The sequence below is a fragment of the Phoenix dactylifera genome, chromosome 7, assembly GCF_051530095.1.
Source record: "Phoenix dactylifera cultivar Ajwa chromosome 7, Ajwa_hap1_PhDact_Kaust_v1.1, whole genome shotgun sequence".
NCBI lineage: Eukaryota > Viridiplantae > Streptophyta > Magnoliopsida > Arecales > Arecaceae > Phoenix > Phoenix dactylifera.
Window position 1 is genome coordinate 31,959,305 of NC_143196.1, and position 123,788 is coordinate 32,083,092.

Sequence of the window (123,788 nt, forward strand, 5' to 3'; positions counted from 1 at the left end):
GCAGCTCAGAGTAGACAGAAAAGCTATGCAGATATCAGGAGGCGGGAATTGGAATTTCAGGTCGGAGATCATGTGTTCCTCAGAGTATCCCCTTCTAAAGGGATCATGCGGTTTGGAGTTCGAGGCAAGCTCAGTCCGAGATATGTGGGACCCTTCGAGATTCTCGAGAGAGTTGGATCTGTTGCTTATAGACTGGCACTTCCACCTGCTCTATCGGGAGTTCATTCTGTATTTCATGTCTCCATGCTGAGGAAGTATATTGCTGATCCAAATCATGTGATTGATGTGGCACCTTTGCAGCTTCGCGCCGATCTTACATATGTGGAGCAGCCTGTCCGTATAGTGGATAGGAAGGACCAAGTCTTGAGAAGACGCACTATCCCATATGTCAAGGTCCAGTGGAGCAATCATAGTGAGAGAGAAGCCACCTGGGAGCTGGAGGAGGAGATGAGAGAAAAGTATCCAGCCTTGTTCTCGGATTGAGGTATGTTTTTAATTTCGAGGACGAAATTTCTTTTTAGTTGGTTAGAGTGTGAAGACCCGAACTGAAGTCGGCAAGGAGTGCCGACTTCAGTTGGGTCATCGTGGTTTGCCCACGAAGACCACGCCGGCCGAACGGCCAGCGAGATCTCCGCACGCCCTTCCCCTCTCTCCCTCTCCCTCTCTCCCTCTCTCTCTCTCGCTCTTTCTCTTCTCTGAGAGCCCCAACCCTTGTTCCATTTCATTTTTCCTCCTCATTTTCCCCTCTTCTAGAGACGGTCGCCGGAGCCGTAGGCGTCGCCGGAGCCGCCATCGCCGCCGGAGAAGCCACTCGTCGACCGCCGGAGGTGAGAAAGACTACACATTTACTGTTTTATGGATTTAAGAGGGGAAAGAATAAGGTTAGGTTAATCAATTTCATGCCCTGTTTCGGAAAGACATTTTTTTTTTTTTTTTTTTTTTTTTTTTTTTTTTTTTTTTTTTTTTGATCGACCGGCCGACGGTGGCCGGCCGAGGTCAATCCGGCCGAAATGGGTTCGGCCGGAGGTGGGTGACGGGGGGCCGGGCTTCCAGCCCCGGTCTCTCTCTCTTTCCTCCCTTTTTCTTCCTCTCTCTCTCTCCTTCTTCTCTCTTTCTTCCCGTTCGGTGCCGCCTGTGAAGGTGGGGTAGCCGACGGCGGCTGGCCGAGCACGCCGCCGAGGACCACGGTCGGCCGCCGAGGGCCGACCACCAGCCACCTTCTTCTTCTTCTTCTTCTTCTTCTCCTTCTTCCTCTTCTTCTTCTTCCTCTTCTTCTTCTTCTTCCGCCGGCTGGGTGTTTTCCTTGCATCATTTTCTGTGCCCTGTTGGTGTCTCAAACCAGGCACAGATGAGCTTTGGGTGTTTCCTTTGCATCGAAATCCGTGCCTTAAGGGTGAACCAGACTTTGAACCGGGTTTAAATTGTGAACCGGTTCCACCTATTCCATGAATGGGTTTTGTTATGGTCTGATCAGACCTGGTTTGGGTTGGGCTAGGGGTCTGTGTTGGGCTGAGTCGGGCCAAATTGGAACTGTGGGCTGGTTTGGGTTGGGCTCGAAATCTGATCCGGACCTGTTATCTGGTTTGGCTCAATTGGGCTTAATCTGTGTTGGGCCACGATTGACTTGAGTTTAAAGGATCCTGATTTTAGAGTCTATGTTTGATCTTAGGGGCCCATTCTTGGATCTATGAACTTAAGGGTTTAAGGGATTAGAAATAGTTTAAATTATATTTCTTAGTTAATTAAATAATTAAAGTTTGTGTTTTAATCAGGGGTTCGTGATATCTGTGGCAGGGATTCTTAAGCTAACCCAGGTAGGTAACCTTGCTTAAAGTATGATTTACATGTACTATGCATATGTGTATGATTATTTCCAGCATATTGATATGTTTTATATTCTTGGCAGTATTATTATTTAGAAGCATGTTTTTGACTGGAAATCGATCATCTGAAAATCTATTATGCATATATTGGTTTTGAAAACTTATGTTTATATTAAGTTTAATTGTTGGAATTTGTGGATGTGATTTTGGAGACCGCGTGACTATTGTCTAGGATTCCCGCCAATGGGGTGGAAACGTTGGCCCTGTCGACTTGTATGAGGAGCTAGTTCCGGCACTATGGGGTGTTTTGGCTCTGCGGAGCATGCTCTGAGGAGCAGAGATTGGGGCACCCTGGGGTGCAGCACTGCGGTGCAGGGCTCCATTTGGAGCAGAGTGTTGACACTTCGGTGTGACCATGCCACTGGGTGATGTGGCCGTAGTCATGCGGTAGAGCTGTGGATTATGTTATGCGTGATATGATAGACTGAAATGGTATATATATATATTACTTGAGTATCGGATTGGTTTGCGGATCATCACATTTATTTGTGCACATGACCTGTAGTTACATTGCATATGCTTTAATACATGTTATCGTGACTTTATGCATGTTGTTACCTACTGAGCTGTTGTAGCTCATACCTGTTTTTGACAAAATTGCAGGAGATGATTGATGGGGGATTCGGGAGGAGAGGACTTATGACACTGGACATAGATAGATTTAGATTCATTTTGTCATAAGTAATTGATCTTGTAAATAAATGTTATCAACTTTATTTGAGACATTTGAAATTGAATTATTGATTTGATTATCTTAAATGATAGATTTTTAGTATTGATATTGTGATCTGATGTTGTGACTTGAGTGTCTGATTATTCAGCCTTGCACGCCCGTGCGGTCCGCCGTGCGGGTGTGCGGCGTCTGGCGCGTCTCGGGCCTAGGTTCGGGTTCGGGGCGTGACACCGACCCAACCTAATTTTCTAGTAGCTTGAGTCTGGATCTAAAATTAGGATCCGAACAAGGATTCAGGTTGGATCAGGGTCACTCATGATCCGATCCGACCTAATCCATGTGCATCTCTACTCATAAGCATATCTCTTATATAATAAAAGTATTTTAATAAAAGTGTTAAAAAGATACGCTTTATTTTATTTTCTCTCCAAACTTCCAAACAAGAGAAAAAAAAGTACTTTCACTTTCCTCCTAAAACTCTCAAATAAGAGGAGAAGAAAGTCTATTCGATTCCTTTCTTTTCTTTTTCCTTCTCATTAATTTTTTTTTTTTCTCCCCAAAACTCCCGAACGGAGGGTAAATATTGGCAGCTTGACCTCCATTGAGCAAAGGCCAACTAGCCACAAACATGGCATGTCTCATTCATATATAGCTAGCAATTAAATTTATGCGAAAGAAAGTTGTAGAGGCTCGACCATGTTACTCAACAATTTCGATGCAAAAAACTCTGCGACATGGTACAGCGGGGGAGAGCTATTTTCTGTCACCATGTTCTTGTGAATCGCACCAGCCTCGTGAATAGCATTAATAGTGACATGAGGGATTTTACGGTGTAGGAAACGTTTTAGTACAGGCGTTAGGGATGTGGGCGAAATGTGTGAGGTGTTTCTATGATATTATACTCGTAGCTTTCGTGTATGGGGAATCTCCTTGCAAGCATAAGTCAAATGAGATAGAGATTAATCTAGAGAGACAAGAATCTTTGTAGAAATCTCCATCTTTTTGTGGTTACATGAATGGAAGATGGGATTCATCTTTCCATGTGATAATAACTCCCGTGGTGTATATTATTTTTCTTTTTTTGATGTAGTGGTGTAACTCATTTGATTTTATCTAAGTGGAGGGCTTACTTTAATGCAAACCCAAGCATAAGTTAATTTTAAACAAAAGCAATCTCCTTAAAAAAATAAAGGAGGGGGAAAAAATAAGCTTCAATTAGTCCTTTTTATTCACAAAATTTGATTTCTGTAGCCAATAATTTGAGCCTGAAATAATTATATAATTTTTTTAAAAATCTATTTCCAAGAATCAAGGCCTTGCTCAAAATGCCGGTGCTTTGGTTAATTTAGTCCAATCTCTTCTTGTAGTCTCATTATACCAAGACTAAAAAGAGCCCGCAATGATAGATTTAGGACTCATTTAGTTCGCAAAAAAAAAATAATGAATGAAAAAATAAAAAATACCTCCTATTTGATTAGAATATATAGAAAAAAATAAAATAGTAGCATTTTCTATGGAAATAAAATTCCCGTGTTTCATAAGAACTAAAAACTCATAAGATATATAGAAGAATTACTTTCCTAATGATTAAAAATTAAGGTTTATTTTTTTCCAAAAATACTCTTAAGCCATCAAAATTCATGAGTAAGATCTTTTCATTTATTAAAAGTATAATAGGTATTCATACAACTTTTCTATAAAAGTAGGTACTCAACCAAACATAGCATCATATTATTAGGAATCATTTTTTTAGAAAAAAATATTCCAATGAGAAAAAAAATTTCCTACAAAACCAAATAAGTCCTTAGTTAACAGTTATCGTGAGGAGGAGTTGTACCATGCAATGATTTAGCATTCTTTTTATTTTTATTTTGGTTTTTTGAGAGGGGAAAGAGGGGGACAGCATCCTATGTTAGGCTAGGATCAAGAGGGCAGGGACGGATGGCCCTCATCAAATGTTTGATTCGAAAACTATTAGGAGAGATGATTGAAAAAGAGAAATTACCCATCCATCCTGCTAATTTGCATCCTTCCAAACGTTTGATTCAAAGACTCCTAGGAAAAATTGCTCATCCATCCAATCAAATTGCATCCTTTCAATTTGGAAGGATTCAAGGAAGAAGTGATGAAGTATCTAAGGTATAGATTTCTACGCCGACAAAATTACCCTTATTAATTTCTGACAAAATTCTAAAACTTCCTTATTTTTTTATTCATTTTATTTATATATTTTTTTATTTTACCTATATTATTAACCCTATACTATTAAATTTTACTGTTAATTATTTTAATGTTAGTACATAATTTTCATAAATATAAACAAATAATTAGAATTGTGTTCTCTTTTTCTATTTATATTTACTATGTTTAGTAAACTATTTATATAAGATTAATTAACTATTTAAATTAAATTATAAATAAATCAGATATTTATATAATAATTATATAAATAGAATAATTCATATATAGTTAAATTATAGAATCCGTTATTAAATTAAATTAAATATTTATATAAATTTTATATAATTATAAATTATAAAATTTATAACCTTGTTTATTGCTCTACTTCTTTGGTATGACTAAGTGTTATAAATTAACAATAATAATATTTTTTATCAAATGGTAGTTTAGTAAAAAATGTTTCACATATCACTTATCCTTTCTTTCGTTTCTTCTGTACCAAATATAAAAGGGAATCATTCATATCCATCCTTTCATGTTTCACCAAATGTATAGAATGATGGATAGAAGATCTATCTATCCTGGCCCTCATGTATCTTTCCTCTTTCCTCCTTCACATATCATGCATGATAATTCTCTTTCTATCATGTTCAGGCACCATATAATTTCTAATAGGCGGGTGAAGCCTAATCGCCATCTACTTCCATTTTATATATATATATATGTGTGTGTGTGTGTGTGTGTGTGTGTGTGTTAGAGAGTGTTGAACGAGGTTACAAAGCTGTGATTTAATTTAAATTAACAACAAAGAAAAATCAGAATGTATCATATTAGACAAACTCATCTCTGGACATCATGCAAGATTTTAACGTAGACAAAAAACTTGATTTGTGTCGGTGTAATGCACCCCTCGATATAATATTTGAAAAATCTCAGCTTTTATTATCTTGGCAACTCGAACAGATAAATCTCAAGAGATTGGGTCGTGTAATACCGATACATCGCCTATAATTTTGGCTCCAATTTTACTTTCTCAAATTGATACTTCATCAAACGACATCAAAAATCAATGCATTGAAATAACTATCTATTTTGGAGTCAACATTTAGACCAAAATTTCAGTATCTCAATCAAAATTATAAAGCTCTAGTTTCAGACTTCCCCATCTCTCAATAAAAACTTTGTCATCTTTCACCTTGTTGGTTATAAATTGAAATAACGGTCCATTTTATTCCCAGCCACCTGCAAGAGGATCAATATATATCTGGGTTCTTTTTAAGAACCTTGGTATCAGGACCTATATGGGTAATCTATTACTTGGATGGCATTAGACCAACGTATGTTAGGAAAAGATACGGCTGAGGCCCTGTTTGGGGGAGCTTTTGGAAGGTCAAAAGATACGGCTGAGGCCCTGTATGGGGGAGCTTTTGGAGGGTCAAAAAGCACTTTCTGGCCCTCCAAAAATACTTTTAGATTAAAAATGGTGTTTGGTAAAATTTTCGAAAAGCTGTTTTAGCTTTTGCAGGAAGCTGAAAACAGCTTTTAGGGAGAAGCTTCAATTTGGAGCTTTCCGGAAATGTTGTTTTCCGTTTTGTCAGGAAGCTGTTTTTTAGACCAAAATACCCCAATTTAAATCTCACTTTTTTTTCCCAAAACTCTCATCCTGCCTCTTCCTCTCTCACCCATCCTCTCCCTCTCCATCTCTATCTTCTTCTTTCTCTCTCACCCATTCTTCTCCCTCTCCCTTTGTTCCTTCTTCCTCTTTTTTTTTTTTTTTTGTTTTGGGAGCTCGTGGCTACCCACCGTGGCAGCCACCATGCCGGCCACCACCCATGGCCGGCGACCCCTTTATATTTCAATGAAATAAAATAATAAGTAAATAAATAAAATAAATAAAAAAGAAAATAATGAGTGAGTGGCAAATAATCTGATCTAAATAAATAAATAAATAAAAATATTAGTAATTATTTAACTAATTTTATCACCTAGCTAGAAAATTTGTTAGAGAGATAAATGGTCATTAGAAATATGAAAAATTAATTTACACTAATAATTATAATATTTTATATATTTATTATTGTATTATACTATAAATATTATATTATATTATATTATACCATAATACATTGATATGTTATGTTAAATAATTTAATATCATATTAAATTATTATTCTATAATGCATAATATTATAGTACAATATTATAATAATATTATATTACATTACTTTAATATTATACTATATCATATATTTATATATTAATACATATTATATTTTATTATGCTTTGTTCTGTAATATTGATAATATCCTTTATGGTCATTTTGTCACATAAAAATACTTTTTCAGTTTGTTTACCAAATACATGTTAAAGTGCCGCAGCACATTAGAAATGTAGTTACCAAACAGCAAACAGATTTTTATAAACGCTCTACTTTCAAAAGGTCTACTACTAACAGCTTTCCCAAATAAGGCCTGAAGCTTAAGCCAGCTCTCAACATACCAATTTGGTTTCAATCCATCAAACATTGTATCGAGGAGAGATCTACTAGTCGGACGCTGGTTACTGTGACCAATTTTAGGACCACGTCACTTGACTCCGAAAAGTCACTCAAGGAAAAGAACCAGTGAATAAACATCTTATATGGCCTCCCTTTTCTATGAGTAGGGACAACAAATTCAATGCAGGAATCTGGAGTCAAGTTTTGGAACTGAATTAGGTACCGATCTGAATAAATCAAATATGTTCCTCATTCGTTAATTAATTGGATAAAGTCAGACCATAGATTTGAAATCTATTTAGACGGTAGCCAGCTCATGCTGAAATTGATGGTCTTGAGCAGATTCATCCCTTAATCAATCCGGACCAAGTCCATGTCACGTTAAGTCAGCATGGAGCATTCCTAGACCAATCTCGTTTGCCCTAATGTGAGAGGGTAGTTAAAAATATAAAATATAATTCATGCTGAATGCATGTAAGAACCATGCCCATACATGATGCATCGAGATAGTTTGATCTGAATTCAAGTGGTTCTAATTTATCTATTGAGTCCAATACATTTTTGAATTACCACACATTGATCATCATCATTTTAAACCTTGCATCATTTTGTTGCCTTCTCCTCTTTCCTTGCTGCAATTTTTTTCTTGGATAACTAGGGCATCTAATGCCAGGATTACCTTCGACAAAAAGAATATCATACTACAAGAATTCAAAACATGACAAGACAATTCATACTATTATGTACTATTATTATTATTATTACGTGTTTCAAGCTAACATATGTTGACACTTTTTTTTGATGACAATATATGCATTTTTGCCATCAAATTTGTTATTATCATTTGTCTAAATTTATCAAACAACATGTACTAATGTCACATAAGAGCAAGTTTTATGAAAAGTGAATCATGCTTGCAAAATGTATCGATTCATGAAATGTTGTTGTTGGAATGTCAAAGGAAAACAGGTTGTGATAGCAAGACTTATAGAAAGCTGAACACATATGTAATATATATATATATATATATATATATATATATATATTGAAAAGTTACCATTGGAATTTCAAACCAAAACAGCCTATGTACCCGGGATACCAAGTTTCCAAAGCATTACAAATTCAATACAAGGCTAAAATACCATCGGTCGTATTTTAGCTTTATTTTCCTTTCGAGGCTATCTGATTGGTTGACCGCCTATCATTTGCCATCCCCTTCTGTTTTCTATCATGTTCTTCATTTTTCCAAATTTACTTGAAAATATAAACAACAAGATGTAATTTTCATGAACTTTATTTGGAGACCAAGTATTTGTTTGCAATCCCCTCTTCCTTCTTCTTTTTTTCCCCACCCTTCACTTAAAAATAGGTTGCATTTGAGCAATAAAGCATTTTTTTCTGCTGTGACCTATCAACCTCCAGTTCCAAGGACCAGCAACCAAGGGGTTATGTGAGCAGCCGGACAACACAAAGATAGCGCATGACAAGGTTACCTATGTGCCTCTAGTCATTAAATTCCCCTTAGGCTCACTTCTCATCACCAACCGGTGAGCGGTTAGTTTTCAGGACCGATTAATGCTCAGGAGCCTGAGTTTGTTTTGCTCCAAGCTGGTCTCAAGGCTATTGAAATAGTCATATAGGCTCCCTACAAGCCAAAACATGTCCATGTCATATGTGTTTAGCATTATAATTGAATAGTCTTTGAATTATGATAAGCAAATGCCCTCACCCCAATGCACGGATGCCTTAGATCTGAAATTAAGAATATTATAAAAATTTAATAATGATTATTACTCGAGATTTACGAAATATAATTCTTGCTTAATATTATTTTGACGAATTAATTGGATATTTGATGCCTTTATTTTGAGTATCATGCATCAAATGGTTGAAGGTATAACCAAAATAGGAGAGAGGTTTTCATGAATTATGGATGTAACTGATGCCGATAATATGAAATGCATGCATGTCTGTTTATGTTGAATTGTTTCGAGAATCGGCCAGGTTGGTGGAAATGTATAGTGGCTTCAAAACTAATTTGTTTTCTATTCCTGTATTGATTACTTAAATTCATTGCAATGATGTTTATCTTAATAGAGGTTGAAATAAGAATATTATAGATAAGCAATTCTATTTATTTTAATACATTGGTTGCCATTACTTGCAATAATAACAACTATGTTAGTACGAAGAGACTAATAAAATATTCTCGCGCATTACATTCCTTAATTATCGTGGTCCACATCCAAGATATGGATCTGGATATTTTCAAAAGCAATATCCTTTGTATTTAAAATTATATTTTAGAAAAAAAGATGGAGAGAGTTAGACCATCTCCTTATGTATCATCGAAATAATGAAAAAGAAGATGGAGAGAAGCAGATTTAACCAGGTGACATGGGAAGAGAGAGGCATTTTTTTTAGCTACAAGTCCATCGTTGAGGCAATTGTCGACAAATTTTATTTATACTTGATTCATCTGGCCATGTTGTGCAGAGTTATTTATATTTAGATAACTTTATAGTACAGCAAATGACTACATAATGAAGGGTAACTATTCTCCAATATTTCTAAATTTTTAAGTCCTAATGAAAATAAGATTCAATCTCAAAGTCACTTGTTTCTTCTGCTAGAGACTTTGATAATTTAGAAAATTTGCACCTTGCAATTTTGGTAGTATCCACTTGTCAAATGATTTATAACTCCATGCAAAGCAAGGCATCCTAAGACTAGAGGTAAAGGTACATTATTTCACTTGATGTTACATATGAATCTCATAGCACCTGACAATCTAAGTTTGCACATTTTGCTCACAAAGTTCATGTTCGCAATTTCAGTTACCATTTATTAAATTTGAGGCTCAAGACCAATCACACAGGGCGTCACCAATGAAGACAATTAGAATTTAGGTTTTGAGGAGGGTAGAGATGAAGGGATGATGGGATGGATTGGAAGGTGCGAGCCTCGGGAGTCACTGCCAACGAACTTAAAATTACATTAATTATAAATATTAATTATGCTAGAATATATATAAAAATATATAAATAAATTTATTTATTTAAATATATAAATATAAATTAAATTATTAGGATAATTGGTGATTTCAATATGATATTAGAGAAGAGATTCTGAGTTGGGGACATTTTAACCTTATTATTAAAAATTTAACATGTTGGGCTCAACAATGTAAAGATGAACGATATAAGTATTTCTTCTGCCAAAAAAATCTGTTTCTTCTTTATTCATGTTATTTCTTCCTCTTCTTCTTACTTCCTCTCGTGGCCTTCGCTTGAGAAAGACTGCAGGCGCCACCAAGATGGTCGCTCAGTTAGAACGGAGCGTTTGCTTCCAACCAAGTGGTTCCAGGTTCAAAATGCGTGGGCGTCGATTAAATTCACCGGATGCCCCACGCCTCGACACGGGGTCTGGAAGCGCTACTGGTCGGCTGGTAGCTTGGGTGGTGCCAGGTGTGATGTACTTACACGGAGGGTCGGGTCGGGTAACCGAGCCGACCCACTGGTGGGAAGGGTATGAGTAAAATAGGTCGGGGTGCCCAACACACGACTCGATCTACTCGCATCGAACATTCTCCTGGCAGGGTGGGGGCTAGTGGTCGGGGCTACTACGAGGGGGTGGGCTTGTCCCTTCCTCCCCCTTCCCTTTTTTTATTAGCAAAAAAAAAAAAAAAAAAAAAAAAGACTGCAGGCAAAATCTTGGTGTTCTCTGTGCTCTCTCCCTTCGATTCATCGCAATTCGCAAGTAAGCATTTCTCGTTTCCTATTTCCAATACCAAATTTTAACCTCATTTTCTTGAATTTTTCTCTTTCTCGGATTGAATCTTATTGGATGGGATCAAGATCTTTTTTACGTTCTTGGTCAGGCGGTTCTGACATTCTTTGATGGAAATCTTTTTGCGTGGCGGCTTTTGTATTCCGCTTCTTCTAAAGTTCTACCTTTGGTCCATGAATGTTTTCAAGAATTGCGAAAAGATGAGAACTTTTGATGTTTTGGAAGCCGTTTTTGCGTTCAAAACAGTTGATTACGAAGCGATGATTCTTATAATCTGTGATTGAAGTGATTCTTGTAATCTGTGATTGAAGTGATTCTTGGGACGAAGGATTTGTCAAAACTATCCTAATTGAGTTGTTGATAGCGAGACTTTTGTGAGTACGTCTTCTTGATGCATGTTTAGAGATTATTACTCGATCACATTCTTATCGTGGTGTTCTTGAAATTTTGTTACCCTGGGTGTTTGATAAAAAGTTGCAAAAGAATCTTTATCGTCTTCTGCTCACCATGGTGGTTTTGAAACGTCAAAACTTCCATTATTTTTTGCACCAACCGAGTTCATGGTTTTTCATTTAGACATATTTACAAGATCCAAGCATTTAATTCCAAAGATACTTGTAGTTAAGATGGAAGTATTAATGCATTGAGGGGGACTTTGGTTGTGCTTCTGCAGATGAATACATTGTGATGTGGGTAGGAGAGAATTTTTCATTCTAATTTTAGGGATTTTTGGGTATATACAATATGATTTGTGGCCATGATAAGTGAAAGGCCAGAGAAAATCGAGTAATGGTCCCAAAGAGGTCACATTGCTTTCCCTGGCAATCAAAGGCTTTCTAGATGGTGGTGCCTATAAGGAAGTGGTCTTTTGTTAGGAGGCTTACCCTTTGACCTATGTATAAACAAAGAATCCTTTTGATTTTATGGCAATGCACTCCTTGGATGACTTAAATTTGCTTTCGACACAAACTTATCTTCACAGAATAGCCTTTCTAGAAAAGCTGGGAGATTGTCCTGCAAGAACTCTTCTCAACCAAAACAGTCTTAATGAAACTAAGCAGATTTTCTTTGTCCGCCTCAACGACGAGAAAAAATGAGAGAAGGTGATGGATAGGTGGAGGAACTGTCATACCTCCGAAGAATTAGAATTAGGGAAAATATAAAAAAAATTCTCTGGCCTTCTTACGTATTAATATAGACAATAAAAAAAAATATCGAAATCAAAATAAAAAGAAATAAATAGAAAATAGAGAATAGAAGTTATTTCTATATCTATCGATAACCCCCATTTTTTTATTTTACTATGAATCCCCGTTTGTTGGATGGATCGAATTAGTTAGAGTCGCAAACTCCTAATAAAATTTTTGATTTTCATAATAAACTCCTTATTAGATTAGAAAGATAGAAAGAAATAAGGATGGGAGAAGAATATTAAAATATATTAATAAAGCGAATTATCATACATATTAGGGAGCTGGGGAAGGGCGACGATGGAAATGAGGGGGAAGCTGTCGTAGAAGCTTTGCCCCTTGCTTTACAGAAATTGTTATGAACTTCTGTTTTGACATCCAAGAGTTGAGAATCTTCATCCAACTCTTAAACAAGGCTCAATTGAGTCATTACCAGTAACTCAACAATAATGGTACCGCTAACAGGCCTCAGAAATAGAATTTCCAACAATACCCCTAAATAAGTAATCTTATTTGATCATTTCACTCTCATACCAGTTCCTGCACATCCATTTTATTACATGTGACAGGTTAAAAGACAAGAGTAGTGGAAATAATTTACCTTCGCTGTATCAAGTGCCAGAGACATATACTTGCATAAATAGTAATCAATGAATAGAGGCTCGAAACCATGTCAAGGATGACAGATCAAACAATTATATGCATAAAACACAGGCTGGACAATATCAAAATACAAAATTTAGTCTGTCTAGATTATGTCATGCAATATTAATTTAGGACGCTAGGTAGTTAACTCTTTCATTTAAATCTGTTTGTCTAACATCTATTTGACTCATCATGAGCCATCGTCAATACCTACTTTCCTGTCCTCCCCAGTTCTGCTCTTGTGGGCCTGGACATCACTAAGACGCTAATTTCCTCAGTCAGCCACATTACTTACTACAGATTGGCATTCATGTGTAATCCTTATTTTTGTTTACAATATCGTAGCTAGGTGATGCTTTCTCGGGAGTTTACTTAACACTTCTCAGTGATGGTTGTACATCTTTTTTGTTGGGTTCAGGTGAAGTTATTGCCTTCTTGTTACAATCTGTTGTAATACATGGTTTACCGGATGCTACTTCTGGTGGTGTTCACCAGATTTCAAGTTTTTTATGTAGATTTTATATTTTTTCACCTTTATCTTTTGTTCTCAAACTGTGATAACCAGACATCAAAAGTCAAAACAGATACATTGCCTACTTCCAATCTTGTTTGTAATCAATCTATGCTCCTGGAGTTTGAAAATAGATGGTGCACAAATCTCCAGAGTACATTAAGTATCGTCACTAGTATGTCACAGTTTCTTTCTTTTGGAAAAGAGAGATGGGAGTTCGACTCTTGTTCTATCCATTTTCAGCAGTCTCATTCATTCTCTCATGTAATCCAATTGACTAGTCATCCCTTTAGCTGTTGGACTCCATTCTCCGTTTACGCTTCAAAACTACACGTCCACTTCATTGAGTAGTGAGTCGTTGTGACGCAAGTGGAGCTTCGGAACTTGCATCCACTCCACTAACACACCACTTCACTGGTTTAACAAAAACTAGAAACTAGACCCCCTACCTACTGTCTACAGCTTTCAGTTCACAACTCTCCCGAGGCTAGCTCTTGGCTCACTAGAAAGATCTCTTTTTAGGGGGTTAAGGTATGTCTCTGGCCGGTATTTCACCTAAAAAAAGAGAAAGTTCTTCTTTTTTTTCTTATTTATACTTTTTTTTGTCTATGTCCAGCATTGACTGTTCTGGCACCTCATCAATTATCAAATGAAGGGTTCATTCTATTTTATTTGGTACCCAATTCGTAGCTGAATCGGACACAACCTATTTTCTGGGGGAAATGGGCGCCTTGCTCCACATTTTGTATAAGGCTTCCGTGGCAACGTTTGGAGCAGCGATATCTGAGCCGGAATTCCTTTGGAATGAGCCACGTCATATGATCCTTTTTATACGGCACTTCATTTCTTCTAGCCGGCGGGGCGGAGGTGGGATTGCCGGCATGGCAGCAGCTGTGGGCCCTCACAGATGCGCAGGCTGGTAGATGCGCCCGGCGCGAGTCACGTCATTGATCGATTGGCTGCAGCATGGCTCTGCTGCTTCATCGACGACTGGATCGAAATCGGGATCGACAGCACAACTGCTGCTGCATTAAGGTCGAAGATGGCTTTTTAGAACGAGAAGCTGCTCGGCACCTCATTGCTGGATGTCCGGGCTGGCTGCAGCACCTGAGGCACATGTGTTGAGGTCTTAGCTTATTTACTACTGAAATCTAATGACTAGGGTTTCGAAATTCAAACAGAATCACTCTATACTGTTTTAAAATCTTTATGACAATTTACAGATTGCATAATTGCCAGTAAAGCCTCGTGTGCTGTGTCAGGAAATGCATATTGAGAATGTTTCAAGACCAAACTAAATTCAGAAGGCTTTTTGTTGTGGATGAAATGATGCCGACACCTCAAAGGAGCCATTTTTAAGTCCCGTGATGTTGCATGTAGAGTCTTAGACATACTGCATCTGCTCATTCTGATCTTTTGACTTTTTGAACCAGAGACATTATTTATTACAGTTTCTAGTTGAAGGTTTTGTATTTTTATTGAGATATATTACATTAATTTGCTCATTCTGATCCGTTTTCTCAATTTTCAAGCCATACTGCTGGTTGGCAAATCATTTTCTATATCTTATATCCGTTTTGGTTCTGTTTCATTTGAGCAATTTTTAGTTCAGTGTCTCCCCCTGGAATGAATTACTCGGCTGATTTGTCACAACTTATTATACATTCCAAACATTCTCATGATGCTTTTTTTCTTTATGGTTCAGTAGGAAATATATTGTTCATATGGTAAGCAGCATGGACAAGAGTGATGATTCTGGAAGCCTTCCCTGGCCAGGATGCATCCTTTTTCAAACAAGCAACTGAAGATGTTGCCAAAGCTGTTGCTACTGTAGCTTTAGCTGCAGCTATTCGTTCACCACGACTATCTGTAGTTTTTTCTTCCACAGATGAATATAGCAGTCAACTTGAGAAACAGCAACATCATGTTACAAGAGTATTAGAGGGTCTTTCACCTTCACCCTGAGTGAAAAGAGGAGATTATAATCCAGAAATACTAACCAGCCAAAAACTCCAATGGGCAAGGTTTCAGTTGCAGTTCTTGGTATGATCCCTTTCTTTCATTCCGCGTTACATTTATCTTGCTCAAATCTACCTCAGATGTCCCACATAAGAAAAAATTTCATTGGGAATTTTACTGTTACTAAAATTTTTCTGAGGAGTGGGGTTCAATAAACCTGAAAATAGATGTGAAAAACTGTGCTGCTTCTCCATACTGTTTTTATTTTTTATTTTTTTTACATGAGTAAGTGTGTAAGTGCATTAATAAGTTTACATAAATATTTTCTCTATTTGTTGTCTGAATTAATTTATTGGCAGATTCTCAGCAATTGTCCAGGATTCGAATCTTTGCCCTTAGCGGAATTGCTCCCACATGCCAAACTTGTGATTGGAATAACATTACTTGGAACAACTAGTTTGGCTAAAAATTAACAATGAAGAGCAGTTGGGGATCACTCGTTGATCACGATTATGCTTATGGAAGCAACTTACCATGGTTAAGATCAAGGCAAAGTTAAACGAAATTAAAAAGTTGGTTGTCTGTACTTGGAACTTTATAAGATAGTCCGAATGCCGTTGTTTGTTGATGACTTTTCTTGTTAATAATAGCATAATACGATTGGAAAGAGTTGATATAAAGTCTACATCTTTTAGTCATCCAGCACGTAAATGCTGGAATTATATGTTCAGTGGAAATTAAGGTTGAAAAATGTTAACAGATGGGGGAAAAAAAGAATTCTAAACTTAAGACAATGAGTGCTTTTGTCAAGTCTTTTCCCCAGAAATTAGAAGGTCCGTTATAAACTTCTTTGTATTAGACTCCAAAAAAATATGCATTTGAAAAAAAATACTCTTGATGGGCTCTCCAACATCCAGAAACACCAGACTTCCAACGTGTAACTCAGTGCTAAAACTGCACATAAATGCCTAGCCAGTGGTAATTTCTTGCTAGTCAAATACAAAAAAAATGGTAGTTGAACATGGAGGTACAAAAGGTGATCAATGATAATAGGTTCTACTTAAAGGAGTGGAATGAACAAATGACATGGAAGACATTTAGATATATAATATATTCTTTACAACCAAACAACAAGGTCAAAATGTGTCTTATGATAATTTGTAAACAACAAGGTAAACATATGGTAATTTGAGCTCAAAAGGAAGTGGATTAGAAACCTATAAGTTAATTAAGAAAAGGGAGAAGAAAACTAGTGAGGATATCAAATCAGATGCATTAAGACTGTGAAGGATTTTATTTTAGTAGAAGATGATGTATTTGTCAAAAAAAGATGGAAATGCTATTTTCATAAATTGTTGAATAAGGAATTTATCAGCATAATTTTGCAGGAGCTTATAGAAGATTCAAATGGGACCCATTGACAGTTTGGCAGTTCATATAGGCATAGGAATGTTAAATACAATTTTAAAATTGATGTAAGATGAAACGCCAATTGAGCTTTAGGAAATAATGGAAGAAATTGTGGTTAGCAAGCTTATTCATTTAGATATCAGTAATACAAAAAATGCCAAATGATGGTTAAAGTATTGTCTTAAAATCAGTATAAAAATTTGTACCAACTTTTGAATCTATGCAACATAATGTGAGACAAATGATGAAACCTGTTTAATAATGTTAATGACAAATATTTATGTTCAACCTTTGGGCAAAAGATTGGAGATTGGTTCCACCATCCAACTTTAACGCTTGAGAGGAGGATCAACTATGGAAAAACTTTCTCACAACCGATAGACTGACTTGTATTTTGAATATTAACAGGTCATCTGGATTTGTTCCAGCCATAGCATAATTAAAAATAGTTTCTTGAGTCTGTCTAACATTGTAGATTGTGCGAGATCATAGGTCTGTCAAAGAACCATCAAGGCTATTTGAGAACCATGAGGCACTTCAATGTCAAATACTGAAGGGAAAAAAAGGACCAATGAAGTCAAGAAGAATACTAAATTATCAACAAGTGCAAGTTGGACGGAATCTTCAACTGCAGGTCCTTACCAACATCCATAATAATGAAAATGAGATACTTGAATCTGTTATATTTAGTTTTGCATTAATTTGGCACCATCACCTCTTTCTTGATAATAAATATATCCTTTGTGCATGTTGGCAAAGATTTTAGATCAGTTTTCAATCCTTTTGCAACTTATTGCATGCATGTTGCTGGTTTTTTATATGACACTGCTGATGATACCTTGGACAGTCAACAGTGTCATATACTCATTTTTCCTCAAAAAGTATATGACACTGTTGATTCTCCATGGCATCTTCAACTGAAAAACAAACTTCCTTACATGTAGGCTGCATTCTTATTATTTCCTACTTGCAGGTTCTATTTGTATATCCTCCAGAAAAAGAGCTGCCACTCAAATATAAAGATGTTCTTTCTTTCCGTTTTCCTGGAGGCGTGGAGGTTTAATATGTTGATTTTTGCTGCCGTATAGTTATTTGAGCAAGATCTTATATTGCCATCGCGTTTAATAAGACAAAAATCATGCACACACACATATGGTTGTGCGGACTATGCTTACATGTGCAATTTTGTTGTATGCACATGTGGTGCATCGCTGGATAGTAATCAAAACATTGTTGAAAAACTGCAAGAAAATCTTCCTATCACTTTGGAAGAACTTTGATGCATTCCCTGATGTCTGTTAACTTGCTGCTATCTTGTTGATCTCTGTGTTTCATGGGTTAGGTTATGTCAAATAAAAAGTCAGTTTGAAACATGTAATAATCAACATGCAACCTGTTCGGATGAGCTTTAATTTTCTCAACTCAGTTCTGTAAATACTCTGTTACAATACCTGAAAGTACATAAGCTTGGATCCGTCTATCATAATTTTGAGGCATTTCGGAAGTATGATGCTTGTAGCTAGATCAAATGCGAGGATACATTGAGTTGAATTATATTCCCAGCCAGTAGTCAGTGTTGAAGTCATGCAAGTTCTGAACCAGAAGCAGTGTATTTTACAATCGATGTGACCAACAGGTGCCAGAAAAAGTGCTTGAAAGTCATAGCTGCTATGGGAAGTTTTAACAGATTAAGTTCAAGCGCACAGATCAAAAATCCCTGATGCATTCTTGTAGGCAAAAGCAACAGAGTTCTAGAATATTCTACGAACATAGTGCTTAGAGAAGTTAATAATTTCCCAGGTTAGTGTCATGTGGATAAAGGCGCAAGAGTTGGAGTTATACACATTTTCAAATATTCGATTTGTCAAAAGGAAGAAACGAGAAATGAGAAAATCTGAAAAAAAATGATCATGTTAAATTTCTATTTATTTTTATAATATATAGAATACACTATTATAATATTTTGTTAGATCTGCTATAATTGCTTGGGCATGCTTTGTCTATTAAAAAAAAGAAAAGTATTTATGGTGTTTCATGTTATTATATTTCATAGAGTTGAAAAATCAATAACTAATTGATTTGTATTGGCATAACGATTTCACAATTGATTTCAGGTAAGTTTATGCAATTTGTTTGATATAGATGCCAAAAATGTGCAAAGTTAGTAAATTGGTATGGCTTTTGTAGGCCTTAGAAAATGCTCATAAGCTATGATCTAAGTGTTGTTGTAGTGGGTGCGCTGGCCAGTGGATGACTGCAAAATATTTTGGTAACACATGCCTTTATGTGTGACAAAAATTCAGGTTTAGGTTGAACTGAGGTTGAAAAAAGCCTATAATTATAATTGCCCATCTGACCCTGACTTGAAGATGAGTGCTCTCCTTTTATGACTTCCCTAGAGCCTCCGGTAGCATAGCCAAGACGAAGACGAGTTCTTTGCCCTTGCAGGGATGGAGCGATTGAGGTATTGAAAATCCAAAATAAGGTCACGGTGAGACGAGCCATATATCATTATAATAGATGTCAAGTGGAAGTATAGTGATGTATACAGCTGATGCATCCTAATGGACTGAGTGATTTGAACCTTGTTCCTACACAACCTAATCAATTCAATCATGCACTCGCAATCTTTTTTCATTGTTCAACTGTTTAACAATACATAGAAAACCATCTATATATCTATCCAAATGATGGAAGGGCAGAGGCCTTTAGCGTCTTCCAGTCAAGAATTGAGGCCTCGCAATCACTAGCCAATATGCTTTTCATTCATGCCTTTCTTCATTCATGGTTTGATATTTTGGTATCCTAGGCATGGAGGAGCCACACCAATCCATCTCGATTTGGTGGTAAAAATCTTATGTAGCGACGATACTATAAGGGAGGTCTTGTAGAAAAATAGCTCGATGCCAGAATGATAAAAAGCTTAACACCTATTATTTAAATTTTTAAATATTTTTAAATAGAAAAAAATTCAAAAATGCAAATGTCATTTTATTCAAAACCTCAATTATCATTTCTCTATATTCTCACCTCGGAACTCACTATTTTTATTGAAAGAAACATGGTTCTACATCTTCCTAACCCAAATAGCTAAGAAGAGGAAAGGTTCCTTTTTGAGAATACTCCTAGGAACAGTTTCAGTGAAGGTGGGGTGGGGCTTGTAGCTCAAAGGATTAAAGCATGTGGCTACGAACCATGGTATTGGGGATTTAAATCCCTCCTTGCACACAAACCTTCTAAAAAGAGGACCTTTCCTTTACCTTTGGAGGTAGAAAAATCTCATGTCATTTTATATTTCCTTAGGAATTTGCTGTTGATCAAATTACAGACATAAGAGAGTGATAATCAAGTTAAGCAATACTTTGTACATATTTTAGAAAAACATTTTTTTTTCAAATTATTTACTATTTCACCCTGATTTTTTTAAAAGAAAGAGTGATAGGTTTGCATGCTTTTATTTTCTCCCACAAATCTAAAATAAATTGAGATTTCACATAATTTTAGGATCTGAAATTTATTTAAACCGTGCCTATGTTAAAATTCAACATCATAAAAACTCTGCAGAGCAATAGATATTGGGAACAATTTTGTTCTCATGAAGCCAATCATTTCTGCAATGCTAAGCCCAAACGGACGATAAAATGACTGTCAGAACAAAGATAAATGGAAAAAGCGGCAGTACTCGTTATTTATGAAAACTGATAACACCCTCTTCTCCTTCTTTTATAGCTACAGACATAATAAGATGTGGCAAACAGGACTCTTTATAGGCACCTATAAATTTTCTCCTAAGATTGTAATGAGAATTAAAATCAAACAAGACACCTTCAAATATTTCCTAGCGTAGTATAAGATGTCCTGAAAATGCGAAATTAGTATCTCCGTAAAACCTGGTACATCAAAATTGTTTGAGTGCTATGATTTTCTCAGGGGTCAATGATTACATGAATGGAGCTCTGAGAGAGACTTTGAAAATAGTTTCTGTTGGCAGAAGCAGCTTTTATGTGAACAAATGGTGAAGAAGGTTTCATAAATTGATCAAAAATGGGTTTTAAACATGGTTTCAAAAACCACAGGAATGGACAGTATGAGCCATACAGTGGCGTCCAAGTGCAAAACTGGTACCATTATAGGTGCTGGAACACTGAAACAGTTGTACTGGTGCATATCAGTCTGTATTGCCAGTATTGTACCAACATATTGTTCAATATTGATGGTTTTCATTTTTTTTGGAAGCTACCAGTTTCGGTATATACTATCAATACCGGTACCATACCTTTACGATGGAAAAATGGTACGGCACTGATATTTAAAAACTTGATTTTAACTATGACAGGTATTTCAAATTTCTATTATGGTCATGAACCTCCAGGTCAAGACAATGAAAGGTTGATGGTTCTACCATCTATGAAATAAAAGAAAAAAGAAAAAAAGAAAAAGAACCTCCAAGACAATAGTCTATCCAAAATATGCAGTTTACTTGTTTCAAAATAAATTTTTGAATATGAGAAAGATTTTAGACTAAAGGAATACCATATTTTTGTAAATTCTGTAACTTTTAATCTTTAAAAGATGATCTACTAGCAACATGTCCTCCATTTACGGTTTATATGTATAACTTGATTACTTATGATCTCGGATAAGAGTGCCATGAACAGGTACTTGTCTAAATGTCATATCATCCCTTGGAATTACTTTTTGATGGACCCAAACTAATGGTTGTATCCATACCCACATCATGTTGTGTCGATGCAGTCACTTTAAACTGGATGTTGTGGGTGAAGGAGTCTCTACTTATGTGAAACTTGTTGCTTGCACTATCTGTTTGAAATAAATGATGAAGTGCTGTTTATTTGTTTTGTCCCTTAATATATGACTGTGTGGCATTTCCATGATGCATTGGCATGAAGGATTAAATTTTTTATCTTAAACTTTGCTTTCTAGTACAGCTATTTAGTCATTTTCTCTTTTTTTTCATTCTTTTAATATCTATTCCAATTTCTCAAAGCATGATAATTTCAGTCTTAAAAAAGGTTGATAGATGCTGAGTTTATTTATCTCAGTCTATGTAATTAATACTTCATTCTGCATCTATAGGCTCTGAACCTTTTTTTCCCCTTCTTCATTCTCTTGGTGCTATATAGGTATTGCCACCTCTGAAGAGAGTTTTATTGATTCATTCCCAAGTCATGCCAGTCCTATTATTAAGGTATTTACATTGCACATTGCCACAGCCACTTTTCTTTGGAGCAAATGGATGTGACCTTTTTCTCATTTCTAAAACCAATTAAAAGGTATTGCTTTTTGGATATCTATGATATTACCATGCCTCATTGATTTGATTGAAAAGATTTTTATTGGATATATTTAATTGTCAGGCCTTCATTTTTTTTTAACCACATTTTGTCATTTTAAATCATTCAATCAATTTTTTATTAATTGTCTACTCCACCTGATCGAAAAAGCCTAGGTCCATAAATAGTATGCAATAATCCTATTCTATTAGACTATTAGTCATAATAAATCAGTCAGCTTTGAACCCTGAACTTAGTAGATAAGAGAAGAATTTGAATTTGCAAATATGGATGTCCTGGCTTATCGTATACTATATATGTGTATCCTGACATTTCTGTTGTCCATTCTTCCATTGACACGGTTTAATTTCCTAGATTCTAATTGAATTCAATCTATAACTCTGTTATGTAAATACATAAATTGAAATAGAGAGGATGTGAAATTGTCAATAATGATCCATGCATGAAAATGAAAATACATATTCTACGATAGTAGTCATGGAAAAATTTTGTGAGAGAGGAGGGGCGGGGGGTGTATTTGGAAGGCGATTAGAGGGTGGTACTGTGATGATAGGGGTCCTTAGAGTACCACTGCGGAACTGAATCATCGATGGTGGTCCAAGTTTTTGTTATGCCTGTAGGTTTTTGGGGTGTTCCTGAGATATTGGATGGACAAGTGATAAAAATAGAATGCAGAAAGTTGTATGCTTGGGAGGTCATGATATTTATGAGTATTCCTTCAATTTCTGGTTTTCTAATGGGCTTGCTGCATACTATTGAGGCGATGAAAAGGGAGAGTGGAGTGAATTTTCTTAATTTTGCTTGCTAAAGAAATTGTCCTATGAGGAGCTGCACAGTGTGTCTCTTGTTTCCTCTTTCATAGGCTGCGATGTTTAAAAGAGATTAGAACATTAAAATGGTGGAAGTTGAGGCCTAATGATCCTGGTCTCTTCATGACTTGTAGGTTGTTAGACTGATGGTATGCGAACTTAAAAGAATTTTTGATTGCTATCCAACTGCATGCTTATGTGGAGGCGTTTAATTTGGGCTGGGTCCTTGTCATTGAACTCTAACTGGAAGAGTGCAATGACTTGTGTGATTTATGTATCACAAAAAAGACTGAGCCGTAAAATTCCCTTACACTGTTGCCTTAATATCCCATCTAGTGCCAGTGCTACTTCATCGATGGACTTGTGTGTGGTTAAAGTACAGATAGAAGTTATGTAGTTGTCTATTGTGCAGGGTCATTTAGACTGACCTGATGATGTGGGATGTAATCCGCAAGATAATTGTTGAAGGCCTATAAAAAGGAAAAAGCATAGAAATTCTGCAGCTCCTCATACTTTTTTCGCCACATGGTTTCAACTTGCAAGTCTACATGCAGTATCCTGTGTTCTTGCACTAGACAATTCATAAATCTCATGTTTTCATGTTCATAGATGAGTCCGAGCACTTTTATATTCTGTTTAAGCTATGTTGCTGCACAGTTGCCTATATATGATGAGACCCCACTGAAAGATCACCGACATGTTGATTTTATTACCTTTATCTATCATTTCTTGCTTAGATTATGAAGTACGAAGGACTCATTTGTTTGCTGCTGTTTCTGCTAACCTGTATTGTAAAAGATAATTTCTCAATTAGTTTCTATTTCTAACTTTTTTCTTGTTCATGTTGGAGCAGCTCTTTGTGGCACTCAGCTCTTCTCTGTGCATACTGACCTTGTTATCTCTTTCTATCAATAAGATTAGTGCTGCCGTGGGAGGCTCTGGTGGATCAAGGTACTCATAATTAAGGTCATGGAAGCAATCTATGTAGTCTTTTTTTTTTTTAAAGACTTTTCAAAAACTTATAGATTGTGTTTCCAGCCACCTTGACAGCAAGTTCTCCTTTATTTATTTGCTGGTGCCTGCTGAGATGTAAAAATTAGCTTAATTGTAAGTCAAATACTGTGGTGAAGGTTGAATTGAAAAAAAAATGTTAATCCAACAAAGAAGGAAATTTATGTCTCTCATTCCAAACGATGCTTACATTAAATTTAACTATTCACTGTTACAAATGTGGTATGACTTAACAGCTCCTTGGGCATTCAAGTCAATTAGAATTTTATAGTCTTAAAATTATATATATATATATATATATATATATATATATATATATATATATATATATATATATATATATATTTGAAAGAAAAAGAATAACAGTTTATGATGTAGTTTTTCTGTTTTTGAGGGAATATGATGTAATTTTTATTTGCTGACTGTTTTCAATTTAAGGGTTAATGTCACCTCAGAATTTTGAGAAGAGCTTCATATTGGTTCTCAACAGAAACAAATATTCTTGGAGATTCAACGTTTCTATGTTTTTTTTTTTTGATGGAAAAGGGAAGCACCCTGTATTTTATTAAGGAGAAGTTTAAAATGGATATCCAAGGATGGATATTTACAAGAGTGTGGCTACGTTGGCTGAGATCAAGAGGACTTCAGCTAGTAGTTAGAAGTAAGTTTGTCCTTTTCTTCTTATCTTTCTCTTTGTAGGGTACAAAACTGAGACGTAGTGTGCATGGATTTCTCAGCTTCTCAATCTAGGTTTAGGCAATTATTTTTACTGGTTTCTCGTCTGAAGACACACATTCTTTCTTTCCAGATACACCAGCTTTTCCCTGCTATCAGACAGTCGCCGGCTGTTGGTGTTTCCTTCTTCATCACATTTGTCCTCCAAGAGGTCCATAAAATTTCCAACTCTTTTGGGGGCTGAGGGCCAAGATAGATTAGATGATATCTGTTGCCAGATTAGTTTGGAGAAGGCGCATGTCAAGAAGAGGTGATCGGTCTTCTCCTCTTCTTCTCCACATAGGATGCAGAATTCTATAGTCCTCCATTTCCTTCATATTTTCGGCAGTTAAAATCTTGTTGTTGTATAATAACCAGTTAAAAACCTTTACCTTTTCCGGAAGTGGCATCTTCCAATTCACTGTTGCGAAGCTTGAAGTGATCCCTCCATGGCTGTAAATTTTGTAGTAGTTGCTGATAGAGAATTTCCTGGGGTTTCCCCATTAGCATTATATTTTATCTTCCTTGTCATTTATATGACAGTTCATTTAGGAGCCTGGATATGATTTGGAGTTCCTCGAAACCTCTCTGATTTGGTGTCATAGTAAGATCTAGTTCCATCACTGATGATCTGAAAATTTGTGCCATCGGGTTTTTGCTGATATGGCGAAAAGAGCTGGGAAGACTTCTTTTAGAAGTTTCTCTGTAAGCCATCTATCATGCCAAAAAGCTACTAGACTTCGTTTCTGACTTGGAAATTTATACTGCTAAAGAACCATTTCTGAACTGAGATAATGTTCTTCCAGGTTGGGAAGGCTTTTCCCAAAAGCTGTTGAGGCTGTTGGCTTGGTGTTGCATCTGAGAAGTCGGACTTAAGAATCAAAGTTCTGCATGGTCTCTGCGGTTCCATGTAGAGTCTCCACCACCATTTCATAAGCAGGCATCTATTAAATAATTTTAGATCAATTACACCCAGACTTCCTAGTTGTTTTGGTCTGTAGATTTTTGACCAGCTAACTAAACAATGGCCTCCTACGCATGTAAGTATTCCTTTCAATTATTCGAATAACTTTGTTTGGGAGCATCATAGAAGGCATCCAATAGGTGGGGATGGCACCTAGGACGGCATTTACAAGGGCCAATCTTCCGGCCATGGTCAGTAGCTTTCCTCTCCACCTCGCTAACTTCCTTTCAAATTTTTTCGTCTAAAAATTTCCAATCTCTTTCTTTTGGTCTCTTATAATGGAGTGAATATCCTAAATAAGATAATGGCAAACTCCCCCTGCTGCAGCTCATCAAGCTTGCAAACCAATTGCTTGTTTTTTTATCTAATCCAATCCCAACCATTGAGCTCTTTCAGAAGTTAATTCTCAGGCCAGTCAGTAGCTCAAATGAGTATAATAAGAACTTGAGGTTTGATGCATGTTTTCTGTTGGCGTGACATAGAATCAATGTATCATCAGCAAACTGTTGTGCAAGACTCAGCAAGAGTATGTATCACCTGTGTTTCCTTTGGCTCCGATTCCTTTAATCTAACAGTCAATGTATCATCAGCAAGCTGTTGTGCAAGAGTATGTATCACCTGTGTTTCCTTTGGCTCCGATTCCTTTTATCAATCTGCTTGATTCGGCCCCTCTCAGTATTCTCTCGAGAACATACTGTTGCAAGAATGAATAATAGAGGCGAGAGTGGGTCTCCTTTTTTGAGATCTCTGCAAACTCGTATCCACTTTGAAGGCTCTCCATTTATGATGATAGCGATCTTGCTTGTGTGGAGGATGCCGCTGATCCAAGAGATCCACCTTGGTCCAAAATTTCCCGCTTTTAGAGTGAAAGGAGGAATCCCCAGTCAAAATCGTCTGGCTTTCAGCAAGTCAGATGCCTGCAGATGATAACATTAAGCAAACGCATTTTAGCCATGTGTTTATGGGTGCAAAATTTTTGTAGCTTATCCATATGTTTCCTCATTTCTTCAGAATTTCTTTTCATGGGTTTGGGCATCATTAGTTGTTTATTCTTTTCATGCACTCTTACATGAAAAATTATTATCTGTGACTCCTGAGAGAGGGAGAGGGAAGAAGGAAGCATAATTTGCTAACTTTTTCTTTTCGGAAGCAGTAATGAAGCTAATAATCATCTATTCAATAGATTTTCTTTCTAATGCTTTTCTTTCTTTTTTACATAAAAGCAGCTTGTTGTGGACTCTAAGCTTCCGTATAAATTAAGAATTTTTTCCATTGACCAAAAAAGATTACTTCATCCTAGGCTTGTGGTCAAGGAACACAAAGAAATAGCTTCATGAAAGCAATCCCTTTTCTCTCTTTTATCATCTATATATTTGTCTATACCATTGAATCATCAATGAAAGCAACTCCCCTTTCCTTTCTTCCTTGTCTCTCTTGTCGAGTTACAGATTGATTAAAGAAGTCAGGTTCGCATCCTGCTCAAAGGTTTGTAATGCCAATAAACACTGACACTTCAGAAAGGGGCCTCCCATGTTTGTTTGCTTGTCTCTTCTTTAAGGATGCTCTAGTTTTATTGTACTGATTTGCTTTGTCATTATAGATATCTTGGGAACATATCGATCAGAAAATTTATTTCTCCCCATGGAATCACAAGATAAAATTTGTCAATACATGGTATAGCTGTGAGCTAATTAAATCTTCGCTATGGCCCAGTTAGCTGATTTGGAGAGGAGACAAGAAGGTTGAATCAGGCTGCTTGTAAAACCTCACTACGTTTATATGGTATCTTCGGATGCCATAGAACTCGACATGGAATTTTTCAGCTTTGGATGTTGATAACTAGAATACAAACATTGTCATGCTCAAGTAAAATTAGTATGTATTGGATGCAGACATTGACATCATCAGAGGGTGGTACATCACCATTCCCACGCGCTCATGCATGAAATGGTGTGCGTGTTTTCTTGAGAAATTTCTCTATGATTTTTTTTTTTTTTTTTTTTTTTTTTTTTTTTTTTTTTTTTTTTTTTTTTGTGGAAGTGCTCTTACGCATGATTTTTGTCCCTGCCCATCATTTATATATCATATATTCCAAACATCGCACCGCTTGGATCAGACGGCTTAAAGTACGTTGAAATCAATCCCAACTTAGACTGGGGGCATATGAATGATATGACCCATCCTTCGACCCAGTTCTGCATTAGATCGGCCTTATCAGAAGGTGATGCAGCAGCTGACCGCAGGAGAAAGAAAGATGTCGCTCTGTTGTTACGCGTCAGCCTTCTCATCTTTGCTTCAACTTCTTGATGACATCGATGAGGATGCCTACGTTCACATCAAACCAAAAGAATTTATGATGGTGACTCTGCTTTAAAGGGAGAGATTCTGTTGCCTGAGGTTTTCAAGTGGCGAGATAATTGGTTGTCTCGCTTGAAGATTTAGTATCAAGATGAACTAAGTTCTTTTTTTTTTTTTTGAGGGAACATGAAGTCAGATCTCAAGTTATCTCAATTTTTTTTTTAAAAAAAATATGAGACAAAAATTAAAATATTTTCAGATATTGAATGTATACAAAAGCCGAGCTTAATGTATGGTCTCATTATTTATTTGTTAAATTACATGCTTAATGTGATACATTAGGGATGGAAATAACTCATTTTAGCCATTGTCTTGGAATATATTGATTTATGCGTCAGGTGAGAGTGAGACAGCAAAGACCAAGATTCCAGAATACTGTGACGTCGGTTGCCAAAACAAAAGTAGAGATTTTGTTACTTAAAGGTTTAGATAATTGGTTCTTTAGTCGATGATTGATATGAGTTGAAATCCCAATTTCTCTCTGTTGACATCAAAGATGGAAAAGTTTCAGAAAAAAATGAAGATGTATTTCAAAATTTCTAAAAATATATAGAAGATGAGTTATCGAAATAGTGACGATCAAACATTATTAATTTATTGTTTTATTGTTAAACAATTTATAATAAAGTAGAGATGAAAATAGGGCTTCAAATAAGCAGATTGGGTTGAATGGAGGATTGGCTTGACCAAAATTAGTCCATATTTGGATTGAGCTAAGAAATTGAACCAAAACCCCCGTTCATTTTCCGGTTGCGTTAGGTTCAGGATTTATGGTATCAATCCATCCGATATTTCTTATGGCCCTAACATTCACATATATCTAAAACGTACATTAATAAATTACTGAAGTGTATTACAAACTCGTTATACAAGAAAATAGCAAGTAAATAATGTTTAAGCATCAATAAAAGTCCACTTCATATATGATTTGCTAGAAATGATACTTAATTAGTTTTCGATTAGTTGGAGTTGGTTTTAGTGCACCAGATCCAATACACGCACAAAATGGGTCATATTTTTTTTTACATCTAAACCAAATCTAACTTGTTTTCAGATTGGTTTCAGATCGAGAATGGGTCAATCCGATCCATTTGTAGTTCTATATTAAAATATCCCATATGAACCAATATTTTAAAATATTTTGATTTATGATTAATAAGAAATACAAGATCTTAATATATCAGATTGGTGGCTCATACATTTCTAGTGTGAATACATCCCAAAAAATTCAAAAGATAACAAATCATGGAACGCTTTAGGCAGCTTCCCCTCACCAACCCATAGGGTTTTCCGAAGTGGTCAGCCACATATGAGGCCACCTAATTTTTATTGGCTTCTCTATATATATATGCCTGACTTGAAAAGTGATGTTTCCATCTACCATAGCCCAAATATTCCGAAGCAAGAGGTGGCATCCAACTATACTGCCGGTGCTCTCTTGGTTCTAGCCAATCGCCGTTGCCAAGCCATCCTCGATCTGAACTGCGCTTGTTCATAGAATACATTGGGCGGGCTTGATACATACCAATCCCAGCCGTCCTCACCTCCGCCAATCACCGTTGCTTTTCAATGGTACGATCAAGCAACAATAGCTTTCCCTCTATAAAGGGTAAAAAAAAAAAAAAAGAAAAAAGGTAGAATCCCTTGCGCCTCTTTTCACCTTTAAGCTACATCTTAGTCTTAGATGATAGGTTTATTTTCACTTTTATCACTAGAAGGATATCTCCCATAGAGTCCAAAATTCAAGAAAGAAAAGGAAGAAGGGAGCTGGCTTCAGGTGAAGCAAAGAAAGGTAAAATTCTAAAAAGCAGCGGAAAGTGGGAAGCAACAGTAAGAGTACAGCGTACTCAAAGGCTTCTTCCCTCCGGTCTCTCTCGCACACCCCCTCTCCCCGCATTCTTTCACGTTACCTACCCCCAGTTCCTGTTCTTTTCGGCCTCGAAGCAGCCCTTCTGCTTATGGGTTTCTGCAAAAGGTGGCAGGGAGTCAGAAACGACAGCCACAAAAGGCAGCACGGGACAGCCGCTGGTCCGCTTCAGAAGTGAAGGCGAGCTCAGCCTCTGCACCCCCTGACCCACCTGCTCCTGCCGCTGCCCCTGCTCTCAGTCATAATAATAAGAACAGCCCACTGGCCCCAGGTGGCAGCAGCATCAGCTGCACCACTGACACCCATAGTTATAAAAATAAAACAAAGAGCTTCGCCCTGTAGCAAATGCAATTAACTACGAACCCAACCCACTTATTAACACACACACGCACACACACTCTCTCTCTCTCTCGACTCAACAGTCTCTTGATCCATCCATGCAACCGCACACGGAAGATTCTGCAGTCGCCTTCTCTCTGCCCCTTGACTGAATGACACTTCCTATGAAAACAAAACAACACTATTTTATTATCGGCATCATAAAAGACAAAGATATGAAAGGCAGTTAACATGATGCTGTTGCCTCTGCCCTCTGTCTTCATTGGAACTTTTTGTTCTTTCTTCCCTTCTCCTCCTTGGAGCTCAGGGTTGTTTTAAGTGCTGGACTTGCGAGGCTAAACAAAACCAGTTAAGCAGTGGGATGATGATGATTGGTGGGAGTGGAAGCAGAAGCAGATATCCCTTCACAGAATCTCAATGGCAAGAGCTGGAGCAGCAGGCCCTCATCTTCAAATACTTGGCCAGGGGCATCCCCATACCTAATGATCTCATCCTTCCCATCAGGAGAAGCCTCCTGTTGGATTCCCCCACACTTGGTTTTCCTCATCCTCCGAGTAAGCTGCTTTCCTCTTATCTTCGAGTTGCTTCCTTTGGTTTTTAATCCTCTCTCTATATATTGATTTTTATGGTCGAAAGGAGGAGGTTCTCATCTGAATTTTGAGTGGCAGTTGGGTGGGGGTGCTTCCAGATGGGTTATGGGAGGAAAATAGAGGACCCAGAGCCAGGGAGGTGCAGGAGAACTGATGGAAAGAAGTGGAGGTGCTCCAAAGAGGCCTACCCGGACTCCAAGTATTGTGAGAGGCATATGCACAGAGGCAAGAGAAGTTCAAGAAAGCATGTGGAGTTGTCTCTAGCCTCCAATCCAACATCTTCGCACCTTTCCTCTCCATATTCCCCTCTTCTTTCCTTGTCACCGCCTGAGGCCCACCATGTTCCTTTCCCCTGTTCATCCTCTTCAGGTTCTCCTAGTATTGGGTTTTCAACCCAGAATAGCATTCCCTATTCTCATCTAGACACTGCATGCCTCTCAGCTGATACCAGCAACAGGTATGCATACAAAGAGCTCTCTCTCTCTCTCTCTCTCTCTCTCTCTATCTATCTATCTCTCTCTGTGTGTGTGTGTGTGTGTGTGTGTGTTTTGCGTGTTTATAGGTTGTGGTTTTTTTCAACTGTATAACTGACCAAAAATATTGAAAAGCAGGGAGTTTTATGGACTCAAGAAGGATGTAAATGAATACAATTTCTTCTCAGAAGCCTATGGGGCTGAAAGGGAGGGGAAATTTAGGCCACTGGGGTTGACCTCCAAGAATGAGCTTCGACAGAGCTCGGATCATAATATGATTACTAACTCTAACTTGGCCGTTGCTTTGGCTTCTGAGGATATCAAGGTTGTGGGGTTGGAGGACTCCCAGAAGCCGAAACCTTTCCACTGTTTCTTTGATGAGTGGCCACAGAGAGGCAAGGGACCATGCATAAGTATGGAGGAGGACAGGTCGAAACAAGCATCGTACTCGAATACCCAGCTCTCAATTTCCAGTTCTCTCTATCACAATGGTTTGATGCTCTAATACCTAGTTCCAACATCCAATACGTTTGTGATTCATTGTTCCGGTATTCCTTCTCCTTTTGTTTTAAATCTGATTTTTTTTTGGTTGCAGATGGTTGAATTATGATGATGAGCTTACTATTCTAAGAGAAGTGATCAAAGTTCCATGGAACACTATCAAATTGCTGTCCATATGTTTGTGCTCTCCTTCCTCCTCTCCTTCTCTTCCCCTGGTGTGTTTCAATAAATAACAAGCAGTCTTCGAGGTCAAGAACTGTTTTGTTTTGCTGTGGTGATGGATGTTCTGGGGTACTCTATGCTCTATTTCTGTACCACCGCTGGTGGATATACCCCAAAGAGAATTGGGATTTGGGAATGCTAGCTATATCTCTCCACTAATTAGCTTCAGCTTTGGCTGCAATGCTTTAAAGACTGCTAAAGAAGAATAACGGAACTATTTCCAACCACCATGTACAGTTGGAAAAAGAGTTCATATCAGTATTTGCAACCAAATTTAGTCACTTGCTCAGGGGGTCTTTGGCACTTTTTCGGATGTCTTTCCCACTTTTTCACTTGCAATTACCTTGCTAAGCGACAAGCACTTCTCGTACATAATACATTGGCGTTTGGCAGTCACATAATGCAAAATTACTTTTTTGCAAGTCACTAATTTTTATTAGATATCTTTCTGATGGCTGCCAAAAGACAGGGACTGAGACATAAATTCCGCAATACTGCATTCAGTAATTTATTAACCTGAGCTGACACTCAGTGCACTGCCTGTTCTTTCTCGGAAGGCCCCTGCGTTTCACTTTGCACTAATTGCACTCTCCTGAGTATAGCAGGTATTTTGTAGTTTTGTGCAATGGAATTATGGAAATCATCCATCACAGGATTCTTTTTTTTTAATTAAAAAAAGGTCTACATCTCGAGAAGGTTTGATGCTATCTGATTCAGTAAACACATTGGGTGTTGAATGCCAGTAATCTACGTTTAATCTTACTAAGAGGCAAAAAAAAAAAAAAAAAAGAAGTATTCTCTACATGATTTTCTCCTTTCAACTATACCTGCAAGACCTCTCGAGAGAGTTGGGTGTGTTGAGCTTGGGCCGATCCATCTCAGCCGAGCACTGAATGTTGCTATGGAAGTTGGACTTCACCAATCCCCCGACCAAATGGACGCCTGACCGTAAACTGAAGCTAAGGGTCAATGGTCTTCTAGCTGCTGCTAAGGCTCGACCCAGCACCATAGAGTGGGACCTTGTTCCCCGTCACCACCACAACGAGGTCCCTCCGGCTTTCCTTGGACTGGTGGAAGTCGTCCATCTGTGGAGAAAATCATACGTAAAGAAGGAAGGGATTTGCCAAATCAGTTATGAATCAAGAATGGCTCGATGAGTTTGATCGAATTATGAGAAGATTGAGATGGAAGGAGGTGCTCACTTTCCCACTAGTCAATCAGAGTTTGAGGTAGGTTAGATCTAGCGACGTTGACGTCACAAGAACACCAAAGGAAGGGCTGTGATATGTGAGATTCACGGTGGAATTCAGCGTTGCCTTCATGGTTGGCACGGAAGGATTGTCTATTCCGGCTTGGATGAAGAAGTCCTCAGATGCAGTACTCTATCAAGAGAAGAGAATAAACCATGCATGAATTCCCATCGGAAGACAACGATTTTATTACACTAAACATCTACCTGGTTATCCGCAAGATTTCTTAAAAACATGGAAAATTATAAAATTTGATATCCTGTAAAACATATTCTATAGAAGAAAAAGGAGAAGATCTGTTCTCTGAAAAAACCTACCTGAGGGCTGAGAGAAGAACATACAAGATTTGACAAAACCAAACAAGCAATTTCATGAAGTGTGTATATTTTAGCTTTTGTATAAAATCTGTTTTATTTAGAATTCGACAACCAAACAACTCCAAAAAAGTGTGATCTAGTTTTAAATTTGAGCTGAGGATGAAGAACTCACATGCATGGTGATCTTAGGCTTGCAACCCAAAGAATCAGAACAACTAAGAAGAGGAGGACAATAATAACCAAGATAAATAGACAAAAATGGAGAACACAAGGGCACAAGGAGATCCCTCAGCATCCTCCTCATTCATTTCCTCCTCCGTTGCCTCAAGTTCCTTCATTGGTTTTCCACCCTTGCTGTGGCAGCGACTCGATCCATTGGGTTCCATCGCTAGGGGAGATCTTACTTGGGCTGGACTCTGTGGAGACCGAGAGCCGGCCTGAAGACAACTCCAGGAAGTGACGCCCGAGTGCTGATGACTCTGGCTGGCTTGGGAAGGCCATGAGTTGTGAGGAGACAAGCGCATGCTCGTCATCCTCATGTTGGTCTCGGCGTGCATCATATGCCATTGCTCCATGTCTCTCTTAGCATGCATCATGTGTCTTTGATCTCCTTGTCTGAGACTGCTTGTTCTCTTCTTTCTGTCTCTGTATTCCTTAACCTTGGAAAATCTCTTAAAAATCTAGGCTTTAGACCAGAGAGAGGTTGATATTTGTCATTGCAAGGAAATACAAGGGTTTTTTTTTCTTTATTTTCTTTGCCATGAAACGACGTGTGACAGCTCCAAATGGTAAGCTTTAATTCGCTTGATGCAGCGGTGGCGGACGAGAAACACAGCCGAGTGCGAACCTCGCTCCAAATGGATATGGGATAGCATGGCAAAAAGATTCTCTTTCCCACGCAATAACAAATAGGACTGGCAATGGGATATAGGATTGCATCGGATCAAAACTTTATTAATTTAAATTTAATTTTTTTGTTAAATAAGTTAAAATTTTACATTTAAATTTGACCTATTAATTAATCAGATAATCTAATCCGTTCGTATAATTTATTTATTAAATAAGTTAAATAAATTAAACAGAATTTTAATAAATTAAATTGGTTTAAACATGTTAAAATGGATTGGATTAAATAGGTCAAAAACAAATTAAGCATGTTCAAACAAATTAAATGGGTCGGGCTATGATCTGGTCCAATTATTCAATGAATTAAACGGGTCAAAGATTTACTCCTAAACCTAATCTATATAATAAATAGTTTTAGGTCGCTTGACCTATTTACGATTCAAATTTATTTATGTCAAACCCAAATATGCTTAAAATGGATAGTTCGCGGGTCGGGTCGACAGGTCAAATTGCCACCTTTAATAACAAATTGTTTAAAAGAGTATATGGATTTTCTCATCCAGTGTCTCTTTCTTATTTTACTATTCTTTAGTTTCTTATTTTTTGAATAAATTTTAATTAATATACCAATCGATTGTAAATATATCAATAAAAATTTAAAAATAAAATATTAAACAAATTAGAAAGAATATCTAAAGTAGCAATCTGCAATGTAGTTTATGTTTGATTGGCCATATATATCATCATTTAGTCTGGTATTAATTTCTTTGTACGTATGTATCAACTTATATGTCAGAAATTAACCTCTAGTTTCTCACAATCTCATCTCAAAAGCTAAAGATTGATTTTTCAAGTTAGTGAGCTAGAGGATAGCAATTTAGTAACCGTCAAAAAAAAATGAGAAGCATTTAGAATGTTTTCAAGCCTTCCCATCCCCTAGTTTTTAAAGAATAAAATGATATACAGATATTATGCATATTGGCTTATGACGGGAAATAGCAGGCAACGAAAGTTAGATATCTGAATTACTTGATTAATTATTCCATACTTCCAATGTTCGCATAATAAAATATAATTTTCAAGCACATATGAACATTTATAAATAAATTAATCACTTGGAAAATAGATAGATTGAACAAAAAAATGTTAATCTGGTTGGATAATAGCAATGATTGTGGGATAGCAGTTTCATAAAGGCGATTACTCTTGCCTAATACTAAATAGTTGCGAAATTGATTCAGCAAGTGCACTTCGCAATACTAAATAATGGCGTTTTTTTCTTGAAAAAAGAGAAAGAAAGAAAGAAAGAGAAGAAGAAGAATAAGAATAACTATACTTCAAAGGCCATACCAACGCCATTTAGTCGTTTCATTTGTTTCCACTGATCAAAAAAGCCCAACGGATCTTGGGCCAAGCCACAATAATGATGGGCCGTTCCATGCCAAGGACGCGAGGGTACCTTCTTTGCAGGGCCTGAGACCTCTTTGTTAGGAGCCATGATAAAATCAACATAAGTTGGAGGGGAAAGGTGAACTATATAGGCTATACTATAATTGTTGCATGGTACTACATGTAAGGTCCTGTGTTATTTGAGATCTAAAAAGATGTTCTTAATCTATTATTTTAAAGGTAATTTTTTTCAGAAACCAAAGTAACCCTAAGTGATCTTATAAAATCTTATATTAATTTTAAAATTACCTGGCTTTATTTTTGACATATGGTTTTTTTCTGAGCTATACATGCAAGAGATGTGGACCGGCGATCAAATTCATGGGCAAATTCTTAAAACTAATTAAAGATAAATTTTCCGACCATATCCATTTAAAAGTTTTGCACATCAAAATTTGATTCATGAGAAATTAATATATGTATTTGGAGATAATTTCAGAAGGCTAGTATGAGGACATGATGCCTTTTGCAATCAATTAGATAAAAACGAGTAAGAGATTTGGTTGGCCCACAAAGTTTTGCACAGGAGCACCACGATTTATGTGAACTTCATTTTCAGGCATGTGAACATTGCCAGCTAAATATTAAAAATGGAAAAACTGCCATACACATAAAAAAATAAAGGCAAAATCAAAAATCAGATAGCGGATTAATAGAAGGATATGAAGTTACTTACTTGAATTGCCTACCTAAGTTTTCTCCACATTTTAATATCTAGATTCATGTTGCCCATTTCATATTCTTGTTCCATAAACAAGAATAGTACCCATATGATGCACGAAGAGATATTGAAATATAAATATAAATTTATAAAATGGAATAATAAATAAGTTTTTAAAAATAAAATTCTAAATAAATTAAAAGTGGAATTTATTTAATAATTATGACCATTTTGGCTCCAACATCTGACTAATAAAAACATCGACACTCTCCAAAAATAATTAATCGTTTTCTAAAATAATTGTAATTTTATTTTTTTTCTCTACGTGAATGGACTCTAAACAGCCAATATTTTTTTCCTATGATAATTAAGAAAATTTGAATTTATTTTGAATTTTTTCTTCTTTGTGCATGGAATTAGTTAATGGCTTTCTAAAATAACTCTAAATTCATTTTTTTTTTTTTGCATGAACTCTAAATGACCAAAAATTTGGCTCTCTAAAGTAACTCTAGTTTTTTTTTTTTGTGTGTGCACGCAAGGACTCTGAATGGCCAATATTTTTTAAAAAATAATTAATAAGTGGAGGATAATATTTATGAAAGGAAAATTTTCTTATTAACTTTAACACAACTTTCTAAAATAAGTAATAGCTTTCTATAAAAACGCTAAATTTATTTTTTCCTCAAATAAACTAGAAGAGTCCCATTTAAATTTTAAATTAATATTTTTTTTCTCTGCGCGCATAGAGAGAAATATTCACGAAAGGAAAATTTTCAAAATTATTTTTAATACGGATTCCTTGAATATTTTTTTCCTATATATGGTGTTTTCCGATATATTTAGATGTACACAACTTCCTATTTTTTTAAAATTTATTTAGATAATTTTAGCATTTCTTGATGCTGAGTGTGTGAAAAAAATATTCGTAATAGACAAAATTGCGAAATTAAATTTCACACAGCTTCATAAATTTTTTTATCATATTATTCTAATATATTTAGTTATACGTAGCTTCATAAAATATTTTTAATATATTTAATTAGATAATTTTAACATATCTAGAAAGATTTTATTTTTTAATAATTTATAAATATTTGGAATGATTTTTCTCTTTTTTTTTTCGATTCTCGAGGGGTTGAGTTTTCCTCCTCTTTCTATTTTATAGGCATACAGCAAAAACATGGGCTCACTTGTAGCCATGACATTCTTGTGATTGGCCTTAGCTATGACACCTCAAATGGACCCACTTGTATGTACCACAGGGTTTGATCTTCTATAATAAAATGCCATAATTTTGTTATATTTTGTGGATATTAAAAAGTTAAAAATGAAGTAGATATTGTGACCATTAAATAATACTTCTGTGCATGTAAGCTCCAGCACCGAGGTGCTCTACTGCATATATCGCATATTTTTCGAGAAGGAAGTCAAGTAGCTGTTCATCATACAAATTTTGGCAGTAACTCTTTTTAGCAACCTTAGTTCTAGATATGAAAAAGCTGTTTTATATTTCAAACATTTAACACTTCGGACACAACGAAACAATCTGCTTTCTGATTCTACTTCCTTACTAAAAAAAATAGCAAAAAAAAAAAAAAGCTCCATTAGGTTTACACTTGCATGCCACCCAATGGTTATGATGATCATGATGTAATGGCTATTACTTATACCAAGCATAAGGATGATAAACAAGCTATACATGAATAACCTGCGCCTGGCTTGCAAATTGGTTTGCATGCAGGAAACCAATTAAAAAATGATCTTGCTCAAGCCACTTCTAAAGGCTAGCTTAGCTTCTATCGGACTAAATTCCTACCTTTTTCCCTCTCTTTTTTTTTTAAAGTTTTTCCATCTAACACTACGAAACTTCAGTAGCTGCTGACTTGTCAAAACCATCATAAGCTTGCCAACTTTGGATGACTTAACTCAATCAGAGCTCTAGCCAAACTTAAACAAACCCTAATTATGCAGCAATAATAGAATCCCACACAAATTAAAATACTAGTTGAAAAGTATTATTTGGTTTTTTTTTAATCCGGATGGATGCTTCTACTCGGAGAACAAGAGGAAAACGGCCACAGCATCAATACCGCGCGTCTCGGCGTGATGCTCCAGGCCACCATCAGGTCCTCATCCTGCTCCAGCATCACCTCCACTTGCTCACTCTGGCCGCTAAGGAAGAAGCACTCGTCATCGGGATCTCGGTCCTTGGCTTCCCTATCGACCTCTACAGGGGAGAAGAGCTCTTTTTAGAGCATCCCGCTCTGCTAGACCTCCCACGCTGTCGAGACTTCCTTTCCTTTCTCGAGTTCTCCTTCCATGACCACCACCTTGGGGACCGTGTGGGCGACGAGGCGGAATGGATAAGATGAATCCGTGATAGACTCTTGGTTTAATTTAGAGAATACCAGCGGAGTAAGGGAGTCATTTCATACCCTGGTTAACTTAATTAGAAACCATGATTAATGAAGGTGATGGAAGACTAACGGAATGGCTACTGTACAAACAAAAATAATTTATTAGAACTGATTCGTAAATAGAGGTAATAAAAGGTGTTACTCGCAATATTTATAAATTTTTGAATACGTATGATAATCGCAAAAAAAACCATACACTTTTGGTCGAGACAAAGGGATCGCATGTCTCTCGGGGTAGGCACAACCGCATTTGAATGGAGGACCGGCTGCAAGGTGCTCTATGTGAATTATGAAGCACCTTCATCGGCCATTTAGTCCGTAAATTTGTTACTCTCGTATGAACATGAGATGTTTTAAGGAAAAAAATATTGCATTTAAAGTCTTGTAGATGAATAAATTTGGGTTGTGCCTGGAAATAAGAAAGAATTAGCATATAACCTGCATGTGATGTATGGGATAGAATTTTTTTCTAACTTTTATTATTTTTTTAATAAATATAGAATAGATATAATACAATAAGTAATAAAAGTTATTTTACAAAATAATTTTTTGATATTAGTATTGTGATATACTATTGTTATACAAAATTCTAATAACATATGTATATCTTTCAATATAATAAAATAATATATTATTACAAAATCAAAAAATATGATCCAACCTGAAATAAAATAAAAATAAAAATAATTATAGTTAAATACAATATAATAGAGTTATTAATGTTTGCACTGTCACAAATCTTATCACAAAAATATAATAAAAAGTAACAAAATGTTAATATGATCTCATAACCTGTTTTAAATATGACACGGTATATTAAATAAATACAGTTATTAGTAATATAACTAATTTATGTATTAATTTAATATTATAATAAATGTTTTCATTTAAAACACTTTAATAAGTTAATAAAAATTTTATTGATGAGACTATATATTATTATGTTTTGATAAAGGACGTATTAGATAACAGCTTAATTTATAATCTAAAATAAATAGCTTACTAATAACTCTATTAATGTGAACATTCATACCATGATTGAAGAGTTAAGCATAAGCAGAATTTTTATTTTAATATATTAATATGAGATAACAGCCACTCAACCAATCATTATATATTTTCTCAATCAGTTGTTTATTTGATAAATGAATTAAATCTCTTGTTAGAAACAAAATAGATGTTTCTTATCATATATCAATTTTTATTTTAGTTTCCAACTTGCAGTATTTAATTTTGCTAATAATTTTTTTATTCAACCGAACGCAGCCTTTGTCACCATTGACCAGAAGGAACTGGGAGAACATAAAGGCACGTTAAACGACGGCAAGACCAAGCCAAGAATTAGATAGGAGTGATGGACGTAAAAGAAAGGCTCATGCATTGATGGGAGGACATAATGAGAGGGAGTTATGGCTCATGGCTTACGAGAGAGAGTATGAGGGATGAAACGTCCCGTCTCAGCTTTACAACCCATAATTCCATCCACATCCCACACGCTACTTTGATGCATTCTTATCACATATAAATAATTAACTAAAAATAGTATAAATTAAGTATATTTATTCACATACTACCAAGTTCCACCAATGCAAAGCCTCTCGTACTCGAAAAGCAAACCATATTTGGCAAAAAGGAAAGCTCCCCGCACCATCTTTCAATTCAATATGTTTGAATCCCTGCGAAGATTCCAGGGAGGTTGACAGGAAAGCCTCTGGCTCCCTCCCTCGGGAGTTTAAGATCAATCCAACTCCAATCCACCTTAGATTTGTACCCTGCCTTTTGCCGCAGCGGTGAAACAGGAAGCAGCAGCCCTTCCGTAGCTCTGCGACCTCTGCAGCATTGTAGCCTGGCACGAGAGAGAGAGAGAGAGAGAGCAGGAGATAGAAAGAATGGCACGGGTTCCAAGGCGTATATCACTGTCTCCTGTCCTTATCCGCCGGGATATATTTCTCTCTTTATCTCTTTCTTCTGTGGGTCAATTCAGAGGGCACCGCCCGCTTTACGTAAGTATCGGCATTTTGTGGTTGGGAGCGGTATTTGTTGGGCGAGTGAGAACGGCGTGGGGGAATGGAGGCGTAGGTGAGCTTCTCAGCGATTTAATGACCGTTTAGTCCGCGCGCACCTTTGGAAAGTAGAGGCATTGGCCCGTCAACCCCACGACCATGCACTGTGTGGCCATGACATCGATCAGCATAAGGGAGCAATATAAATATTTGTAATAGTTCGTCTAAAATGTAAAAGAACATCATGTTAAGTGAGTTGGCATTTGTAAAGTTCTTTTGAGCGTTGTGGTATCGAATAAGGGCATTAGGTTTTAAGCAACTAAAGGCACCGACTAGGTAACTTTCTTTTTTCTTAATCAAAAGGACCTAAGTAGAAGATTTAAGAGGTGGAAAGCGAAATACTTGTATTTCTAATGCATTTGCTGGCCGTCAAATTGGTAAAAGTCTCCTGCAATTTTCATAACGGATTGCAAAAACCGATACTATCGCATGCGATCCATGGAGGATAAAATAATATGCTCGATATGCTTCGATGCATCAAATAATATACATGCACGCACATGCACATGAATACATACTTTTCCCTTGAAGCATTTAAGTGCATCGCATCTATCAATTTAGTAAATTGAGACATAGTTGTGTATTTCCTTAAAATGGTGCCTTTGTAATCAATCATAAACATCAGCTACGTATGTATGACTTACTCTAAAATCATAGCAATTTGTTGAACTTTCTTTCCTACCAGTTTGGTCACATACGTTAAAATATTCATTGATTTTCAAACCAAACAGTTAGTTTGTTTTCTGATTGGTGTTAGTGTACAAGTATAGCAAGGGAATTATATCAAGAAGCTTCATTATTCAATTGTCAAATGTTGAAATTATTTTATTCAGAACAATTGTGGGGGCACCATGAACTGATTTTTAAAATAAAATAATTATTTTCTTAAATATGCTGGAAAATATTTGATGATCTGAAAACTTAAGATCTCATCCAAGCAAAGACAGGTACAACTGCTAGGCAATGTCTGAAGTTAGAAAGATGATAATTTTAATTAAGACAAGTCACTTAACCAAACTTTTGCATATCTATATATAGATGTTTTAACTGTTGACCTATTATCTTCATGTGCCACCATGTTGTGGATCGTATTGCCTCACATAGGATTCAAAATCATATTTGTTATAATGGTTTCAAACCCCTCCTTTGCTTATCTATAATAATGGAGCAAAAGATAATAGCTTTTATAATAGGTAACGGCATATTATCGTACAAATAACGATTCTTATTAGTATATTTGTACCTTTTTATAAATAGAATATTGACTTTTAATATCAAATTTGTGTACAAAGTTTTCCTCAGAAGAGTTTACATTATTCAAAAAATAATTTCTATTAAATGAACAATAATTTAAAAACAGTGTCATATTATAAAATCCCGGCAATCATTATTTCAGTACTAAAAGTTTGCAATATGCGCTGTATGTCAAACCACATCTATTATGATTGTTACAATGCTCCAAAAATAATTTCTATGGAAGTAAAATTCCTCCCAAATCATAGTCATTTGCTAAACCTTCTTTTCTAATAGCCTAATTGCACGCATTAAAAATATTGATCAATCTTTTGAATCAGATACCTAGTTGTATATTTTTACTAAGAGCATTTTCTCTCACCTGCAAGCTTCAATACCTAATGACTAGAGATCATTGGTGGAAGATGAAAGAATTGCTCACGCAAGTACTTTGTGAAAGGGTTTCAATTTGGCACTACGAGCTACATCGTAATTGTCACGGAAGAATGAATTCTAATTAAGAGTACAAGTCATTGAGTTTAATCCAGCGGTAAGTAAATGAGTAAGTAGATTTTGGTTTATCCATTTAAAGACTAGTTTTAGTTTTGTATAATTTTTCCTTTAAACTTTTATATCGTCCGAAAAGTTTTATAAAATGGATAATAATTTGAAAAGCAGCACAGTTATCTTTTGTACAACTCTGTAACGAAAGCTGGATAATTATTATTTCAATCCAAAAGTTTTTGTAAATATATTATATCCGACAAACAACTTTATAATCGACATAAACCTCATCTGGAGGTGCAGTGGCCTTGTAATCTGCAGTAATCCAAACAAGACGGAGCCGGGAGCCCTGGGCAACTTTGACCGCAAAGCACCGGGCTCGTGCCCCTCGCGACGACAAATATCACGGACATCAAAGTGGAGTCATTTTTATGGGCAAAAAATACACTGCAGTAGGTGGTGGCACCTGGGAAGCTCCTTCCATATTATACCAAAAGATCTCGATTATTATAATACAAAAGTTCTACTTAACGCGGAGAGAGAAGCTGTCTCCGGGCCTCTCCAAGACGTATCCATGATGGAGTCAGGGAACGAACCCCAAGAACCATAAGAAAGAGAGAGAGGGAGCCTTGTTTGATTTGTAAATCCTAGACAGGTGGTCAAGATCATGATACCGGGTTTAATCTTCCCCCACCGCCTCGTTCTTGGGGTTCTCTCTCGGTGGTTCTGAAGGGAAGGAACCAATTTACCAAAAAAAAAAAAGGGGAAGGAACCAAAGCTTTAAAGGCTTGCTTTGGAGTTTGAGCACTGGATGGAGGAGGATGAGATCCCCATAGAACTTCTCATCATTTCTCCCTTGGTTTCTGGGTTGGCCTTCTTTTAGGCTCTTCATGTGATGGAGATGAGCAGCTGGCTCGGCTTCTCTCTGTCCTCTAAAGGGGAGAGCTCCTGCTACTGCGGTGAGGTGTTTGGAGGTGGGGCAGATGGTGGTGGTGATGGGGGGGAGGGGGGCTGTGGTCATCATCCCTTGGCTGGTATGCCCCTGCGTTCTGATGGCTCCATCTGCTTCATGGGGCCACCCTTCAGGCCGCCTCCTATTGTTTCTCATGGTGCCTCAGGTAGTAGAAGAGCTGGAGCTCTTTCTTCTCTCATGCTAGGTCTTATTGGTTATTTGTTCCACCATCTTGCTATATTTTGCTTCCATAACTGCAATCTGGATGGGGTTTTTTTAACTCGTCGTAACTCATCTTTTAGCTTTCCTATATAGTATGTATCGGTTGTGGTCCGTAATTGGTATAAGTGCACGCTTTGTTTTGTTCTTTGCAAGTTTGTTCTGATCTTGTCAACATAGCTACCCACTTTATGTGTGGTTATGTTTCTTTTCTGTTGTGCAGCATGTTGTGGTATTGGTATCTTTTTGCGTAAACCTCCATTTGATTTGGTCCTTTAGCTCTACACAAACGTATCTTTTAGGTTATATGGATTCAGCTCCTTGCCTTAATGGAAGTGTGTTTTGTGTTTTCTTAAAAATTCATTCTAGATTTCTTAGTGGGACGATTTGTTTATTTTAGTCTTGCGTGGTTCTTTTTTGTGTGGCTATGTTGCCAAGCATGCTACCGAGATTGGATGATCCTTTTGCCCTTCGTGACCCATCTTTTATTTTATAGGGATTCTGGTTCCTGTGTTGATGTGAGTTGTATGTCTTTATTCAAGTTTATGTCAAAAGTCTTTCTTTTCTTCCTTATAAAAAGATTGTCATAGAGGTTTAAGTTGTGTTTCTTGTTATAGGTATTAGGAATTGTGATTCTCACACTTAAAACACCTTTAAGGTTTATTCAATGTTCTGGGATCTGAGGCTCTATGACCCCGTCTTACTTTAGGTTTTTGGTGTTTTGAGTTACTGTTGCTATGTTTTGAGAGGATCTTCTTGGAGGACTGTTAAATTGCAATTTGTGCCGCCAGTTTTTTTCCCCATTTTATTCCTTTGGCACCCCTTTTCTCTTATTCCATGGCTTCAAGTTCTTAAATGGTGTCTTTCGTCCTTTCTCTCAGTTTTAATTAGTTCCGTTTACTGTAGATGGGTAAAATTTTCTCTACATAATTTGGAGCTTTGTCTATACATTTGAGAGACATTTTTCTCTCTTCAGTTTTGGGTAGAAATCAGTGGAGAAATGTGTAATTTGGGAGGGATGGAGTGTCTTCCCTGGGGTTCAAACTTCAGCTTTTCAAATTTTGTGCCATTTCTATTTTTTTTCGAGTGTTTTGGGTCCATAAATCAGTCCTTGTCATTTGCTGTCCTATAGAAGTGCTGATAATGATATTTGTATCAATATGATCGTTCCTTATTTGTGGTTATAGATTGGAGATATGGGGGTGCCATGGCCGCCACACCGGCCATCTCAAACCAGGAAGGGAAAGGGCCAAAGCTGGAGGATTTTTTGGGTGGGTATTCTGAGAACGCCAATGAAGAGAACCAAAGCCAGCATCCTGTATCCGACTTCCATGGCATGTACTACCAAAGCTCTGGTGGTCCTGGAATCAATGTCAACTTGCCCCCCTCTCTCAGTCCTGTCGAAAGAGGAACAAAGGAGGACGTCCGCAACTCTTATCATTTCTTCCAAGCTTGCCAGCAGCCTAAGCATTCTTTCCAAGAAAACCCCACCCTCAAGCCTCAATTCCTTGTACCCAACGCGGATCCCAACCCCAACCCCGGTCCTTATTCTATGTATAGTGGTGGCATGGATGGCTCAACTTCTATATCGGGGATTAAATCGTGGCTCCGACAAAACCAATATGTTCCAGGGAAACAACTATGCGAGCCGACCGAGTGCAACTTCCAATCCTTGACCCTTTCAATGAGCCCTGTCATGCAATCTGCGTCTAGTGAAATGGTTCCGGTCGGTTCATCCGCTGCTGCTGTTGCTGCTGCTAATGGACCGAAGTTTCCAAATGCGAAGTCCACAACTCGGGAGCCAATTCCACGCAAGTCCATCGAGACCTTTGGGCAAAGAACATCTCAGTATAGGGGAGTAACAAGGTGGGTTTGCAAAGAGGCTTCTTGTATTGAAGAATCTCTTGTGGGCATAAATCACTGGCTGCTATGTTACTAACGCCGTAAATCACTATCGAGTCTTACAGGCATAGATGGACTGGAAGATATGAAGCCCATCTGTGGGACAATAGTTGTAGAAAAGAAGGTCAGACAAGAAAGGGAAGGCAAGGTATGGAAACTGCTTCAACTTCCCAGTTTTCTGTTGAATCAGTATATATATATTTTTTAAAGAGTATTTGAAGAAGTGTTCTAACCACTAGATTATTATGTTCTCTTCTGTTTTGTCTCTGATCCCATATGTTGCTGCCACTGCATTTGAGCAGTTTATTTAGGTAAGGATCCAGATCGCGCTGATGTAAATGGTGTAAGTTGTGTTGAGGTTCTCTTTTGAGTTGCACCATCATGCTTGTGTTGATCTTTTTGGTTTTTATTCTTATGTTTTTTTTAAGGGGGATATGATAAAGAGGAGAAAGCAGCAAGGGCATATGATTTGGCTGCTTTGAAGTACTGGGGTCCAACAACTCATATAAATTTTCCTGTAAGTGGCTTGATCCTACTCTTTTCCAACTTCCCTTCCCTGTGCTCAATGGAATTCTGTTTGTATCACTCTTTGCAACTCTTTTGTTCACTTGTTATGACTTTTACCAGCTGAGCGCTTACGAGAAAGAACTAGAAGAGATGAAGCACATGACTAGACAAGAGTTTGTGGCTCACTTAAGAAGGTTTTCTCTAATTATTGCTATACCTATTAAATCTTCTTTGGTGGAATTTTGGAAAAAAAAAGGCATTGTTGATCGGTAAATGACCTTGTATCTCTTAAATTTACCAGTTCTTCTATATGATTATTTTCCTGTATTTCTGCTGCTTTACAGGAAAAGTAGTGGATTTTCCAGAGGGGCATCTGTGTACCGGGGGGTGACGAGGTCCTGTCAATCCCAACTTTAATATCAAAGTCCACTTTTTTCCTACTTTGCAGCTTTTGTCATCAACCCTTGGCCATGCTATCAAAGACCCCATTCTCTCTCTCTCTCTCTCTCTCTCTCTCTCTCTCACTCACTCTCGTTGTTGCGTTTCGTAGGCACCACCAACATGGAAGATGGCAAGCTAGAATAGGGAGGGTAGCGGGGAACAAAGACTTGTATCTTGGAACGTTCAGTAAGTTTTTCTCCGTGCATGCGATTTCGTTATAAAAGTATGATGGGATCATTAGGTACCGTTGACCACCTCTTGAACTTGTCAGTATCGGCAGTGGACCTCAATCAAGAATCAAATAGCTGCTAATTTTGCTCCACAATAAGACGATCTTTTCTTTTTTGCTCCAAAAATATGTAAGCTAACTGGGGCGCTTCTTTTAGTGGTTGTCTATTAGTTTATTCTCCACAGCGGCGCTCAATTGTTTTCTGTGTGAACTATTACCGGATGTGTCATGTGATTGATGTAACCTTGTGTCTTATGGCCATGGATCGCTCGGGAGTTAGCCATATTTCCCTCACAAATACCGCTTGCTCAAGTTGGTGATGAGAGGAAAGAGGGCGAATACTCGAGAACTAGATGAAATACTGGACGATTAATTTGCATTCTCTTTAGTGTTTTGGCAATGCATGCTATTTTTTAGCTACTCCCTATTCTTAAGCCATCATTTGATCATGGTGTTTACCTGTTGCAGGCACTCAGGAGGAAGCTGCTGAAGCCTATGATATCGCTGCGATCAAATTCCGCGGCGTGAATGCAGTGACCAACTTCGACATCAGCAAGTACGACGTGAAGCGCATATGCTCCAGCTCCCACCTCATCACTGGTGATCTCGCCAAGCGCTCCCCTGGGGACACCCCATCGCCTTCAGAGCCCATGGAACCTGACCGTCCAACACTGGCCGTCACAAACCCTTCCTCCCGGGACATGGATGAATCGTCCCCCATGATGTGGAGCTCTCATAATAGATCCGATCCTCCTCCAAACCAACCGCCGAACACTGCAGTCCCCTTGGTCTCACCCTTCTTGAGCAACCCAAACGCTTTGGATAACGAGGCTGAGAGCCCGGGGAACTCTTGCACCAACCAGGCTGCGTCTGGGGACTTATCTCAGGCATTCTACTTCCCTCACGGAATGAAGTATGAGGGTGGGGAGCCTGTTAATGGTGGTGGCGAGGCAGGGGGCAACATTGGTTGGATGGTTGCAGCAGCGGCTCGGACGGCCGGGCTGCCGGTGGCTCATCAGCTTCCTGTGTTTGCTCTGTGGAACGAATGACCGACCGAAGTTGGGTATCTGCTGTTTTCTGTTCTGATTAGGCCTTTTCTTAATCTTCGTAGATCATAAATTAGACCATTAAAGTGTACCTCGCTGGTTGTTTTCAACAGTTCTTTACAATTTTGCAGCAACATGTAATGGTTATGGTAGAGCATAGTTGTTACGTTGATGTGTCCTTTATAACTGTAGATGTTCGATTGGTTTCTCTTTGTTTTGAAGGGGTAGATCTCAAAGGTTAATAATCTGTCTGGATGGATGGCGATCATTTTGCTGAAATCTGATTTGTTTGTATTATCTTTATGCACGATGGAGGACTGGATTTCAGTAGGTTTTTCCTCGCTTTATTCTCTAGGGATCTCGGTTGGTGCTGGAGAAATATTTATGAGCATGATGAACGTGTTCAGTGTGAATTTGTATAGTAATTTGTTTTGGTAGGCGTATGATTCAAGTTGCATGTTTGGATGCGGTTCTGTGGGTCGATAGGGTTTGGTTACTCGAAAAAACGATCTAAAGATCTCTTTTCTGGTTCGATGGGATCTCATTAGAGCGTTGGAACGCTGGACGTAAACCAGTTATGCTTGTTAATCCATTCTTCTGCAAGGAAAATCCTTGATTTGTGATATTTGTACGTATTAATGTGGGTACAAGTGTTTCAAAGACGATGCCGTAACTTGAGTGTGTAAGATGTCTTGAGGGATCTGAGTTTAATTTTCAGTCAAGCTAAATAAATAAATAACTAAACGATTAGATGGGACTTCTGTTCTCTAAACTTTCAAAATAAAAATCAAAATTAGAAACTACAACATAAACTTGAATCTAAAGAGATTGAAACTAATTAATGCTTTTGGAGGCTTGTCTCATTAACCTGGCAGCTTGATTTTTTTTTTTCTTCTTATAATAGATTATGCGATCGCATTAAATTGAGAAACTAATTTTATATCACATTCGAATTTGTTGTGAGACCAAAAACAATCTTAGCGCCTCCTGCCAAACATGTCTTCTGTCACGTGTGATCATCAGAAACTTTGAAATGCGGGATGGCATCCTTAGCCATTTAATCCCTGGAAGTTATCTTGTCAAGATTAAATTATTTGTTTCATAAAATAATTAAATAGAAATATAAATTTTCAATGTATTTAATAATAAAATTTGATTAGGGTTGATAAATTTTTGATATATTCTGTATTCGATTTATATTTTAGCCTATCCTATTGCTTTTTTTTATTTTTTTATAAGCAACCATCACTTCGTAGTGGCTCGCAATAGGACATAAATCTAACACAGTTATATTATAGTGTCTTGTGATGAAAAATTCTTCCGGAAAAAGAAGTCCTCTCTCTGTAATCCCGGCATTAAAACATGGCAATCATCTCTCTTCCGATGCCCTACATATTTGCGATGAATGATACCTCAAGTTTACAATTTTTCTCTCTGTGGAGGAAGCTATTGGGATCTAACTTGCGTGCCTCAAATAATAAACCCCAGACGTCTCTACCTCCATCAATAAATTCTTGTCTTTTCCTAGAATTTTGTCTATATCTACTTATATTTATTCAAATAATGTAATGTTCTTGGCTTTCTTATAAAGTAATATATACCATCCGTACGGTTGGCAGTTGAGGGTACAACAGCATTAGATTGTTTTCATGGACCCTCTCTTACTTGGATACTTCCGCACACAAAATCTAAAGGACAAGATACCCTCCACTCCTCCTCTGTCCATCAAACGTCCCAGCCTGCAAGCCCCTGTCCTTACTCCATTCATTACTAGCAATGTGAAGGGAAAAATTTTGTCGGTATAGTCCTTGCAACTTTTACTACTTTGTCCCACACAAGGCTTAGCTGCTAGATTCAAAAGATTAGGCTACGCAGCACTTTTTCGCAACTAGATATGCAATTAATTGCATGCATGCAAGATATTTTTGTCTTTTATTTTTTTAAAGAAGGCACATTTTTATTCATGCTAAGTTCCAATAATGCATAGTCCCATCCAGCGGTTTACGGCCATTCTACTCAAAAAATATTCTCCGCCGAGCAAAATTGTCATGATTGTTATAATAGTTTTAATGATCAGCATTGGTTTGATTTATTCGGATTGAGTTTATTTACAGTTACTATTAGTAATTGTTATAGTAATATTTAGCAGAATGATGGCCACTAAGACAAGATTAACAACATCATTTGCTCAAAATATCGTTCATAAATATATCTCATTTTTAGAATTTAATTTTTGAAAGTTCTTTTTATTCAAAGGAATGTTGAAAAATATTGAACAACAGTCCAATACGAAATTTGGATGACGGAGAGTTTGCAACTACATTTGTTTCCGTTGTGCTACTTTTGTTTCTTTTCAAAATTATCCCAGGCAGTGTTTGATCTTTTTTTTTTCCTTCTGAAAATTAAAATAGCAAGTTGTATGCATTCTTACTTTAATTTTTGAAATTAAAATGGGAAGTAGCATGCATTTTCTTGTAACTTTTTTTTTGTTTGTTTCAACTGAGTCAGGTGGCCCGGTAGAATACGAAATGGTATAGCCCTACAAGCGTTATTGGAGAAGGAAGGTCAATGGTAGCCGGCAATAAAGTTTGCATCGCCGTATATAACGTGAGAAAGGTATATATAGTATGTACTTTAGAGTATATAGATCTTGGAATGCGAACCCCATCAAAAAAGCTTTAGGCTCGGGCTAAGAGATTCCCACAGGGAGACTACCAGTGGCTTAGAGTGTCGAGGACAGCGAGGGGGAAGCAGAGCAGCAGTTCCAAAGCAAATGGACCACAGTGACAAGCATGCACAAGGCATTGGATTATCCATGACCTTTAATCTCTCTCCTCTCCTGTCCTCCCCTCGCCACCGCCCCATCACCATCTAAAGGTAACGAGTTTTTTTCACGTACTACAGTAGCATGGAGATGGCCCATGCCTTTACCATTTATTCCTTCCCCTTGTCTCTCCAATTCCAACATCCACTCAACCCCACACACCCCGTCCCTTCTCTCGAGGTTTCTCGTTCGCAAGACCACCCCTGGTGTAGAACCAGTATGGCACCATCCCATGGCCCAAGGTCTGCCTTTTTGGACTGACCCTGGGAGGAAAAAGACCAGACTAGGCCCTTCGTCACCCTGTTCAGCTTTAAAAGCAGCTCTTTACTATCTCCACACCCATTTGCATCACTTTCCTTGCTTTTTATCTTCCTCCCTCTCCCTGTTTCCGCCTCGTAACTTGGCGTGGTTGTGGGTCCCAAGTATGAGGAAAGGACGACTTAGGGGAGTAGTCCGAGCTAGTTTAGGGGCGTTTGAACTTTGAAGCCGACCTTAGGCAGTTGGGTGTGCTCTTCTCGGCCCCGTTTGTCCTGAGATCCGGATGCCCATCGACTTGTTATCCGGCCAGCAAAAAGGAAGCAGGATCCTCATGCGATTCGTATTTTGGTAAATGAGTTGGTATATGAGATTAATGCCGTGCTTAGTGTCATTCGTCGCGTAGAAGAAGAGAAGCAAGTGGTTCAACACTTCTCGAGCAAGTCCTGCAGAAGTGCCAGTGCATTATAGAATAACTTTACAAGACATGAATTGTCACGCCCTGAAATCAGATCATGACACGGCCGTGCTATTACAAACCCTTGCCCGCAATAACACACAGCCACTTTAAAAACTTTAAATCAATTATGAACAATTTCTTTCTTGAATGTTAACAAATGTTTCATCAATAAAAGATTAATTACAAAGCATCTAAAATAGAAATATTTAATGTGTCATTTTCTTTTCCCCATAATCCTGAAGCATGTCACGCTCCTCGTTCCTAGCATCTTCTATTCATCTGTAAGAACATAAATAAATGGGTATGAGCTATAAAGCTCAGTAAGTAACCATGCATAATCTTATCTGATCAATCATAATATTTTCTCATACTAGTGCATTAATTTAAGAAACTAATAGTTGTAACAAAGTAAGCATTTCATATAACAAACCAGTCATAAAACTATGCATGTCCATTTATGCAACTTCATAAACATGGCTATGCATTATAAAACTTTTGTCATTATCCTATGCTTTGAAATCTGTACTTGTCATTATTCATGCTTTGAAATCCGTGCTCATTATTATTCATGCTTTGAAATTCGTACTCGTCATTATTCATACTTTGAAATTCATGCTCATCATTATTCATGCTTTGAAATTCGTGCTCATCATTATTCATGCTTTCAAATCCGTACTCATCATTATTCATGCTTTGAAATCCGTACTCATCATTATTCATACTTTGAAATTCGTGCTCTCAGATGATAGTGCAGCTATGGTCACTATTATTACCCGTGATAGGGCCATAATCTTTACTAACTATTATTCCCCGTTGGCAGGGTCTAAGCCAAGCTACTATAACCCGCTGGCGAGGGCCGTATGCCGAGTTACTGTAACCCGCTGGCGAGGGCCCTAATCTTTGCCAACTATTGTTCCCCGTTGGCAGGGTCTAAACCAAGCTACTATAACCCGCTGGCGAGGGCCGTATGCCGAGCTACTGTAATCCGCTGGCGAGGGCCATAATCTTTGCCAACTATTGTTCCCCGTTGGCAGGGTCTAAACCAAGCTACTATAACCCGCTGGCGAGGGCCGTACATAGCGATCTGAGAGTTCTTAAAACATATCATGCTTTTCATAAATCTTTTCTCATCGGTACATTGGAAAGTGAGTAATGGCATCATGCTGAATAAAATTCATGATCATGCTGAAAACTTTATTTTTCTTTCCATGCATCTTTCTACCTCATCATAATAATGTGTAAATAATATAATAATCATTATGGATGCTATTTATCCAAAATCATGCAATCATTTGCTAACACATGTTGGATCCTAATTTTGTGAAAATATAAATAATCATATACAATTTCATAATCAAATAGTCACAAGTATTTGATAAAACATAAGATTATATCCGGATTACTTATATTTTCCACAATTCATATACACAATTCCAATTCTATAAATAATACTTTTTCACCATATAAAACGTGATACATGATCCATAATAAGATTAAGACATGTTACTTACCTTAATTTGCTCACCCAAATGCCAATTCTCCAATACCTAGCAAGATCATTAAATTACATGTCACTTGCACATTTAATCTTTATTCATTTATAATCTTAAAGTCATTTACAACCCATCCATAGGGCTCAATTTCATTTTCGGGTCCATAGCCTAATTCAATTTCTGATTCAGGCCCATGACTCAATTTAATTTCTGGTTCTGGTCTGGGTCAGCTTCTAGTTCAGACTTGATTCAACCTCTGATTCAGGTCTGATTCAGCTTCTGGCTCAGTTAATTCTGGGTTTAAGAATATTGAGCTCAAACGAGGGCCTAGTTCGGCCTCAGGCCTTTAAAGCCTTGTTTATTTGAAGCCCACCGCCGAAATCAAGCCCAATTCGGCCCATAGCACTTTTTTTTTTATTATATATATATTTCCCTTCTTTTCTTCTTTTTCTTTTCTTTTCCTCTTTTTTTTTCTTTTTCTTTTCTTCTTTCTCCTCCCTTCCCGAACATTCTTCTCCTTCTTTCCTCTTCTCGTCCCGATCTCCTCCCCTCCTCTTCTCCTCTCCTCCCATGAGGCAAGGAGGTTCACAGGAGTGCTCGGGAGAAGGCCGGCCCGAAGCCGGTGGCGCTGCGGCCAACCAGCGGCGCCTGCGGCAGCCGTGGTCTGGCCGGCAGCAGCCGCAGCCCGACTGGCCGCTCCTTTCCTCCATCTCCGGTGGGGGAAGATGGAAGCTCGAGCACCGTCGAGAGCAAGGAGGGCCTCGGATCATCTCGATCTATCCTCTCCAAGGTCTTCGGCTACCTAATCTAGGGCCACCATCATCGGACTCTCTCTCTTCTTCTCATCCTTGACCTCTCCTCTTCCCCTCCTTCCTCGGCGGAAGAAATGAAGCTTGAGGTTACCTACCGAGATGAAAGGGAAGAGCAAGGGCCTCCACAGTGGTTTAAGGATGTATTACGGCCGGATCCATGGAATGCTAGATTACGGTCGAACTAAAAATGTGAAGGAGATGATCGGGAGGAGGAGGGTCTTCGGCTGTCAACAGTCGTGGTCACAACCGTGGCCGATCGTGCCAACGTCGACTCAGCGGCCGAACACCACAAGTTGAGTCTTCCCCCTCCCTTCTCTTCTTCCATTTCTCTTTTGTTTTATTTCCTTCTACCTCTGTTTTTATCTCATGGCTAGATTAGATCTAAGCTAAACAGGATACAAATCATGAAGGGGAGAAGGGTTTAAGGGTTTACCTTGCTCCGAGGAGGAGCCGAGCAGCTCTTCCGGTAGCTTGATCGCTTCCCCCGGTGCCTCAGCCTCCTACTCCGAAGGCGTCGCTCCCGATCCGATTCCTTGCACAGGAGGAGAAGGGAATGAGAAGGAGTGAGAGAAGAATCCTTGGGTTCTTATAGGCTCGGCGGGGAGGGAGAAGTGGTGGTGATCGTGGCTGTCAGGCGGTTATAACCGCCTCAACAGTTGCCGATCTCCACCGCTATTCCTCCCAAGTCTCCAGATGGGCCGGGATTTACATTCTCCCCCCCCTTAAAAGAAATTTCGTCCTCGAAATTTTACATACCTTAATTCTTAAACAATTGAAGATATTTAGTCTTTTATCTAATATTCTACTAGACTTCTGCTGCGCAACTCTGATTGAGCCCAACATGTCTAAGGCTCAGTCTCAATTTGTATTGACTCTAACTTTCTCATTTAAGTGAAAAGATTCTTAAACATAACATCCATGAGAATAGCTTTCTTAATGGAGACGACATCACATAAAGACTGGTTCAAGCATTATAGAGAGTTAGAAACCCAAAAGATACAAAGGGGTCGGATGATTTACAATCAATTGACACATAGCCTTCATGGAATTATCTAGAATGATACTTGTCACTATTTGGTCACAAGCATTCTACTAAATCAATGCAAAAGCTGAGCTCCCAATTCAGTAGGTTCCGAGTCGTTCTTCTTTTTATTTGGACAGTCCCGTGCCAAATGTCCATGTTGACCACAAATGAAGCAGACTCCCATCTTCTTAAAACAAGGCCCCCCATGAGTCTTGCCACAGTAGGTACAGACCTCAAACCTCTTCTTCTTATTTGTACTACTTTCAAGGTTCTGTGGCCTGTCACTCAGATTTTCTGTCATCTTGGGTCTCTTCTGGTCACTTCTTTCTTTTTCTGATCTCTTCAATTCGGCTTCTAATTTTAGAGCCTTTTCCAATACATCCTGGTAACTAGTGAAAAGCAGAACAGCCAACCTAGACCTAATCCCATATCTCAGGCCTTGTTCAAACCTATTAGCTTTACTTATCTCTTCCTCCATGAACTGAGGACAAAACCTGCCCAATTCATTAAACTTGCTGGCATATTCCAATACTGTCATATTCTCAGTCTGTTTCAGGGCCAAGAATTCGTTCTGCTTCACCAATCTCACTGACTGAGGAAAGTATTGGTTGTAAAATTTACCTTTAAATTCCTCCCATGTCAGTTGTTCACCATTTCCTTGAACAGCAGCCTTCATAGCTATCCACCAGAACTTAGCATTTCCTTTGAGCATAGGAACCGCCAATTTGACCTTGACCTCCTCGGGAAATTGTAGGGCATCATACATCTCCTCTATCTCCCGAATCCAAGCCTCCGCAGCCAAGTAATCAGCACCTCCCTCAAACATTGGAGGGTGCAGCCTCCGAAATTTCTCATAATAGGTATCGGTAGACGACACAGGTCGGAAGGAGAGTTGCGTCTGCTGCTGCTGCTGAAGAAGCTGTGCCACCACTTGGCATACCCCAGCCAGATCTGCCTGAGTAGCTACAACATTTGAGGCTGGCCTAGCTGGCATGTTGGTAGCTTCTTGGGTTGATGCTTTCACTCCTTTTCTTTTATAGTTAGCCAAAACTTTATTCTCGCTATCACTCATCGTCACCTATCAAAATATAGTATTAATCATTATCCATTTCATCACATTATATATATATATATATATATATATATGTATTATATATATAGAAATTTTCTCTTATTATTATTATTGCTATTATTTTTATTTATTTAATATTTAAAATGTCATTATTGTTCTTACTGTGACTCCAATCATGTGAAAGCTAACTTAGCTATCCATTCCCATGATTAATTTTAAAAGTTTTTAAATCATGGTTAAACTTATTGCTCTGATACCACTTAATGTCACGCCCCGAAATCGGATCATGACACGGCCGTGCTATTGCGAACCCTTGCCCGCAATAACACGCAGCCACTTTAAAAACTTTAAATCAATTATGAACAATTTCTTTCTTGAATGTTAACAAATGTTTCATCAATAAAAGATTGATTACAAAGCATCTAAAATAGAAACATTTAATGTGTCATTTTCTTTTCCCCATAACCCTGAAACATGTCACGCTCCTCGTTCCTAGCATCTCCTATTCATCTGTAAGAACATAAATAAATGGGTATGAGCTATAAAGCTCAGTAAGTAACCATGCATAATCTTATCTGATCAATTATAATTTTTTCTCATACTAGTGCATTAATTTAAGAAACTAACAGTTGTAACAAAGTAAGCATTTCATATAACAAACCAGTCATAAAACTATGCATGTCCATTTATGCAACTTTATAAACATGGCTATGCATTATAAAACTTTTGTCATTATCCCATGCTTTGAAATCTGTACTCGTCATTATTCATGCTTTGAAATTCGTACTCGTCATTATTCATACTTTGAAATTCGTGCTCATCATTATTCATGCTTTGAAATTCGTGCTCATCATTATTCATGCTTTCAAATCCGTACTCATCATTATTCATGCTTTGAAATCCGTACTCATCATTATTCATACTTTGAAATTCATGCTCTCAGATGATAGTGCAGCTATGGTCGCTATTATTACCCGTGACAGGGCCATAATCTTTACCAACTATTATTCTCCGTTGGCAGGGTCTAAGCCAAGCTACTATAACCCGCTGGCGAGGGCCGTATGCCGAGCTACTGTAACCTGCTGGCGAGGGCCCTAATCTTTGCCAACTATTGTTCCCCGTTGGCAGGGTCTAAACCAAGCTACTATAACCCGCTGGCGAGGGCCGTATGCCGAGCTACTGTAACCCGCTGGCGAGGGCCATAATCTTTGCCAACTATTGTTCCCCGTTGGCAGGGTCTAAACCAAGCTACTATAACCCGCTGGCGAGGGCCGTACATAGCGATCTGAGAGTTCTTAAAAACATATCATGCTTTTCATAAATTTTTTCTCATCGGTACATTGGAAAGTGAGTAATGGCATCATGCTGAATAAAATTCATGATCATGCTGAAAACTTTATTTTTCTTTCCATGCATCTTTCTACCTCATCATAATAATGTGTAAATAATATAATAATCATTATGGATGCTATTTATCCAAAATCATGCAATCATTTGCTAACACATGTTGGATCCTAATTTTGTGAAAATATAAATAATCATATACAATTTCATAATCAAATAGTCACAAGTATTTGATAAAACATAAGATTATATCCGGGTTACTTATATTTTCCACAATTCATATACACAATTCCAATTCTATAAATAATACTTTTTCACCATATAAAACGTGATACATGATCCATAATAAGATTAAGACATGTTACTTACCTTAATTTGCTCACCCAAATGCCAATTCTCCAATACCTAGCAAGATCATTAAATTACATGTCACTTGCACATTTAATCTTTATTCATTTATAATCTTAAAGTCATTTACAACCCATCCATAGGGCTCAATTTCATTTTCGGGTCTATAGCCTAATTCAATTTCTGATTCAGGCCCATGACTCAATTTAATTTTTGGTTCTGGTCTGGGTCAGCTTCTAGTTCAGACTTGATTCAACCTCTGATTCAGGTCTGATTCAGCTTCTGGCTCAGTTAATTCTGGGTTTAAGAATATTGGGCTCAGATGAGGGCCTAGTCCGGCCTCAGGCCTTTAAAGCCTTGTTCATTTGAAGCCCACCGCCGAAATCAAGCCCAATTCGGCCCATAGCACTTTTTTTTTATTATTATATATATATATATATTTCCCTTCTTTTCTTCTTTTTCTTTTCTTTTCCTCTTTTTTTTTTCTTTTTCTTTTCTTCTTTCTCCTCCCTTCCCGAACATTCTTCTCCTTCTTTCCTCTTCTTGTCCCGATCTCCTCCCCTCCTCTTCTCCTCTCCTCCCATGAGGCAAGGAGGTTCGCAGGAGTGCTCGGGAGAAGGCCGGCCCGAAGCCGGCGGCGCTGCGGCCAACCAGCGGCGCCTGCGGCAGCCGTGGTCTGGCCGGCAGCAGCCGCAGCCCGGCTGGCCGCTCCTTTCCTCCATCTCCGGTGGGGGAAGATGGAAGCTCGAGCACCGTCGAGAGCAAGGAGGGCCTCGGATCACCCCGATCTATCCTCTCCAAGGTCTTCGGCTACCTAATCTAGGGCCACCATCATCGGACTCTCTCTCTTCTTCTCATCCTTGACCTCTCCTCTTCCCCTCCTTCCTCGGCGGAAGAAATGAAGCTTGAGGTTACCTACCGAGATGAAAGGGAAGAGCAAGGGCCTCCTGTCACGCCCCCAACCCATCACCCGGGTCCGGCACGCGACCGGCCGCATGAGCCCTAGAGCAATGCCCTAAAGATCATGCAAGGCCTAAGATAAACAACAATTCCAATAATTCCAATAATTCCATAAATGCCAAAACCAAAGATTGATGTAATTCAATCAAATCCAGCTACAATGTACTGAATAATTACACAATTTCAAATGTCCATAAATAAAAGATAAATTGACTTCTAACTATCTAGCAGTCTGACTCCAGATCGAGCTCACTTCTTGTCCCATCCGACAGATTCTACGAATCCAGTGCCTCTGAAAAAAAAATGGAAGTGTAGTATGAGCTTTTCCAGCCCAGTAAGAATCCCAACAGCCACACACAACAAAATCATAAAATAATCAAGTATCAAAATATATATATCATTTCATCATTTCAAAAGCTCAACAAACAACAAATATATGTAATCAGTACATATACACAAATCCTTTTTCACATTATGTGATCCCTTCCCGTATTACTCAAATTCCAAAGTTTTCAAACTTTTCATTTCTGGCGTTGGACTAACCAAGATCATGTCCCAGTCCAAGACTGCACAAATCCCACGCATAAGCTCGTGGCAGCTATCCCACGCGTAAGCCCGTGGAGGCTATCCCACGCATCAGCTCGTGGCCGCTATCCTACGCATAAGCTCGTAGAGGCTATCCCACGCGTAAGCCCGTGGAGGCTATCCCACGCATCAGCTCGTGGCCGCTATCCGTAAGCCCGTGGAGGCTATCCCACGCATCAGCTCGTGGCCGCTATCCGTAAGCCCGTGGAGGCTATCCCACGCGTAAGCCCGTGGAGGCTATCCCACGCATCAGCTCGTGGCCGCTATCCGTAAGCCCGTGGAGGCTATCCCACGCATCAGCTCGTGGCCGCTATCTCATGACAAGGTTAGTCCAACCCATATTACATGTCTAGTTTTACATGTTCAATCACATTCCCATCACATCACATATTTTCATAAATTTTCAAAAATATGTTATTTCTTCCCAAATGAATTTATCTCAATATATTCATTAAAACAACATGCACGCCTCATAGGTGCCGCATCAACACATAAACAATAACAACATAATAATGAAAATATGTTGATAAACATTCATCTCATATGTGTCATATCAGCTCACAAGCAATAACAACACAACCGTAAAATAAATCCAACGATAAATCAATATATGCATAGAAGTGCTCAGATGTAGGGATTCTTACAGAAATTGTAGACTGACTCAAACACAGTCCAAATCACAACCTACGCGCTGGGGTGCTGAGTCCCCTGATCAAAACCTCCTGGCACCACTGTCTCCTCCCCTACAGCATCAATTACAATCACAAACTAAATCATTTAATATTTAAATATTCAAAACTATAATTCACATCTGCTATGGGGTCCATCATCAGGTCCCCAAATATCTCAATCCCTCCAGATCTAGGGCAGTCGGGGTGGCCCGACTCCCACCCTTGTACCACCGGCCTGTGTTGTTGCCAGCCGTGGCCGCAGCCATGCCGGCGACGATGGCCGGTCCCGGTGAAGAGATCAAGAGAAAGGGATGATTCCTCTCTCTTCATGGTTGGGAATACATCTCCCTTCTTCAAATCTTTTTGATCCAAGGGCGATAGCCATGGTGGCTGCCCTCTCCTTCCCCAACCCAACACACCTCGGCCACTACTGGCCGGACCATTGCCGGCCGCCCCTGCTGCAGTCGCCGGCGATGGTGGCTAGCCAAGAGAAAGAGAGAAGAAGAGGTCTCCTCCTCTTCTTCTTCTTTTCTCTTCTCCTTCTTTTTTTTTTTTTCTTCTTCTTTCTTTCTTTCTTTCTTTCTTTCTTCCCTCCCCTCCATCATCAACAGATGAACCACCGAGGTGGTGGCTCAGCCTCTCTCCCCCCACACCCGACGGCAACCCAAGCTGCCTTCCCCCCGACCGCTGTCGTCGCCGCCGGTGGCCAACCCACGCGGAGGGAGAGGAGGAAGGGACGGGATCACGAGGAGGAAGGCCTCGGATCCGCCATCCCCCATCTCCAATCAAAGCCCTAGAACCCTACTCCAAATCTCCTCTATCCCGACCACCCCACTGCCATGGACCTCGGCCAATCCCGGCGGCCGACGGCCGGCGGCAAGATCCGAAAAGAGAAGCCGAAACAGGGTACCCCTGTTTCGGATCCTTCTCCGACGATCTCACCGGCCAAATCCCCATCATCACCGCCCTAAGTCCAGAAAATGAAGCATAAGGAAGGGAGCCCCACTTACCTCGGTCCGACGACGTGCTCCGGCGACCTTTCCGACAAGAGATGGATGGAAGAATCCGTGAACAAATCACCGATCTGTGGAGGGTCTTCTTCGAAGGAAAGGCTTTAGAGTTTTCCCCCACGGCCGGCCGGATCTCGGCGCTCCGTCTCCACTTCGGTGTTTGGTCTCCTCCGGCGAGTCGCCTCCCCCGATGACCGGCCTCCCCTCACGCCGCCGCCTCCCCCCTGCAAGGCTTCCTCCACGATCGTGCCTAGGGCACGATCATAAGAGGGATACGGGTCCGGTCTTTTCGGGCCGGCCCGTTAACCTCTTTTTTTTTCTTTTTTTTTTTTGGGTTTTTACATTCTCTCCCCCTTAAAAAAATTTCGTCCTCGAAATTAACTTACTTGAAGCCTCAAACTTTAAAAAATATGCATCCATTATATCATTCCTGATATTTCAAATAGTCTCCCTCTCGGAGTACCTAGTCACAAGATTTTGACAAACAAAAATTACAGCATCTCGAAACTTGATCCTTTCTATTTACCACACGTAGTAAGTTCTTTTGATCTCCTTCAAAAGAATTCCAAACTCCCAACCTTGGATTAAAATGCCATAATTATATCCCAAGAAATTAATTTCTCTTAATTCTACCCAGAGATCATAATTGGCTTGACAGAAATAGGAGAAATCTTTAGTATCAAATGCTCTTAATATTCTATAATCATTTTTCTTTTCTTTCTCCCACATCATTCCAACAAATAAGAGATCCATGTTAAAACATTCCAGGCCCAAACTTAATCACAGAGCTATCAATCCGTGAATGCTAAATTTGAGATGCCCCAAAATTCTTCTTAGAATTATCAAAAATAGAAGAGCCCATAACTACTTCCAGTAGGCAAAGAATCAACCACATTCCCCTCTACTAGAAAACTAACTCAAATCTTCCATAATAATACCCCTCAGATCAAGGTATTATCATTAGTATTTTTTTTTTCTTTTTCTAATCGGTTTCAAAATAACTCAAACCACTACACTTCCGCTGCGCTCTCTGATTTAATTCTCTAAAGTCACAAAATGATTTCTGACTAAAGTATCACTTTGCATTGAGACTAAGAAACTCCAAATTTTAAATTTCCAAGTAGAACTAGAGCAAAACCTCTAGATCTTTTTGTCCTCAATTTATATAGAGTGTACATACCATAACTAACCCCCGATCCTTTAGTCAAGTTTAAGGTCACTATGTGATCTCCACAACCTTTTTAGAATCCAAAATATCTAGGTTTGATTTAAAGGGGGTAATTCTTTGTATTCTCTTTGCAATTTAATTAGAAAATCTACTTTGATTTTCCTTCCGACAGAATTTATTTCAAATTCAATGGGTTAGAAGTCATTGAACCAATACACTATGATTAGAATTTAACTCGATCGATCTCCCGATCTTCCTTCACCAAGATTCTTAACATCCATCAGTAATGCTATATATGATAATTCATGTAAGCATCTCATGACCGAAGTCTCTACTCAATATGACATTTATTAGTGGCTTCATCAATAATGACAAAAGATCCCTGCTCAAATCTTAAACCTAGGCTTGAGTTTTAAATTAACACATCAAATAGTCTGCTACAATTATAAGTAAAATCCAGTAGCCCAATCCAAACATGAGAATTCAAATAATTAGAATTCTCCCATCAATATGCATACTCTATGGCCTCAAAATAATCAAATACATCCATAGGAAATAGACCTATTTGCAATATCCAACATGCCAACACCAGATATAATCCACATACATTTTCAACTTCGAAGAACGTTCCTTTCAATATTATGAAATCTCCTTAGCTTACTCCAATACTAAATCAACGTACAAATCCCACTCTAATAATTAGCAGCAAAATGATCATATCAAAACCCACATCAAATTTGAACTTTCAAATCATTTAAATAATATCTAAACATCGTATAACCGATATGCCATTGTTGACCTACACTTATCTTAGGTCAAACCTCTCTTATCATGATCAAAGACAATTTATACTTTCCTTCCGTATGCATCGAAAACCAAACCGATGCATACATTTTATCACAATGCCCAGTGATCTTACACCTTAAGCACTGAATCTAATTGTCATGTCCAAAGTGATCATAACCTTAAGCTATGATATATTTCTGTCACGATCCCTAGTGATCTTAAACATATGCTCAGATTCCAACTGGTCACATTTTCCCCAATGGTCTTAAACGTCAAACTCTAATGCCATTAAGGCCACAGTCCCTAGTGGTCTTAAATCTTAGATTACAATATCATTTCTGTTACAATCTCATATGATTATAAACCAAGACTCTGATAGTTTTTCTATCATAATTCTCCACTGATACTCACCTGAACTTAAATCCTAGGATACCTCAACCTTAAGCTCTGATACCACTCTGTCACGCCCCCAACCCATCACCCGGGTCCGGCACGCGACCAGCCGCATGAGCCCTAGAGCAATGCCCTAAAGATCATGCAAGGCCTAAGATAAACAACAATTCCAATAATTCCAATAATTCCATAAATGCCAAAACCAAAGATTGATGTAATTCAATCAAATCCAGCTACAATGTGCTGAATGATTACACAATTTCAAATGTCCATAAATAAAAGATAAATTGACTTCTAACTATCTAGCAGTCTGACTCCAGATCGAGCTCACTTCTTGTCCCATCCGACAGATTCTACGAATCCAGTGCCTCTGAAAAAAAAATGGAAGTGTAGTATGAGCTTTTCCAGCCCAGTAAGAATCCCAACAGCCACACACAACAAAATCATAAAATAATCAAGTATCAAAATATATATATCATTTCATCATTTCAAAAGCTCAACAAACAACAAATATATGTAATCAGTACATATACACAAATCCTTTTTCACATTATGTGATCCCTTCCCGTATTACTCAAATTCCAAAGTTTTCAAACTTTTCATTTCTGGCGTTGGACTAACCAAGATCATGTCCCAGTCCAAGACTGCACAAATCCCACGCATAAGCTCGTGGCAGCTATCCCACGCGTAAGCCCGTGGAGGCTATCCCACGCATCAGCTCGTGGCCGCTATCCTACGCATAAGCTCGTAGAGGCTATCCCACGCGTAAGCCCGTGGAGGCTATCCCACGCATCAGCTCGTGGCCGCTATCCGTAAGCCCGTGGAGGCTATCCCACGCATCAGCTCGTGGCCGCTATCCGTAAGCCCGTGGAGGCTATCCCACGCGTAAGCCCGTGGAGGCTATCCCACGCATCAGCTCGTGGCCGCTATCCGTAAGCCCGTGGAGGCTATCCCACGCATCAGCTCATGGCCGCTATCTCATGACAAGGTTAGTCCAACCCATATTACATGTCTAGTTTTACATGTTCAATCACATTCCCATCACATCACATATTTTCATAAATTTTCAAAAATATGTTATTTCTTCCCAAATGAATTTATCTCAATATATTCATTAAAACAACATGCACGCCTCATAGGTGCCGCATCAACACATAAACAATAACAACATAATAATGAAAATATGTTGATAAATATTCATCTCATATGTGTCATATCAGCTCACAAGCAATAACAACACAACCGTAAAATAAATCCAACGATAAATCAATATATGCATAGAAGTGCTCAGATGTAGGGATTCTTACAGAAATTGTAGACTGACTCAAACACAGTCCAAATCACAACCTACGCGCTGGGGTGCTGAGTCCCCTGATCAAAACCTCCTGGCACCACTGTCTCCTCCCCTACAGCATCAATTACAATCACAAACTAAATCATTTAATATTTAAATATTCAAAACTATAATTCACATCTGCTATGGGGTCCATCATCAGGTCCCCAAATATCTCAATCCCTCCAGATCTAGGGCAGTCGGGGTGGCCCGACTCCCACCCTTGTACCACCGGCCTGTGTTGTTGCCAGCCGTGGCCGCAGCCATGCCGGCGACGATGGCCGGTCCCGGTGAAGAGATCAAGAGAAAGGGATGATTCCTCTCTCTTCATGGTTGGGAATACATCTCCCTTCTTCAAATCTTTTTGATCCAAGGGCGATAGCCATGGTGGCTGCCCTCTCCTTCCCCAACCCAACACACCTCGGCCACTACTGGCCGGACCATTGCCGGCCGCCCCTGCTGCAGTCGCCGGCGATGGTGGCTAGCCAAGAGAAAGAGAGAAGAAGAGGTCTCCTCCTCTTCTTCTTCTTTTCTCTTCTCCTTCTTTTTTTTTTTTTCTTCTTCTTTCTTTCTTTCTTTCTTTCTTTCTTCCCTCCCCTCCATCATCAACAGATGAACCACCGAGGTGGTGGCTCAGCCTCTCTCCCCCCACACCCGACGGCAACCCAAGCTGCCTTCCCCCCGACCGCTGTCGTTGCCGCCGGTGGCCAACCCACGCGGAGGGAGAGGAGGAAGGGACGGGATCACGAGGAGGAAGGCCTCGGATCCGCCATCCCCCATCTCCAATCAAAGCCCTAGAACCCTACTCCAAATCTCCTCTATCCCGACCACCCCACTGCCATGGACCTCGGCCAATCCCGGCGGCCGACGGCCGGCGGCAAGATCCGAAAAGAGAAGCCGAAACAGGGTACCCCTGTTTCGGATCCTTCTCCGACGATCTCACCGGCCAAATCCCCATCATCACCGCCCTAAGTCCAGAAAATGAAGCATAAGGAAGGGAGCCCCACTTACCTCGGTCCGACGACGTGCTCCGGCGACCTTTCCGGCAAGAGATGGATGGAAGAATCCGTGAACAAATCACCGATCTGTGGAGGGTCTTCTTCGAAGGAAAGGCTTTAGAGTTTTCCCCCACGGCCGGCCGGATCTCGGTGCTCCGTCTCCACTTCGGTGTTTGGTCTCCTCCGGCGAGTCGCCTCCCCCGATGACCGGCCTCCCCTCACGCCGCCGCCTCCCCCCTGCAAGGCTTCCTCCACGATCGTGCCTAGGGCACGATCATAAGAGGGATACGGGTCCGGTCTTTTCGGGCCGGCCCGTTAACCTCTTTTTTTTTCTTTTTTTTTTTTGGGTTTTTACACCTCCACAGTGGTTTAAGGATGTATTACGGCCGGATCCATGGAATGCTAGATTACGGTCGAACTAAAAATGTGAAGGAGATGATCGGGAGGAGGAGGGTCTTCGGCTGTCAACAGCCGTGGTCACAACCGTGGCCGATCGTGCCAACGCCGACTCAGCGGCCGAACACCACAAGTTGAGTCTTCCCCCTCCTTCTCTTCTTCCATTTCTCTTTTGTTTTATTTCCTTCTACCTCTGTTTTTATCTCATGGCTAGATTAGATCTAAGCTAAACAGGATACAAATCATGAAGGGGAGAAGGGTTTAAGGGTTTACCTTGCTCCGAGGAGGAGCCGAGCAGTTCTTCCGGTAGCTTGATCGCTTCCCCCGGTGCCTCAGCCTCCTACTCCGACGGCGTCGCTCCCGATCCGATTCCTTGCACAGAAGGAGAAGGGAATGAGAAGGAGTGAGAGAAGAATCCTTGGGTTCTTATAGGCTCGACGGGGAGGGAGAAGTGGTGGTGATCGTGGCTGTCAGGCGGTTATAACCGCCTCAACAGTTGCCGATCTCCACCGCTATTCCTCCCAAGTCTCCAGATGGGCCGGGATTTACATGAATCACTTCAGATGTCCATGGGTTCGGTGGACCCAAGTGTAAAGTGAATGCGGGTGGAAACGGGCTCAGTTGGCTCCACAACAACAATATGCTGCATTCTATTAAGACATGCCTGAATGATTAATAACCTTTTCTTTTCCATGGTCATATTACTCTTTGAATTATATATTTGACGTAAATATTAAAAAAATGGAAAATCAATAACTAATTATGTGACAAAATAATCATGAGCAAAATCCGAAGGGAAAATTTATAAGCAAGGAACTAAAAAAAAAAGAGAACTTAGATCAAAGGTGTGCTAGGCACTGCTCTAAAAGTATTGTTGTCCCTCTCATGTGAGGTAGAAAGCTCCAACGTACGCTTCCAGAGTTCAACTGGCTCCCAGCTCAGCCCCACTCTCTTTTAGCACTGCATGAGCAAATGCAAGGTTCGAACTAATCGATTTGTTTAGTTGCTTGAAATGAATATTTTTAAAAATATATAAAATATGACAGAAATAATAGTAGAAGTAATTGAAAGCATAAACGACGAGATTGAAGAGTAAAAAAGAGGATGGAAATCGCAGGCCTTAGGCTGCAATTATCTTACCAAGCCTCAGACATGGATGGCGATCGCATGTAGTGCTGAGCGCTTTCCAGTCAAGCCAAGTTGACGGTGTGTATATTTTTTTTTATTAAAACGGAGACATCATACATAATGTGTATGAATATATTAAAAGATTCAAAAAGTAATACATCACGAAAAGCACCAGGCAACTTCGTCTCGTCCACCCATAGACGATTCTTAGAGTGGTCGGCAACAAAGAAAGCCACGCAATCCGCGGCCCTATTGACCTCCCTGAACACATGCCTCGCCGAGTTGACCGTGTGTCTGTATTTTAGTAGCTCAAAAGTGTATGTATCTTACCAAAGCTTGCCAATCGAAGAAGTGTTAAATACAAATATGCTTATATCAACCTTTCAATATTGGGACAGAGGGTATGTTTGGTTGAAGAGAGTTTGAAATGGAAATGAGATTGAGTGACTCTCATTTTAGTTGCTTGGGTAGAGAAAGTTCTATGACCATTTCAATTTCAAAAGAAAATAGACGTATGCGCGGATCTTTTCAAACTCAATTCCTACTCTTTTTTTATATTCAAATTTTATTTCAATTTCCATCACAAACCAAACACATGAGGAAATATTGGCATTCTGTTTTCTATTCCAATTTCGATTTTAATAACGAACCAAACGTGCCCTAAATTCTATCAATTAAGAAGCAGATGCTTAGGTGATTGGGCTTTTCCAAATAAAAAAAAATAAAATAGTTAAATATTGTCTAAAAGTTTCTTAGGAAGTTCAAAAATTAAAGCTATTCGTCGCCACTTGATCATGGTTGGTGTTCCAGATTTCCTTGCTTCCAGTCGACGCCAAGAGACCTTCGTCCGCCGTCGTTGGCCAATCCTCAAAAGTTGGCGAAGATGCCGCCAAGAGACCTGACGCCCCCCTCCGCCATCAATCATTTTGGAACCAATGGCGAAGCCTCCTCTTCCTTCATCCCAGGTAGAGCCTCCGTGTGCTCCAAGTAAAGGCCTTGGTCTCGAAAAATCAAAAGAAAAAAAAAAGGAAAAAAAAAAATTCATGCTGGCTCTTTGTTTTTTGTTTTTTGTTTTTGTTTTTCCCCTGGTTGTTGTTGATGCGGTTTTCTTTTTCTTTTTCTTTTTTTCTTTTGTGGTTATAGAGGCTGGGTCTTTTTGTTGACTGAAAATATATCAACATTAGGGTTTTCGTGGGCCAAAATTGTCTTGTACTATATCCATGAAATTTATTCGGCTTAGGTAGAATTTTGACTCACTCTAACGACTTTGAATGACATAACTAGTCGAAGAAAGCGGAACATTGGCTTATCGGGAGAAGATGACATTCCCACTTACCGTGTTATAGTCATCATAATGGCCATTATGGTAGTCTCAAGCCTGCAAAGAAAATGAAAAAAATATAGTCCTTTTTCTTTTATTTTAAATATGGAATCATTAAATTAAAAATAATTATCAAAAAATCGTGAGGAAACAAGTCGGCATTCCAGAAGGAAACATCATAAAGGAAGGAAGACGGCACCAAACAAATGGATTCAAGGCATCCATTCACTAATCTGACTGTCCAACGCTGTGGTCTTGACTTCCAATCGCTGCTTCATTTTTTGGGTGGACAGCCAAGTTGAAGGTATATATTGTCCAGGCTTGGGTTCCGTGAGCAATGACTTTGTTACATACTTTAGCTCTATTTGATAATTCCTATATCCATTGTTAGAGAAATTTGTATTAAAATTATTATTATTACTATTATTTGGCCTAGTTAATTTCAAAATAGACTGTTTGTGGAAGAGAGATGAGCCATTCCAACAGAACTGCAATTGAGTCGTTTTTTCATAAAACGACTCTCTACGTCTGTGAACGTTTCAGGATTTTGGGTCCAGACTATTACTCATGAGGGGTTCATCAGCCTTTGGATCTCTGAGTGGAGTATCTGGACTTTACAACCATATCAGTTGGGCGAAAAATAATAACTAGAAAGAAAGAAAGAAAAAGATCTATGTATCTAAACAGACCATGATTTGCCAGAGAGTACCCAAGATCATGATATTCCAATGCCTCATATATCATGCTCTGATGATCTTGGAAGTTGGAACAAACCAAAGCTACATACACTTGATGTTGGTGGACCAGGGAAAGTTGTATTGGCATCGAAGCTGTTTGTCTCTGATCGTTCGGCGGACTAATCACACTATGATTGGTTTATTATTCACATATAATCACCAAATGAAATGCAATGAAGTCTACGGGCCATGCTTGAGGTGTGATCACATCGAGTTTGTTCGAACTTGGTTTTGCCCAGCTTAGTTTGAAACTGAAATATAAGTGCCCTTGGCCTATCTTTAAAGAAAATGCCTAGGTCGTTATATATATATATATATATATATATATATATATATATATATATATATATATATATATATATATATAATAATGATACTAACTGGCTGAGGTTATATTAAATAATGAGGGACTACTTCGGCCACCACTTGGTATAGCCTCCAATGTCCATGGGACGTTCTGATTCTCCGATGCATTGTCTTCCATGAGATGAGACCCATAGTTATGAGATGGGCATGGTGAGATTGAGATTGGCAAAGAGAAATTGTGGTCAATTGGACCCAAATTCGAAATAAAATTGGGTTGAAAATTAAGTTGGTTGGGCTAGGTAGGAGATTAGTCTGTACCCAACATTAAGATGGTTTCTCAAAACCCAACTTGACCTTTAACTTGATCCCCTCAATCCAAACCCGACACAACATTTCTTTGAGCTAGGTTAGAATCAGTTGGTTCAGGTGGGGTCAAGTTAGGTTGATTTGGACCAAGTTGACTAGATTAGAGCAGTCAAGATACTCGAGAGTGCCATATGAATGATATCTAAAAGTAAAACAAAAACAAAATAGGAATAGTATAATATAATCTCAATTTCATATAGTTAAACGAAGACAATGAGATTTTGCAAAATGAGTATTTGAGTTTAGGTTCGAATTGGATCGGGTTATCAAAATATCTTAGCCCAATCCTAACCCGAATTTCAGTCAGGCCGGATTCTTAACCCAAATCCAACTTAAGCCGTGCCTAAAACAACCCAAGCCTACTCGATCCTTAGATTGGGTCCGGGTTGACGTGCCCAATTCCCACTCCGAGTAAAATCCAATTGTGCCCATCTCAAAAAGATTAGGCCCATCCCACAATCCAAGTGGCTGGAAGCCCAAAGCAACCCCATCCATCATAAGCCCAACTGATCTTAGCCCAAGGTTTCCATCTCAACCCAACTCAAAGCTAAGCGCCTCTATCCATAGCATGAACTCTATCTTGACTAGAGTGCAGACTTCCAAATTAAAATTTCAGGAGATAAAAACCAATCTCACTCAACCCAAATTATTTGAATTGAAAATTTCAAACTTGGGTCAGGTTGATTTGGTTTTCGCATGGCAAGGTTCACTATCCAAGCTAGTCATCCATGATTTGGGTGTTTTATTGGCTGCATCATGTCGGGTTTGATCTCGGCTAGTTGATCTAAATTCCCTCCTATCGGTCTAATCTCAAAACCAGAATGTTCCAATCTGCAGATCTTCTGGCCAATCTCGCTGATGTGCTTCTGGAAATAGAAGTTCAGACATATGACTCCCCACATCCACTTGTAACATTTTTCTCTCCTTTCTTCGGGGTAACCCCCTGCTGTTACACCAAAAACAAGATGCCCAAATGTGATTCTTGGGTATGGACTTGAGGCCGGCTGACCTAACCTGGCCCATTATTACTTGGTAACCATTTGCAACACAGTTGTTCTCCCAAATATCCCAAACTCAGAAGTTAATAACTTGCAATCTTGCATCGAATAGAGCTGATCATGGATCGGACTTGTGTATAGAAAATATCAAATTTTAAATAAGCCCGATCCGAAATTCAACTATAACTGAAAATAGTTTAGGCTCTAGCCTTGCAGCCTTTTGTTAGGTATGAAACCCACCATAGCTATAAATTCACAAACGACTGCTATACACATCATTGGGACTAAAATGAGCACTACAGTCAATAGAATATATTACTACTTTTCTCTTGCCACATGTCGCATGCATGCTTGCATTTTTATATAATTTTCCTCCAATTTTTAATAATATCTTTTTTTAATAAATTTTCTCAGAAAGGTAACCAGTGAGACAGTCCCACATCCACCAGCATTGTTGCACCTAAATTCCTTGCATCATAAGACCACATGGGCACACCATAGATGGGGTCCAATGTCTTTCTGGCGGAGACATGGCTGGCTTTGGACCAGATTCACCTCCCCGCTCTCTCCTTGGATGCCATATTCGTAAGCATCTTTTGGTGGCCAAGGTGCACCTAAACTGAGCAATATAGGCTTGTGAATGTAGAAAGGCATGCTATCTGAAGTAAGTCGATAATGTAAACCTAAGAACAAACACCAAATATATAAATAAAAAAAATATTCGCAAAAATTTGCAAGAAGAAAAAGCTAGTGGAAATAAATCTATCCAAAAAAATAAAAGATAAAATGAAGAATTCGATTCCTCTCGCAAAGATGCCTCATTAAAGAAGCTCCATATGTAGGAAAAAAAATTTCTCGAACTCTTTACGTGACTCTCTCTCTCTCTCTCTATATTTGTAAAACTATACGTTTTTTTCTCTACTACATCATAAAAACATCGCCATCCCACTCCAACGGAAAAAAAAAAAAATCAAATATATTAAACTTAAGGCTCTACCTAACTAAAGTGCATTTGCACTAAAAGACAAACGATTCTAATTAGTATGAAAGTAGAAAATAAAGATAAACTAGAAATAGAATCTTAGTATAAATAAGACAAGCAATGAACTTCCAATACTTCCCATCATTGTGAGGTCCATGCCAATAACATTGGACTTGATGTTGTGAAACGCCACAATAACCTTTGCCATTTTTTTTGCACAGTAACAACAACATATAGTAACTTGTCGAACCAATAATTGAATAACGGAACTCTTTTATTGGCTTGAACGATAATTTCTTCATTGGCTCGTGCTTTTTGATACGTTTGTCAAAGTTGATGATGTCTTCTAGTACTTCTTTTTAGTATTGACTTTAGGTCGAGATTTTGTTGATCATCCAATTTATACCTTCGAATATCAAGTTGATTGCTACAACCATTGCTTACCAAAGCATTGGCCATTATCTGCACACTTGTAAAATCAGCATAAAACTTTAGCTATATTCATATACCTCTATTTGAGTAGCTTCAAGTATCTGTATATAGAATAAAATTGGTTTAAAGATGAAAAAAATTTGAAGAAACTTCAAAGTTTAAGTCGTTGGAAGACTCTATGCATGATGATTTGATTCCTTACGTAGAATAAGCTATATGTAGGTTAACTCTACATATCGCTCCCAGTTAGGGCCGGCAAAATATGACTCGACTCGTCAACTCGAGTCATGCTCGGCCTACTATAAGTAAGTTTTGATTTAGGCCAAATTGGTTTAGGTCATAAATAGGTCGACCCATTTAATCTGTTTAACATTCAGCTTGGGTTTAGGTTTCAAACATCCGATGATCTATTTAACGTGTTTCTTTAACATTTAGCTTGGGTTTAGGTTTAAAAATCTACCTAACATATTTAACCTAACTCGATCTGTTTAATAAATGGATTATGTAGGTCGGATTGGGTTATCTATTTAATAAATAATTTTGGTTCAAATTTAAATTTTTGATTTATTAAAATAAGTTGGTTGGATCCAACTTGCATCCAAACTAACTCCATCCGACCTAAGCCGATCCGATTGCAACCCTACTCCCAATATTGTTTGATGATGCAACGAGGACCGGTAGTTGGCAGCCAATGGTTGGTATGCTCCTCCCGCTTTGACAGCATGGTAGGTCCAGGCTTCGGCTGGTGGGTGATTCAGGCGTGATTCAACCGAAGCTTGTTGTGCTTGCAAGGAAGTACAATTGAGGTCTTATTCTTCGAGGATGCTTAGCCATACTTGGGTACAATTATGACTTGATTTTGTGATAATTTAACATAGCTAGATTAATTTTATTAACATGGTCACATGATTCACCACTTAATTTCATAAAAAGAATAAAAAGCATCAACAGATGTCCACCCAACCAGCCTGTTGCTGACCCCTCCCTCTCCAACCATCGTTAGTTTTTTTATCTGGTTTAAAAGAAGGCCACGTCTCAACAGCTACTGCAATTTGCATCATTCAACGCTTCGTTGCTTTGTTCGTCCAAGCAAAGTTATTTGTAAAACGATACCACCATTTCTTTTTACTAACTATTATTTCCACTCTAGTGGCAAAATAATGATCCACATGGCAATCACTATTAGTACTCTGTGTCCTCCGCTGCAGTAAATATCCTCGGCTTGCGACCATTAATACAATCAATCACCGTCTTGGATCCACTAACGACAAGAATCTTAGTTGGATTTATACATCAAAAGCACCCCACCATCAATAATGGGATAGCTGATATTTTTAATAATGATTTGACATCAAATGAAATCGGAGAAATACGGGGTCCACTTTTTTCCTTTTTTTTTTTTGTGTTAAAATAAAGGTGGTCCAGTCTTTGGTGATAACGTTTTGATAGGGTGAGTCGTGACCGCGATGTACCTGTCTCTATTGATCGGCCAGGCTGGGTGGTGCCGGCGAGCTCACCGGGGCCCGGCACGCTAAGCTCCAAATTGGCCCCTTCTAGGGCACGAGCAAGTCTTCCATCAAGCCAAAAGCAACAATAGCCATTGGTTTCCACTAAAAAATTCCCCTTGTGCTTTTTTTTGCTGAGGCTATTAGCTCTTCGTATCTCGTGAGAGATTTTTCATGTCCCTAGTATTGATGGTACCGTTCTTATTTTTGTTATCTGGCATCAGTTTTTTTATGAACAAAACGATGACATATTCAGACCACACGATGGTCTCAGTTATTTGTTGCACTCGGACCGCATGAGAGGAGTGGAGGGTTAGCTGAGCACGGGCTTTGAAAGGCTGATGAGAAGTTACTCATTAGTGACTTGCGTATGCTTAACCTCCGTTCTGTGTCTTTTAATTATTACCCATGAATTTGGACTGGAATTTGTGGTTTAGTGAAGAAGGTTCGCAGTGGGATCGGTTGTGTGGTTTAGTTGTTTCTCTGGGGATACAAGTCCGGCTACGATTGCAGCTTTCAGTGAAAAAATTTTAGCTGGTTATCAAGTGATGTTAGACTTGCTCTATCACCAGCAATAGACCTTCTAAGGTGTGATAAAGCGAGTCCTTTGTGCTATGGGTGCAGGAGATGAACCTAAATTTTGACCGATGGGTGCATGGAGTATTGCACGTTTATAAATGAAATAATCAATTCGGAGCATATGCATGACAACCATTTTAAACAATCATTTCATAGTTTGACAAGGTAAGGATGACACCTTTGGGCCCAATCATATGTTTGCTCAACCAAATATTATGTAATCATCAAAGAAGCCAATAGAGGAGCTAGTTATTAAATTAAACGTTAAAATAGTATTTAATTTCTAATCGCTTCGAGTCAGAAGCCTATGGATCAGAGTTTTTTTTTTTCCTTCCTATTTTTCAGATAGTTTTTTTGAATAGAAAGCAAAGGAGACCATCCCAGTTCCAAGGACTTGAGGATGAATTATATAAACTCAAAACCTAAACCTCTACTTATTACACTAAAATGTATGAGCATTGAAGTAAGTCTTATTCACTCTAATAGGAAATTTACTCATTTTAAGGAAATGGCCAATGCAAGACTTAGTCACTGCACATAAGATGCGAAGATGTTAATGTTGCCAACTAAACTTACACCATTCGGTTGGCAGTGCCACCCATCTCTTATTAAGCAGAAGTCCTAAGGATTCCATCCTATTGATGACCCACCTGCCACATTTCTCAAAAAGAGAAAAACGCTCGAAGAGTAATAAAAAAAATCTCAATTATTTTGCATCAAGCCAATTTCCATTACTTCTTTTTATTTTTACTGTGACTTTGAATGAGTGTGCAATTATTGGGCTTGCTGCTTTCCATGCATTCTCTGCAACGACCTCACTTACGGAGACTTATATAAAGGTGCCACCACGTTCTATGAAATCTCACCAAGCGAGACCCGCTTCCCTCAAGGAGGTCTTCTTCGCAAGAACTTCATTCTAGAGATGGCTACTGTTTGCAGAAATAAGATGTAGGATGTGAGATTGGAAGAGAAATGGGTAGAAGACCTTGTTGCTCCAAGGTAGGACTCAATCGAGGAGCATGGTCTGCTTGCGAGGATAGGATCCTCGTCGACTACATTAAAGCCCATGGCGAAGGCAAATGGAGAGACCTCCCAAAGAGAGCAGGTGAGGAGACTAAACCATATGGCTCTTCCGCAGCACTCTGAAGGAACATTGATTCGTTCAGCAGAATTTCCCTTAACATTTTGTTACCTTGGTGTTTTCGCTTACGATGATTTGCTTTCGATGAACGTGTCCCGCATCACTTCGACATTGTTCGATTTGTTTATCGTGATGACGCTTTTCTGTCTTTAAACTAATGGATTCGCAGGGTTGAAACGTTGCGGTAAGAGTTGCCGGCTCCGATGGTTGAACTACTTGAGGCCTGACATCAAGAGAGGCAATATTTCCCATGAGGAGGAGGATCTCATCATCAGACTTCATAAACTCCTTGGCAACCGGTAGAGATCGAAAAATAGAATGCCTGCATTGGTTCGATTTGTGATCGATTCATATTCTTCTTTCCCAATATAATTATTTTAATCTTTGCAGATGGTCGCTCATAGCAGGAAGATTGCCCGGCCGAACAGACAATGAGATAAAGAATTATTGGAACACTAAGCTCTGCAAGGAGGTGGAGGCGATCCCCAAACAATTAGATGCGGAGAAAGCTCCTAGTAAATTAAAACAGAGGAAGGCAATGGCGATTCTAGAGACAGAGGCACCTAAAGAAGCAGAGGAGCAATCTCATCCTGTTATTCGAACCAAGGCCGTGAGGTGCACCAAGGTATACATTCCACAAGATCAAGATGATAGGATGGCCGGCCGAAACCCGGAGCCTCGTACCAATGAGCAAGCGCCGGCACCAATTCTTGAAGACGTTGACCCCTCGAACTTTTTTGCGGACTTTGACATGCAAGAGCTCTGGTTGGAAGTTCAAGGTGACGATCTCTCGCAAGTTTGCATCAACGAACCCCGAGACGATGGCGAGGGAGTTCATGGCCTAGAAGGAAGCGACAAGATGCTGTCACCCTGCTACGACCATCCACGTCATTTTCGTGGAGCCATGCTGGAGGAATGGAGGGGTGGTGATGCTCTTCAGCCCAATCTAGCCTCGGAGCTTAATGCCTTGGCTTCTTTATTAGACCTTGAAGAGTAATTAATGGCAATAAAAGCACTGAAACATATAGCCTTCTTTTCTTATCTTCCCTTGAGGCCGTCTTCCATGTCCCTTCCATGACCCCCTAGCTTGTATCTTTCCATTTTGTCCGATGAAATGGAGGTCACCTGACACCGTTTTCCTTGAGACAAAATGCATAAATAAATAAAGCGGCGTGCCCGTCTATCTTACTAGAGAAGCAAAGAAGGATGTCTATTTTAATATCGGAGTAAATATTTTCATGTCAATACAGTTTAACGTTGAGGGTGCGGACTAGTACGGTCAATGAAATCTTTGGATGTTGTTATCAAGAAATTTTTTTCTTTTTTTTTTGTTTGATGGACATGAAAGAAGCCTCAGGCTTCCACCAATTTTTTTATTAAGTGAAACAGTGTCATTGCATAAGAAGCGGGGAAGTTACAAGTCTTCTACTCAGCTCCTGGTGATCTTTCTCTGTTTTCCGCTTACACAGGCAACCCCAGGACCGGAATGTTTAGGTAGCTCGGAGGAGTGGATAATGAACTGTATGCTTGTTACGAAGGAACACTCTCTGGTGGTTCTTTGCACGCCAAATTTCAGAGCAGATGGAAGCAGGAAGTTGATCTCCGGCACGCCTGCACAGCTGCAAAATGGTTCTGTGCTCTCCGTTCTGTCCAAAGTTCATGAAGAAATTCAAGGCCAATCTCTCATTCTCGGCTGGATTTTGATAGTGTTCCATAAACTTTTGGCAAACGGGCATCTTGTAAACTGATGATTCACAGGTTCTGTACTGTTACCGCAGAGGGAGCAGCGGGCGTTTGTATTCCAGCCCATCTTTGCCAAGATTTCGCATGTGTGGATTTTATGTGATAGCTACGTTTTCTTTGAGCGAATGGCCAGCTTAAAGAAAACCGGGCCCATTGGTTCACACGTGCCCTGCTTGTGCTGCGTGGAGAAGAATATTCCGATTAAGTACTACTTCTGCACATCTCTCGAGGCAATGAAACCCACTCATGCTTTCCTTCCCTTTTCAAACAAAGGTCTTCTCAAGCTCTCAATTTTGTTAATGACCCAATGAGAGAGTTTAAAAATGGATATGAAGTAAGAAGGTAATGCCGACGACCCTTCCAAGAGGATAATCTTGCACTGATTTTCTCAATAAGTGGCATTCAACAATATTTGGGCAACCTTCTGTCACAAAGGGATAGGCCAAGATAGAGAAATGGAAGGGCACTTTTCTTGCAGTTCATCCAAACTACAAACCTAGAAGCATCATAATCATCTATATTTACGCATAAAATGGAGCTTTTATGAAAGTTGATTCGCAGGCTTGAAGCCTCCTCGAAAGCTAACAGAACAACTTTAGATGCCACAATGCTCTCTTTCTTTCCTGCACCAAAAGAAAGATTTTATTTTGCAAACGGCAAACATTTGATACCTCTAAATTCCTCCTTGTTGCCAATGCCTTCAATCAAACCCAAAGTTCCCGCCTGCTTCAGGAGTCTAGAGAGCACATCAACAGCAATGATAAAAAGTGCCAAAGAAAGAGGATCGCCCAACCTCAAGGATTCAAATCCTGCCCGCTCTGATTTCAACTACAATTTTTTCTGTTTTCGCAAAAAAAGAAAAGAAAATGCACCTGAATGCTTCATGAAGAAGCACTTTCATTATTATAGTCGATTGCTTTTCTTAAAAACAAAATGAAAAAGAAAAAGAAATTTAAGGGTTATTGAAAACTAATTAACTAATTATCTACTCGTCAAACTAACAAGATGATTAGCCTTTTTAGACAATAAAAATGGTCCTGACTCGTCGGGTTGCCAGACTTGCTATGGTGAACCGTAGTTGCTGTTATACAAATATTTTTCTTGATGTAAAGAGGAGGCAGAAAGGAGCCACTTGGATTTTATTGAAGATTAAGAGGACCAGATGCGAGACAAAGAATCTAAATGGCTACAAATATAGATTAAGATAGACTGCTAATAGCAACTCATGCTGCATAAAATATTTGGCCAATGCTAATATCACTGCGACTTGACATTCTAAACTTCAAAATAAGCAATCTGCACTCGCGCGCATGCATGCAAGCACACAAGCATGTGCACACCAAAAAATAAAATAAAATAAGAAAAAGCTAAACTACATTAAGATATAGTGTATGAAATACTAGACAAACTTATGGTTACAATTTTTTTGCACTAGTAAACATGGTGTAAGATTGCATTGACTTATTTAACGTTTAACTAACACAATATGTTACGGATGGTTGAACGTTGGAAGAAACAGTGCATGTCGCATGTGACTTTGACCGTCTGTTGTAGGATATGGCGAACTTGAAAACGTAATTGGAGCTCGTAGCTTTGGAAGGGGATCCAATGGTTGAGTGTTATAAGCTGAATACATAGAGAAAGAAATTCATTGACAAGATATGAGGGGTAGGTATGGACCCAAATGAGTCACACTGACTGATTTCTCAAAAAAGAGAGATTCACAGATTAATATAGTGGTTGTCAAATTGGAGTATGCTTCCTGTGCCCTTTTAGTGACTTAGAGTCCGGGGCAGGTAGCATACCATTCATGATGCTAAATAATATGTCACAATGCGTTACAATGATAAAGCATTCATGATGCTAAATATACATAGCACCACAGAGAAGGTCCAAAACCGTTGTAACAGCAGTTGCAATATCGTAAAGGCTGTTATTTTAGCGCTTGATTCAATGCTGCACTTTGGTGAAGGATTGGGCCGAGAAAGAGTACTGACATTTTCCCAAGGCAAAAAAAAAAGAAAAAAGATTACTAATGAAGTGATGTCTGATTGATCGTGTTTAGATAATGTGATGTTTAGAAGATTAATATTATAGAAGACCTTGAGAACAATGCTAAGCCAACAAAGATTAATACAAAGATTCGGGATGTTGAGCGATAAGGCGACGGTTACCCACTGCTTAGAAATATCCAGAGGTTGGTGAAAGATTTTGCTTATGCGTATCGAGAGACAAACAGAATGACAGATTGAGTCTCCTCCTATGCTACTTACCATTCTATAGAGGTCATGTAGATATGGTCAGATACCGCCCTCCCATCCTTATGCTATTTCATTTTTTTTGGCTTTACTAGTTGTACTCATGCTAGACTGATGTGAGCAATCATTGTACCAAATTTTTTTATTATTATTTTCTTTGTAGAAGAAAAGTTGAAGAATATCATTATGACCATACATGCTAATGTTACTTGATGTACTCTTGGATATTAAAAGATCAAAGCTTTATACTTTATTTCATGGTTTTAGATTTTATTAAAATAATTTTATTCAAGAAATTAAGATGATTTGTCGTTTATACTAATTGGTTAAATTAACATCACTAGATTTCTTTAAAAAAAAAAAAAGCAAGTCACGTTGTCAGCTAAGGGTTAAACTTCCAACCTTTTCCGGGCATGGAGGATGATATTTCCCCTTAAGCAGATGGCAAGGGTGTTGGGGTTTGAAATTTGGTTAGCATCAACCCTTAAAGAGATGAATATAGGAAGAAGGCAACCTCTCAACCTATGCTTGGTAGAGATTTAAAATTATGCTTAATTTTTATTTTGTTCCACTATTTTTTTTTTTGTGAGCTTAATCAAGTGCATCAGGTACCTGTGCTTTGGTAACTTTACATGCTTTTCCATCTGCTCGATTAGTGATAATTATATATTTTTAATTTTTCTTTGCCTCATTTTTTGACTTCACTTTGTTGTGAATAATCTGTGCCTTGTGTATTCATCTTTGTGAAAATAAACCTCAAATCAAAATTAATTAATGGTTCTTGACACTTGAGGTGCACAATGCTTCTAGATTGCGAATTGAACAAAAAAAGGACAATGATGATCTGGCTCTGAAAGACGGGACAAAAATCCATTGCCGGTCAAATATCACAGTCCTCCAATTTTTTGGGAAGGGACAAAAATCTTTGGATTCTTTCCATTTCCAACTCATAGATTTTATCAGAACGTGTGACCTTTGTTGCTGGAAATTATACCAAAAATTAATAAAAAAGAGCCATGAGGGAAGGGACGTGCTGATTTAAGAAAATGTTCGGGATGAAACATCTTGCTTGAATTTTTTTGGTCTAATTTGTTTTATATTTATAGAATGAATTATATTTGTACTAATTTTGACATAATTTTAGATGCTATGAGTATCTAATTTGCTATCCTGACATGATGCTAGGATATATTGTCTGTAACGGCTACAACGTGACAGTATCTTGGCTGTTTCCGTTCTTATCTTGGACCACAAATTCGTGGGCGAATCACAGCCGTTAGATAAAACCATGTGATCCATTTATTTTTCCTCTCCGTCTTTTATGCTGCAATGGCAAAAGGAACGTTGCTCAGATCGCCGCCACGTCAACTTGCTAGTTCAATCCGATCCGTCAGTGTAAACAACGGTTCTCGGTTAGGTGGGAACGACGGCTATGATCGAGATCGGGTTTGCGTGGCAAAAGACCCGCACTTTTTTTTTCTCGTGCTTTCAAAAAGAAGAGATTCTGCCCGTCGTTTTGCCCACAAATTATTGCCCATGTGCACGGCCACCCCATCAGCCAGAGAATGACACGTGTCGTTTATGTGGAAGAAACTCGTGCTAATAACTCGCCCTTGGCTCTCGACCAGGTGGAAAAGACGTGACCTGCAAGCGTCAAATTATGGAAACAAAAAAATGTTATGCATAGTTAGATCCGAGACTTAACCATCTGAATTTTCTCTCTCTCTCTCTCTCTCTCTCTCTCACATACACACACACCAATAAATGAGCTTAGCTAAAATTATGAATTGCGCTCATACGTATATAAGCTGAGCTTAAAAGTGGACTGCGAATCTTGGTTCTATTGCTTAACGACCAAGTTTAAACAAGTTCTTATTTGTTCCAAAAAAAAAAGAAGCTAAGTCCATTTACATATTTCACACTTGACCCCATCCACACTATCCATGATGGACTTTGTTAATCAGTGTACGCAAAGCATGGGATGGGGACATTTTGAAGTGCCCTATCTGGCAAGTGGGCCTAAATTGGTAACTTGATTTCTACTTTGCACCTCGGAACATACCTAAAGTGCACTAAAATTGGCTCATATTGCGGTTACATGTAAAAGCAAAAACTAAGAAAAAGGCCAAGTTTGATTCCACGTATGAAGCTCAAAAGAATTGTGAAGCGGAGAGTGCAATCCAGACTCAATGAAGCTAGGCTGAAGTTTTATCATTCATCTTCCAAGTGCCGGGTGTTTTTGGACTCGAGGAGAGGACATCAAATAATGGCAGGCATTGTCTCCCTTCCTTCGCGTTAAAATAGAGGGGGGTGGGGGGACTGCGTGGTCTCCCAAGATTCTTACGTTCGTATTAGCGTGCGAGCAGCATGATGAGATCAGACAAGATATACTTTCTTCTACAATGCGGACAGGAAAGAGACGGCTGAAAAGGAGTGCTCGATTTTAGGGCAGATTCCATCCATACGTCGAGAGTGACACGTAGAGAGATGTTTTTTTTCTTTCTGATGCAGCAAGCTACAGAGATGTTAAAGGCGACGGCACGAGAAAAGTGGGCAGGGGGGCATGGGAGATTGGTAGCTAAGAAACGTGATCATGGAGACTAAGCCAGTAAAAATGATGATGGCAGAGACTGATCAACGGAACAGTGCGAATATATGTATATAGATAGCAAAAGATGAATAGACGGGTTTGACGTATGTGAACATGATGGAATTGGGAATGGTTTCGACCAAGATGGAAACAAAAATGGTAGAAAACGCGAGCCTCATTTTCCATCTTTTCTGTCATCCGTACTAAATTATAAGACAGAAGATGCCAACTTCAATTATATACGAAACTTAGCGATCATGGGGTCCGAAAATATTTTGTATTTCTTGATTGCATGGGGACCATGAGCGAATATATGGAATGAAAAAAAAATTATTTTCTATGAAAATCATAATTTATGTCAAATTTATTTACTTATTAATTTTGTAAAAAAAATTATATTTGTATCTTTTGGGAAATGATCCATGTCAATTATTTTACTCCAAATTATGTTACATAGGTATATTATCACGCTCTGAATCCAACATCCGAATCGACTGCATGATATGGCCGCATGCTCTCTCTGTTCTTAGTTGGTGGAGCGATTTGTTTGGTTAATTCCGTTAACAAATTAGACCTTAGCTTGCTAACTAGCTATGCTGATGCATCCCTCCACAGCCAACTTCTTAGAGGGACTATGGCCGCTTAGGCCACCACCAAAATTCTGTGATGTTATCCCATGCTAATGTATCCAGAGCGTAGGCTTGCTTTGAACACTTTAATTTCTTCAAAGTGACGGTACCGGAGGCATGACCCATCCAGTTAAGAACATGAGTGCATCACCGGTGAATCAACTAGCCCTGAAAATGGATGGCGCTTAAGCGCGTGACCCACATCCGACCATCGAGGCGAGCGCTAGCCCTGATAAGTAGAAGGGCGCGGCGGCCACCGCAAAACCCGGGGCACGAGTCCGAGCGGAGCGGCCACAAGGCCCAGAGAATATGCAAGGCCGGAAAATTTATTAACTGAACATTAATGATCTCAATTTATAATAAATAACAAAATTTGTACAATTACAAAATTTAATCATCCGACCGGTATCAGTAATAGTATATCAATTCAATCGTTCCTCTGTGATCCCAACCATAGCTAAATACTAAGCATCCTACAACTCTAGAAAGAAAAAAGAAAAGATAGTGTGATCAGCTTTACAGTCGAGTAAAAAATCATACACACCCACACCTTTATAAAAATAATAAATAAGAGATTATCAAATAATTATTACTTATATAAATTCAATGCCACAAAATACTATAATTATAAAACATCTATAGCAAACAGATATTTTTTAATGCAATAAATTACATCAAATAATTATCTCAAATTAGCATATGTCGAATCCGATAAGATTTAGGTTCTCAGCTTTAGACTACCACAACTATATTTTTGGCCCATGGGGGAGCATCATAGTACTATATTTCCAACCTGTGGCGAGATATCAACAATACCATATTTTCGGCCTGTGAAGAGGCATCAGCAACGTAGCTTGTCCAGAGCACACAACCTACAATTCAATTATATGCTTGTTATGTGAATATAATTCAACATCGTACTCTTTTACAAAATTCGATACACCAAGTATCAAAATCCATACAAATTAGAATCAGTAATACATGATACATTCTTTCACAAAGATCCATATATATTTAACAAATAGATATATAATAAACAATTATCACATACCACACAATGCAAAATCACTGATACACAAAATAGCTTATATATGGGTGATTCATATCTGGGAATTCTTACCTCTACCAGTTTCAGACTCGAGTACAATGAATACTGATTTACTCCTCGATCTATAAATTCAACGGCAAAGCATTCTGCTCAACACTTCTTTTTTCAAACAATTGCCCATCTACATAGCCAGATCTCAACATCGAAAAAATAATAACCACACAACGAATAGGGGCTTCGGCGTAGGCTAGAAATTGATATAGGGGAGGGCCAAAGGCCTGGGAAATGAATGCCGACAACGAACATAGCCACACAAAAGAGGGGCAGCTCAAATTCAGGCCATCAACGACGGCCTTAGGAACCCAGAGATAGGCATGGAAGAAAGGTTAAGGTGGATTACCTTGTTCCGACGTCGGATCGATGGTGTCTTATTGAGAATGCCCTACAGTAAATCAAGGAGACTTGGATGGATCTTGTCAACGATTAAGAGCGAGTGCCTCGAGTGAATACGGGAAGGGTTATTTGTAGATTGAGTCTAGGGCTCCGGTGAGCCCTATAGATTCTTTGTGGCCGGTAGAGTACGGAAAAAAGTCAGACTTTTCAAAGAATCCTACTTCTTTTGTCAAACATGTGAGGCACGTAAGGTCGATTTTTTTTTTTTTTCTTTGCTTTAAGATTCATCCGGGAAAGAAATCGGTCCCGTCGGGGTCCTTGTGTTTATAGTTCTGAGTTTAAATGAATTGGATAAAATCCATTATTTCACATCATCTCTACATGGCAGTGTCCTTCGTTGCGTGCTGACCTCTAGAGGTTCTTGTTTCGATTTGGTGACTCAATTACACCAGAAAACCTAGCGTCGGAGCCCCGAGAAATTTCATAATATCCAAAAAAAGCTATTTGGCTGCCACGAATTAGCCAGTTCTCCACTTGGGCAGTTGGCATCATTTGTTTCTTTGCTTCATAATTATTGATCCATTTGGGTACTTGCCAGGCCGCCTGCGTGACGTGCAAGGGAAAGTGAAACGAGACGACTAATAAATTCTACGGGCCCCAAATATCGTACTGCCTGCAGTGCCGGCGTGCCCTGCACTTCGTTTATCTCTTCCGTACGAGCCTTCAAGATATATATATATATTATTACCACAATATGCATGGCTCCACCTAGATCATCGGATCGGGGTTAAGGAAAGGCACCGGGGAAAGGTCGAGTTGTACTAATCGGACTTCTTAAGATCCCTCTCAAGTCTCAATCGTTTGGTTGACGACCCCATTCAGTTCTTAATAGAAATATCCTGTTTCCTTTCACGTGCATAGCTTCACCCGCGCCTCGCCTACTCTGTTCTCCACGCATGGACCCTACTGTGGTCACCGGCGATAATGCGGCCTACCCATGTCCTTCTCATCCTCATCACCACTAACAATACTGCCCGCAATAGAGCCAGCGCCTTTTCACACTTCTTGCTGCCTGGCCATTTCACTTTCTTAATCGCTCTCTCCTTTAAATTTATATCTTGCTTGCATCATTGATCATCGTCGTCGTCGCCATCCCGTTCTAATTATTTCTGGTCCAATTCCCTGTTGCTTTGTAGATCATTATCAACTTCCAAGCCACTCCCACTATGATCATCCAATGTGATTCGCTTTCCTGCAACTTCGTTTGAACCTCAAGAGAATCTAAATACAATTACCCAATGATGAGATATCAAGAAATGATGAAGTAAATTCTTGCATAAAAAAAATAATAGCTGAAACTCTATGAATTGATTCATCGAAAAACATATTTTAAGCAAATTCGATGTAAAATACAAAGAAAACTTTTTTTTTTCAACTCACATTTACAAATAGTTCTTCCAAAATTCAATTCTTCCAAGAAGAAACTTCTAATTAAAAGTTCTGTTGAGTATGTCTTGAGTTTACAACTTCTATAGATTGAGTCCAAATCGACTTAAGATACCAATTCAAGTCCAGACCAACTTAGGATACTAGTCCGAGTCGAAATCGACTTACTCTATTATATATATTTCTTTTAACCCCAAGAGAATTGAGCAATTGAGTATCCTAGAGATCGAGTATATTGGAGGCCACGATTTGTGAAGAAATCTTGTACTCTATAATCTTCAATTGTTTTTATAGTGAAGCTTTTGCATCGTCTCTGCCTATGGAAGTAGGTTAATAAATCCGAACCATATAAATATAATGTCCTCTTGTCATTCTTTTGTTTTTTCCCCTTCTTCTGTTTTACCTTCTTGTTTTGTTCTTCTTCTTGTTTGTTGCAACAAGCGGTATCAGTGCCTTGGCCCTTTCGATTGGAGTTTCGTGATGATAAGTGCAAAATTTGAAATTGGAAAGTTCAATAGCGCAAATGATTTCAGTATCTAGCATATTAAGATACGAACTCTTTTGGCGCAACAAGGGCTGTGAAAGATATCGAAGGTACGAAGTTAACGGATAGTGTATTTGATGGAGACAAGGAGAAGCTATTAGAGAAGGCACACAATATAATTCAATTATGTTCGACAAACGAGGTGCCCAGAGAAATCCTTAAAAAGAAAAGAGTGGCTAGACAATGGTTAAAATTTAGGAGTAAATGCATGACCAAGGCACTCACAAATAGATTATACTTGAAGCGTCAACTCCAGCATTTGTGCATAAAAAAAAGGTACGTCCATGAAAGATCACATAGATGAATTCAATAAAGCTATTTTGGCTTTAAGAAATATCAGTGTTTCAATTGATGATAAATATCGGACCCTTATTCTATTGTGCTCACTGTCACCTTCTTATAAGAACTTCGTTGATATCATGTTGTATAGTAGAGAGTCTCTTTCAGTTAGTGATGCAAAAGTCCATTTGATTATGTCCATTTAGACTTCCAAAGTTCCTCTCCAGTCATATCCATGAGTGGACATTGTTATTTTCTTATGTTCATTGATGTTTATTCTAGAAAGATCTGGATGTATTTTCTGAAATACAAAGATAAAGTGTTCGTCAAATTCAAACAGTGGAAAGCCTTGGTTGAAAAGTAGACAGGAAAGAAGATTAAGATGTTGAGAACTGATACTGGCTTGGAGTATTGTTCAGGTGAATTTGACAAGTTTTCCAAGAATTAAAGCATAGTGAGCCACTGCATTGTACGAGTAATACTACAGCAGAATGGAGTTCCAGAATGGACGAATAAGACACTCATGGAAAGAGCTCGTTTTATTCTCTCAATTACTAGACTCGACAAAACTTTCTAGGTTGAAGCAGTTATTACAGCATCATATATGATAAATCAGTTTCCAACGGCAATTGAGTGCAAGATTCCACATGAGGCATGGTCCGATTCCTCTGTTAATTATTTTAGCTTGAGAATATTTGGTTGCCCTGCATATATTTATGTGAATGATGGTAAACTCGAACTGAGGGCAAGAAGATGTACACTCCTAGGTTATGCAGATAGGGTAAAGAGATATAGAATATGGTGTATCGATGATTCTACATCATCCAAAATTGTTATTAGAGAAGATGTTACTTTTGATGAGTCTGCTATGTTAAATTAGAAGAAGAAATCTGTAGACAATGTAAGTATAGACCGCAAGCCAATAAACAAGTAGAGCTTGATGTTGAAGCTTTAAGAAGAGTGTCACAAAATCTTCTGAGTCGGCCTGATAAGACAAATGTAGGATTCTATACAAGATGATGCGCCACAACAACAATAGCAACAACAACAGTATAGTACTGCTACTAGCAGAAAGAGGATGCAATAGAGCTTGTTTTCTTCTTCTACAAATGTTTCAACATGGTATCAGAGCCACCGATCACCTAATCTGCCACCACCATCTTTTCTGTCATTATTGTGGCCATCGTTGTCATGTCTAGAAGTTTTGAAGGCACCTATTGCCAATCTATCAATCTCTATTCTCGAGTGAATCAACACTCAAAGATTCTTTATTTTCTACTCCTCTTTGCCACTTTTTTTCTTAGCTTCAAATCTTCAGTTGTCTCTCCTCACCATCGCGCAGCTTCTTTCTCTTCATCTCCGGTTTTATTTGCTGTCTCCAGCTCCTTCATCATCTAGTTCGAGGTCTCCTACTCCTCTTCTACAGTGCCTCTGTATGTAAGGATTGTCAACCTTTAGTTGCTTTCTCCATAAGCTCTATCCTCGCTGCAATGATTATCTTCTTTGTATCTTAAGCATGTCTTGGTTTTAGTTTGAACTTAATAACATGCTTTTCTTCCTTTGTTCCCTTTGGTCACAAGTTGGACCGTGCTGTTCCAACGAACTAAGATTACCATTCTAAGGACCACCACTTCGAGTGGGCATGGCTTTGAGCTCTCGCTCCTCCTACATCAAAGGGTACAAAGGAAAGAGACTTGGGAAAAGGTAGAGTTACACTAAGAGGACTTCTTAAGATCTCTCTTTAACACAACACCCACGTTTCTGCTTTTCTAGGTCTAAGCGCTAATTCTATATGAATATAAAGCATTCCTTAAGTATAACAGTGATTTCACCACCAACCATTCTAAGGAAAGGACGATAGAGTTTTACTTGCATTAAAAACCTATCCAAACACTTTCAGTTTCAACTTCCAATATAAAACCTTCTGCAATTAGAGGAGTATCCACTCAATGGGCCATGCCCAGACTATTTAAATACAGAAGATTTATCTTTTTCGAGGAAGGAGAAGGAGTATTCAAGAATGATAAGATACCATCCATCTCGCACGCAACAGGCCGGTTAGATCAAGAACGTACCACTGGCACGTGTGAGTGAGATTCAGTTTAGACGCTTGTTCATTCTTGACCACTCGATGTGTCGAATCCATGATCTCGAGCCCTTGATGAATGGGTTGGACCTTGACTCCACCATGTCAATCTAAATGTGTACAGCGGAACACTTGGCCTTTAGAATCAGAAATTTAAGCTCCAAAATTAAGTATATCAATGCAGACCTATTGTTCCAAACCTAAATCTAGAGCAAGTTCGATGTACATTTCCAACTATGAAGGATCCTTGTCCTCCATTCCAAAAGCTTGGACTTTTCCCCCTCAGTAGCCTTCCTCTGCTCGACAGCATGCCATCTAACTTTCAATGCTCCACGTCAGATCAAAGCGAACTACCAACCAAAACAAATATAGGGTAAAAAAAAATCAAAGGAACCTAGTGGCACCTCCGAACTATAAATGCCCACTCAGGACTTGGCAATCCTGTTCACTCATGATCACAGAAGGAGAGAGAGAGAGAGATGGGAAGGAGGCCATGCTGTTCAAAGGAGGGGCTCAACAGAGGAGCATGGACAGCTCTTGAAGACAAGATCCTGGTGTCCTACATCAAAACCCATGGGGAAGGCAAATGGAGGAGCCTCCCAAAGAGAGCTGGTGAATTTTGACAGACACCTTCTCTTGGGATTAGTGCAGAGTATTCTTCTCTGTTCCTTCTCTGCTAGCTTTCCATAAACAAGTCTCATGGCGTCAAAATGGAATGCAGGTCTGAAGAGATGTGGGAAGAGCTGCCGCCTCCGATGGCTCAACTACCTGCGTCCTGATATCAAGAGGGGCAACATATCGGAGGATGAGGAGGAGCTCATCATCAGACTCCACAAGCTCCTTGGAAACAGGTCATCCTTCCCCCAGAAACCAAGCTCCAATTTTGACTCCTTTTGTTCAACCATCAAGTTGTAACTGTAGCAGGGAGTCATAGGGGAGGATTCTTGGTTAATTACCGCATAATTAGATTCCTTATCTTATCCATAGCTAACAAAATTGATGCTAGGTACTAACAATATCTTCCACTGGATTGAGCAAAATTTTCAATAGATCCAACCTGACGATCTAATCCAAAATAGCACAAAGTATTCATACTGTCTGCGCTTTGGATCTATGTAACTGGACTCTTCATTTGGAGTTAGGATAATTAAGTTCAAATAGGTTTTTTGCTTAATTAATCTACTATTCTTTACTTTCAATTTTATGAACATGTCTTGATTTTTTTTTTTTTATTTGGAGACAATAGATGGTCTCTGATTGCAGGAAGACTGCCGGGACGAACAGACAACGAAATCAAGAACTACTGGAACACAACCTTGGGGAAGAGGGTGCATGGCCAACCAAGTCTAGATTCGAAGCCAAGATCTACGGCCAAATCCAAAGGCGAAAATCTGACGACTGGGCCGCCGGTAGCCCGCCTACCGCCTCCGACGGACCCACCCGTGATCCGAACCAAGGCTATGAGGTGCACTCGGACCTTCTGCGCTCCGGACCAACTCACATCCTCACCCCCAAACACCGACCAGCATCTAGATTTGGTGCAGAGAGAGATGAGCACTCTTTTGGTAGTACCCCAACACGAGTCTCTCGATGATCCTGGGATGGGCTCCATAGATTCTGATAAGGCTCGTCCTTTGGATTTGGATTTGTTGCAGGATATAGGCGAAGGGATTCAAGTTGGGGACAATGGAACGAGTGAAGAAGACAGCAGCACTTGCTTAGGCATGTGTTTAAATGATTCAGTGCCGTTCGATGGGACGATGCCTGAAATTTGGCTGGCAAATGAATGCTATCAGCCTGATGTCACACTGGATCTCCAATCCTTGTCTTCTCTACTAGATTCAGAAGATTTCTGGTTTTAGAGGATATCAAGATGATGAGGCTTGAGACATCTATAACACCATTGTAAAATAAATGGAGAGAGAGAGAGAGAGAGAGAGAGAGTGAGAGTGAGAGTGAGGGAGAGAGACTGATTGCATGATCTTTATGTTTGCTCGAATAAAAAAATAAGCAGCCAAAATGTTGTTTGGCTGATGTATCTCACTTATGAATGGAGCAATATTATTAAACCTTAAGTTGACATGACTTTATTATGTAAATCAAATGATTTTAACACACGATGATAACTTATGCAAGCAATAAGAAACGACTTGGATCACATAAAGACAACAAAACTTGGCCCACTCGAGATTTATGAGATCCAAATGGCTATTACAAGATATACCATCGTTGTACCACTCATTCAGAAGACACTAGCGATTTGCATATTGATCCAGATCGTCTCATTCCAGCAGGCGTTATATTTGTTTGGTCCAAATTGGCTCGGAGAGTACCTCCTCGACCACCAAACTTATTCTTCGTTTATAGATGCACGCAACCTACAAATTCTCCTATGACCTTCATTTAAAATGTGGCAATGATAAAAAAAAGAAGGGAGAGCAATTCCTAACCAAGAAAATATTTAGCTGCACTGCCAGGGATATAAGCCTCTGACAATCAATACCTTGACGAGTTAGGTCTTCTGGGACGTACACAAGCCTACAATGTAGAAACAAATTGACGCATTTCCTACCATAAAGAATAAGTGGTTTAGCTAAAGAAGTATTTGAAAGCTCTTATAAAATATTATTTTTAGAATTTTTTTTTTTGCATATATACCCTCTGAAATATAAAAAATTATATGAATACCCTCATAAAATTGCTATTTACATGTATACCCTCTTTATTTTTATTTTTTATTTTTTTTGGCATATGTACCTATACCATTTAACATTGCTAAAAAATAAATTGCTTAAAATTAAAATGACTGAAATACCCTTATAGTTAGATATATAAAAAAAAGTTATAAGAGTATACATATAAATGACAATTTTACGAAAGTATTAATGCATTTTCTCATATTTAGAGTTTTGAATAAATATCCTTACAAAGTTGTTATTTACATGTATATTCATATAAAGTTTTTTTTTGCATATTTGCCCATAAGGATATTTCAATCATTTCAATTTTAATTTGTTTATTTTTAATGGTATGAATACATATATTAAAAAAATAAAAAAAGTACATATAAAAATAAATGTTTTATTAGGATATACATGCAAGTAGTAATTTTATAAAAATATCTATACAATTTTACATATTTTGAAGGGTATGCATACAAAAAAAAAATAATTATTTTTATGGCCGTAATGAAAAGCCTGCACTACAGGTTGGCGTTCTAGTTCTTTTTCCCCTTGTTTGGTTTATTGGCGATTGAACCAAAAAGGTCCCGATCATTGGACCAGATCCCAGCTCACTGTTTCGGACAAGATCATTGTTTGGATTTTTTTTATGATCTTATATGATCTACTGTTTAGGACCAGATCATGACCCGAGATGCAAATTTTGATTCAACTGTAGGACCAAACGGGGTTGATTTCTACCGAGTCACAGTTGCATCTCCGGCGAAGCTTTCCCTACTTCACTCTTCACATTGGCTGCCAGTTCTAATAAGATGAATGGACTGCGAATTCTTTACATGCTGGCATGGTGGCATGCGATTAAAAAATATTTCTAAAATTTAGAAACAACTTTTTAATCAAACTTTACCACATCAACACCTAAAAAGGTACCTATAAAAATATACAGGCAGGGAATTCTCTCAGAGAAAAACAATGAATAGGCAGTGATTTTTTTCGCCCCCCAAAAGAAGGGTAAAAAAGAAGGAAAAAAAAGAAGACCTTAACCATACCTTTCTTTCCACATGAAATGTGAACCTGTCCCTTCTAGAATAGAATTTGTTTCTTCTATGTTTTCTGTCTTTACTTCTATGCTCTATTCGAGATTCAGTAGAACAATAATGTATACAAACAAAAATATTTAAGTTCCCGTCACTTTCAGTAATCCAATAATGGAGTCCCAGTACCAAGAAAGAAAGGGAGATATATCTAAGATGTTTCTTTTCTCTCCCTTTTTTTTATTTTGAGAAAGAGAGAGGATCCTTCAAATATAAGTTAAAATGTGATTCTTTGGATGCATCTTTAAAGAGTTCTGCAGCAAATATAATTGAAATAGATCCAGCTGACTGAAAAAAAGTAGTATTGGCATGGTTACACCATAACATAGAAAATATTCAACATTTAACAGATAGATGAAAACAATCAGTAAACTTTGAGAGCCTACAACATAGTTAATCATATCTTTATTTCTAACGTATTCTAATGGAGCCCATTCGGCCTAACTTCAAGCCGATCAAGGACGAGTGTTTGGTCAACGATGACGCTGTTTTGAGAAAGAATATACACATTATGACTACCTTTTACTTTTATTCCTTCCCTCAGATATGCGCTCTTGCTTGTCTACCATAATTCTGTGCAAAGCAATCCCCTTTTGATGGCATTCCTCATACCCCACATAATTGCTGGAACATGAACCTAAACAGAGAGATTTTTCTTGTTTCTAAGTAATCTGTAGAACAAAATACTCATTGCAGAGGAACAACCAACCTTGTGGGGTCATACCTCCAACAAAGTAATACTGATTAATTAGAGAAAGGCAAAGGGAAAAGGAACTATAAGAAATTAGCAGCATCGATTGCTCCTCCATTCTCAAGGTGATTTCCAATATTCATGCAAAATTTTGAGATTGTAGAACCTACAGTCTCATTTATTCCTTCAGAACTTCTTTATCCTAAAGGCCTTGGCTTTTCAAACTTTTCCACTTGCATGCGTAGCAGCATGGACAAGCTGGATGAATATCCAAACAGATTTCTGATAGTTCTTCACATGCGTAATGATAGAACAATTTATTCAAGCATCTTGACCATATCATTTTCATAATGTTAATCTTTCCCATTCAACTTGTAGTTGATGGTCACCACCAATCACAACATAAAAGCACCTTCATCTTTCTTCCAAGTGCACTACTTGAAGTTACACAAGAAGTTACACCTGAACCTAGACCACCCAAAATGTTTAATTTATCTTACAATTTCTCTGACAACAGAAGTGGGTTGATCCTAAGCGAAAATTTACAATTCAACAAAATTTGCAGTCCAATTAGACACAGTCTAAAGTTAGAAGAAGAAAACGGGAGGAAATAATAAATGTAAAAACATGATCATCATTGTATGTAGCGCTGCCAAGGAGCTCTGAGATTCCCAAATGATTTTAGATACAGTGATGATGCAACCATTCATGATGTGATACATATCATGGAGGTTTAATGAATTAAATCACTTCGGGTCTTCCACCCTACAGTAATGTGTTTATCATGAAGATATGTACTCTGACCCGTTCGTTAGTGTATCAGTGTCGATTCATGGGGACCAATAGTTGGCATCAACATCATGAAGCTTCTTTTCATACCATCAAATGTTGATTGAAACTCCTATGGGTCATTCATTGAAGCCTTTCTGTTGGGTTTCTCTTGATGTAACAGCCCCCTGTCAAAGATTCCTTTCCAAGCCAGCCGTTCCAAAATAAAAATTGGGACACAAATGAAGGCAGGTTACCATATAATTTTGTTTGCAGTCTAGCTGAAGTTTACAGTTTAGCTTTTAGTGTTTTTCTTTTCTTTCTTTCTTTCTTTTTCCTGCTACCAGGTTTAACTTTTAGTGTTGCCTATTATGAGTTTGGCCTAACGCTAGGAAGTGGAGAAAACCTTGGAGTCAAAAGGCTCTGGATGTAAATTATAGTACAATAAACTAAGATTCTATATATGTGAGTGTGACATGTCCGATTTTTTTATGTTTTGAAATAAATAGAAAATAAATAAATAAGAAATGTTCAAGGGTGGGTTTGAACCCCTCAACTTTATGATTTGTAGGAAAATGCGCGATGCATGAAAGGATACTTTGGGAACTGAAAATCACAAATTGGAGCCCCACCTTAAAGGTGCCAAGGAAGTTTCAATTTAATAGTAAAATAGATATAATTTTGACCAGAAAATACTAAAAACACATAAAAATAACTACCACAACAAAGGCAGGCAGAAGGTGCATGACATATCTGATGCTAACATAGAGTACCAGCTGCAATAAACAATATACTTAAATTCTTCTAATCTATTGATCAGGGCAAGAATGAAAATAAACATGCTTGTTGTGATTGGAAGGCTCCCTTATCTAAATATAAAAGAAAAATGACGAAGAAGATAAAGCATTGTATTGGGCAGGCAGTGCTGCATTCTAGAGAGAACCATCAGCCAGAGAGATTTGTAAAAAAGAAAGAGATTTGTAAGTAGTCGGTTCTTTTAACCAACTCATGCAGCTAGACTCATGCTTGAAAAAGGCAAAATTCAGATGTCTTAATTCTAAATTGGGGAACAAACTGTAATATTATTTTTCCAAAAATCAGCAGCAAAGAACAATTTAATTTGCTTCACTAAAATACGTTGTTTTAAAGTTTCCTAATGCAAGCAGCAAGTCCATTGGAGGCTCGTGACAAATAATTGACAACTGCCAAGGTAGAAAAGGAAGCAGAACCTGAGTCAGCTTCTTGGGCATAATTTCTTTGGGAAGAGGGATTATTGATAGACACGGGCATTTGCAGTGTGTCAATGGCATTTACTGTGATCAATCATGAAGGCGATTTTGGAGAAATGAACTGGTCATTGGAAAATCTGAAGCCTCTTATCGTTACATAGTTGTTCACAAGAAAGCACTCATAGAAAAGCAGAACTCCAGAGCAATATAACATAATCAAACTGTTCGGGTGCAAATAGATGACACTCGCATAATGAGAACAGAAAATTATTGTACATTAAGATAAATATGATAAGGAAATAATGTATGCCAAATGACAGTATCAGCCTCAATTTGAAGAAAGGACATCATTCTCTTGACAAGGAAAAGCATGTTGATGATTAACAAAGACGGCAATGAGCAACAATGCTAGTAACCTGAGCATGATGCAACCTCCATGGTGATGATCTGCCAAGTACAATAAAAAAGCCTGTTTTAAGACATTGATCTAAGACCTTTTCCTTATAAATTTTAAGCATCAACTTAAGGCCCTTCAATTGATACCTAGAATCAAACTTGCATCCATAGTAAGTACTGTAGGTAGTTTGGCCACAAAGGCCTTGCTTATTAACTTGAACTTCCAGCAAGCACTTTCTAACAGATTTATCACACATTTGTGAAGACTCCACAAGTTTCATAAATAAAATTTACAGGCCCTGGCCTTCAAACTCTCTTTCGTTAAACTAAAAGAAACTACAATGTGCATGGAATTCTCTACTTGCTATAATGTTTTTCATATTATCATATTGCCATGAATTGCATGTGATCATGGCTTGCAAGATCCCACATTTCATGAAAAATGAGCAATACATGCAATCCAGCGTTACACTTCTATTTCTAGGCTGCATAAAATCCTATAGGAAGCAAAATCCTAGAAGATGTGTGTAAGAGTACAAGGATCCATACCCAATTTTAAAGATGGAGATGGAATATCACCCAAGGAGAGGCCAAAAAAAGAAAATGATAGACACAGACATCTCAAAAGCCTCAACATCTATATAGAACTTGGCACCAGCTCTAAACAGAAAGCAATCACTATAATTCTCCGAAAAAAAATCCAGATCATTGTGGATCAGCATGGTTCCACTCTCTCAATGTTTCTAGCACATTGAGTGGGGAATGAAACTCCAAGCAGATGGTCGTCCATGGTTCCAAAAATCAAGCACCCTGTGTTGCAATACGTTAAAGGGAGGACCTAAATAGCCTAGCGAACTAATGATACCAATAGCTCCAAATGAAATCACGGGCAAAGAAGAAGAAGAGAAACAGTAACAAGATTTTGTGTTCACATGCTTACTATCATTTTCTGCACCCCTCTTCACTCTTCAGAGGATTATTGCTAGTTGAGACCACAACCAAAGTATCTGTTCAAATGAAACCCTTCCCCTGAAGGGTCATAAAAGTGGCATGCTTTACGCCAAGCACAAAAGGTTTCCTCATCTGCACATAAGCTATGACTGGTTAACCCAAACAGGAAATTACTATGTGGTCCCCATTTTCCAGATTTTCATCCTTAATGTTATCCATCTTTACCCTCTTAGAAAATAGCAAGATATATTGACCCATAACCTCGGATGACAATACAAAGGTTTAAGAAAAAACCAGACAAATAACAATACACTTAAAGAGCTAATGCTCTTTTAACTAAATATCGTTCAAAAGTCTAGCCAAATATTAAAGTATTGCATCTCCTACCTATGCTAGCCAAGGACTGGCATGGTATGTATACCATACCATCCCCTTTTATCACACAACATCAATTGTGATGTAACAAACTGTAACTCCATTAAATGATAAACAACTAGCAAGCTAGGATATGCTAAGGAAATCTTACTTTTCCATTTAGACTACTTTTAGATGATCTTTATTAAGATGCATGTTCAATTTCTTCCTTTAAGTTCTTCAAAAAAAATTACACAATGAAAAGCAAGATGCACAATCTCCCTAGAAGATTAAAAAATAAAGATAAGACAATAGAATTCCAGAGCAGATGAACTGGGTGATGAGTATGAAAATGTAAATGTTCAACCATGCATGGTCTCCAACTGTCAGTCACACAACCTCAAGTATTAGGTGATCAACCATTACAGACTGGTCAATCCCCCGTAACTGAAGGATCCTCTGGTTCGACATTCTATCTCTCTGGGTGCTCTTACAATCTAAGACATTTCGTTTCGCTCACCTCAATATGCAGCAAATGCAGAAGTCCAAGACCTCTTACTTTCCAATATATTACCTATCTCAATGAACTTAGACATGGTCATGTAACCAATGTTATGATCTGAAGATTTTTCCTACTTCTAGGAAGTTCAATTTTATAGGTGAATTTTAAAAACTTATCCGGCGGATATGCAGATAAGTGTCCAATAAAATAACCATCTTATAATGAATCCACACTGAGATGATCTCCTATGGTTAATTTCTGGCTTTTTTATGGATTTAAGAAAAAGGATTGAGGAACCATCTTAACCCAAAATACTTTAATGATCAGAAGAATTTAAATACATCCAAGAAGGCATAGGCCCATATGAAACTAAGTAGACACTTGGATTTTACTTGAGAAGATCGGTTTTAAAAAATAAACCCAGTCGCCTAGTGAATGAGTCCTTATGCTCTTGGTCTAGAGCCAGAAAGTTTATGCTGAACATACAGAAAGGAAAATTTTTTGGGGGGAACAAACAGTTGCTCCTTACGCCAAAACCATCCCAAATAAAAATGATGTGTTTGGGATAGTCGAGAAGCCTAAGCAAAGTCTACCTACCAGATTGTACTAGAGCCTATGACAGTAATACGCAACAAGAGAGTAATACACACCATTGCACAATATTCAACCACTGTAACATGAACAACTGTAAGTTGGAATATATAATTATGCTCCCCTTAGCCGTTTGCACCAAAACCCTTTTTTTAAACCCTTGATTCTGACGCCCTCTACATCAACAAAGTGCTAGCCAATGCAATTTCTCCTTCGCTTACTTCTATGACCAATCATAATTCACCATTGTCCAACTACTTCACTCTGCACTCCCCCTAAATTACTGGGAATCACACATCACTGTTTTCCATTTTCCTTGATCCCTTTAATACCTAATCTTTTGTCTTTTCTGTCCCTATTCGGTATCCCAATTCACAAGATGGACTACCTCGTAACCTAAGACCCCTCAAGCCTTCTACAGAAAAACAGTTCAGATCGCCTTCAATCTATTTGCACTGAATTTGAAAATAAAATACACAAGTAGTTGAAAAAAGTATGTCTTTGACAGGGTCATTTCTGACATCAGACAAAATAGAAACTTTCTTCCAAAAAGAAATCCAAAAATCAACGAAACGCAGAACTAAAAACCATTTTCTTCTGAAATGTTCAGTTATATGGAATAAGGCCTAACTTCGAGCTTATAAACTGTGAAATAATTCTAACATCTGCACTTAAAAAGGCATATCAGCTTAATTCTACTATCATATAAGAATATTTCCTTGGTCAAATGGAATAAAGATATGCTGCCGATGTGCAAAGAATGCCACAATGATGGGTCCACCAAAGCTCTGCTGCATACATGCACCATCCTGTACTGGTCTGGTGAATAACGCATCTAGGAAATCTATCACCAAGAGTCAGAAAGATTTCTCTTTTCAAACAAAGGTCTTTAGAACCTGGTGAAAGAGGAGGCACCTATATTCAGGATGGGTTTGATTATACTCATTCTTTGCAATTCTAGGAATCCATCTTGGATTAACATATTAGAAGAAATTTAAGCATATTATATTATCATAGTCACGATGATCCTTACATGACTCTTTATTATGATTGTCAATGATTTTCGAAAAAACACCAATAGCACAAATAATTAACATTCCATGAGTCAAGAAAGTATCTTTGATTTCCATATCATGATCACAAGGCCCTTCAACAGTACCATAATTAGATTCAACGATCAATTTATCAGGAATATCGAGGAAGTTTTATGCTTTTCCTCTTGTTTTAAATACTAACCAATCAATTTACAAAGGATGATTAATGAAGAAGAAGGGGATATCCTTACCTCCTTATAAATATCTGTTGAATTGTAGGAAACAATATCCAGATTCATTCTAAGGACAGGTTCCTTACAATTCCACTAGAGTAGAGATGATCACGTCCTCATCATATCAGAAGGCACAATGATTTAACAGAAAAACTCATGCCCTATATCTAAATAATATTCCATATGACATCCAATGATCAAACAACTAAAACTAACCCACCTTGTCAAAAATACAGAAAGCGGGCAGCTCCAGCAAGGACACAAATATCATTGTGAAGGAAAAGACTAAGCATGGCATATGAAAACAAGAAGTAAAGACATGAATTAACGGTTACGCCAATGGAGGAGGTCATACAACTTTGAAATCAATCATCTAAAAAGTTAAAAAAAAAGGGCAGTTAATAGTTATTTCCTTCACAAGTCATATTTTTTAAGTTATCTATGAGCACAAACTTCTTTTCCAATGTCTATCTAACTGCTATAGTTTGAACATTTATGCCACACAAATGCCGAACATCTTTCTTTTATTCTTCGGTGAATATAGAACAAGTTGTATCTATGCCTTCAATAAACACCCAACCTCAAACATCTGATCAATCATTCTACGCAACCTGCCATCTCCAAGGTCAAGGTCCTATGGAGGAGATGGCCAATCAAACTTTTGCTGACCTGGTACAAGTAGGGATGGCAATCGGGTCGAGTCAGACATAAACGGGTCGGGTCAGATGTTAAACGGGTCGGGTCAGATGTTAAACGGGTCAGAAAAGTATAAATCTGAACCCGACCTGTTTAATAAACAGGTCACCCGATCCGACCCGTTTAACCTGTTTATTAAACAATCGATTAAACAGGTCGGGTTGGTTTATGCTTACCCGTTTAACTAAATATTACTGTAAATAACCAGAAATAAAATACTCAAAATAAAAAAGGACCTTTTTCGCCCGCTACCTTCTCGGCTTCTCCCGACTCGTCCGCCGCTCCCCATCGCCACCGCCCGCTGCCTTCTCCCGACTCGTCCGCCGCTCCCCATCGCCGCCGCCCGCTGCCTTCTCCCGACTCGTCCGCCGCTCCCCATCGTCGCCGCCCGCTGCCTTCTCCCGACCCATCCGCCGCTCCCCATCGTCGTCGCCCGCTGCTTTCTTCCGACCCATCCGCTACTCCCCATCGTCGCTGCCCGCTGCCTTCTCCCGACCCATCCGCTGCTCCCCATCGCCGCCTCCTCCACAGCAGCGCGGCTGGTCCCAGCGCAGGCCCACTCCTCCCAATCCGAGCTTCCGTCTGCCCAGCCGAAGCGGATGAGGACCTTCTCCATCTACCACTGGAAGCCTGGAACCCCGACGATCCCTCCACGCCTCGGCTCCAGAGCTACGAGATCGATCTCGCCGAGTAGATGGAGACCGTCCTCCGGATCGCGAAACCCTTGAGTTGCTACGCCGTTACCTCCATCACAGTCCGTGGGCTTGCTTGGGTCCCTGCTGTGGTCGCCATTGACGAGGAGGCGGAAGTAGTCGGCAAGGGGGAGGAGAGGCGAGGGGAGGGTGGAGGCGAAGAATCCGGAGAGGGCAGAGGCGGAGGTCCGGACGAGAGGCGAGGGGAGGGCGGAGGTGAAGAATCCGGAGAGGGTGGAGGAGAGGGGAGACCGGGAGTCAGGAGTCGGAAGAGGGACACTGAGGGGTGAAATTGAAATAGAATCGGGGAAATCCCTAGGGAGAAAGGAGAAGTCGCGGTGAAATTGGGCCGAGCAGCGTGCGGGCCTTTTTTGGGCCAAAAATTTGATCCACCTATATTAAACGGGTTAAACGGGTTAAGCGGGTCAGACATCTAAAATCCGTATCCGACCTAATTAATAAACAGGTTAAACGGGTCAACCTGTTTACGATCCGAACCTGTTTAGGCCAAACCTAAACCTGTTTATGACGGATCGAACACGGATCGGGTTGGCGGGTCAGATCATATTTTGCCACCCCTAGGTACAGATCAGGTAGTGGGATACCATCCCATAAGGACGTGATCTAAGCAAATAAAACCAAAAACTAAGCAATGTAAAGGGGATTCATGTGAAAGATAACTCAAGAAGTATATAGCTAGGAGCTTAACTATCAATAGCAAGTTCCTTGCATTAGTGAGGGAAAGCCTTACAACTAGCACTTTTGGCAAATGATATGGCACGCAATAGGAAGCTGCTGGATACTCCGTTTTTGATGCAGTAGTCATATTAGTTACATACGATATATCCTTGCATACCGCATATGGTCCAAGAACATGTATAATACTCCTAACAAGTATTTCTTTTTTTTTAAAAAAAAGTTATTTGATACTTCTCCAATACATTCTGATACCTTCCAAATACTCCCGAACTACCTTAGGATGAGGGAAAAGTTTCTTTTTCTTCTTCTTTTCTTTTCTTGTTCTTTTTGACAAACATGATAGATCTCCTAAGACAACTCATCTTTTAGAATTTTCCTTTTTGTTGAATATCTTTTTATGAAGCATGAACATGATATTCTGATAACTTAGTATACTTAAATACTATCATGTACTAGCCATGGAATATCCATATCCCATACATGTGTCTCCACTTCATCGGACACATACGTAGCACTCAAAGTTGACAGACTTTGCTTAGAGGTTGAAGCTATAAAACCTTATGTTCAAGAGAAATTGCTTATGGATTTTGGCGAGAAATACACTACTTTCAAAACAATTATTATATGATACTAAAACAAAACTACCATGTGATACAGGACAGTAGACTCTACAATTATAAATAGTAATTAGTGTAAACAGCAGATACCAGGCTTTTTTAGCCTAATGGTTCATGGAGTAGTTTCAAAAGCATTATTTTTATACATTCCTATCCCCATAACTCAACGCCTCTCTTGGATGGCTTTATAGATTTTTTGTTCTCTTGCAGTCCAGAGTAAAACAGATTCGTTCAGAAGCTACATATTTCAATACAAAATCTTGCTCAAATTTATGCCTGACAATCAAATTCAAGCTTTCCCTATAGACACAAATCATAAATTTTATTTTTCCATTAAGTATGAATTTGTTAGCATGTCCAAAGACTAAAAGGCCTCATATTCAACCAGGAAATATCACAAAGCACTAACATACTGATATCATAAAATTAAACTCCGTAATCATAAAACAAAGGCAACCATTATAGCTCACAAACAACATATGATGACTATCATGGATTCACAGTTCTCAAGCAGTATAGTACTGAACAGCAGTAAAACAAGACCACAAAAAATAGAAAATTTCTTCATCCTTGTTCTGAACTTTCAATAACTGATTCACATGAAGTATATCTTATTTCCCTCTTTATTCTTCATATGAACCCAAATTCATTACAAAATTCAAAATTGTTCGAGCTACTAGCAGAGTCCGCTATTTATAATTTTGCAATATTCAAGTCATCAACTTTCCACCCAAAACAAAGAAGTAGAAGAATATGGAGATAAGATGAACCTTTTTAAGGGAATCCATTAAAGGCTAGCAGCCGGCGGGGCCGGGACCACGAAATCAACGACGATGAGGCTCTCAAGCAGCGGCCTCACCTTTTCCTTATGCGCCTCCACAGCCTCATTCCCTTCCCCGTCCATTGCATCGAGCTCCTCCAACCCCGGGAACACCGATAGAAACTCCACGGAGTACCCCTTGGCCCTCGCCGGCGAGAAGTTCTCCCCGTAGCTCACCTGCCAGGCAGACGGGGCGGCCCCTTTGGCCCCTTGGATCGCGGTCAGGAGCTCCGCCGCCGCCGCCCCCTCCTTGGGCTTCGCCAGGGTCAGCCGCATCGCTGACCCCGGTGGCGGCGCCGGTCCGTCGAGGTCAGCGACCCAGTCGACGGCCATGATGTTGTCACAAATGGGGAGGACGTGTTCCTTGACGACTGCCTGGTGAGCGGGGTGGGCGGAGTAGGCGGCGAGGTCGGGCTTGGAGCGGTAGCGGCTGTGGAGGAGGTGGGTGAAGCCGGCGGCGGTGGCAGCGGCGGAGCGGTTACGGAGGATGGGCCCCGCGGCGAGGTGGGAGACGATGTCGAGGGAGACAAGGGACCGGAGATTGGAGATCATGGCGTCGATCTTGGAGGGATCGGTGGAATCGCGGACCTTAAAGAGGACTACGTGCTCAACAGTGGTACAGGCGGCGGCGGCCATCTTTGTGGCGGCAGAGTAGGCGGCAGAGGCGGCGGGGGCGGCGGAAAGGATTAGGGAGGGGCGGGCCGGAGAGGGAGGTGAGAATAAGGAAGGGGGGGAAAGGCAGGAGGGGAAGAGAAGAGATTTGAAGGGGGCGTAGGGGCGGTGAAGACACTGGAGGGTTTTCAGACTCAGCATCTCGGTTCGAAGTGGCCTTCTCGTCGACTCAAGTGTGGGGCGCTCGTTGGAAATTTGACGGCAAAGGTGGTGCAGGTTAGTGTGTGGATGTTCCGCAGGGATTGTAACTTCGTTTCGGTTTCCCAGATGCACGAACCTGCTGGATCCTTGCAGATCAATTTGCAGCAAGCATGAGTGCTTTTTTGGTAAACATTATTGGGAGTTAGTGTAAAAATCTTTAATAAAAAATTTTAAAATTTAATAGAGCAGCATTTACCATGTCTTGTGAATGATTGTGTGACGACATTTCACCTAAAAAAATCATTTTGCTAATGAAAAACATTTAATTAAATTAAACACTTTTTGTATTATTTTTTTGTCATCTTTGAGTGAATGAAGATGTTCTCTTTTTTTTTTCCCTCCGTATTACTTCATTTCGTTGGGACTATTACAATCTAAAATTATGCACAATCTCGCCTATTATAATGTATAATATTGGATATCACAGCTACCACATATTGCATGCACAATTTTGGTATAATATCACAGTTGTCATATATTGCATGTACAATTTTAGTATGATATCTCAGATCAATCTCCAAAAATCATAAATCTTGGTATGATATCACAGCTGCCACATATTTAATGCACAATTTTGGTACGATATTACAGATCAATCTCTCAAAATTATAAGAATTAATTGTCATATTCAAAATTAATATTTATATTAAATAATAGAATTTTGCTATTGTATTATACTATATCTGATCTCTAGTATCTTTTCTATAATCATGAAAATTTATTGTTGCATTCTACTAAATCTGGAGGGTCAATTTGTATATAAAGCACATCGGTGCTATGAACAGATATGTCCAATACAAATTTTTTATAGTATCAAAGCAGGTTTTTTCTTGATCAATTAACCCCTCTTTCTTAGTCTCCTGTCATCCTCTCGGTGTTTGTTTTCCTTAGCCCTCCATTCTCTATTTTATAATCATGGCTTCTTCTATTGTTATTTCTAATCCTAGTGCTGATTTAACGTCATCATTCTTTCTTTACCACTCAAATAGCCCAAGCACGATACTGGTCTCTCAAGTCTTCACTGGTGATAATTATCCTCTATGGAGACATGCCATGAAGACTACTCTCTTAGCTAAGAATAAAATTAGCTTTATTGATGGCTCGCTTAAAAAGCCTAATAAAAGTTCAGCAACACTTGATGCATGGCCACGTTGCAACACAATGGTGCTTTTCTGAATTTGGAACGCAGTCCAAAAAGATCTTTTGAGTAGCCTAGTCTATTTTGAAACTGCAAAAGAGGCATGGGAAGATCTAGAGAGGTGCTTTTTCTCATGATAAGGCTGCCCAAATCTATCGTATCAAATGTGATATCTCAATGCATATTCAAAATCAATCATCTGTTGCTTTTTATTTTACCTACTCGACCTTCATCCACTTCTAATCATGATTCCATCGAACCAGTTAATCTTTTTGAAACATTCGTCGATCCACCTCCAAAACGCTCCACAAGGATCTGACATCATCCCCAATGGCTTTAAGATTTTCAGTGCTCTCAACTTTCATCCTTTTCTTGCCCATACCAAAACAACCTTGGGACAGGTACTAAGTATCTACTCCAAAATTATCTTTTCTTTGATAAATTCTCCAGCTCTCATCGTGCTTTTCTAGCTTCTATTTTCTCTTATCAGGAATCCAAGTTCTTTTCCTCAACAATGAAACATGCTCACTTGCTTGATGCTATGGTCGATAAAATTAAGGCCTTAAAGTTTAATCACACTTAGACCGTGATGCCACTTCCACCAAGCAAACATACCATCGGATTCAAATGGATATATAAGATCAAATACAAGTCCGATAGTAGTATTGAATGGTATAAAGCAAGGCTTGTTGTTAAAGGCTACACTCGCGCTAAAAGTCTAGATTACCATGAAACATTCGCTCCTATTGCCAAATTGGTCGCAGTTCGTTGTCTTATTGCAATTGCAGCCACCAAACAATGGCATCTGTAGTAGCTTGATGTCAATATTGCCTTCCTCCATTGTGATTTACATGAAAAAGTTTACATGCAACTGCTACCAGATTTTTCTCGAAAGGGGGACAAAAGAGAATAGTTAGTCTGTCGCCTCAACAAATTTTTATATCGTCTTAAACAAGCCTCTCGTAATTGATTTTTCAAATTCTCCACTACACTACTTCTGGCTGATTTCACTCAATCAATTATCGATCATTCACTCTTTACCCTTAAATCCAAAGGCAACATCACCATTATGCTTGTTTATGTTGATGATATACTCATTACTCGCAATGATCCTTCTTCCATTGCTTCCATTAAATCTTTTCTCTAAGATCAATTTCGAATTAAAGTTGTTGGCACACTTAAATACTTTCAGGGCATTGAAGTTGCACGTTCCAGTAAAAGTATTTTTCTCTCTCAACAGAAATATACCTTAGATATTCTTAGATGCAGTTGTTCTAGATGCTAAACCAGAACACACCCGATGGAGCAAAATTTTAAGTTATCACCTGATGTTGGCGAACCTTTATATGATCCAAGACTATACAAACGCTTAATAGGTCGTTTGATCTATCTCACAATCACTCGTCTATATATTACTTTTGTTGTCAATCTTCTAAGTCAATTTTTGCAGGCACCACGCCAACCCCATATGGATGTTGCTTTTCAAGTCTTAAGATACCTCAAATCCTACTCTTGCTTTGGTATCCTCATGCATGCTTTGAACAACTTTCATCTCAGTGCTTATTGTGATGTTGATTGGGCAACTTGTTCTACTACTCGCCGTTACAAGTTATTGCTGTTTTTTTGGTAATTATCCTATCTTTTGGCAAACAAAGAAACAAAGTACTATTTTTCGCTCCACCACCAAAGCTGAGTATCGATCAATGGCCTCTACCACTTGTAAATTAGTCTAACTCAAAATTCTACTCTCTAACTTGGTTATTTACCACCCTCAACCTATGTCTCTCTATTGTGATAACCAAGCATCACTTCATATTACTACCAACCCTGTATTTCATGAGCGGACAAAATATACTGAAATAGATTGTCATGTCATTCGACAAAAACTACAAGCAGACACAATCCATACCAAGTTTCTTCGAAGTGACAACCAGCGTGCTGATATTTTTACAAAGACTTTGGGTTGTGATCATTTTTTTATCTGCTAAGCAAGTTAGGTATTGTAGATCTACACATACTAACTTGAGGGGGAGTATTACATCTTAGAATTATGCACAATCTCGCCTATTATAGTATATACGATATTGGATATCATAGCTGCCACATATTACATACACAATCTTGGTATGATATTATAGCTACCACATATTGTGTGCACAATCTTAGTATGATATCTCAGATCAATCTCTGAAAATCATGGGATCTGATTGTTATATTCAAAATTAGTATTTATATCAAATTATAGAATTTTGCTATTATATTATACTATATCTGATCTCTAGTATCTTTTTCATAATCATGAGATTTTATTATTGTATTCTACTATATCTGGGGGCTCAATTTGTATGTAAAGCACATTAGTGCTATGAACAGGACAAGCAATTCAAATCATATGTCCAATACAAATTCTTCAGTGGCTAGTCTTATATTAAACAAATATGTTGTATAATTCAGTTTTAGTTCTTAAGAGAGCAAGATATTTTCTGAAATTAGGATGTATATATTAAAGAAAAAAAAATAAAACTTATAATCAAATCAAAAATCATAAAGTTACAATCGACTATATAACACGTTATAGACATTGTAAATGCCGTAAGGTTGTAAGAAAGATCATGTTCATAGCCCAAGTAGTATTTCAAAGTAAATACTAAGGCAGCATTTTTCAAGTCAGATGCACTTGGAACAAGCACTACAAGAAAAAGGGGCTTTGGCGACGGCGGAGGGTGTCCTGGGCCTGGGGGAGCTGGTGGAGGTCGTCGAGGGAGGTGTGGAGGAGCTCGATCCGGGAGAGGCCGGCGCAGATCCAGTCCGGGGAGCCGGACTCCGGCTCCGGGCGGGACTGCCAGGACCGGAGGGCGCGGATCTCGTCCTCGAGCGAGGCGATAAGGCTTCGACGATCTACTTCACGGTCAGCGGGACGACGCCCTGAGCCCCGCGAATCTGAGATTGAGAGCATGATCGAGAACAAGGATTCAGAGGTCGAGACATCGAGATCGCGATCTCTACAGAGAGAGAGAGAGGCGATGGGTACCTTGGCGGGGGAGAAGGAGGAGGGATCGGGGGCCTGGGTGGCCTGAGAAGGCATGAAGCCGACGCCGGAGAAGAGGGAAGAAGCTCCATCGAACTGTCTATGAAGCATGGCCGCTCTCTCTCTTTCTCTCTCTCTCTCGCTTCTTGAAAGGGATCTGATCGAGAATTGGGAGGGGGTTAGAGATTTGTAAGGGAGGGGGTTTGAGGGATCGGGAAGGGGGAGGGGATTTGTAGAGAGGAGGGGGGAGGGGGCGAGCGGCGGAGAGAGAAGGGGAGGAGGGCAGCTGGATGGGTTAGGGATCGGGAGAAATTTGCAGCGAGGAGGGGGAGGAGGGATAATAGCCTCCGACGACGCTTTAGAAAGCGTCGTCGGGAAGAGAGAGAGAGAGAGAAAAAAAGGAAGATGGCTTCGGTTGGGGGAGTTGGCTTTCACGTCGACCCAAGCTACACCTTTATCTACAACGGCTTCCGACGACGCTTATAAGCGTCGGCGGAACCTTATAATTTTCGCGAACTTACTGACGCTTTTTAAAAACGTCGGCAAATTTTGGCGCTTAGCAAAAATTACCGACGCTTCTATTTAGCGTCGGCAGACAAAAGTCGGAAAAGTTAGTTTTTCCTGTAGTGAAGAAGTTGTCCTACGTGGGTTTAGGTTGCATTATTTGTAAGAAAAAAAAAAGTAGAACTACCTTCACGATATCAACTATTAGATCGCATCTCGCCTAGTTTTCAAAGCACTCTAAATTTTTGTTGCAGCTTCCTGATCTCGAAATAGCTATCGTGCGATCCGATAGTTCAGGTCACGAAGAAGGGAAAAAAAAAAGGTGAATCATTATTTCGCGCGGAAGATACAACTCGAACGTCTCTCCCTCTCATTCCTTCTCTCTTCACTCCTTTTCTCGTGTTCCTTTCTCTTCCCCTGTTGATGAAATCCATTCAGCGCCTGCTAGTCTTTACTTCCCTTCTCTCTCTCGCCCCGCCCCCATCCCCCGTGTCATGTGCAAGACTTCCTAACTTCTCTTTCTCTCTTCCCTCTCTCATGTCGTGAAACCTTGAAGTCCTCTTTGATGGTAATTTCCCCCACAATTCTCCCAACCTTTGGTTACATGAGGGAGATAAGTCTTTAGAACAGTCAAAGATATTCAATAGACTCTTCAAGGTTCAGCAGTGCATTATCTGTGGTCTCACCCAGCCACGTACAAATTACTGAGCAAGAAATTAGATGATCATAAATGTATATGCTTCAGGAAGCCAAGGTCATCTAGCTATTGCAGGGAGACACCACCTAGATCTTCTAATTTCCACTGAAGGGTGTATGCCCATTTGATCCATCTAAGGCACTACCATGGATTGAATGACAATATAGATCTGCATTTGGTTCAAGTTTCATTTATAAAGCTCATCCATAGTATTCCCATCACACACACACACAGACCACCTAGATCTTTAATTTCCACCGAAGGGTGTATGCCCATTTGATCCATGTAAGGCACTACCATGGATTTAATAACAATATAGATCTGTATTTGGTTGAAGTTTTAATTTATAAAGCTCATCCATAGTTTTCCCATCACACACACACACACACACACACACACACAGAGATTTGTTTTAATTTCTAAGTTGCAAAAGCTGACCTTATGGAAGGTCCAAATGTTGTACTCTAGATGTTCTTTCTATTTGTGGTTTTTCTGTTATCAAGCATCGGCTAGTCACCACATTTTTGTTCAAAGTCCTTAAAGTTGGCTTTGTCTATTAAGCCTGCAACTTTTGGTTATCTTAGTTATGTTTCTGATCAGCTTGTATACCTTCTCATCCAGATTTATATATATATATTTTTTTGGTATAAATGTAATCTATCTTATTGATCATTCTCTACAAATATGCGGCTCTTATGGTAATGGATGGGGTTCTTAATGCTCCAAGAATTGTAGATATTCTTGGCTTGAAACTTAAATTCTTCTTCTTTGAGTATACGTGTATGATGTACTTTTTTCACATAAAAGGAATTTATACATTTTAAGTTCATTATTTTCACCGAAGATAACAAGTTTCATCTAGATAGTGAAAAGAGATTTGGGGTCAACATCTCTACTAAGAAATTCAAAGATCCTACTTGATCACAGTTACTTGAGAAAGCACTAAAAGTGTGGTGAATGGACTCATCCTGAAAAATAGAAGACATGATACATCTTTCTGTGTCCAAAACCATCCGTTTGATTGATATACTGTTGTCTTCATTTATTCTTCACTTTCTATGTACAATGTTGACACATATTTAGTTTTACAAGTGTCATTTTGTTGATTTTTCTAATTGTGTTATCCAAGTGAGAACAGTGATGCCAACTAATTTTGTGATATATATGCAGACTTGATCTTGATTTGCAAGAGAAAATAATGGAAGTGAATTGGAACAAAAGCACCCTATGGATCCCGAAAGAGAAGTTGCCTAGTGATGTATTCGTATTCGTGTAGCCTGCCTCGCTCGTCTTAGAAAGAAAGAAAGAAAGGAAGAAAGAAAAAAAAAAAAAAAAACATAGACCTGAATATATGATCACGTAAGATTTAATAGTACATTTAAGGTTTTTTAAAAAATTACTTATCCCTTTTCACCTTCGGCTAAAACTCACATCTGATTATTTTATCTTCTTCTGTCTGTATTATGTTTCCTTTCGTAATAAACTTCAAATAGGTAGATTTGTTGGTATATGGTGCTTAAATGGCCACTTGGTTACACTCCCCACAACACCAAAAAAAAAAAAAAAAACAAAGGAGGGAGGGACCGGGAGAGAACGAGTGCGAGAAATGGCCAATTTAACCCAATGATCACCCACATAAAGATAATTCAAACCAATGAATCCCTTGTGAAGACCATATAAGATGAGATTATTGGCATCATGTATATAGATGGTAATTTATGACTCGATTTGCCAATCTGACGTGCAAACAGTCCACCTTAAATAACTTTAGATTTGACGTAAATAGAATTAGATCGTAAATGGTTTAAACCTATTTATTAAATGAATTGAGTTCAGATTTAAGTCTTTAATCCATTTAACCTATTCAAAAATTAAATATACTTGTAACTCTATTTAATCTATTCAAAATATGTTTAATTTATTTAAAACCTATTTAAGATATTTAATCGAACCTACTTAACCTATTTCATTTGTTTAAAATTCTTTAATCTACTAAAAATTTGTTTAACCTAATTCGATCGGTATAATAAATAGATTTTGTGGGCCAGAATGGTTTTATCTGTTTAATAAACACGTTGAATCAAGATCTAAAATCGTGATCTGTTTAATAAATATAATAGATTTGGCTCGAAGAATTGTTAATCCGATCTCATGCAATTGCCGCCCCTGATCGTTGGTTGGTGGGGGCAATCACTTGCTTATCCTTCTCTTCATATTTTTCGATCTTGCCGAAAATCAAATAGCAGCCTTACGTAAGGGAGCTGCTGCTACTCTGATCATTTGTGGTTTTGAAGTACAATCATGTGAAATGCTGAGATCCATGAAGTGGATGTTTGCTGCCCCCCTGAGGACCCACTCGATGCGTTTTGATGACTTTTAGTGCGTGCCAGGTGGATACTGTTTCATTTCTCCTAACGAGATAGTAGAGCCATTATTTAACCCAAAACAAGACCGTCATGGCTTGGACAAACTCCTAAAATTTATCTCTTTCATCTCAAGGTGGGACTAATAATAAAACTCGAGGAAATTCAAAATTTTGGTAGAAGGGAAAGGATAGAGATTGCTTCGATATTGACATTTTCATGACAAAATTGAATAAAAAAGATTTGCTAATCTCAACATATAGTTTTTTTTTTCATTTTAAAATGCAAAGCATGAAGTGAGTCTTAATTGCACATTAATATAACAAGTGCATAAAATTCAATGGCATCATGAGGTAAATCTAGGCTATGGAATTGTTACGGCATTTTAAATAAAAATAAACTGGTAGCGATTAACATTCCTTTTACCGAAGAGTTGTTGATAGGCAATAAACATTTTAGTAATTGGAGTAGATTTGAGCAGTATGAGAATAGAAAATTTAGTACTGAAATGATTGTCGTAGTTTAGTGGATGGCCATTGAAAGTTATTTAACAATGTAAGGAAAACCATAAAATTATATCTGAAAAGCAAGTGCTGCATTAATTATCTCTCTCCTATTTTCTGGATATATGCTTCACAATTTTTGAAAATTTATGAGATTAAAAGGGAAATTTCTAAAAGAATTAAAGAAAATTAAACAATATATAATATGCACATTTTTTCTCTTTTTCTAAAAATAGTGGTGGGAGAACAACCAATCAAGTTCAAATCCAAATACTCTTTTTGGCTCGAGTAGTAAGGAGAAAGATGTCAAACTTTAGACTAAAATCTGACTATCTTAATACACCTACTTTTGATAACACCCAAAACCCTCTACATAAGGTTGGACTTATATGTTGATGGGGTGTGTGATCGGGTTAAATAAAAAGTGACTGCATTATATGTATTTCTGAAAAAATCTTACTTCGGGAACTCCGCTACCTCTTCTCTTATAAGCGATTTCATTTCTTTTTCATATCGCTCTTTTTGAAAATATCATTTTCTAATATTCCTCCACCTTTCTTTTCTTATGCCTTAAGTCTTTTCTATACCTTACCTTTTAATTTTTTCGATCTATTTTTTGTATAGTGTATTAAGTTACATCTCCAAAAATTAGAAAAGAAGAAGACAATATTTCCACAACAGAAGGTTTTGTCGCTACAAATTAGATCAAGAGTTATTCATGCAAAAGGTAGGTGGATGATCTCATCTTTCACTTTAATCAAAGCAATTCCATCTTGATCTCTAAAGAACATAGCGTAAATTGGGATCTTTTTGTACATTTTATCTTTCTTTTTTTTTTTGTTATCATGTAAAATTTTTTCCACTATAATTCAATCAACCGATGAGAATTTATGATTTTGAGGAATATAAATTAAACCTAATTCATTGATCAAAGAAGCATTTCGGGCTAGATACTTTATAAAATTATAGTTAATTTTAACAAGAGATTTACAAATAGGTTGTGCAAATTAAGAATCTGCCAAATATTTTTTCTTTTATCAAAACATTATCTATGATAATTAATATCATCCCCTCTAAATTTTAAAGCACATACAAGAAGGCAATTTTTTTCAACCTCCTTGGATCTACTTCTAAATATTATGTCCTACGATGCAAATTTTTTTTTATATTTTTTAGATTACAGCATGATAATGAGAAATTAATCTTTATCCTTTTTTGCAAATAATACATTGTTTCTCTTTCTTCCCCTAAGAAGGAGAATTCTTTATTAAAAAGATGAACATTGATCGGTTGAAATATTAAAATGAGAATAAAAATTTAACCATTGACTAATTGACTAAGGTTTCCAAACAAAATATTGATGGAAACCTATTAAAGATTATATTTATTTTTCTTTTTTTTGGTCAACTTGTACAATTTCATTGTGCATATGTGTATGTATGTATGTGTATACAACTAAGATGTATAGATATTTACACAAAGGCAATAATATTATTTAAATACCTATTTCATTCATTTTAAAAGCAAATTCCATAATTTTTTAGTGTATTGGGTGCGTTAAAAAAATCATGCAGCATTGATAATAATGAAACATTTAATGCATTTTTAAAATTACGAAGACATCCCTCTTGAATTTAAATGCAAGAGATTCCAAATAGCTATATATAGCAATGCTTTAAAAACCAACAAAAGAAAGTCCCAAACAAACATCCCTATCTCTTGGAAATATGAAATCCAATTAAGAGTAAAATAACTCAATATATAGATGCTCATTAATAAACCCCATGTGCAACCTTTCAATGCGCCATCTCGTACCATAATCCTATGCATGTCTATGTATGTTTCTATGTTATTTATTTTTATTCATATATATTTTATCACCTTTAGTTGCAAAAGCTTTGAGGCTAACCACATGTCACATGCTCGAATTGGACATTGCCTTCCACGATGGACCTACCTTGGTCCACTTAATAAATTTTCTTTCTTCGGGTTATCTTTTTAGTTTTTTTTTTATCCTATGTAAAAAAATAGAAAAGCCCTCGCATACTTGAAAATGTGTATAGCTAGAACTAGTATGCACAATGTAACTTTTATGTGGTGATCTCCATGGAAAGCTTAATAAAGGGAAGAGGTCACATTTTTTTTCTTTTTAAATAGACAGATCTGAACGGGACCAGCAACCTTGCCTAGATTCTTGTCATTGCCATCGTGTTATTATCTTAATCAGAGGATTATGATCTCAACAACTAGGATTAGGATAGCTGCAATTGGCCCGTATTTTGTCGCCCATAGGAGGGAATAGGGGCATATTGGGAATATGACCTCAAAAAGAAGGCGGGTTCGTTGGCCCGTAGGTTCCGTCAGGCCGCGCTCCCAGGTCCGGATGGGATGTCCGCACGCGCCGGAAAAGTAGTGGCCCTGGTCTGGCCCGAGAGAATATCTCGTCCTTTGTCTCCACGTGGCGCTAAACTATTGGCGGTAAATTTACGGGCGGGAGATCATGTCTTTTTTTCGTCTCATCCCCGAATGTATCGGGTGTTACCACTTTTACAAAATATCCCCGATCTTTGCATGTTATTACAATTACGCCATCATAACCGTCTATTTTGAGTGGACGCAAATCTTGATGCGGATTGTAGGAGGTGCTGTGGTGCGGGAGCCTCAACCTTGTACTAGGGGAACACCTACCTCGGCCTCTGGGATGCAAAGAGACATGGCCTGAATGTGTGAATTAAATCAATTGACTTTTAGCAAAAATAAATAAATAAATCAACTGACTCGCACCAAATCTAATTGAGCCCATTGGATTGGATGAGGAAGTGGAGTGCTTAAGATGGATGGCTGAATTAGCCCCAGTAGATGACTCAGCATGATTGTGGTCTTTAGACTTAGAAAAATTAAGTGGAAGATTTAGATGACTTAATAGCAAAAGCAAAAGCTACATAGGAGGCTTCAAATTAGGCTATCTTTATGAGAATGCAATCAAATAGTAAGAGGTTCACCACACATCTTGCTGATAAATGCTTGTTGGCCACCTACTTTTTTTATCAGTCAACATCTAGAGGAAAGGATAAGGTGTGAACCTTACAATTCATATATGTTATCCAAGAAAAAGACCTACAATGATGCATAAACTTCCTATCAGAAGGTATATATCTATTAAATTTTGTTATAAAGAATTACAGATGGTTTCCTTTCTCAATCACATATCTCTTTCTTAATCACAGCCTATCTATATATCTCACAGGGGGAAAAAAAAGAAAGAGAGTTTCCTTAAAATTTCTGTTCATGAACAGGGAGAAAATATTGGGTGATGCATGACTTGCGAAGATGAAGACACCCTGGTATTAACCATAGAGAGACCCAATCTTGTGGGCTACGAATCAAGAAAAATAGAAGGGAGGATATTATTGAAGTTTTACAAGATATATAGCCTCAACCAAACAGTATTTAATTTAGACTCTCAATTATTGCTTGAAGCCTTGGAACACCATATAAATTAATCAATATCAATTAATCAATATCAATTATTACAGCAATACATTGTTATATAGCAAGGATTAATATATATAAGAATTCAGAAAAATCTAGACAGAGAGAGAGGTCCTAGTGTGACGGACAAATCTACTTATTCTCTCTCTCTCTCTCTCTCTCTCTCTCTCTCTCTCTCTCTCTCTCTCTTCATGTATATTTTTAGTTTCAGGAGGCCCTGTACCTTTCCTTCCGGATTCGATTAAATCGCCGATGCCCCTTCTCTCTCTCTCTCTCTCCCCCCCTCTCTCTCTGTTTGGCTTCTGAGAAATGTCCCAGACTTCCAAGGTAAGCCTAAGAGAAAGAAAACATTGTATAGATATATGGGTCTTATGTTTTTGTAAAAAATTATCTTGTTTTCCTGCTGAGATTTGTGGTGATGGAAAAGCCAACGTCCCAATCCGTTTTCTTTGATCCTTTTTTTTAAATGAGCTTCAGTTATTTGCGGAGATTAGCAAAAATTTGGCATCAAAATTCGATCTTGCTTAGGATATACTTTGTTTTCTCTTCCTTTTTCCTTTGTCGGGGTCTTGCTTTATTCCCATTTCAGGAATTCTTTCTGCAAGATTTTTTTGTACGTTTGAGCATTTAGTCCGCACCAATTCTGTCCTCTTCTCCTCTTCCAAAAAGTCTCTTTTTTTCCCCCCGAAATTTTATTGTATTCTCTGTTCTTTTCTCCTTTCTTTTTCTCTTAAATTTGTCCTCCTCCATTGATTCGTTTTGATGGTACATTGGTTCTTTCTTTTTAGCTCCCTCGAGTTTTGATCTTGGTGGTGAATGGTGATATTCCCCTTTGGATGCGAGACTTCGGGTATGGGATTTTTCTAAAAGGCCAGGGGAAAACAGTTCTCTTTTATGGAGTTCGATCATCTTTTATATGCTTATTAAAAAGAAAAAGAAAACAATCTTTTTATCATCTGATTTCTTTGTGAAAAGAAGACACGGAAGCCATGATTTCCTCTCTGTCCGTGTCTCTCATGCCTCCTGGTGCCTTCTGATACAACTCCAATAGATTCCTCTCTCTCTCTCTCTCTCTCTCTCTCTCCCTCCCCTTCTTCTCTATCCTCCTTGGGTTCCTCACCGGGCTTTCTGTTTTGCTTCAAGAAGAGATGGGATGATGGGAAAACTTCCTTTTTACCTCAGTTGTATCAAACTTTGTCCCCTCCTTGATGTCTTCCTTCCTCACTTGGGTTTCTAGTTTTAAGAGCCTCTTTATGTGCTTTTTGAGGAGTTAAAGCTAGGTTCTACCCAGAGATCTCCTCTTTTTCTAACACCCTTCTCTTCATTGTGTTGTTTCTTTTTCTTTTTTTTCCCCTCTAATTGGCATGCAGGCCTGGTTTTGACTCCCAAGCGAGGAGGAGGAGGAGGGGGAGTGGATGGAGAGGGACACCTTCTCAGGCCTTGGCAATGGCACCCAGGTGGACAGCAAAGTTCTCCAGACTTTCCAGAAGAGCTTTGTCCAGGTCCAGAGCATCTTGGATCAGAATAGGCTGTTGATCAATGAGATCAACCAGAACCATGAGTCGAGGATCCCCGACAACCTCAGCCGGAACGTCGGCCTGATCCGAGAGCTCAACAACAACATCAGGAGGGTCGTCGAGCTCTACGCCGACCTCTCTAGCTCATTTGCCAAGTCCATGGAGTCCTCGGAGGGAGACTCAGCTGGCACTCTTAGGTCTTCTGATGGGAAGCCTGGCCAGAAGAGAATTAGGCCTGGGTAGACGCAAAGTGAGGCAGAGCCCCTTGTCTTCTTCCTTGGGAGGCACAGAGATAATGGTGGTAGGATTGGACCTTGATAGCTTCGCAGAGAAAGAGAGAGAGAGAGAGAGAGAGAGAGAGAGAGAGAGAGAGTAGAGTCCAATAATAGGTGATTTCTTGCATTGTTGTAATCCTATCTAACTCCGCTTCCTCTCTCTGCTCTCATTGAAATGATGCTCTGCGTGCATTCTGAAGTAGTTTAATTTTCTTCTAGTGTTCTTGTATCCGTCCTATGGACATCCCATAATAATAGAGTGAGCATTGCAGCTTTTCTTATAGATTGCTGTCGATCCTTATTTGCTGGGTTTTTATTTTTGAAGCTAATTTTCTTTATTTAGATTGTTGTTGAATCTTATATTGGTTTTGTCCGAAGTTGTTTGCATGTATGATGGGCATGAATTGTTGTTTGTAGTCTAATAGAAAACATTTCCAGAAGCCTTATCAACCACAGTCGTTTGTTATTCTGATGTCTCAGCCTTTAGCCTTTTGCCCTCCACTTTCTCTTGTCTTGAAAAGTTCGAGAGCTGATCCGGGTTTTTATCGTTCTCTTGATTGATTGTTCTTCCGTGGTCACCACCATTAATCCCTGATGAAACCAATCCTAGCTCCTTTTTTAAGAGCCTTGCCACAAACTATTTGTCCGTTTCTGCGATCTTTTGTAGAGGACTGTAGTGGTGGGTGCTGTTTCCCACTTCATAAACCTACAAAAGAGAGATGGAGAGGCCCCTGAAGCCCTTTCATCCCATGGAATCAAACCTTTTTCTGGTAGCTAAGAGACACTTTCCATCCTTTGTGTGGAAGGGGAACATGAATCTCCCTGTGAATGCCTGCAAAGTTAGTGGGCTTCTGAAGATGCTCTATAGGACATCAACAGGAAAGCAACTTTTAAACAATTTTTTTGGCTTCCAATCATATACCACAAGGCCAGAATCTCAGATAAGAGCAGATGAGCTTTTTGACCCTTGTCCTGTTCTAGCAAATGCCAATCTCATGCATGTTCTTTAGTTGGAGCTCTAAGAAAGCAAAATATTGGAGAATGGAAAGCAGCACAGATGGTCTCCAGCAAAGAACTAGAACACCACAGCAATCCACATAAGGTTTTACCCCAACAACAGGAAAAAGGTGCCCATAGGTTCCTTTTGAAGATTTCCATTGTCTGGATCTCCAGTACAATTTTATTTGTAAAGAGAATATTTTTCAAAATTTATTCAAAAAAAAACCCCATACTTGCTGTTGGAATGATTAATAAGAGATATGCTTGTTATTCCAATGATTAATATAGGTCGTATGAGATCTTAGGGATGATGGTTTCGAAACTTATGACCTCAAACAACCAAGACCAATCTTTTCATGGGGCATTTGCCATGACTAATTGAAGCTTGCTCCTTTTGCTCCAAAGGATTATAGGGAATCAAGTGGATCTGAAGTGTGGGTAGGTATCCAAACCATGGTTGAACTAACTTCTTCCTATATTTTGAAGCCACTTTTTTTTAAACTTGTCTATTTTCTTAGCTTAACACTACTAAGCTAAGAAAAGTCTCTAGATAGTTAAAAACTAGAAAGTATTATCTATTAACAATTCATAGTTCATACAAGTAATGGTAGATAGACCTGAGTGCTGACACTTAACCCCCTTCCTTCCCTTTTCAAACACATGAAAGTGCTTTTGGTTGAGTTTTTAACTAAGCTCTGCTTTGCATATGATATTTTTAATAGAAAGATGTCTTTGGGAAAGAATTGAGAGGTACCCAATTGATAGCTTTGCATGCCAGCTGACAATTCTTTAAATAACATAATCTGCAGTAATTTATAGTTTTTGAAACCTCAGGCTTCATGGTAGCAATCTTTGTTTTTAAATCTTGATTGTTGATTTAGAGTAGATATTTATCTGTTTTTCATGAGGAATGCTTGTATTATCTTCATTAGCTTTATCTTCTTAACCAAGGTGCCTGGAGGTGCAAGAAAATAGCATGTACTCTGCAAAACTGGCAGTTGGGTGTATGCCTAAGCTCCTAGTTATCCCTCTAAGAGGTCATGGTTCATATTTGTTGCATGTAGTCTCACAGATGTACTAGAAAAATTTTGGGACAATAACATGTAGAAAGATGAAAGATTCAAGATAAAGGTAGCTTCTCTCTGTTGTGTGGTAGATTCTTGTTAGACATTCATTATTGCTCATTTTATGTTGTTAAATTCTTTCATATATTTTTCACTCTTTGCGCCAAATGGACTAGGAATTGTCTGTTGGCACCCCTTGTTTTATGCACTGAGAAAGTAGTATTTTTCACTATATTTATTTTTTTTAAAAAAAGGAAATTCGAATTCTTTGCCTTTTTTCTTGCCATTTTTATAGATGTGAGTTGCTGTTGGCCTTTCATTTAGGATATTCTCCAAAAAAAAAACAAGAAAAAGGAAAAGGGGAAAAAAATAATCCAATGTATTTTTGCAATATTTTAGTTTTCCCACCAACCATGGTTAGACAAACTCGATTTTTCTAATTATTTTAGTTTCTAAGACTTTTTCCAAGAAACTAGTCCGAGGCTATATTTTATTGGTGTCCCATAATCCCGATTACATTCCAAATAATTTTCTCATGTTAAACTTTCTTAATGTTCATACTTTTTTTAAGAAAATTGAAAAAAAAAATCCTAAGATCTTATTTGTTTATCTTTTACAATTGTTTTATCTCCTCATTCCCCTTTGTTAGTTGGTAGTTTGCACACCTATTTAAACTTTTTTAGGTATGTATTCATCTTCAAGGCAGAGAGAAAGAGAACTTTTTATTTTAATTGTATTATATGTTAACTCTTTTTTCTTTTTTTAAAACACCAAACAATTGTTTCCTAACCAATAATTCATATATTCAACTTAGTAAGATGAGCTTTCAAATATGAAACAACTTTTCTAGTTTTTTTTCCTCATATTCTATAATGTATTAGATAAGAGACTCGAACTTGGAATCTACCTTTACCAAGCAAAAGAAAATTCAGATATTTCAAAATCTTTAAATGTTCTTTCTTTTCTTCAGGAGTGAAAAAAAAAAATCCAATCCTCAAAATCCTAAATTCTAGGAAAATATATCTCTGCTCAGTGACTTTGAATTTCGCATCACTAGTCAATGTGCTATAATCAATTTTATATTAGCAGACATCTCAACTAACTGCATCAATATATCTACTTTTTTTACTTGTACAATTATGACATTAATCTAATAATCATTTGTCTTGCTTCCTGTGACATAATTTGTTGTTAAATTCTCCTTGATTAATGTTATTATAAGCTAATAGATGGCCTAGTGCAGGAGTTCGATTTTATTTTGACAGAAGCACCCCTCTTACTTTTTCCATCAAGATTATCTCGAGAAAGATAAAGACAAGCTCCATAGCTGCTATCATAAAGGAGAAGTATATTTATCAATTTTCTAAAGGAAAGATCATTTGATAATGATGGACGCCAGCCAAAATGGTGGTCCGCATGTGTCATTTATGGGCCCATCCCGTGACGCAAGGAAAACAAAAAGGAGATCTACCAACATTAGCCGAAGTCCGAAGGCTAGCATTGGCCGAATGCCAACGCAATTCCCTCCTTGAAATAGGAGTTTCCTTTGAGCCACCACAACGTCATCTTATCAATAGCACATATTAATTGAAGTAGTTTAAGATATCATATATGCCCAAGTCATGGATTAGTATTACCAGACACAGCTTTACTCTCTTTCTTTTTTTCTTGGGGGGGGTCTGTGTCCCACCGCCATGTCTCCAAACAAATGACTTGTTTACCTTTGCTCATAGTTTAGGGATTGTGGGTTTGCAAATATAGGTTGGCTCCTCATTTGTTTATTTGTAAGTACTGGCGTTGTGAACGAGGTTTAGAGGAAGGGAGAAAAGATTCCAACCTATCTTCATGCTTATAAAAGCAACCTTAGATTAGTAGGACCTTTTTTTTAAAGATTCCAACCTATTGCTCGGAGATTTATAAAGTGGGATTCCGTTGAGCATGAGTTAGCACAACCGTTCCTAGAAGAAGAACAAGGCTTAATTTGGGATGGAGTGCGTTGAATTGTGCATATGGGTGCATGATTTGCCTTCCACGGTTCCCTATAAAAGATTATACAAAATAATACATGATGTATTAGATTCCTAGCTAATTTTTTTACACGGTATTTTAGAAACTAAGATTTCCATAGTTGATCGAGTGGAGCATGAGAATATTGTAACATGCTAATAGTTAGCTCATTGGTCGAAAATCTATTTATTTCTCATTTATTTGTCATCGGTCAACACTTATTGTAAAATATTTAATATCTTCGGATAAATTAGGTAAACCACTTGATTTAGGTAATTCCTTATGATGACTATTATAACTACACTCTATGCCTCTAGTGTGACCATTTTGTTATAGTTTTATTATGTGCTATTCCAATGCATTATTTTATTGGTTAAAATCCCAAAATATATGTGGTAATGTGTATATGTTTGTGTTTCTGTTTATATTTTCAGTCCAATGGTAATTCAGCTTAAAGGTGGAAAAAAGAAAAAAAATTGACCATTAATGTAAACGACGGTTTTAGATATTATCGATGCCGATGTTCTACTATGATGGTGCTCCAATGATATATTTTGGACTATTATGGACTGGTTGGACATGTAGGAAAGTTCAGATTAGTTTTGGAGTAAAACCAGACTTACTTAACACTTAGCATGGAGTCTATTTTAAACATTCCAAGTGTTATCATCTAACTTTTTAATAGAACAACATTGTATATATTAGTTTCATCGTAATTTGAGCCTATTTTGTATTAATGATGCCCAACAAAACTCAAATTAAAAAAATATTTTACCTGGAAAATATGTGGTTGGAAGGTAATTCTACAACCATAGAATGATTAGCTTAGGTCTTTCAAGGCTACCCATACTCATCTAGAAGAAAACAATGCCGCTAGGTGGCGTGGTAACTAGGAGTTTAAAATTCATGCTAGAGATAAGTGGATTGGAGACTCCCCTATAAAGGCATACTTAGAGCTCAAGTCGATACAAATGGAACGCTGTACGAATGATTGTAAAAAAGAATATTTAGCAAGTTTGACATAGATATAATTATTAGTTGAGAAAAATTTAGAAATTCTCTAAGAGGAAAGAAAATGATATCATTAGCTAAATTTGGGCCAAATTAAGTTTTTGATTATATATTGTCATTCATCTTATTATCTTTTTTAACATCTGTGTTCTCTTTTGACTAAAAAGGGAAATTTGCCTTTAAGATAGAATGGTCAGACCTTACTAATTAAAAGAATAAAGGGAAACTATGGTCTCTAGAAGGCAAGGAAGAATTTTGCTTCAGGTTTCACCCCAAAAGTTTATTGACTTTCTATTAATTGTTGAAAGTGATAAAAATTGAAGAAAAACTTTCACTAAATCAAGAAGTTAGAATAGTAGGTTGGAAAAGATTTTGCACGATTTTAGCATTAAAATTCCAGCACTCAAAAAGATGAACAGTGACCACCTTTAATAAAGTTAGACTCCTTTATCTTTTTGTTTTTTCTCCTTAAACAAAGCTGATTGTTGCTTGAGAACATGTAAGGCTGCAAAAGAATGCTAATTTTTCCTATTGTGCTTGGTAGTGGCTAATTAATATTGTCGTTACCAAATGAATCTTATGCCATTTAACAAAAATGGCTTAACATGTCATTATAAAATGCTAAAGGGACAACCAAAAAATAATAAAATACAGAAAGGGATACATGGATAATGTATAACTTTCCCATTGGACCTTTTATAACACAGTTTATATTTGTTAAGAATGTGATTGGATAGGGAACAAGTGAGGAGATAACCTTATATTTTCTCTCTCATTCTACCAAACAACCTTTTGAGCTGATCAAATAGGACCACTCCATGCTTATGACACTGGAGGGAATATCCCTTTCACTTCCATCATAAGCCTATTCTATAAAAAGGGATGGAATGGGCTTCTCTCCCACAAATACCATATAGCCAATTACCACAAAACTCATCCACTTTTCTAAAAAAAACAGTGAAAGGGTGATTTTGCTGCTGTAAAAAATTTAGATCATATAGAATCTAATGCATGCTAATGCACTATATTCCATCCTAATATCCCTTCCCACTTATTTCTCCAGCCAAACACCAAGATATTCTTATCCTGCGGAATAAATCCGTGTCTTCTATATCACCCAGACCAACTTTTCCAGTTTTTTAGAATATGTCCTGTAATCAAATGCAGTCAAAGATATGTATAAAAAAGTTATACAACAACCATGTAACTTTTTTATACAAGATTTGTATGCTATCTTAATGTACTACTCTAAATCCTTGAATGCGTTTCTCAAACAAAATATTTGAACCCATGCCATAAAAAAAAAGACAAGAATGTCACGTTCACATGCCCTGTGGCAAATTACCATCCACAGGACAAGCCAAACTAGCCGTTGATTTTTGTGGGGGTAAAAGATTGCATGATCAAAAGAATACCAACGTGATTCACGAATGACACTTCCTCCAACCAGATTACATAACTACCCCTGACCTTCCTTATTTTTACGATGCCACCATGGTCCCAAACAACTAGTCCCCTTGTCGGTGAGAGGGATTGTCCCTGGGTGACAAATGGGTGTACAATCTTCTGCTTTTAGTTGTATTACTCTCGGGTACAAAATTAGTTAGTTTAAAGTGGCTAACGTGGACCATCATTGGCCGTACGCTCCGTGCGACCTTGGAGAGGAGTAGCGTCATCCGTCGCCACCCATCTCGAATTGGCGCGAATCTCCAGACAGATCCCGAATACGGTTCTTTTGATCGTTCGAAAATTTTGTACGGTGAGATATCGTCTATACAGAGTGTCAGGGTGTGCGAGCCAAACACCCAGCTTGGGTCGAACCTCCTCCGAAAAGAAATATGCGTCGGTTCTAAATTCTAATATAAAGTTTTCTTTTTTTTAAAAAAAA

At 38.4% G+C, this 123,788-nt stretch overlaps 8 protein-coding genes, 1 long non-coding RNA gene and 1 pseudogene across 32 annotated transcripts; 7 read left to right on the forward strand and 3 right to left on the reverse strand.

Moving 5' to 3' along the window:
* The first annotated feature begins 10,927 nt into the window (after positions 1-10,927).
* Positions 10,928-26,844, forward strand: LOC120110990 (uncharacterized). 17 transcript variants are annotated; one of them, XM_089924464.1, is made up of 7 exons: positions 10,928-10,994; positions 15,076-15,413; positions 17,232-17,373; positions 21,884-21,948; positions 23,717-23,814; positions 24,421-24,535; positions 24,683-25,137. In XM_089924464.1, the coding sequence occupies exons 3-6, from the start codon at positions 17,280-17,282 to the stop codon at positions 24,503-24,505; spliced, it is 342 nt and encodes a 113-aa protein (XP_089780590.1). In that variant the 5' UTR covers positions 10,928-10,994; positions 15,076-15,413; positions 17,232-17,279; the 3' UTR covers positions 24,506-24,535; positions 24,683-25,137. The 17 variants fall into 17 exon arrangements, 4 of the variants coding, with proteins under 4 accessions (XP_089780590.1, XP_089780589.1, XP_089780588.1 ...); XM_089924463.1 differs by having other exon boundaries at positions 10,933-10,994; positions 13,987-15,413; XR_016396022.1 differs by lacking the exon at positions 10,928-10,994 and having other exon boundaries at positions 13,356-17,373; positions 24,683-24,859; positions 25,132-26,844.
* Positions 26,845-30,337: 3,493 nt separating this feature from the next.
* Positions 30,338-31,922, forward strand: LOC103697363 (growth-regulating factor 1-like). 2 transcript variants are annotated; one of them, XM_039127775.2, is made up of 4 exons: positions 30,340-30,670; positions 30,785-31,163; positions 31,318-31,670; positions 31,775-31,922. In XM_039127775.2, the coding sequence occupies exons 1-4, from the start codon at positions 30,478-30,480 to the stop codon at positions 31,780-31,782; spliced, it is 933 nt and encodes a 310-aa protein (XP_038983703.2). In that variant the 5' UTR covers positions 30,340-30,477; the 3' UTR covers positions 31,783-31,922. The 2 variants fall into 2 exon arrangements, with proteins under 2 accessions (XP_038983702.2, XP_038983703.2); XM_039127774.2 differs by having other exon boundaries at positions 30,338-30,670; positions 31,318-31,922.
* A 781-nt stretch (positions 31,923-32,703) lies between these two features.
* Positions 32,704-33,855, reverse strand: LOC149753226 (uncharacterized). The gene is made up of 4 exons (XM_089924082.1): positions 33,710-33,855; positions 33,470-33,476; positions 33,138-33,284; positions 32,704-32,987 (listed from the first exon to the last, which is right to left on the reverse strand). Exons 1-4 carry the CDS (start codon positions 33,853-33,855, stop codon positions 32,880-32,882), a joined length of 408 nt encoding a protein of 135 aa, XP_089780208.1. The 3' UTR covers positions 32,704-32,879.
* Positions 33,856-43,195: 9,340 nt separating this feature from the next.
* LOC103697362 (AP2-like ethylene-responsive transcription factor ANT) lies at positions 43,196-48,104 on the forward strand. The gene is made up of 9 exons (XM_008779203.6): positions 43,196-43,760; positions 45,001-45,679; positions 45,781-45,863; positions 46,018-46,026; positions 46,144-46,232; positions 46,343-46,416; positions 46,567-46,617; positions 46,773-46,849; positions 47,361-48,104. The coding sequence occupies exons 1-9, from the start codon at positions 43,538-43,540 to the stop codon at positions 47,939-47,941; spliced, it is 1,866 nt and encodes a 621-aa protein (XP_008777425.3). The 5' UTR covers positions 43,196-43,537; the 3' UTR covers positions 47,942-48,104.
* A 2,961-nt stretch (positions 48,105-51,065) lies between these two features.
* Positions 51,066-66,659, reverse strand: LOC120110989 (uncharacterized). Of its 3 annotated transcripts, none has more exons than XM_089924468.1 (4): positions 66,144-66,659; positions 54,216-55,884; positions 53,003-53,024; positions 51,066-51,756 (listed from the first exon to the last, which is right to left on the reverse strand). In XM_089924468.1, exon 2 carries the CDS (start codon positions 55,876-55,878, stop codon positions 54,880-54,882), a length of 999 nt encoding a protein of 332 aa, XP_089780594.1. In that variant the 5' UTR covers positions 55,879-55,884; positions 66,144-66,659; the 3' UTR covers positions 51,066-51,756; positions 53,003-53,024; positions 54,216-54,879. The 3 variants fall into 3 exon arrangements, with proteins under 3 accessions (XP_089780594.1, XP_089780593.1, XP_089780592.1); XM_089924467.1 differs by having other exon boundaries at positions 52,989-53,024; XM_089924466.1 differs by lacking the exon at positions 53,003-53,024.
* On the forward strand, positions 65,838-66,569 carry LOC149753227 (uncharacterized). Its single transcript, XR_016396035.1, has 2 exons — positions 65,838-66,003; positions 66,090-66,569. It is a non-coding gene; the product is annotated as an uncharacterized LOC149753227 (long non-coding RNA).
* Positions 66,660-75,077: 8,418 nt separating the features above from the next.
* Positions 75,078-76,569, forward strand: LOC103712638 (transcription factor MYB1-like). Its single transcript, XM_008799216.6, has 3 exons — positions 75,078-75,329; positions 75,535-75,664; positions 75,756-76,569. The coding sequence occupies exons 1-3, from the start codon at positions 75,197-75,199 to the stop codon at positions 76,360-76,362; spliced, it is 870 nt and encodes a 289-aa protein (XP_008797438.4). The 5' UTR covers positions 75,078-75,196; the 3' UTR covers positions 76,363-76,569.
* Positions 76,570-82,910: 6,341 nt separating this feature from the next.
* Positions 82,911-103,274, reverse strand: LOC103712661 (stress-response A/B barrel domain-containing protein UP3). Of its 3 annotated transcripts, none has more exons than XM_089924469.1 (2): positions 102,380-103,274; positions 82,911-83,457 (listed from the first exon to the last, which is right to left on the reverse strand). In XM_089924469.1, the coding sequence occupies exon 1, from the start codon at positions 103,240-103,242 to the stop codon at positions 102,397-102,399; it is 846 nt and encodes a 281-aa protein (XP_089780595.1). In that variant the 5' UTR covers positions 103,243-103,274; the 3' UTR covers positions 82,911-83,457; positions 102,380-102,396. The 3 variants fall into 3 exon arrangements, with proteins under 3 accessions (XP_089780595.1, XP_088557847.1, XP_008797470.3); XM_088701721.2 differs by lacking the exon at positions 82,911-83,457 and adding an exon at positions 91,549-92,793; XM_008799248.6 differs by lacking the exon at positions 82,911-83,457 and adding an exon at positions 95,027-95,291 and having other exon boundaries at positions 102,380-103,273.
* Positions 88,695-90,463, forward strand: LOC103712648 (transcription factor MYB1-like). Of its 2 annotated transcripts, XM_008799238.6 has the most exons (4): positions 88,695-88,993; positions 89,103-89,232; positions 89,628-89,946; positions 90,037-90,463. In XM_008799238.6, exons 1-4 carry the CDS (start codon positions 88,861-88,863, stop codon positions 90,241-90,243), a joined length of 789 nt encoding a protein of 262 aa, XP_008797460.4. In that variant the 5' UTR covers positions 88,695-88,860; the 3' UTR covers positions 90,244-90,463. The 2 variants fall into 2 exon arrangements, with proteins under 2 accessions (XP_008797460.4, XP_008797452.4); XM_008799230.6 differs by having other exon boundaries at positions 89,628-90,463.
* An 11,939-nt stretch (positions 103,275-115,213) lies between the features above and the next one.
* LOC103712670 (protein ELF4-LIKE 4 pseudogene) lies at positions 115,214-116,911 on the forward strand (annotated as a pseudogene). The gene is made up of 2 exons (XR_015967541.2): positions 115,214-115,354; positions 116,398-116,911. The product of XR_015967541.2 is annotated as a protein ELF4-LIKE 4 pseudogene (transcript).
* Positions 116,912-123,788: the final 6,877 nt, after the last annotated feature.

Coding starts and splice junctions, on each gene's coding strand:
- LOC120110990 (XM_089924464.1), top strand. CDS start 17,280: ATGTCAAATACTGAAGGGAAAAAAAGGACCAATGAAGTCAAGAAGAAT. Junction 17,374..21,883: donor GACGGAATCTTCAACTGCAG/GTCCTTACCAAC, acceptor GGTGCTATATAG/GTATTGCCACCTCTGAAGAG. Junction 23,815..24,420: donor GGAGGCTCTGGTGGATCAAG/GTACTCATAATT, acceptor TTGATGGAAAAG/GGAAGCACCCTGTATTTTAT.
- LOC103697363 (XM_039127774.2), top strand. CDS start 30,478: ATGATGATGATTGGTGGGAGTGGAAGCAGAAGCAGATATCCCTTCACA. Junction 30,671..30,784: donor TGGTTTTCCTCATCCTCCGA/GTAAGCTGCTTT, acceptor TTTGAGTGGCAG/TTGGGTGGGGGTGCTTCCAG. Junction 31,164..31,317: donor TCAGCTGATACCAGCAACAG/GTATGCATACAA, acceptor ATTGAAAAGCAG/GGAGTTTTATGGACTCAAGA.
- LOC149753226 (XM_089924082.1), bottom strand. CDS start 33,855: ATGGAACCCAATGGATCGAGTCGCTGCCACAGCAAGGGTGGAAAACCA. Junction 32,988..33,137: donor CGTCAACGTCGCTAGATCTA/ACCTACCTCAAA, acceptor TTTTCTCCACAG/ATGGACGACTTCCACCAGTC.
- LOC103697362 (XM_008779203.6), top strand. CDS start 43,538: ATGGAGATGAGCAGCTGGCTCGGCTTCTCTCTGTCCTCTAAAGGGGAG. Junction 45,680..45,780: donor CAGTATAGGGGAGTAACAAG/GTGGGTTTGCAA, acceptor CGAGTCTTACAG/GCATAGATGGACTGGAAGAT. Junction 46,850..47,360: donor CTTGTATCTTGGAACGTTCA/GTAAGTTTTTCT, acceptor TACCTGTTGCAG/GCACTCAGGAGGAAGCTGCT.
- LOC120110989 (XM_089924466.1), bottom strand. CDS start 55,878: ATGAGTGATAGCGAGAATAAAGTTTTGGCTAACTATAAAAGAAAAGGA.
- LOC103712638 (XM_008799216.6), top strand. CDS start 75,197: ATGGGTAGAAGACCTTGTTGCTCCAAGGTAGGACTCAATCGAGGAGCA. Junction 75,330..75,534: donor AGACCTCCCAAAGAGAGCAG/GTGAGGAGACTA, acceptor ATGGATTCGCAG/GGTTGAAACGTTGCGGTAAG. Junction 75,665..75,755: donor CATAAACTCCTTGGCAACCG/GTAGAGATCGAA, acceptor TAATCTTTGCAG/ATGGTCGCTCATAGCAGGAA.
- LOC103712648 (XM_008799230.6), top strand. CDS start 88,861: ATGGGAAGGAGGCCATGCTGTTCAAAGGAGGGGCTCAACAGAGGAGCA. Junction 88,994..89,102: donor GAGCCTCCCAAAGAGAGCTG/GTGAATTTTGAC, acceptor AATGGAATGCAG/GTCTGAAGAGATGTGGGAAG. Junction 89,233..89,627: donor CACAAGCTCCTTGGAAACAG/GTCATCCTTCCC, acceptor TGGAGACAATAG/ATGGTCTCTGATTGCAGGAA.
- LOC103712661 (XM_089924469.1), bottom strand. CDS start 103,242: ATGCTGAGTCTGAAAACCCTCCAGTGTCTTCACCGCCCCTACGCCCCC.